Source organism: Dendrobates tinctorius, unplaced genomic scaffold, assembly GCF_039654945.1.
Source record: "Dendrobates tinctorius isolate UK_male_01 unplaced genomic scaffold, ASM3965494v1 ptg000007l, whole genome shotgun sequence".
Classification (NCBI taxonomy): domain Eukaryota; kingdom Metazoa; phylum Chordata; class Amphibia; order Anura; family Dendrobatidae; genus Dendrobates; species Dendrobates tinctorius.
In genome coordinates this window covers 26904656-27048834 of record NW_027361675.1, presented here as the reverse complement: position 1 = coordinate 27048834, position 144179 = coordinate 26904656, and the positions used below count along the sequence as shown (strand labels likewise).

The following is a 144179-nucleotide window of genomic DNA, read 5'->3' as shown; positions in this document are numbered from 1 at the left end:
TGAAAAGATCATTTTTGTGAAAATAAAATTAGATTTTAGATTGGCGCCTAATAAAAACCAAATACAAGCGGTTAGTATGTTAATCAAAAGCCCAAGACAATAGAAAAGGCCGCTTTGTAAACAGGGTTAAAGTTAGAGTAGAAAAAAAGGGGTTACTAGAAATACTAGGGTTAATGATAATACCCTTTTCTTATGAAAAGTGACTTCTTCCACTCCTGATGAAGTCACGTTAGTGACGAAACGCGTCGAGTAACAAGAGTGGCATCCCGTTCCTGGGACCAGGGCATTCATTATGGCTCGTCATGTTCAGTGAGCATGTCTTTGTTCTGCTAGTAGCAAGGGTGGCTTATCATAAGAAAAGGGTATTGCAAAGTGGCCTTTTCTATTGTCTTGGGCTTTTGATTAACATACTATCCGCTTGTATCTGGTTTTTATTAGGTGCCAATCCTATTGCTAACATGGCTGTTTGTTATTTATAAGGTGGCTTGTTGTAATATCATCAATATTTCTTGTTTAAGCATAAGACTTTTTTGATTGTAGAGTTATTTGAAATTCGGAGGATTTCATTGGCCACAACTAATACACTGAATATATGTGTTTATTATGTACTTGTAGCTCTGGCATGCTACATAGAATACGGAACTTTTATTGAATATTGTTGTACATTTATATATTGCCCAGGACCGTCTAGCCGCTCCCTTATATACAGGTCACGTTTGGTGACACCTGCATATATTTTAAATGTTTTTATCATTTGTGGTGTTTTTCTGCACATCTATATGTACTAAAAATTAACTTTATAAGGGTGATCCCTGCATGTGTGTATGTCTACTATGCTTTCTTTTTTTCTATTTGGATCTACTTTTTGACATACAGCGGTTGGATCCCCGATATATTTGGTCTGATTGAGGGCATGGTGAAGTTTTTCGATGAAAGCGCGGAGGGATTTTGGAAGGTTCGCATGGTGAAGGAGGAGCTAGGGTGGAGGCGGAACTCGGGGTGGAGCCTGGGCGGAGTCTCAAGGGGGCCCCATAAATTTTGCCAGTATGGGGCCCTGAAATTCCTAGTGGCAGCCCTGCCGGCTGCAGTGGAGTTGCAGGACCTTGGTGACGTCAGAAGGTCACGTGGCTGAGACCAGCGAGTAATACAGACCAAATCCTTCCAACCGGTTTCGGAAGTGCACGGCTTCCTTCATCAGGGATGGTCTGTCATAGGCGTGGTTCCCTTTTAAGCCTACGGTTCTAATTTCAGTGAATTAACCCATTAGACGCTGCTCATATCACGCTGTTCATATTGCTAATTGAAGGAAAATAAGTTCCACTTCAGAATTAAGTCCCCTAGGGGCTAAAGAATCTAGAGTGAAAATCCACTGACTTTCAGCACGGGACATTTTCTTAATAAAGTCCCCTCTCCTGCTGTCTTTTCGGACAATTTGTAGCCCGGTAAAGATGATCCCTTCAGTAGATCCCATATGATAATCAGCAAAATGCTTTGATAATGGGTGTCCATCCAACCTACGTCTTATGTTCCTTAAATGTTCATCTATCCTTACACTCAGTTGACGCTTAGTCCTCCCCACATATAATTTCCCACATGGGCATTTTAATACATAAATGACCCCTGTTGTCTTACATGAAATGTGGTCTCTAATAATAAACTCAGTATCTATATTAAGCAAAGTGTGCTGTTTTCTGATTTTCAATGTTTTGCATGCTTTACATTTACGACAGGGGTAAAACCCAGGTTCATTAAAAATGTTTTTGTATATCTTTTTCTGGTATTGTATTGATTAGATGACGCTATGAGATACCCTAAATTCTTTGCCTTCCTATATATAAATTTTGGGTATACAGGTAATAGTTCTCCTATTATTTTGTCCTCCTTCAATATTCCCCAGTATTTATTCACAATATTACGAAGAATATGGGTATTAGCATTAAATTGAGTTATAATAGAAAAATCAAAATGTCTGTCCTCAATCTTAACCCCTTTATCGGCATTATTTCTATCTTTATCCAGAATCAGGGTTTCTCTAGGTCTTCTTTGTATTTTGTCACTTTCCTCAATAAGGAATTGGTCATCATACCCCCTGTTCCTAAACTTAGTGATCAAAAAATCCCTTTCTTTGCAATAATCTTGCTCTCTAGAGCAATTCCTATGGGCACGGACAAATTGACTTTTAGGAACATTAATAAGCCACTGTGGCAAATGGCAACTTTCCATAGAGATGTAATTGTTACAGTCAGTTGATTTGTGGTATGTGCATGTATGGATCCGTCCATTGTCAATAAAAATACTTAAATCCAAAAAGTTGATCAACTCAGTACTGGTGGTCCCTGTGAAATTTAAAAAATAATCATTTTTATTAATATCCGTTAAAAATTCTGCAAGTGTTTCGGGGCCACCAGACCATATAAAAAACACATCATCTATGAAGTGGCGCAATAGGACCAGGTTCGCACGCAGCACCCCATTCGTGTAGAAGGTTTGTTCTTCCCATCCCCCCACATAGAGGTTAGCGTAGCTGGGTGCGAACCTGGTACCCATGGCAGTCCCCCATTGCTGGGAGTAGTAGTCCGCCTCATATTGAAAGTAATTATGTGTTAAAATAAAACGCATACATTCCGATATAAAAAATATTTGATCCTGAGGTAATGTGGCTGTTACAGAACCACTCAGCACCCAGAATATGTTGTGCAGTTATATGTATGGATAATAGGTTCTATGTGAGATGCATGTCCCTAATGCATCAGCATTCCCCTTTTGTCCGCCCTCCCCCCACCTTTGTAATTTCCACAGTAAACATCGGCAGGCTCCGGCCACCTGCGGCTTTTGTAATGCATGTCTGGCCTGCCGCTTTTCTGTTGGCCGGCCCTCTGTATCTGTGTGATATATTCTGTGTCCTGTGAGTAAAGTGTTGTCAGACTGGAAATACATGGAGAAGCAGTGATCTTTTATATGCGCCCATGTAACCCAGGGATTCCAGCCAGCGTCATTCATTCAGACTCCAGCCAATGCAGAGCGGACCTCCGAAAACATGGGGTGGTACTGAAAGAGGTACCCCAGCTTGGTAGACCCCGTTACAGTGGTCAAATGATTTAAAAAGTGCTTAGCTGTTTTTAGACCCTTTTCATGTTGGATCACTGTGTAAAGAGAAGTTATATCCAATGTTCCTAAAATGAAGTGCTCCTGCCAAAGTATACTATTTAAAATTTGTAAGGAGCTGATACTACACTGGTACATGATGTCTGAGGTGAATGTGCTCCTATCATCTGTAATGTGAGGTGATAACCCCAGTATTATACTCCCTGAAACTGCAGACATGCTTCCTCCTGTGTAAGAAAGAGGGAGAGAGACAGATTTCCTGTTCTATATAAGCCCCACCCTCCTCACAGTAACCCACCAGGCACAGACATACTGTGCTTCTTACTCTGAAAGCAACATCACTCTTGCTTAAAATCTACACCACTATACCAAAAAAGCTGCAGGAGTAAAGGTCCACCCATCCCCAAGTCATGTCCTCCTCCGCCTATGGCTCCAGTGGTTTCTTTATGTAATCTAGGGGGCAGGTCAGTGAGGGATCAGTGACCTGTCAGCAGTCTGCATTATGAATATATAATCAGAGCACCAATCCATGGACCCAGCATTAGGACACGAGCATATCATTAACTAAAAACTAAAAATAAGGATTAAAAAAGAAGCACAAGACAGATTTAATCAAGAAAGGTATCATTTTATTCAGTATAACGGCGCCAACCTGACACTCTTTGTAGGTTACTGAGCACAATCCTGCTCACAGGTTCTCTTTGAAGCACCACTCCAGCATTTTTTTTTCACCGCTGGAGTGGCACCTTAAAATCCAACATCTCTACCAACTGTCTGATACTCACCTTCTGGCGTTTTCATCGGTTTTTGCCTCCACTCTGCTCCATCTCCTGCAGTTTGTGACCTGTCCATTGCCCCAGTGTTTCATGAAGCGGTGCAGAGGTCTTTAATCAATGTAAGTTTATGAGAGCCTCGTTCTGGCCTCTTTTTCGCCTCTTTCTGCTTGTGACGTAGCTTCTAACTTCTGGCCAGTCAGAAGCTGCACTCACAAGTTTGAGCCGTGGGACTGGAGCAGTGCCAAAAACGGTGAATACACCGGAGGATGAGTATATGACCGAGGAAGGGGACTTGCGCCTAAAGCACCACTCCAGCGGTGATAAAAAAAAAACCCAGATGGAATGGTGCTTTAATAATAAGCAAATAATTACTATAAAGTTAATAAAGACTTGGAATAAATGTCTGCAGTCACTTTATGTGACTCCAGCCTGCCAAATCATGAAAGGGAGTGCCTGCTGCATGAGCCCCCAATATCACTGGCGTTATCAGGCGGTCATGGACCCCATGTTTGCTATGTGCATGTGTCGACTAGAAAGGTTTGGTTTCTCTCAATAGAAGAGAATTGAGAGAAGACAAAATAGTCATCACATGACCGCCTGCTGACATCAGCGATGCTGGGGCCCTTGTTACTGTACATAGGGGGAACTCAGGGGACATTATTAAATGTTATGTGGACACTTAAGCATTATTGCTATAGGGGCACTCAGAGTATTGTGACCATTAGAGATGAGCGACGTTGACTTTTTTCGGGTCGAGTCGGGTTTCGTGAAACCCGACTTTCGCAAAAGTCGGGTCGAACGAAATCGGCCGATTATCGTGAAAAGTCGAAGGTCGACTGAAACACGAAACCCAATGCAAGTCAATGGGGAAGCAAAGTCGGCAGGGAGTGGAGGATAGGAAACACACCTACAGTGCCCTTTTGAATGCCAAAAACATCAATTCTTATTACTGAAGCATTTCAACCTTAATTTACTTCATAATACTAGTTACGCACTGAAAAATGGGGGTTATTTGGCTAAATTTGTGGGGAGGGCTGGCTCCAGGTTTTCATGTGCCCTGGGCCAAAGAGCGCCCTTTTAACACATAGCACAACTCATGATGCTCCGATACGGCAGAGAAATAGCGGTATAGTACAATAAAAAATACTTCACTTTTTACATCTCATGACTGATATCCATTTTAAATTCTCCAATAGCTCCAAAAACAGACAGTATATTACTCCATACAGTATTATGACCACCACATAGTGCACTATACAGAGTAATGAGGCCCATATATTTCTCCATACAGAATCATTGGTCCCATATAATGTTTGAAACAGTATATGATGAGCTCCACATAATGCTACAGTATATGTTGGTCCCCATGGATGAAGCTGCACTGTCTGATGGGCCCAAATAATGCTCCATATATAAGGGCCCCCATTTCTAATGCTCTAGTGTGTAATGGGCCCTGTAAATGCTGCTCCAGTGGCTGATGTCCACCTTTGGAATGCTCCAGTGTATGGTGGGCCCCATATATCATTCTCCAGAGTATGGTGCGCCCCAAAAATTGCTGTCCCAACATTGAAAACAATGAAATAAGTCTCCTCAAATAAGTCTCCTTGCTAGGGAATCCCTGTACTAGTCTGGGTGTACAGACGTGATGTCATTGCGCTCTCGGATCAGAATATCACTGTCAGGAAATGTGGATTACGTCATGGCGGTGGAGCAGGGAGAGGTAAGTATTTCAACTTTGCAAGTGCTGTGATCCTGAGCAAGCAGGGGGGGGCCCACTCGTTGGCGACGGCACTGGCACAGGGCCCCTCATAGTACGGCGGTGTGTCTGACGGCGGGTGTGCACCCCCACCGTCAGAGACACTTGATTGCACTATGAGGGACCCTGTGCCAGTGCCCGCTCCCAAGAGTCGGCCCACCCACTTGTCCAGGGCAACGGCACTCGCATGGTTGCGTGCGCTAGGTGGTAACCCCGGCCATGGGGGGAGGAGGCAGCCCAGTTAGGGAGGTTTACAAAATGGCATATGTTGATGTGGGACATTCACCTGCTGCTAAAGGCGAAATTGGTCAAGTCCCAGGAAGAGGAGAACCAAAGAAAGCCATTTTTCTGGCAACCTATGTGTCATCAGGGTAAGGTGTGACAAAATCCTTGGAAACCCATGCATGGTTCATTTTAATGAAGGTAAGATCATCCATATTTTGGGTCGAGAGACGGGTCCTTTATTCTGTCAGGATTGATCCAGCAGCACTGAAGACTCTTTCCGATAGCACACTTGCAGCTGGGCAAGCGAGCTCCTGTAAGGCATATTGTGCCAATTCAGGCCAGGTGTCCAGTTTAGCGGCCCAATAGTCAAATGGGAATGACCTGTGAGGGAGAACATCGATATGGGACGAGAAGTAGTTTGTAACCATAGTTGACAAGTGCTGTCTCCTGTCACTTTCAATCGATGCAGTATTACCAGTCGTGTGAGCTGGACTTGAAAAATCAGTCCACAACATGGTCATGATACCCCTGTCTCCAACGCCACTTCTGATGTGTGCACCACCACCTTTTCCAAGCTGCCCCCGGCCCCTACGGCTCGTGTGAGAACTATCACCGCTGCTTTGTGCTGGGAATGCCTCAACCAACCGGTTTACCAGAGTTGCTTGTTTGTTAGCCAATATTAGGTCAAGGTTCTCCTGTGGCATGATGTTTTGGAATTTGCCTTTATAGCGTGGATCCAGTAGTCGTCATCGTTCATCATTTTGGCAATGCGGGGGTCCCTTTTTAGGATCTGCAAGGCATAATTTGACATGTGGGCCAATGTTCCCGGTGTCAATGATGCACTGCGAGTGCTGGGTGGAGGAGCACTTTCTGGCAAATCCACATCCCTCCAGTCACACACAAGCCCTGTACCAGAACTTGCCACGCCAACATTTTCTCTTGCCCCACGAGAAACATCCTCCTCCCCTAAATAATGATCCCCATCATCATCATCCTCCTCCTCTTCCTCTTCTTCCTCCACCTCGTCCAGGAGAGTTCTCGGAGCAGATAAAGGCTGACTGTCATCAAAGCTTCCCTCCTCCTCTTCCTCATCATCCTCGGCTGCAGACGCCTGCTCCTTAATGTGCGTCAAAGTTTGCATGAGCAGACGCATATGTGGGATGCTCATGCTTATGATGGCGTCGTCTGCGCTTACCAGCCGTATGCATTCCTCAAAACACTGAAGGACTTTACAGAGGTCTTTCAGCTTCGACCACTGCACACCTGTCAACTCCATGTCTGCCCTCAAAGTGCCTGCCCATGTATCCTCTCACAAATGCATTACGGCCTGCCTCTGTTCGCACAGCCGCTCAACCATGTGCAGGGTGGAGTTCCACCTTGTTGCAACGTCGATAATTAGGCGGTGCTTGGGAAGGTGGAGCAATTGCTGCAGGTTCTACATATGACTGGAGTGTACCGGCGACCGGCGGATGTGCGAGCACAATCTTCAGACCTTCTGGAGCAGGCCTGTTAACTCTGGATAATTATTGAGGAAGCACTGCACCACCAGGTTCAAGGTGTGAGCCAAGCAAGGTATGTGTCTGAGTTTTGAAAGGGCTATGGCTGCCACAAAATTCCGGCCGTTATCACTAACTACCTTGCCTGCCTCAAGATGTAGACTGCCCAGCCATGACTCAGTTTGTCGTTTCATGAAACCCGACTTTGGCGAAAGTCGGCGACTTTTGAATTTTTTCGACCCGTTTCGCTCAACTGTAGTGACCATCATAGTTGCATATGGTATTGGTATTATTACTTTTTAGGGACAAAATGTGAAGGGCACTAGCACAGGGCATTAATATTTTTTAGGGGGGAATTTTGCTATCTAGAGAGCACAAAGGTGGCATTATTACTATGTAAGGTGCATAGTGGTGGCATTATTACGTGGGGCAATAAGAGGAGGTGTTAGGCTGAGTTCACACGTGGCGTTTTTTTCGCGTTTCCGCGGCGGTTTTAACCGTGCGATTTTGCCGCGAAAACGCGAAAAATAAGCATCCCATGCATTCCTATGGGATTCCGCAATGCTGTGCTAATGCTGCGGTTTTTACCGCGGTGGAATCGTTTTGCGGTAAAAGCCACAGCATGCTCATTAATTTGCGGGATCGTGGCGATCCCGCACCCATAGGAATGCATTGTTCCGCTTACTTCCCGCATGTGGCTGTGCACACCATGTGGAAAGTAAGCAGAACAATTGCGGATGGTACCCACGGTCCGGAGGAGAGGAGACTGTTCTCCGGGCTTTGGGTACCATATCCCTGTAAAAAATAGAATTTAAAATAAAAAATATTGTTATTCTCACCTTCCGACGTCCCACGCAGCCTTCCCACTTCTCTCCACGCTCCCGGTCCCAGTAATCCTTTGCGAAAATGCCCGCGATGGCGTCCGTTATCGCGGGATCGCGAAGTCTCGCGGTCATTCGCGTGACGTCATCGCGAATAACCGCGAGACATCGCGATCCCGTGGATCCCGTGAGAACGGACGTCATCGCGGGCATTTTCGCAAAGGATTACTGGGAACGCCTGCGCGGGACGTCGGAAGGTAAGTATAACACCATTTTTTATTTTTTTTTACATTTTATATTTTACTACTGACGCTGCATAGGCAGCCTCAGTAGTAAAAAGTTGGTCACACTTGTCAAACACTATGTGTGACCAATCTGTCAATCAGTTCTCCAAGCGATGCTACAGATCGCTTGGAGAACGCTAGCATTTTGCAAGCTAATTACGCTTGCAAAATGCTAGTTTTTCCGCGGGAAAATCGCGGGAATTTAAAATGCGATTTTCCCGCTGAATGGAATTCCGGAATTCTCGCGGTAATTTCCGCGAGAGTTCCGGTACGTGTGCACTTACCGTATTTTCCGCTTTGTAAGACGCACTTTTTTTCCCCAAAATTTGGGGGGAAAACAGGGGTGCGTCTTACAAAGCGGACATGCCTTACCTAGGCTGTGATCGGGGGCGTCCGGCGGTTGCTGGCCGCTGCTGCGGGTGTGTCCGGTGCCGCGTTGTGTGCCCGTCGATGCCCGGGGCTCTGCCAACATTGTGCGACAGGCCAGAGCCCCGGCATTTCCTCAGTTCCCTGTGTGCCGGTAAAAAGATGGCCGCCGGCGCGTGCGCAGATGGGATCTCGGGACCCAGTTCTCGAGAGATGAGATTTGAAATCTCATCTCTCGAGAGGTGGGTCCCGAGATCCCATCTGCGCACGCGCCGGCGGCCATTTTCCCTGGGTTCCCTGTGTGCGCGCGGTGGTGCCTGCAAAAAAATGGCCGCCGCGCGTGCGCAGATGGGATCTCGGGACCCAGCTCTCGAGAGATGAGATTTCAGATCTCATCTCTCGAGAACTGGTCCCGAGATCCCATCTGCGCACGCGCCGGCGGCCATTTTTTTTTTACCGGCACTTCAGCGCACATATACAGGGAACCAAGGAAATGCTGGGGCTCTGGTCTGTCAAACAATGTCGGCAGAGCCCCGGGCATCGATGGACACACAACGCCGCACCGGAGCACCTGCAGCACCGGCCTCCAACCGCCGGACAAGGGAGAAACCTGACACCAGCACAAGACTCTGCAGCAGCAACAGCACACATCGGAGCCCCCCCTCATCCCTGAATGCGGCCTGCAGCATCACTCCACGCCTGCCTCCTCCAGCAGCGAGCCTGGGACCCCTCTACACCGCAGCCACCAACCCCGGTAAGCAATAAGATGCAAGGATTATAAGAGGCACCACCATTTTATTAAAAAATATTTTTTTCTTATTTTTCTCCTCAAAAATTGTGGTGCGTCTTATAATCCGGAGCGTCTTATAAAGCGAAAAATACGGTAGCTTTATTGTTCCACACAGCAGGTGCAGTAATAGGGACACATACAGCAGCAGCAGCTCTGTATTGGGGTATCATCAGGATGAGTAGTTTGCGCAGATTGGGCATAGATATGGACAGTGCAGGTGTAAGGAGATGGCAGGGACCCTCATTTGCCTCCTCTCTCCTATATGCCGGGCATGTGTGCCCCGTGCGGTATCCTGAGGGTTTACCTGTATATTAATGTTATGTATTACTGTTTTATTAATGTAATGTGTACTGTGTATATTATTTGTTGCATGTGTTAAGGTTAGGGACAGAAAGGGTTAAGTAAAAAATGGGGGTTGATCCAGCAGGCTGAAGAAGCAGCACCTTCCTGCTTCTGGTGCAGAGCCCAGGCATGTTTGCCCAGAGTAGAACTCTCCATATCACCAGAATCAGAGGACACCCCAGAGGGGGGAAATAAAAGACTGCCAAGGACTGCCGGATAGTGTGGACGGACACCAGAACAGTGAAAGTGCCTGCAGAAGGACTGTGAGGTTCCCAGAGTCCAGTTGGGACCTGTGGATGCTGCATTACTGGGGAAGATACAGGGAAAGTGCAGGAAGCATTACATCATTTAACCTCCTGTTCATTAAAAGTTTTCTACCCTTGGAACAGAATTGTGGTGTGTGGTGCATTGGAGGAGACTTTGCCAGCGTGGAGAATGACCGTGCAATTGAGGTAACCGACTGTACTCCAGGGCTGAGACTTTAGCTGTCTTTATATGTGCAAGGTTGTAAAGCTCGTGCCCTATCTGGGTGGCGGGAGCGAGGATCGTGGCCCACTGTGCCACAAACCAGACTACCCTGGAGAGGCGTGACTAAGTAGCTACCTTGGTGTTCACTGGAGCCTCTAGTGGTGAGGTCCGGCATGTGCGGCAGGTAGCTGCCAGGTACCACTCCAGGGCGGTGTCTGGCTGTAGCAGCTTATCCCACTGGGGAATGGAACACTAATGACAGGTATGGGCAAGTTCAGACGGGCACGACTGGTACTCTGGTGGGCACGGCTGGCACTCTGGCAGGCAGGCGGGCACAGATCAGACTGGAGGAACCAAAGTCGTAATGAGTAGGTCAGGAACACCGGCAGGTACGAGTAGCATAACAGAACTGGTAGGAAGAAGTTCAGACTGGAGGGATAGGAACTGTTAGGAACCAGATTAGACTGGAGGGACAGGAAATATTAGGAACCAGATTAGACTAGAAGAACAGGAACTGTTACGAACTAGTTCAGACTGGAAAGACAGGAACTGTTAGGAACCAGTTCAGACTGGAAAGACAAGAACTGTTAAGAACCAGTTCAGACTGGAAAGACAAGAACTATTAGGAACCAGTTCAGACTGGAAAGACAGGAACTGTTAGGAACCAGTTCAGACTAGAAGGAACAATGTGCGGAACGGGAGCAGAACCGCAAGGTGCAGAGCGAAGAGCAGAGCAGAACCGCAAGGTGCAGAGCGGAACCGCAAGGTGCAGAGCGAAGAGAAGTGCAGAGCTGTAGGGTGCGGAGCAAAGAGCAGAGCAGAAGGAGTAGACTCAAGGTAAGCTGAGTAGGGAAGGAAACAGACAAGGACACGGACAGGCACAAGAAAAGGACTTAGTATAGACAAGGACAGACACGGGGACAAGTTCAAGACATGGGATTCAGGCCTGAGTATGCAGCCCTCAGGGAGGCAGAAAACAAGACACAACAAGTACAGAAACAGGTCTGGGTATGCTGTCCCCAGAGGGCGAAAACAGGACAGGACTTGGCAACTCAACAGCAAAGTACAGACTGACAGAGTTGGTTGCTCAGGCATCTTCCTATGGGTGGAGATGCCTCAAGTAGCCAATACCTCTTGGCAATAGGCTGGGGCCAAATTAGGGGTGTGCACACTGTCTCTATAAAACTCAGGAAGTGTCGCCGCCCTAAGCATACAGCCAGGAAGTATGCAGCAAGCAAGGACATGAGGCCCACAGCATGGAGCAGGCAGAGGACAGAACTCACAGCATGGCCTGGAGTGGTGAGTAAAATGGGAGATGGGAAGCTATGCATTGATGCAGGCAGGGATGTTACAAAGGTGCCGGGGTGCTCACTGACTAAGACTTAGTGGACTCGCCCACGACTACCACCCTGGGCCACCTTGTTACATTTGACGTAGTCGGCAGGATCGACCCCAACAACTGCATGACTGATAGAGCGGATTCCCGGGATTTGTGGATTTGTGACCGCCGTGAAAGAGTCAAAGATGGTGGCTGTTGACGATTTAAAGATGGCACTGACTGCTGTCGAGACGATGGTGGCCGTTGGCACGAAAGCTGAGGATGGTGCCACCTGTCGTGGGCATCATGGAAGAAACTTGGTGCCAAAAGGAAGGAGGCCACACCCCCTGTTAATAGTGCCCGCCCGAAATGGGTGCAGGCAAAGGAGCCCCAGCTTTGCCAACAGAGTGAGGAAATGGGTGGAGCAGCTAGAGAAGACTCCACCCACAAACGGGAGGAGCCCGACAGAGCAAGAAAACCTGTTGATGGATGAGATGCCATTGCTGGATATTATACAGAGTGTGTTTTTATGCTTTACAAAAATCTGAAAAATTGAGATCATAATCCCCAAACCTAACAACGCCATCAAATTCTTTCTGCCATATTTCCCTCTCCTCCAACTTTGCTGTTCCTCCAATGGCAAAATACGGCATGGACTGTTCTTCTGGTCATGCTGAAACTTAGTTAAAAGATCTTGTAATCTGCAGACTTCTTTGTTCAGCTCTGTAATACTTGTGAGAATGTCTTTGCAAACGGTAGTAAAATTTTGAGAAGCATCCCACTCAAAGACTACCTTTTGAGGATTGGAGGGTATCTGGCTGCTTACTGCAACCACTGCATGACTTATTGCATTGCATTGCCGATTCAGCTTCAGCAGGAAAGCAAACAGCTCATCACTTGATTCCAGCTTTGAAAGTGATGGAAGCTTCACAAGTTTTGTGTCTTCAACATGAATTTCTTTCATTGCTGCCATGATTTTCTTACAGTCTTTAACATCTGTAATTCCTGCCTTTTTAAGCTCACTTTCTTCCAAATATAAAAGTTGTCTCAAAGTCAAATCATTTTCCTTCAACGATTCCGCAAGGTGTTCCAAGCCCAAGCCATGCAAAAATACATCTAAATCACTGGAGGGTGAGTAACTATAGTTTGAGGGCTCTGGTTGTACCCTCAGGTATCTATACATTGCCTCTTCTTTAGTCAAGTTGGATTTTCCAGTATTTAGATTTCCAGAAAATGAAAGCATGCTAAAAATCTCTAAATGATTGTTCTCTCTCGCAATATCAGCTGCTGTATTTCCAGTTTTGGTTGACAGCCTTATGTCAGCTCCCAGTTCCAGCAGTTTTAAAACGGTGTTCTTATGTCCACTATGAGCAGCCCATATCAAGTCTGTAAAACCATTGTCATCTTGTGCATTTATAGCAACACCATGGGCAACCAGCAGAGTAACAACTTGTGTATGCCCACCACTAGCAGCATGCATAACCGGAGTCATTTTCTTCCTGCAGCACACATTTGGGCTTACATTCCTTGAAAGCAGCAATTCAACGCATTTCACGATGTGTTCCTCAGATGCATTTGCAGTACATGCAGCCATTAGGACAGTAAATGCATCTCTTTCAAAGTTTGCATTGGCACCCTTGTCCAGGAGAAGACGTACCATTGCTAAATTCCCAGCAGTAGCTGCATACATCAAAGCAGTCCAGCCGTACCGGAAGCTACAGTCAACATTTATACCAGAATCTAGGAGACTTTCGACTAATTTCACATTTCCTGTAGTGAGAGCACGCTTAAGAGAATCTTCATTACTGTTGGTGACCAACGTTGTATTGAGTGTCTCGCTCAGCTCCACATGGTCATCGAGGTCCCACGGATCATCACTGTCGCTGCTCTCTAAGCCCCCAGCAACCCCATGATAACCACACGCCGCCATCTTCTCCCCGTCTCTCTCCAGAATTTGATGGCGTTGTTAGGTTTGGGGATTATGATCTTAATTTTTCAGATTTTTGTAAAGCATAAAAACACACTGTAGTGTGGTCATCTAATAATGTTATGACATTATTATCTATACTCTGGAAATGGAAGAATTCAACTTCTTGTTTTTTGATTTGTTTTAGAAATTGTAAAATGTTTTGTTACCCCTTGCATCATAAATGTTAAAACAATATTATACAGAGGCGTAGCCTGTCAATCTGTGGCGGCATCAGCCGCCAGGACTGGAGGCGATCTGTGGCCCGTGCTGAGAGGGGCCTGCGCTTCTCACCCTGTCCAGCAGCCGGCGGAGAATGAGGAACTTGCAGGACTTGCGATGCTCAAATCGGAACCAGAGGGGGCCCGGAAGATGCTGGAGGCAGGCGGATCGTTGTGTCCGTGATCACCGCCTCCTGCAGCCATGCAAGAAGGTTGTCAACCCTCTGCTCCTTCTTCTCCTGTGACCCCCGCTGTCCTCTCTGGTCGCATCCCATCTCCCAATTTCAGCGTTGTCCCCGGTGTTAGTGACACCTGCGTCCTCTCGGCCCGCACCTGTTCTGTCTGGCACCAGCAGCGCGTGCGTGGAGGAGCCCTGGGGGCCCACTGCTGGAGAGGCTCAGTGGATCTGAAATGTGATCAAGGAGAAGAAACGGCGAGAGCGTCACATTGTATAAGAATTGCAGCGCCCCCATGGGGGAGCTATGGGTGGATGGATAACCAGCAGCATGATCCGGCACTTTAACCCCAGGAGGGGTTATGGCTTTATCATGGAGACCAGCACTGGAGACAAGGTCCATGTCTATGCTGGGTACATTGCTTTTGAAGGTCCCCTTCAGTTATGGGACTGAGTCACATTTATAAAGGAACAAGGGCCTCAAGGGCCACATGCGGTGGCCATGAGGATGGCCTCCAATTGGGAGGAAGGACCACCGCAAGAGGCTCAGCATTGTGAGCGGCTGACTGCAATGGCTGCAGCTCCTGCAGTTAGGCAGGAAGAAGCGGTGCCTGGATAAAATGTGGTGGACGCATGTGAATCACCAGATCAGGCGGCTCTGGGAGTCATGGGGCCACCGTTGGAGGGGTGCGGAGCAGAAGAAATAGTGGAGTCTTCTCCTCCAGAGGATCCTCATCCCATACTTACATTGTGGTGCAGGGTCCGCATGCGACCCACTATACCAATCAACGGCCATCCCATTTCTAAAAGGGTAGTGAGTCCTCTATATAACACCAAGGACTAGGTGCCAGTGGTGGTCAATATAGTCACAATGGAACAATTTTCCTCCCCCCCAAGTTTTAGTTGCGCCTGTTGCGTATCCCCTGCTGGATCACGGGGGCTGAAACCCTACGAGGGTTGATTGCTGTGGACTATGTGTACAGCTGCTTTAGGAACTGGACTATTTTATGCCTGAACGTTGAACCTTCTTTTAACCCTGAACTGTTCCCTCCTTAAAAAGCAGCCCACCAGCATTAAAGTGTGCCCGTGATCTGCTCAAAGGGGGAAGGGGAAAGGATTTGTGCAGGAGGACCCGAGGCGCGAGACGGGTCAGAACTATGAGGACTGGTGTTAAGTGGCCATCGAGCTAGTATGTTGAAAGGGGTCCCAGGAGCCAAGGGATTGGGGTCAGATGGACCCACTGTAAATGAAACTGAGCCTCTTGTGTTTATCGTCGTGTGTGGTGCATTGGAGGAGACTTTGCCAGCGTGGAGAGTGACCGTGCAATTGAGGTAATTGACTGTGCTCCAGGGCTGGGACTTTAGCTGACTTTCTGTGTGCAAGGTGCCATGCTGCTCACTGACTGTGACTTAGTGGACTCGCCCACGACTACCACCCCGGGCCACCTTGTTACACAGGAAATGTGAGAAGTCAAATGTGTTGTTGTTGTTGTAATCTCTGCAGACGAGTCCTGGCTGGAGAAGTTGTCATGTCAGTCTGGGCCAGATGGAAAAGATGGGAAAAGTGAATGACCACCTGAAAGAACGTCAGCTGTAAGTCACCCTCTATAACTGTACTGGGATCTCTTATATGTGCTGCAGGATTGGTATCTACCACTATATGGTCACCATATGGTAATATCAGTGTTTGTTTTTGTAGATAGATTTCTTTTCAATCACAGCACGGTCAGCTGCTGATGTTCCCCTATACTCACAAATAGGGTGCACCACGTAGCTGTAGTCAGGATGATCTGGTTAGAGGCCCACACAGTTTCCCCCAATCCTCAGGCTGAAGCCCAGATTAGCATAGATGGAGCAAGACATAGGAGAAAGTGGCCGGTAAGTACCAGAACTGTATGCTACTATGACCTGAAAAGATTTCAAGTGAACTTCATTTCTGCTTTTTTCCTGAAAGCGTCCATCTTTTCAAAGGGGCATAGTAATGCAGCAAACCATCTTTTTATGCCTGTCTGGATACTTTTAAGAATGAAAAAAAGTTCATTTCAACTCAGCTCATATCCTAGCAGTCTGTGGCTCTGTCGGAGTTTGTCTGAATCCCATTTTTTGGGGGATTCGGCTGGAACCCCTGAAACTCACTATATAATCTACGTGTACATTGCCTAACTCACATTGAAGAAGGATATGCTAGATCACCTACCTTTTGCACTCACAGCGACTGCAGTACTAGCCAGGATAGGACATTATGGGACCCTGTTATGAAAATTGATGTTGGTTCCAGAGGTGAGACCTGCACCTCAGACATTTATGGCATGTACCTTAGAAATGCCATAAACATCTACAGTGAGATTACCTTTTTAGGTTCTCTTGTATAACTAGGTTATGTTACCACGGTCAGTGAAGACTGCGGGTTGGACCTCCACAGCGTAAAACCCGCAGCGTCCAGATGTTACAGCATAGTGGATGGGCTTAACTTGAGGAGACGTACATGCGGTACGTCTTTACAGACCAACCAATATTTAAGCAGCAATGAAAAATAAAATTATATAATATATATAGATCAATGATAGGGATATAGCGAGTTTTATCTATCAGCGGTGCTCACAAAGGTGGAACCAACCCAAAAGACCAAAAATACCCATAAGGAAGAACACAGTAGGTATATAATCCAAAATATTTTATTAATGTACAAACAATATAAACAATGGCAATGGGAAAATACCCAAAACACAGTGCCTGTATTTCCCGACCTTATAGCAAATAATTAGTGTAAATACAATATATTCCAAATTATTTTTACCAAATAGGCAGGCATAAAAGGTAGAAAACTAATATCTTCCAATTAAACCCATTATAAATAGCAGTCCCAATCAATATGTAGCTAAAAAATTCTTAGAAGCATAAAATCATCCCACAAAAAATATGTGTAAAAACAAATAAAAGAAAAAGTGCAAAACACGCCTTACACCAATGTATAAGGTATATAACAAGTACACACAATCCTCAAAGTGATGTCACAATAATAGGTGACTATATAAAAAGTGCAAGTGCTATGTGCAAAAATATCCGATTATAACAGGAGCAAAAGAGGTGCCAATGTGCATAGTTAAACAACATAAAGACATAGATACCGTATTTTCGGACTATAAGACGCACCGGACCATAAGACGCACCCCAATTTTCAGAAGGAAAATAGGGAAAAAAATAATCATGTGTCAAATGGGGGTCCGTCTTACAGTCCGAATTCAGCTTACCTGGGAAGGGATCCGGCATAGGTGGAGGAGTGGTCACAGGGGTCATTCAGTGGTCCAGGCTCGTGCGGTGGCGGCTCTGTGCTGGGGCAGGTTGGTTGTGCTGGAGCAGCTGGGCTGTACTGAGGCAGCTGGGCTGGGCTGTGCTGGGGCAGCTGGGCTGTGGCAGCTGTGCTGGGGCAGCTGTGCTCGGGCTGGGGCAGCTGTGCTCGGGCTGGGGCAGCTAGGCTGTGCTGGTGCAGCTGGGCTGGGGCAGCTGGGCTGTGCTGGGGCAGCTGTGCTGTGCTGGGGCAGCTGTGCTGGGGCTGGGGCTGGAGCAGCTGTGCTGGGGCAGGTGGGCTCTGTGGGGTGAGGGTGGCGGCTCTCTGTGCCCCGGTGCAGGGGCGGCGGCTCCGCCGGCATTTCCTCCAAGCCCGGAGTCCCCCGCACATCCCTTGCTGGCCGCCGCCATGTTGCGGTGGCCTCCGGGAAGATGGCCGCCGGTCCGGGGACGGCGCATGCGCAGGTTCAGATCTCGTCCCGAGATCTCGGGGAACGAGAGTCAAATCTCGGCAATGAGATCTCGGAATGAGATCTGAACCTACGCATGCGCCGTCCCCGGACCGGCGGCCATCTTCCCGGCGTCCATGTTCCCGGAGGCCACCGCAACATGGCGGCGGCCAGCAAGGGATGTGCGGGGGCCTCCGGGCTTGGAGGAAATGCCGGCGGAGCCGCCGCCCCTGCACCGGAGCACAGAGAGCCGCTACCCCTGCACCGGAGCACAGCCCGCTGCCACCACCGCACTACAGAGCCCCGTGGCACCCGCACCAGCCTCCAGCCATGATCGGAGGTTAGTATATTGCGACCATAAGACGCACCCCCCACTTTCCCCAAAAAATTTTTGGGAAAAAAGTGCGTCTTATGGTCCGAAAAATACGGTTCATAATGCCCAAATATGATAGGGATCACAAAATAATAAAAAGCTGCACTATTGATAAATAATAATAGGTAAAAGGGCAAAAAGGTGACAATGTGCACAAATTCAATGGGATATAGGTATAGATGTATAAAGCCCTAGTATGATAAACCATATAGGAATCGCTAAATGTTAAAAGCCACAATATTTGTAAATCAGGGACTGTACCTTTAAATGCCTTCGGTACTGGATACAGCGCAACCCCAAAGTGCGTTTCAGAATAAGAATTCCTTCGTTCGCCGCACCTGGCTGTTAACCCTCTGCTGCGATCGAGCGTGATCGCAGCGTTCGGGGGGCAGGCAGAGGGTCGGGGGCTCCCTCTGCCTCAGATCGGCGAGCCCGCGATATAATTGTGGGGCCCGATCTGTGCCATAATGACCTCTGGGTCATCCAGCTATGGAAAGCCGCTGAGACTATGCTCACAGCATGGTCTCAGCAGCTTTCAGCATAAGGAATAATAAATTGCAATGCTGGAGCATTGCAATGTATTATATCTGAAATGAAAGTGAAAATCCCATAAAAGGACTAGGTAAAAAAAATTTTTAAAAAAATATGTAAAAAAAAATATGAAAAAATAATAAAAATAATTTTAAAAAATTCCCCTAATAAATACACATTTTTATGTAAAAAAATACACATTTGGTATCGCCGTGTCCGTAAAAATCCCATCTATAAAAGTGTCACCCTAGTTAACCCCTTCAGTGAACGCGATAAAAAAAACCCACAAAAAAGTAGCAAATTATACTTTTTCCAAGCGGTATCATCATACCTCTTGGAAAAAGGGCGATAACACGTGATCAAAAAGACGAATATAAATAAACATGGCGCCGCTGAAAACATCATCTCGTCCCGCAAAAAACAAGCTGCCATTCAGCTCCATCAGCGGAAAAATAAAAAAGTTATAGCTCGCAGAATAAAGAGATGCAAAAATTATTTTTTCTATAAAAGTTTTTATTGTGCTTTATCAATTTTACCACACGCGGAATGGAGGAAAATAAAAACATTCCTGAATTGCTGGTTTTTGTTCATTCTGCCTCCACAAAAATCAGAATAGAAAGCGATCAAAAAACATTATGTGCCCGAAAATGGTACCAATAAAAACATCAACTCGTCCCGCAAAAAACAAGCCTGCACATGACTCTGTGGGGACGAAATATAGAAAAATCATAGCTATCAAAATACGGCGATGCAAACATTTCTTACAAAAAATTCTTTAAAAAAAAGCGTCTTTTAGTGTGTGACAGAAACTAAACATGAAAAAAGAATATACATCTGGCATCAATGTAATCGCACCGATCTGAAGAATAAAGTCACCTAATCACTAATACCGCACGAGGAACGGCGTAAAAAATAAAACCAATTCTTCACCTTTTGTGGATTTGTTCATACTGCCTCCCAAAGATCGCAGTAAGGCAATCACAGTGGTTGCCCCCCACATATGGGGTATCAGCGTACTCAGGACAAATTGCACAACAACTTTTGGGGTCCTATTTCTCCTGTTACCCTTGTGAAAATAAAAATTTGAGGGCAAAAAGATCATTTTTGTGGAAAAAAATATGATTTTATTTTCACAGCTCTACGTTATAAACTACCGTGAAGCACTTGGGGTTTCAAAGTGCTCACCACACATCTAGATAAGCTTCTTGGGGGGTATAGCTTCCAAAATGGGGTCACTTGTTGGGGATTTCTACTGTTTAGGTACATCAGGGGCTCTGCTAACACAACATGACGCCCTCAGACCATTCCATCAGAGTCTGCATTCCAAAACGGCGCTCCTTCCCTTCTGAGCTCTGCCATGCGCCCAAACAGTGGTTCCACCCCACATATTGGTTATCAGCATACTCAGGACAAATTTCACAACAACTTTGGTGGTCTATTTTCTCCTGTTACCCTTGTGAAAATAAAAATTTGGGGGCAAAAAGATCATTTTTGTGGAAAAAAATATGATTTTTTTATTTTCACTGCTCTGCATTATAAATTTCTGTGAAGCACTTGGGGGTTCAAAGTGCTCACCACACATCTAGATACAGTGCCTTGCGAAAGTATTCGGACCCCTGGAACTTTTCAACCTTTTCCCACATATCATGCTTCAAACATAAAGATAACAAAAGTAAATTTTTGGTGAAGAATCAACAACAAGTGGGACACAATTGTGAAGTTGAACGAAATTTATTGGTTATTTTAAATTTTTGTGGAAATTCAAAAACTGAAAAGTGGGACGTGCAATATTATTCGTCCCCTTTACTTTCAGTGCAGCAAACTCACTCCAGACGTTCATTGTGGATCTCTGAATGATCCAATGTTTGTCCTAAATGATTAATGATGATAAATATAATCCACCTGTGTGTAATCAAGTCTCCGTATAAATCCACCTGCTCTGTGATAGTCTCAGGGTTCTGTTTGAAGCACAGAGAGCATCATGAAGACCAAGAAACACAACAGGCAGGTCCGTGATACTGTTGTGGAGAAGTTTAAAGCTGGATTTGGATACAAAATGATTTCCAAAACTTTAAACATCCCAAGGAGCACTGTGCAAGCGATCATATTGAAATGGAAGGAGTATCATATCACTGCAAATCTACCAAGCCCTGCTGTCCCTCTAAACTTTCATCTCAAACAAGGAGAAGACTGATCAGAGATGCAGCCAAGAGGCCCATGATCACTCTGGATGAACTGCAGAGATCTACAGCTGAGGTGGGACAGTCTGTCCACAGGACCACAATCAGTCGTACACTGCACAAATCTGGCCTTTATGGAAGAGTGGCAAGAAGAAAGCCATTTCTCAAAGATATCCATAAAAAGTGTTGTTTAAAGTTTGCAACAAGCCACCTGGGAGACACACCAAACATGTGGCAGAAGGTTCTCTGGTCAGATGAAACCAAAATTGAACTTTTTGGCAACAATGCCAAACGATATGTTTGGCGTAAAGGCAACACAGCTCATCACCCTGAACACACCATCCCCACTGTCAAACATGGTGGTGGCAGCACCACGGTTTGAGGCTGCTTTTCTTCAGCAGGGCCAGGGAAGATGGTTAAAATTAATGGGAAGATGGATGGAGCCAAATACAGGACCATTCTTGAAGAAAACCTGTTGGAGTCTGCAAAAGACCTGAGACTGGGATGGAGATTTGTCTTCCAACAAGACAGTGATCCCAAACATAAAGCAAAATCTACAATGGAATGGTTCACAAATAAGCATATCCAGGTGTTAGAATGGCCTAGTCAAAGTCCAGACCTGAATCCAATCGAGAATCTGTGAAAAGAGCTGAAAACTGCTGTTCACAAACAATCTCCATCAAACCTCACTGAGCTCGAGCTGTTCGCCAAGGAAGAATGGGCAAGAATTTCAGTCTCTCTATGTACAAAACTGATAGAGACATACCCCAAGCGACTTGCAGCTGTAATCGCAGCAAAAGGTGGTGCAACAAAGTATTAAGTTAAAGGGGCCGAATAATATTGCACGCCCCACTTTTCAGTTTTTGAATTTCCACAAAAATTTAAAATATCCAATAAATTTCGTTCAACTTCACAATTGTGTTCCACATGTTGATTCTTCACCAAAAATTTACATTTGGTATCTTTATGTTTAAAGCATGATATGTGGGAAAAGGTTGAAAAGTTGGGGGGACGAATACTTTTGCAAGGCACTGTAAGCTCCCTGGGGGGGTCTAGTTTCCAAAATGGTGTCACTTGTGGGAAGTTTCCACTGTTAGGCACATCAGGGGCTCTCCAAACGTGACATGGTGTCTGATCTCAATTCCAGCCAATTTTACCTTGAAAAAGTCAAACGGCGCTCCTTCCCTTCCGAGCTCTGCCATGCGCCCAAACAGTGGTTTACTTCCACATATGGGGTATCAGCGTAATCAGGACAAATTGCACAATAACTTTTGTGGTTCTGCTTCCCTTGGGAAAATAAAAATTGGGGGTGAAAAGATCATTTTTGTGGAAAGAATGATTTTTTTAATTTTACGGCTGTATGTTATAAACTTGGGGGTTCAAAGTCCTTGGGGATTCAAAGTTCTCATCACACATCTAGATAAGTTCCTTGGGGGTCTAGTTTCCAAAATGGTGTCATTTGTGGGGGGGGTTTCCATTGTTTAGGCACATCAGGGGCTCTCAAAATGCAATATGGCATCAAGCCAATTCTGTATTGAAAAAGTCAAACGGCGCTCATTCCTTTCCGAGCTCTGCCATGCGCCCAAACAGTGGTTTACCCCCACATATGGGGTATCAGCGTACTCAGGACATATTGCACAATAAGTTTTGGGGTCTTGTTTCCCTTAGTAAAATGAAAATTGGGGGTGAAAAGATCATTTTTGTGGAAAAAATATGATTTTTTAATTGTACGGCTGTACATTATAAACGTCTGTAAAGCCCTTGGGGGTTCTAAGTTCTCATCACACATCTATATAAGTTCATTGGGGGGTATAGTTTCCAAAATGGGGTCACTTGTGGGTTGCTTCCACTCTTTAGGCACATCAGGGGCACTCCAAATGCGATATGGCGTCAAGCCAATTCTATGTTGAAAAAGTCAAACAGCGCTCATTCCCTTCCGAACTCTGCCATGCGTCCAAATAGTGGTTTACCCCCACATATGGGGTATCAGCGTACTCAGGACAAATTGCACAATAACTTTTGGGGTCCTGTTTCCCTTGTGAAAATGAAATTTGGCTGTGAAAAGATAATTTTTGTGGAAAAAATATGATTTTTTAATTGTACGGCTGTACATTATAAACTTCTGTGAGGCCCTTGGGGGTTCAAAGTTCTCACCACACATCTAGATAAGTTCCTAGGGAGGTATAGTTTCCAAAATGGGGTCACTTGTGGGGGGTTTCCACTGTTTAGGCACATCAGGGGCTCTCCAAACGTGACACGGTGTCGGATCTCAATTCCAGCCAATTTTGCCTTGAAAAAGTCAAACAGCGCTTCTTTCCTTCCGAGCTATGCCATGCGCCGAAACAGTGGTTCCCCCCCACATATCAGGTATCAGCGTACTCAGGAAAAATTGCACAATAACTTTTGCAGTCCAATTTCTCCTGTTACCCTTGGTAAAATAAAAAAAATTGGACCTGAAATAATTTTTTTGTGAAAAAAAGTTAAATGTTCATTTTTTTTTAAACATTCAAAAAATTCCTGTGAAGCACCTGAAGGGTTAATAAATTTCTTGAATGTGGATTTCAGCACCTTGAGGGGTGCAGTTTGTAGAATGGTGTCACTTTTGGGTATTTTCTACAATATAGACCCCTCAAAGTGACTTCAAATGTGATGTGGTCCCTAAAAAAAATGGTGTTGTAAAAATGAGAAATCGCTGGCCAACTTTTAACCCTTATAACTTCCTAACAAAAAAAAAATTTTGGTTCCAAAATTGGGCTGATGTAAACATGTGGGAAATGTCTCTTATTAGGTTTTTTGTGTGCCATATCTCTGTGAATTCAGGGCATCAAAGTTGGAAAATTGTGAAATTTTCAAAATTTCCGCCAAATTTCTATTTTTTTTCACAAATAAATGCAGGTTATATTGTGAAGGGGTAAAACTAAAATCAGAGCTGAAGTTTCATTTTCTCCATTCTCTGAAGGTTTCGTTTCTCCATTTTTGTTGCTTTAAGATAAATTTTTTTGTAATTGGGATGAAAAGTTCAGGCTGTTATGAAACCAGACTGTTCCTCATCAGGTGCAAGATAAGGGACCCGGGGGTATATTACTCTGAAGAATATGCCATTATACTACTTTCTATGCTATTTGTGTGATGAACGTCAGCTTGCGCTGAGTCGTTTTCCATATTTGAGTGGACCCTCTGGGCCGTGGCGCCCACCCACCTAGGGCGAGCTGACCTAGTGAGAACCCACTCCCTGTACAGGAAGTGTCAGGGGCAAGACCAAGGGGGTGAGCCACCACAGCAGCTGGACCAGACGGCCGGCTCAGGGAGACACTATTGAGTGTCTGTCAACAGGACGGACAGGATACCAAACATAAAACGAAGTCACAGGGTTTCTTCAGAAAAACGTGGTTTCACACTTAATTCAGGTGCAAGGCATAAACAAGGAATCAGGTGCAGGGCACAAATGGTGAAACACGGCAAGGTCCGTGCAAGGGCACGCCAAATGTTCCAGACATAACACGTGCACGAAAACATACCAGAGACCAGGGCAGGGTATGTGTTAGGGATCACACCAGAGTTCCTAGAGGGGATGCGTGCTAGGGCACGCCAGAGTCCAAGACAAGGTGCGCGCCGAAAGACACGCCAGAGTCCAAGGCAGGGTGTGTGCAAGGACACGCCAGGATCCAAGACGGGGTGCGATGGCATCGAACTCCGGACTACTGTCAACGACCGACAGGGTCCAGGCATCAGGCTGCGGACATCAGCTCCGCACATCAGGCTGCAGTTATCTGGTTCCGGACCTCTGGCAGCGGTCGGCAGGTTTCAGGAATCCGGCAGGCAAGCCAGGGTTCAAGGCAGGGTGCGTGCTTGGAGCCACGCCAGGGTTCAAGGCAGGGTGCGTGCTTGGAGACACGCCAGGATCAGGTTCACAGGACGGAGGCCTGTGCATGCCAAGGGGTGTTATGAATGAGTCACCGGAGGAGGAGGAAAAAACAAAAATACAAGCTAAGTCCAGAAAACCGGAGAGGTTGATAGCTATCGGATTGCAGACCCCTGATCCTATTCACAACAACTAACAGTAGCCGTGGGGTGTTCCTACGGTGGTCCTAGACACCTCATTCACAGCCGGAGAACTAAATAAACCTAAAGAAAGAAAGGGGAAATCTAAACTGCCCCAGAGCAGACCCCAAAGCAATAGACAGCCCCCAACATGTATTGACGGTGAAAACAGATGAAAACACAAACACAGACAGAAATACAGGCTGAGCAAACAATGGGGCCCTCACTAGCTAGATAGGACAGGAAAGAAAAGCAACTGTCTGCAATCACGCAAAAACTCTGCCAAAAATAATGTCCAACACGTCTGATAGAAAAAGCCCTGAAGTCACTAGAATTCAAAATCAATATATCAGCACTCAGGTATATTCTGAAAACAGAGCAAAGAAATCAACTGATCAGAGACAAAAAATGGAGTTCAGCCAGTCCCAACCAGGACTGGCTGAACACAAACACTAAGTAAACCAGACAAAATCTCATGGAACAATAGCAGAGCAAAAACTTAGCTTTAGTAGACAGGACTAAACTGGAGGCCAGAGTTTAGAGCAGAGAGGATCACCAGCAACCCAGCAGGGCGTCGGCGGCCTTATATCCACTCAGAGATTCCGGGTGTCCAATCACACTCCACCTGTTCAGATGACAGGTTTTTCCCATCCAAATCAATTTCACTACCTCCTTTCACCAGCAGAGGGAGTTCATCGGACATCAAAGGTGAAGGAGAAAATGAGCTCATAACAGAGGGGCATGCCAGGGACAGGTACAAGGACGGAGGCCTGCGCGTGCAGAGAGGCACGCCAGGGACAGGTACAAGGATGGAGCCCTGCGCGTGCAGAGGGCACGCCAGGGACAGGTACAAGGACGGAGGCCTGCGCGTGCAGAGGGAACGCCAGGGAGAGGCACAAGGACGGTGGCCTGCATGTGCAGAGGGCACGCCAGGGACAGGTACAAGGACGGTGGCCTGTGCGTGCGAGGACACGCCAGGGACAGAGTACGAGAACAGGGTTAGGGCCTGTGCGTGCAAGAGGGCACGACAGGATACATGACAAAACCTGTGCGTACTTTTATAGAAGCACGGGGAGGTGTGCCAAGGGCAGGCGAGGACCTGCGCGTGCTATAGAGAGCACGCAGAGCACAGTGCAGAAACAGCGTGAAGTGCAAGGAAGCACAGAGAGCATGGCTGGGGCACTGGCTAGCTGATCGGGCTGTGGCACTGACAGACGGGCAAGACTCCAGCGAACCCAACGGAGGCATGGCAGGCGACACAGCTGTCACTGACCGACGAGCACGGCTGAGGCACAAGCAGGCGGGCACGGCTGAGGCACAAACAGGAGGCTAGGAAGGCCAGGCGCATGCAAAGGGCACACGAAGCAACAGAGCAAGGCAAAACAAGAAACCAGGCAGAGCATAGGCAGAGTACGGAACCAGGAACGGAAGCATAGGCAGAAACACGGGGTCAGATCAGAGCGAGAATGGAGCTAGCAGCGGAGCGTAGACTGAAGCCAAGAGCCGGGCCAAGGGAGAGCCTTGGGACTAGCCTAGAAACGTGCAAGAGAGCACAATAGGAAAGAGGAGGAATGGTGCGTGTGCCAGAGGGCACTACAGAGCACCATAGGAGAGAGCAAGGCAGAGCAAGCAAAGACTGAGACCATAGGGAGGAACAAGGCAGAGCAAGGCAAGGTACGGAACAAGGCATAGCGAAAACAGGCAAGGCAGGGAACATAGAAAGTACTACAAGACAAAGCAAGGCACGGACAAACATGGCACGAAGGACAAACACTAGACAAGACACGAGACGGAGTACGAGCACGGAGCGTGTGCAGACGCACGACAGAGCAAAGTGCAAGGGCACAGAATAGAGGGAGCGACCCAGCAGACCAAGCAGCCATGCAGGGAAGCAACACAATACTCAGGCCCTGAGCATAGGAAGGGGCGGTCTGATATAGGGCATAGCACCTCCACTTCCGGGTCAGGACCAGGGAAGAACTTCCAGTTCAGTCCTCCAGGATCACAGGGAGCAGTCACATGATCAGGATTCCAGACATGCAGGGATGATTGCAGAACCAGTGCTGAAACCTAGGCAGGTCACATGATCAGAATTCCAGACATGCAGAGATGATAGCAGAACCAGTGCTGAAACCTAGGCAGGTCACATGATCAGAGTTCCAGACAAGCAGAGATGAATGCAGAACCAGCCTCTGCTGGAACATAGGAAGGACACATGATCAGGGGTTGTAGACATGATGAGACGATCACAGAAGGCAGAGCAAAAACGCAGGCATCCCGCAGCTCAACAGTCATGAGGTGAGTGTGCACACTGCTCTAGGGAACATGCAGGATAGCAGACATGAGATGCGCGTGCACACCGCTCCAGGGGTCATGAGGCAAAACAGACATGACGGACATGACGAGCATGACAATTTGGATACGGACATACTGTATATGTAGTTTCCAGTTTTCTTGCAATATTATTGGATTATAAAGTGAAGCATTACAATGATGCTATTGGTAGTTGAGAACTTTGCATAATTAAGCAAAATATTATAAAAGAAGTGACTAAAATAAAGGGGACTGGTGATCTGTCTTGATCCTCCCGTACAGTGACCCCCGTCTCCGTGTGGTCATTCCCAGTTGCTTGCAACGTCCTGTGGATTAATTTGGAAATCACTGGATCAACCGTGAAGGGTTAATTTAACCCTCTTCCTATCAATATGAATGACATTTTATCACTAACATGAAGTACAATATGTCACGAGAAATCCATGTCAGAATCACCAGGATCCATGGAAGTGTTCCAGAGTTATTACCTCATAAAGGGACAGTGGTCAGAATTGTAAAAATTGTCCCAGTCATTAACGTGCAAACCACCCTCAGGGGGTAAAGGGGTTAAAAGACCATCCCTCGACCAAAACTGCCGCTAACTATAGACCTCTCTCTAATCTTCCTTTCGTCTCTAAACTCCTGGAACGCCTGGTCCAGTCCCGTCTTATCCGCTATCTCTGTGATAACTCTCTTCTCGACCCTCTACAATCCGGTTTCCACTCTTTACTGAAACTGCCCTCACTAAAGTCTCTAATGATCTACTAACAGCTAAATCTAATGGTCACTACTCCATGCTAATTCTCTTGGATCTCTCCACAGCATTGGACACTGTGGATCATCAGCTCCTCCTCACTATGCTACGCTCCATCGGCCTCAAGGACACCGTTCTCTCCTGGTTCTCCTCCTATCTCTCTGACCGCTCCTTTACTGTATCTTTTGCTGGTTCCTCCTCCTCTCATCTTCCCCTTACTGTTGGGGTTCCTCAAGGATCGGTCCTAGGCCCCGCCTCTTCTCTTTGTACACTGCCCCTATTGGTCAAACAATCAGTAGATTTGGTTTCCAGTACCATCTCTATGCTGATGACACCCAATTATACACTTCTTCTCCTCACATCACGCCTGCCTTTTTGGGAAACACCAGTGATTGTCTTAGGCTGAGTGCAGACGGACTATTTGGCCCTGCGGATTTTTCCACGCAGAATGGAAGAAATCCGCAGGTCAAATGACCTGCATTTTTCCTGCGGATTTCTTCCATTTTTCCTGCGGTTTTTGTGCGGTTTTCCATTGCGGTTTTCCCCCTGCGGATTTGGTGACGGGAGATGGAAAACCGCACAAAAGAAGTAACATGCTGCGGATTTTGTACCGCGGGAAAACCGCACGGGAAAATCCGCAGCGTCTGCACAGCGTTTTTTTTACATTGATTTTAAGGCTACTGTACATCACAATGCAGAAATGCAACGTTTCTGCGTGGTAAAATCCGCTGCGGAACCGCTGCAAATCTGCATCGTGTGCACACAGCCTTACCGCTGTCTCTAACATCACGTCCTCACTATATCTGAACCTGTCAAAAACTGAACTCCTTATGTTTCCTCCCGCTACTAATGTACCTATACCCGACATTGCCATTTCCATGTGTGGTTCCACCATTATTCCCAGCAACATGCCCGCTGTCTTGGGGTTATACTTGACTCCGAGCCTTCATTCACCGCCCACATCCGATCACTGGCTCGCTCCTGTTATCTGCACCTCAAAAACAGTTATAGAATTCGACCATTTCTTACTTTCGGCTCTGCAAAAACTCTTACTGTTTCTCTTATTCATTCTCGTCTCGACTATTGTAACTCTCTTCTAATCGGTCTCCCTCTTACCAAACTCTCCGCTCTTGAATCTGTCCTGAATGTTGCAGCCAGGATCATATTCTTCACCAATGGTTATACCGATGTCTCTACCTTGTGCCAGTCATTACACTGGCTACCCATCCACTCCAGAATCCAGTATAAACTTATTACCCTCACCCACAAAGCCCTCTATGGCTCCGCACCACCCTACATCACCTCCCTCGTCTCAGCCTACCACCCTACCCGTGCCCTCCGTTCTGCTAATAACCTGAGGTTAACATCCTCAATAATCAGAACCTCCCACTCCCGCCTCCAAGACTTTTCACACGCTGCACCAATTTTTTGGGATGCACTACCCAGGTTAATTCGATTAATCCCAATCCCCAGTTTTAAGCGTGCCCTAAAATCACATTTGTTCAGACTGGCCTGCCATCTCAGTGCATTAACCTAACTATCCCTGTGTTGCCCATTCAAAATTTGTACCATAGCCAGGTTCCTCGCATCATGTTTTCACACGCTTTATGCATTTAATAGCCCTCTGTGTCTATACTGTTACATATTTAGGCTGATAACTGGTTCATGCAGCATTACATGAACACCTGATTCTTACACTATGGCTTTCTGAACAACAAAAGCAATTGTTACCATCCACCTTCCGTGTCTCCCCTTTTTCCTCGTAGACTGTAAGCTTGAGAGCAGGGCCCTCACTCCTATTAGTATCTGTTTTGATCTATTTATTGTTATGCTGTAATATGTATTGTCTGTGCAAGTCCCCTCTAAAATGTAAAGTGCTGCAGAATATGTTGGCGCTACAGAAATAAAATTATTATTTATAGCACACCCTTTAGTATATCCTGTACTCCTTTGTTATGTATAGCATATAGTATATAGCATGTGTTATGTATATTTTCTGGTGTATAGCACTGTCCCTTAGTACATGGCAGTCACTCATTATGTAAAGCACTGTCTCTAACATAGCACCCTCTCTCCTTATGTACAGCACCTGCTCTTATTATGTAAGGTGCCATCCCTTATTACATAGGGTCATCTCTTGGTATGTATAGCATTGTCCCTTATTACATAGCACTTCCTCTTGTTATTGTTATCCACAGGGGCCTCTTTATTACATAGAATCATAGAATGTTTGAGTTGGAAGGAAACTCCTGGGTTATCTGGTCCAACTAAACCATCCCTGACAGATGTCTGTCCAGCCTCCGATTGAAGAGCCATCTCTAGTTATATGTAATACAATGTTGATGCTGCGGATTGTGACCAGACCGGTCCATCTGCCGCCTCCATGAGAAGCGCAGGTTTCCTCACATAGCATGTGTAGCTTTCTCAACATCCAAGACAGGGGCCCAGGCACACTTCTCCCACATGGGCCCCAAGCTGTCAGTGATGCAATGTATGAGGCAGAGTCTAGCCATCCAGGTTCCAGGGCTCGCAGCACCTGTAATTGATAAGTGCGCTGACCCCGCCCCAGCCTGGCACATATGTGACCATCTTTGGTAACAGAACGAGCCTCGAGCTCCCGATTATGTCATCCGCTTGACCACGTCACGGCTTGATCTTCCTTATCTCTATGACAACAGCCCGCAGCCCGAGAATGTAAGGCGATCGCTCCCGCCATCTTTAAATTGGGCAACAGACACGTGCAGTAAAAAGCAGTAATGAGCCCTATGCCGCAGTGCATACAGCCCCATACACACAGTGAAATAACCGACAACTATAGCGCCTCACTGCCAGAATTGCTGCAGGGAGCGGAGGACCGCATTACTACAGCGGAACAGAGCCGCGGGTTCGGGCGCTACCAGGCCCCGCCCACAGGGTGTCACGGAAGTGATTTCCCGCGGCGCATACTGGGAGGTGACTGCCGGAAGTGGGGCAGAGAGAGGCAGCGGCGGAGGTGAGCAGGGCGGGGCTCCTGTGGGGACCGGTACGGTTTGCCGGTATGGCTTTGGCTTGTGTGCCGCTTAAGGTTGCCTCGGCTGTGTGTGGAGGGCGCAGGTTGGCGGCATTGTCCGTGTGAATGAGCGTCTCCGTGCTCTGCGGAGTGTTCCATCTCTGGGAGAGGCTACTTCAGCCTGACTGGTGGTCTTCAAGGGATAAGTGACAGGAGTGTGTGAGCCTGTCAGCCCCATGTCAGGGCACTTACTGGGGGCTGCAGGTGTGGCTGGGAGTCCCGGCAGCAGTGATCTGCCGTCCTCACTATGGAGAGACTAGAGATTGCCCACTATCCTAGCTCTAATGTGTGACCACTCCTGTGAAGAACCTGTCACCAGGTGAAGAGCGCAGGCTGCCCCTCGTTCTTTTTGCGCAGGCTGCCCCTCGTTCTTTTTGCGCAGGCTGCCCCTCGTTCTTTTTGCGCAGGCTGCCCCTCGTTCTTTTTGCGCAGGCTGCCCCACGTTCTTTTTGCGCAGGCTGCCCCACGTTCTTTTTGCGCAGGCTGCCCCACGTTCTTTTTGCGCAGGCTGCCCCACGTTCTCTTTGCGCAGGCTGCCCCACGTTCTCTTTGCGCAGGCTGCCCCACGTTCTCTTTGCGCAGGCTGCCCCACGTTCTCTTTGCGCAGGCTGCCCCACGTTCTCTTTGCGCAGGCTGCCCCACGTTCTCTTTGCGCAGGCTGCCCCACGTTCTCTTTGCGCAGGCTGCCCCACGTTCTCTTTGCGCAGGCTGCCCCACGTTCTCTTTGCGCAGGCTGCCCCTCGTTCTCTTTGCGCAGGCTGCCCCTCGTTCTCTTTGCGCAGGCTGTCGTCCTCCTTTTACTCTCGCTGCTCGAGATTGCTCCATTGATTTCTTTTTAATCCGCCATACTGTTCCAGAGATCTGAACCCTTTTATTCATTTTATTTAGTGCTATTCTCTCTGGACTTTATGGAGGGGGACATTGCTTGCAGAATTCTCTGGGGGCTGTCTTTAGGGTGTTCTGCATATCTTCCTTGAGTTATAGATTAGTCATTGTAGCGCCACATGTGAACTGTATGAATTAAAGTCCCTTGTCGTATCCATATTTTTTGTGCATGTCATCAAATAAATGGGGAAGACACTGTACAAGTGCAGAACTTTGGTTACTTTGCTTGCACAAGGACAAGCTTACGGCATGTGCTAGGTTACGGCCTTGCTGCCGAACATGTGTAGTCCATGGATGACCTTGAAGTGCCATATGCTTCAATCAAAAGTCCCGTGGAGGCTCTGACGAAGATTTAGGCTGGGGCTACGTGGTCACTTCAGGTGCGAGTTAGGTTCTGCCACTGCTACATTCAAGCATAGTGCGAGTCAATTGGGTCGTATTGCTATGCGCAAGGTCACCACAACAAGCCAATCTCAACAGCATTGTGCTGCAGTGTAATGGCACGCAGCTATCTGGCTGGGCAACCATTGTAGCCCCGGACTTAACAGGACACGTAAGCGGATCCTTTGCGTGTGACGCAGGAGTGTTTCATAGGTCAAGTCAGAGCTGATGCTGCTCTGCAAGTCACTAATCTCTGCAACATTGTAAAGATCTTTTCAGTTCAAACAAGGTGGTGGCAATGGATTATAGAGGAATCCTGGTGCCAGGTTCCCTTTAAAGTTGGATAGTGATAAATCTCCAATGTATTACTCCTGATAAAGCTCAATGATTATCTGCAATTATCATGGATGGATCTCTGCTCCAATCTTACCATTGTGTCCGGTAATCCCAGCCATTTATGTACCTGCTACTATTTAGTCCTCTAGGATTTTTTCCATTTTAGAGCTGCAACCTCCCCAATTATTGATTTAGTGACAAGGGAGTTTGATATAACAGTCACTGAGCAGTATGATGGGAGTGCTTATCGTACTTGATTTGAACCATGAAAGTAAAAGGCGGTGTTTGCATTTGTGGAATACCTCGGGATCTGCTCCGACCTGCTCAGTCACTTCCTGTAGTACTGATATAGGCTGCCTGCGGCACTGGCTGCAATACTTAGACTTCCGCATTCAGAGCAGCAGTCTCAGTATTACATACTCTAGTCTTTGAAACATCCTTGTAGATCTTCCGGAAAGCAGGTTTTTCCAAGTGTCTATTTCATTTAATTTTTTTTGAATATGTTCCATTGTTTTACAGTTATTCTTTTTGCTATCATTCCATTAGGTTGTAAATCATGGCGGACCTGCAAAGCCTAGTTCAGCGTCTGGAGACGGCAGTGGGAAAGCTGGAGCTTTTTGCAGGAGGTTCAGGCGCTGGACCTTGTGCCGCAGGTGAGGACGTTGATGTCTTATCGCCATAAAATATTAATAGACTTATCATTCACTTAACTTCTTTCTTGTGTGATTTTACTGTAGACACGGCACAGTTTGTTCAGGCCTATGATGCTCTCATTAGTGGAGCAGTAGGAGAATTTCTGAAAATCAGCAAAGATATAGGTGGAGATGTGGAGAAGCAGGTGAGTGTAACTGAACCCATGTATAGAGTTTCCTGGGCCACTTTTACATTTGTGTATGTTGGTCAGCAGTTTGCATCACTATTTGTAAGCCAAAATCTAGAGTGGAACCTATGGGGAAAAAATAATGAAAGAGCTGCTCCTCTTCCATTTCTTCTTCATACTCCAGGTTTTGGCTTACAAATGCTTTATGCCAAAAACTGCTGAAATATGTGATTAAAATATACTGTATGTCAGCCATGATGAAGGGAGAAGTCCAGAGTGTTGGCAATGAATGCATAGGGGTATTCTCCATTAGTCTATAGGAGCTGAGGGAAACACTAAAGCTATGTTCACAGTTCATTTTTTTTGCAACATTTTTTGGGTGCGGAATACATGTCTGATTTGTCTACAGTACATGTTTAACAAAGTTAGTTTTATTCACTGAAAACGTTGCAAAAACGCAGCAAGACCTGGGTGAAAAACTCTGAAAGAATTGACATGTTGCAGATTTTAAAAACGTTGCCATGCTCAGTTTAAGACAGGGAAAAAAAACATTCACGTGCATGAGAAATTTCTGAAATCTGATAGCTTTTGCTGGTATTGTAAAATGCAACTTTTCTGCAGGAAAAAAAACAGTACAAAAGTGCTGCATATAAATGTAGCATAAAGCCATGTTCCCAGATAGCACAAACAATACACTTTTTCCACTGCATTTTGTTTGCAGAAAATCTGTTGCATTTAACAGTTCAAGCAAATTGGGTGTGATTATCATGAAAGCTCATGCCTTGCTGCACACTTTCCCTTTTTTGGTTTCTATGGGGCTTCTGAAAAAAATACATGTAAAAAATGTACCTTATTTTGAGGGCGATAAACGCACCCAAACTTTTTGAAAATAGGAAAAATATATTTTTTTTTTAATAAAATGGTGGTCTGTCTTATAGTACGAATTTACAGGAGGGTAGGGTGGCAGCGGAGCAGGGGTTACAGAAGTCAGGGCCGTTTCTACAGGAAGCTGGTGGTGGCAGGAGTAGGGCAATGCTGCAGGCCCTTGGCTGGGAGGAGGGGGTGTCCTGGCGGTGTGAGGCTGAGGGCCCTGGGCTTTCTGAAAATGTTGGAGGTGAGTCCCCCGCACCCGCAATGGATTTCTTGGCTGTGGGCTTTAAAAAAAAAAAAAAAAAGAGGAAAAAAAAATGCGCGGATTGAGATATCAGGAGCAGAGATTAGCCTGTGATACCCCCCTCCCACTGGTAAGCTACACTTGGATTATAAGACTCGCATCTTATAATCTGAAAAAAACGGTAATTGTGTTAAGTGCAGATTCCCGGCGAAAGGTGAAAACACAAAATGGAGACTTTTTTTTTATTAATGCAGACAGCGTCTGAAAACCAGCCGCATTTTTGAACATTTATGTGCATATCCAATATATGAATATAACATATTTTCTTTGCCTAAGAACTAAAGTATGGAAATGTTATAGGTGTGTTATAGGTCTTGTATGAAATGCCTTTTGCAAGATGTATTTTCATGGGGTAGATAAGGAAATGAGTGCAGTGAGCTATAATTATGGATGCACTTGTGGGGGTGGTGAGCAAGATTTATATCTCCCTATTCACATATTGACTTACGGGAACAAATGTTGTTGATGGAGAAACCTCGCTAAGCCCCCTTGGTGGATCTCTGTTGCGGTCTCGGTAAAATGCTGTAGCACTGTGTTGTAGATTGTTCATGGTGACCTGTGATAGACTCTGTGGCCTGCAGACTGATGGTGCACTCAGGTACTTTTATTAGCTTTCAGAAATGATGGCGAACAATAACTTTTCCCATTCTTATTTCTTTAGGCTGGTTTGTTGCTTGCGGGCCTAAACATACAACGGGATATTTTGGCTAAAGCATCTCAGTTTCAGCAGCCAGACGAGGTATGCTACATTTGACACAATATTTCCTGTCTTGCATGTCAGTATTTCCTGTTCATGCTCTGTTCCTTGTTTCCAAACCTTTTGTGTGTAAGTGTTGCACATATTCTGTTTTCAATGGCACGACTATTAAGAATGAAATTTACATATGTTGTAAATTTTCATGGTAATCCACCCAATAAATACATTTTTTAAGTGCCATTGACTTATCACATACCAGATCTGTTTTCAAAATGTAAGTACCTAAATATGCTGCCCCATGTCAGGGCAGCATATTAAAGAACTGTCAGTCCTTGTACGAGCCAAAATGGATAATTGCAACAGAGGACACATTATTGAATAGTAATGAGGGTAAATAAGTTACTCCCACACCTTAAGGGGGTTTTACACTAAGCGATATCGCTAGCAATATCGCTAAAACGTCACTGGTTTTGTGACGTTATAGCGATATTGCTAGTGATATCGCTATGTGTGATACTTGCCTCCGACCGGCTCCCCCGCTGTTCATCGCTGATCGCGCGAGAATGTCCGGCTCCATTTCTCGTCGGGCGCTTCCTGCTGTGACGACGAGCGACGCGTGGAGGCGGGCGGGAGGACGTCTGGATTGCTGTATGTGAAAGGTAAGTATCGTGCGCTGCGTCGCTGCTGCATCGCTGTGAGATCTTTCTGTATGAAAGCTCACTAGCGATCATTTAGCGATGCACTAGCGATCCTGACCGGGTCGGATCGCTGGTCGGATCGCTGGTGCATCACTAAATGTAAAAGGGCCTTTACTGTCCAGTCCATGTTATTCCAAGAGGATTTAATCTGTGGAAATGCTCCACATGTGTGCGGGGACTTTCCTCAGTACATACACCAAAGTTGTACAAGAGCAGCATATTTAGGGGACAGATCCACTTTGCCAGGCAGATTTCTAGCCTCTCGTGACTCAATACAGTTGTATGCTTGAATTTTGCATGTATCAAGTAGTCAGAGCCAGATATTTGTACCTCCCCTCAATGGAAATGGAATACCATTCAGCAGTAATCTTATTGATGTCCTGTTGTTCCACTACTATAGTAAAGCCTAATGAATAATTCAGTTGTTTTATTTTTGTTTGCTAATTGTACATATATCTCGTAAATAATGCAGAACCTTTCAACTCCATTTAGGGAAATTATAGTGTAGGTGAAATTGTCATTTCCTCTTTAGTGAGAACATGTCACAATTAAAACAAAAAAAAACCTGTAATACTAAATCTATCTTTTTTTTTTTTTTTTGTGTATCCTATAGAAAGATCTTTCTGCACTCTTGGCTCCTCTGTCCAAACAGATTCAGGCTGTTCAAGACTTCAGAGAGAAAAATAGGACAAGCAAACAATTCAATCATCTTTCCGCCATCAGCGAAAGTGTTCCTGCTCTTGGATGGGTAGCAATGGTGGGTTGCAATGCATGCATTTTTTTCTCTAATCTCTGCTTCTTGCCTTTCATTTATTCTGATCTAGTGCAGAAATGTTTTGTGTGGGTGTTTATATGTCCCCCCCCCCCCCCATTGCTTTAGAATGACTAGCATTGTGTAAATGAATTACTCTAAACACTGCCTTAGAATAGAGAACATGGGCTTTTAGAGAGAAAATATTTCTGTAAAGACGTAATTGTGGGGTGGGTTATCATGGCAGCCAGGGTCTAGCTGAAATCCCTCAATCCTGCCATCTTCGTGCTCCTATTAGATTTTTGTTGTACTACATGTTCCAATACTGTAATGAAGCAAGTTCAATTAAAAATGAAAAGAACTGCAAATTCCCACACACAAATGGAACTTGTGATGCTCAATCAACGGAAAATAAAGTTGAGGCCTCAGAAAATGGCAACACTAATCCAAGTTGAGTTTTAAACCCTTCCTTCCACTGCAGATTTTCATTTTTGCATTTCTATCTTTCTTACTCCTTCCTTGAAATAGCCATAACTTTTTTTATGATTTCTGCACGGACATGAGGACTTGACTTTTTGCCAGGCAAGATGTTTTTAATGACACTATTCACTTAAAGGGAATCTGTCACCCATTTTTAGTGATATCATGTAAATATATCATTCAATTGTGTGTCACATAAGGATTCTATTAGGACTTATGATTCCCCCTGACCCCGGACCTTTGATGCATAAATACCCTCTTTCTCTCGGTTGAGATGTATGTAAATCGGCGCGGTCCGATGGGCGGGGCTTATTCGCCTCCCCCTCCCTGTCTTGCTCTACGCATTTCTTCGTTCTTCCTGCGTTCACGTAGTTTTCCGCTCTTGCGCATTGAAAAGGCCTCCGGCTTTTCAGCATGCATCCGGCGTCCATGAAGAGCTTCCTGCATGTGAAGTCTTCCGGGGGCATAGATCGCACTGAAAAATGCCGGTGCATGCGCAGTACCAATTATATGCTGTGCACACAGCTGGGCAAAGCATACTGCGCAAGCGCCGGAGGCCTTTTCAATGCGCAAGCGTGGAAAAACTACCGCATCTGTGATATTCACAGATGAAGTTACGTTCAGCAAGCCAAGGGGGGGGGGGGGGAGAGAAGATGAATAAGCCCCGCCCATCGGACCGGACCGCAGCGATTTACATACCGTACATCTCAAACAAGATAAAAAAAAAGGTATTTATGCATCAAAGGTGCAGGGTCAGGGAGAATCAAAAGTCCTAATAGAGTCCTTATGTGACACACAATTGAATGATATCTTTACATGGTATCACTAAAAATGGGTGACAGATTCCCTTTAACAATATTCTGTAGTGTAAGGAAAAATGTAAAAAAAAAAAAAAAAAAAAAAAAAAGTGCAATGGAATGGTAAAAAAAGAAAACAACCTGCATTTTTGCCATCATTTTTGGGTGTTACTTTTGCAGTACACTGTACAGTACAAAATTACCTGGGAACATGATTCTCCAGGTCAGTAGGATTTACATAGATACCAAACTTTCAGGTTTTTTTTTTTTTTTTAATATATATTTTATTAGCTTAAAAAAATTAAACATTTTTTATTAATAAAAAAAAGTGTGTGGCACAAGAAGTGATTCATGTCCGTCATCGACTGGTGAGCTGATCACTGCTGTCAGAATAGTGTGTGTGTGTGTGTGGTAGTCTGCTTCTGAGTCTGCTACATGATGTAATGGTACGTCATGGAGCATAAAGGAGTTAAACTCAACAAACTTAAAGGGAACCTGTCGCCAGGTTTTCCCATATAAAGTAGGATCAACACCTGTACACCCTCATATTTGGCATTCTAGAATGCTGTATACAAGTCCCAAACGCGCTCTGCATAACACAAAAAGACCTTTTATTTTACTCGCCTATAGGGAAGCACGATCCGATGTCTGGTGTTTATCCGGTGCCTCCTCTTCTTACGATGGCCTTCCTTCTTGCTTTGTGTGGATGACACATCTGACGTCATCCACAGTGTCCACCATTTGGCAAAGTGGCAAAACTATTATCTGTTCACAGAAAAATAAAGTTATGGCTCTTGGAAGAAGTGAATATAAGAAAACAAAGGGCAAAAAAACAAAAAAAAAAATGTCCCTGTCTTTAAAGGAGTTGTATACTACTGGGCAATCCTAGCAGAAACAAGAAACGGGGGCACTACCGAACTATAAAGGGGATCCAACCTAGACCTATTACAGAGTAAGTGATTAACAAAGAAAAAAGAAATAGGCCACAAAGCAGGGGATCACCCTAGGCAGGAGATGAATAAAATTTGAATTGTTTATGCTATCTCCTGCCTAGGGTGATCCCCTGCTTTGTGGCCTATTTCTTTTTTCTTTGTTAATCACTTACTGGGCAATCCTAGCTTAATCATTTTAGGGCGCCAACTGTTTTTATTTCGATCTATAGCCACCACCTGCAGTGGCACTAGTCCAGTGATGTTTCGACCTCTGTCACCAGAGAGTGATGTGACTGTGTCAATGAGTGGCCGCTCAACAGCTAGTCTTGTCTGGCTCAACCCCTAGTCGACTTTTCCTAATATTGCAACAGATGATTGACAGGTCTCTTGACATGTACCACCACAAGCAGCACTGGGAAGAATCTGGGGCGAAACCAGCATAGGTATAGTCCCGGCCAGATATTCAAAGTATATTTTCTTTGAAATGCTGGAGCGTTTCAGAGAAATATATATACACGTGCAAATGTGCGGTCAGCAAAATACATGACATGTTCTCTTTATGTTGGGGTAGAAAATTTGAAAGGTTCTCTAAAGGGTGATTTATTATTGCAAAGTGCTGTTATCAGCATTTCCACTTGATTTTATCCTGGTGGTTTTATCTTCTACATTTGTGTTTTGTTTTTTCCTTCTCCACTTTTAAGGCTCCCAAGCCTGGTCCCTATGTGAAGGAAATGACTGATGCAGCTATGTTTTACACCAACAGAGTCTTAAAGGAATACAAGGATGTGTAAGTTGTTGTTTCAGTGATCTCCTATATCCAGAGCATATAACACACATAGAAACAGAAGTGATGTGTATTGGTTACCTTTCTGGGTTTCTGACAGTGATAAGAAACATGTTGATTGGGTCCGCTCATATCTGAGCATCTGGACAGAGCTGCAGACGTACATCAAGGAACATCACACAACTGGCTTAAGTTGGAGAAAGACTGTAAGTGCATTTCTTATTTCCTTAAATTTGTAGTGATATTTAAATAGTCCTTTACTTGATTGTTCAGAAATTGTGCATTGTCTTTTTCATTAGGGGCCAAAGGCGGGGCCTTCTACTTCTGCACCAAGTGCTCCATCAGCCCCCAAAGTTGGACCTCCTCCACCACCACCACCTGGAGGACCACCTCCCCCTCCCCCACCAGCCCCATCCTCAGCCTCTGTTCCAAGTGATGATTCCCAGGCTCGTTCACAGCTGTTTGCACAACTTAACCAGGGCGAGAATATTACTAGAGGTAAGAAGCCAGTGGTTATTTTTTATAATGTGCTAGATAATTGCAGCAGGTTGGAAGAAAAAAAGTATTAGGAATGACCCTGGAACGTAAGTGTACGAAATGGGAAAAAGTTGTTCAATTCATATACCATGAACACTATTTGCATATTACCATCATCAATATCTTTGCATGATACAATACCAATATTGCAAGAATATGCAAATTCAGATTAAGGCTGGATTTTCTTCAATGAAAGCCACAGCTAAAGAGGCGGTATGGGGTGGGGGACCTTAGAAGTTTACAGTATAAAGTACTATAGTGATAGACTATAAGTGTGGCTATTTCAGTATGTAGCTTGTCCAATAATGGAATTGGTGGTAGAGGATTTTCTATACATTTAAAGGAATTCTCCATAAGTAAATTCAGCACTGGGGGGTTAAAACAATAAGAGCATGCATACTCTTTTCTCGTTCGCCTCATTGGGGGACACAGGACCATGGGTGTTATGCTGTTATCACTAGGTGGACAAAAATTAAACTTAGAACAAATTAGCTCCTCCTCTCCAGTATACACCGTCCTGCCGGCTCTAATCGAACCAGTTCTTGCTTAGTGTATGTAGGAGGCACTTGGGTCTGGGATTCAGACCCCAACTTTATTTTCAATTTCTATTTTTCGTTTTTGATTCTTCCTTCACGGAGTAAAGGGGCGATGGGTCCCTTCAGGGTTCCGATCTCACCGAATCATCAACAGGCGGGAATGCGGAGTGTCGCCTCCCCATACCCCCTCCTGCACCCGTTTGAATGCCATGCCTGTGCTCATTTTAGGGGCGATGGGTCCCTCAAGATTCCGATCTCCCCACACCACCAACAGATGGGAACATGGAGTGTCACCTCAATGTACCCCCTTCTGGAGCCAGGCCTATAGCCAGACAATAGCCCTGTCCCATCCTAAGGGATTGAACCCATAGGATGTATAGAGGCCCCCAATGGCGTCCATGCAGCCCCAACTGCAACACCACTAATAGAAAGCAGATGATGGAAGGAGGCGGACAGCCCCTCTCCACCTCCCTGTCAAAGGGATGGTGGATTGAGGGTGAATTGTGACCAGCACACCTGCGGATCCGGCTCTGCTACATCTGCGCCTGCAGATCCAGCCTTGCTACAGCTTCTAGTAAACACAGCGTCCAGTGGCGGCAGAAGGGCTACTTCCAGGTGCAGAGAAGGTACTGGTCCTTTGGGGGGGGCGTCCGGCGGCATTTTTCACCGCTTTCGGCCCTCTCTCGCGCATCGGCCATGCCGCAAATTTAGTCCCCGGCTTTTGGCCGGACTAGGCCGCGTTTTTTCTTTAACTCCACCCACTGGGGCGGTTCCGCCCACGCTTCAGGCGCTTCTCATTCTAAACGAGAAGCGCCACTGCAAATCTCGGCGGCCATCTTCCTTGAATCTCAGCACGCACGTTTGAGATCCCGGTCTCCGGCAGCTGCGAGGCGCCGTCTGGACTGACACAGCAGCACTGACAGGAACGCTGTGAGACACGCGGACAGAGGGACATCATCCTTGGGGGCACACGACACAGGACCTGGGTAAGCTGCAAAGCTGAGCTTAATTCCTTCTCTGCAGTACTGCCCTACATTTTCTCCTAAGGGCACCATTTTACCAGGGGGTCCCAAGGGTACACTATGTCACAATCTAAGGCTAGTTTCACACTAGCGTTTTGGAGCGCAGCGACGGCCTGCGCACGGCCGCCGCTAAGCCGCGCCCCCGCCGGTAGCTCCGCCCACCGGCGCATGACGCTGCATGCGCCCTGCGTCCCCTATCTTTATCACAGGGGGCGCAGGCCGTGCGCAGTATGCGTTTGGCGGCGCATGCGTCTTTTTGACGGTGCGCCGACCTGCGCCAAACGCAACCTGCTGCATTTTGGTTGCGTCGGCGCACCGTCAAAAAGGCGCATGCGCCGCCAAACGCATACTGCGCACGGCCTGCGCCCCCTGTGATAAAGATAGGGGACGCAGGGCGCATGCAGTGTCATGCGCCGGTGGGCGGAGCTACCGGCGGGGGCGGGGCTTAGCGGCGGCCGTGCGCAGGCCGTCGCTGCACTCCAAAACGCTAGTGTGAAACTAGCCTCAGGCATCCAAGAAGGCTAACAAAACGGTGTTTTTCGCTTCATGTACCACTTGCAATACTTCGTTCCCCCGGGGCCACAATACTCCATTCTGCACAGCCTGTGACCCTGTATGCGTCCAGGAGCCCTCCTCCACTGCCGACCCTAGTGAACCTAGTTCCCCTTGAGTTTGCCACATCTCTGTCACAGTCTATGGCTTCTCTGGCCAAGGCAATAGTCTCTCCGGGATCCCTCCTCAAGTCAGGGCATCTGTTTGCCTGGTGCGGAGAGTTGCTCTGCTGTGCGGGAACCGTCGACCAGCAGGGGGTCGTTCTCATCAAAAAATGCACAGGGTTCTAGGAAACGGACCCATAGCACGTCCCCCGGGCACTCTTGTGCTTCGGCGTCCCCTCTCCAGGGGCTCGCAGCAAACACGACTCAGAATACGAGTCTGATGTGTCCATAGACCTGGACTCGCAGGACTATCAGGTGACAGTAGATTCCCTCGTCGAAGCAGTCAACAAGACTGAGGGTGGACGAGGACTCTGTGGCTATCCCAGGTCACGCAGTGTCTTTCAAAAGAACCAAACGTTCTCATAGGGTGTTTGTCAATCACCCCGAGTTTACGGACATTGTTCAGAGACATAGGAATCGGCCGGACAAACGTTTCACAGGGCAAAAGCCCCTTGAGACAAGATATCCCTTTGTTCCTGATCAAAGGAAAGATTGATAGTCTCCTTCAGTGGATCCTCCTGTATCGCGTCTTGCATCCAAAACCCTCATATCCTTGTCTGATGCCTCCTCAATCAAGAATCGCACTGACCGACAGATTGAAAACCTTGCTCGGTCAGTCTTTGAAACCCCTGGCTCTGCACTCTCTCCATCCTTTGCCACGATCTGGGTGGCTAAAGCTTTGGTCGCTTGGGCGGAGGCTCTGGCTAAAACCATTCAGGACAGTAATCTTCCCGAGGCAGCGAGTCTAGCTAACCAGATTTCTCGGGCCGGGGATTATGTGGTACACGCCTCGCTAGATGCGGACAACTGCACTGCAATGGCAACTGCGAAAGCCATCACCATCAAGAGGACATTATGGCTCAGAGTGGCGAGCTGATTCTGCTTCCAAAAAGTCCTTAACGTCTCTGCCTTACTAGAGCGGTCGCTTATTTGGAGAAAAACTGGATCAACTTATCGCTGACGCTACTTGAGGGAAAAGTAAATTCCTTCCCCAGCAAAGGCCCAGTCGGCTCTTTCAGAGTCAACAGCAAGTTTGGCTGTGGCCCTTTCGCGGCAACACGAGCTGGTTCTCTACGACTGGCTCGAGGCGTTCTCCACGTAGAGACTGGTTCCCAGGCCTCGTATAGACCCAGTCATTTCTGGAACAGCAGGCCAAAACAGTCTAGATCCAAAGGATCCAGATCCCATAGATTCTCTGCGCAATGACTTGTTGCGGTGTCCGGTGGGCACCAACAAGGTAGGCGTCGTCTGCTTTTGTTCCGTCAAGCCTAGCTCTCGGTCGTACATGATGAGTGGGTCAGGGACCTGGCTTCCTCCGGATACAAAAGTTTTCTCTCACCCTCCGACACAGTTTTTCCTTTCTTGTCCTCCCAAAACAGAGCGTCCTTTTACCGAGCCATAGACACGCTCCGCAAAGACGGAGTCATCTTCCCGGTTCCGCAAAACGAAAGGATCAAGGGGTTTTACTCAAACCTATTTGTGGTTCCGAAGGATGGAACAGTGCGGCCCATACTGGACCTAAAACTGTTAAACAAGTTTGTCAGAGTTCGAAACTTCAGAATGTAGTCCCACCGCTCGGTCACCACCTCGATGGAGAAGGGGGAGTTTCTCGCATCCATCGACATCCGGGATGCTTATCTTCATACTCCGTTGTTTTTTTTGTTTTTCTTTTTTCTTTCCCCCCTCACCAAAGATTCCTACGCTTTGCGTTGTCGTGGAACACTTCCAATTCACAACCTTGCTCTTCAGCCTCGCCACCGCCCCCAGAGTGTTCACCAAGGTCATGGCGGCCGTCATGTCCATTTTACACTCTCGGGGCATGGTGGTTTTACTATACCTAGATCTGCTAATCAAGGGACCATCTTTTCAGGCCTGCGAGGAATGCGTGAGTATCACTGTGGATACTCTGTATCGTCTGGGCTGGATGATAAACTTAAACAAGTCTTCTCTGATACCAGCTCAGCAGATATCCTTCTTGGGGATGATCCTACACACTTCCCGAGGGGTGGTGATTCTCCCTCCAGAAAAAGTCTCGGCCTTACAACGGGGAGCCCGGATGCTTTCCTGCTCTTTTCCTCACTCCATATGATTCGGCATGGGAGTACTGGGCAAGATGGTGGCAGCAATGGAGTCAGTTTTATTCACCCAGCTACACCTCTGTCCTCTGCAGCATGCGCTTCTGACAGCGTGGGACAGGAACCCATTCTCTCTCGACCGTCGATTCAGTCTGTCAGCGCGTCAGGCAGACCCTCAGGTGGTGGACATTGAGGTCTTCACTGGATTAGGGAAAATCCTTTCTCCCGGTACATTGGCTAGTGTTGACCACAGACACCATCCCTCTCGGCTGGGGAGCGGTCTACCGTCATCTCACGGCCCAGGGACGATGGTCCGCTCTGGAATCGCGTCTCTCCATCAACGTCCTGGAGAATACAAGCAGTCAGGTTGGCCCTTCTGCGGTTTCATCATCTTCTGACAAGTCGCCCCATCCGGATTCAATCGTACAACGCCATGGCGGTGGCATACATCAGTTGTCAGGGGGGCACCCGCAGCAGAATGGCTATGCTCGAAGTAGGTCACATTCTCCGATGGGCCAAGAGGAACCATTCGGTCATCTCAGCGGTTCACATCCTGAGCGTGGAGAATTGGGCGGCAGATTTTCTCAGCCGTCAGTGTCTTGCCTCGGGAGAGTGGTCCCTTCATGCGGAGGTCTTTCAGCATATTTGTGATCGCTGGGGGACGCCGGATGTCTATCTGATGGCCTCGAGGCTAAATGTCAAAGTTCCAGAGTTCATAGTTTGCTCTCGCGACCCAGTAACCATCAGGGCAGATACACTGGTTCTCCTGTGGCATCAGTTTCGTCTCCCTTACGTGTTTCCCCTGCTCCTGTTACTTCCGAGGGTCATCAGGAAGATCAGAGCGGAAGGGATTTCAGTGATCCTGGTTGCTCCGGATTGGCCACGCCGGGCATGGTACGTGGAACTAGTGTAACTCGTCGCCGACTTTCCCTGGCAGTTGCCGGATCACCCTGACTTGCTCTCCCAGGGCCCGATTTGCCACCAGAACTCAGGGGCCCAGTGTTTAACGGCCTAACCGTTGATTCCTGGGTTTTAACCCAAGCCGGGTTCTCCCAACAAGTGTTTTCCACCATGATTAGTGCTCAGAAGCCCGCGTCGATGCACATTTATCATCGCACCCGGAAGACTTTTTCTCATGGTGCAGAGATCGTGGACGTTCTCCCCTCGTTTTTTCCATTTCTTCCATTTTGGAATTTCTCTAGACCGGTCTGGAGTCAGGTCTAGCGCTTAGTTCGCTCAAGTGTCAGATTTCAGCTCTATCCCTCCTGTTCCAACGCAGGATAGCTACCAGATTACAGGTGAAGACCTTCATTCAGGGGGTTTCCCACGTGGTGCCCCCCTATAAAATGCCATTGGTTTCATGGGACCTTAATTTGGTCCAGGAGGTTCATTTCGAACTGCTGCATGACGTATCGCAGACTTTTCTTTCCTGAAAAGTAGCCTTTCTTGTTGCGGTGAGATCGATCAGACGGGTCTCTGAGTTGGCGGCCCTGTCGTGCCGAGCTCCTTTCCTGATTTTCCAACAGGACAAGATAGTTCCTTCATCTGAACGAGGACATTGTTTTGCCCAGCACCAGTCCATCATATTGAAAGGGTCTCCACACACTGGATGTGGTGAAAGCTCATAGAAGGTACGTTTCGCGGACGCCGTCTTTCCGCAAGTCGGATGCCCTATTTGTGCTTCCAGCGGGGATTAAGGCGCACTCCACTCGGTCAGTGGGCACTTCTTGGGCTATTCGGCACCAGGCGTCGGCAGAACAGGTTTGCAAAGCTGCGACTAGGTCCAGCTTGCACTTTTGCAAAGCACTACAATATTCATTCTCTGGCATCTGCAGATGTGGCCCTTGGAAGATGGATACTGCAATCGGCAGTAACACATCTGTAGCCTACTGGTACATGGGGATTCAGCTGTTGTGTTGTTTCCCACCCAGGGACTGCTTTAGGACGTCCCATGGTCCTGTGTTTCCCAATGAGGCGAAGGAGAAACAGGGATTTTTGTGTACTCACCGTAAAATCCTTTTCTCCGAGCCAATCATTGGGAGACACAGCACCCTGATGGCTTGTGTTTGTTCTTTAGTTTGACATATTGTATTCTTGTTTGATAGTTATGAGCTCCTACTGCTTTTCCACTGAAGTGGTTCGATTTAAGCCAGCAGGAGGGTGTATACTGCAGAGGAGGAGCTAATTGGTTATATGTATACTTAGTGTCCTCCTAGTGGCAGCAGCATAACACCCATAGTCCTGTGTCCCCCAATGACTGGCTCGGAGAAAAGGATTTTACGGTGAGTACACAAAAATCCCTGTTTTCATGCTTGGCAGAGACTGACGGAGCTGAAGGTCAAGTGCATGGGGTGAGTATTCAATCTTTTATTTTAATCCCACTGCTGAATTCTCCTTTTCAGAGAACCCATTTAAGGTAGGTGCACACATGTTGTATAGGCATTAGATTTTTCAGGTGGAAAATCTGCTTCATGTTACAGTAGCAGCAGTTTATATCCGATTTCATAAAATTAAATCTACTCATTATGGAAAAAATCCACAGCGTAAATTGGCATTAGATTTGAAATCCAGCAGCAGAAAAGTCCCATGTACACCTACTCTTAAGGCCCTTTTACATTTAGCGATGCACCAGCGATCCGACCTGGTCAGGATCGCTGGTGCATCGCTAAATGATCGCTAGTGAGCTGCCACACAGGCAGACATCACAGCGATGCAGCAGCGACGCAGCGCACGATACTCACCTTTCACACACAGCGATCCTGACGTCGTCCTGCCCGCCTCCACGCATCGCTCGTCGGCGCCAGCAGGAAGCTGACGACGAGAAATGGAGCCGGACACTCTCGCGCGATCAGCGATGGACAGCGGGGGAGCCGGCCGGAGGTAAGTATCACACATAGCGATATCGCTATAACGTCACAAAATCGGTGACGTTATAGCGATATCGCTATGTGTAAAACCCCCTTTAGCCTTCAAGACAGTGGAAGTGCTGACCTGCCTCTCAGACAGAATTCAAGATAAATGGAGAGAGATGGGAGTGATGCTAGAGGGAGGAGAGGGTTTGATAGAGCTAGTGGAGTGATGAATTGAAAAGCTGAGCTACAGATACATTGAAGAGGCCCGAGAGGAAGATAGATCAGTTGTCCATCCGAAGTATGATGAAGGCATACACTTTGTTTAAATAGTTAATAAAGCTAGCCATGCATATGAAATGGCTGTCTGTGGAACAAACGTTTAGCTAACAGCTGTCTCACCTTACTTCTCATACACATCAGCGCTCATCCCGGGACAAGTGTGAGCTGCTAGCACACATATCTCCTTATCCATGAGAACAAAAGGATAAGCTGTTGAAACTCTACTGGCCTGATCTTTCTCTCTCCTGACATCTCTAGGGGGGCCTCGTACACATCAGATCGTCTGCCAGTCCTGTCAAAATTTGTGGGTTCAACCATTTTTTTATCGAATATGTATTGGGGGCCTTAAGGAATGAGCAAAGAAGAAAAAAATAATTTGTCCAGGTTGGGTTTCAGGAAGTGTAAGAATATAAATAGGACAGCTGTTCAGTCAAAACCTCTGGAGTAACAGAAAAAATGGCGGCACGTTGGCTGTGGATAGCAGTGTAGCCTTGCAGCGCTGGGGTCCTGGGTTCAAATCCCACCAAGGACATCTGCAAGGAGTTTGTACGTTCTCTGTATTTCTGTGGGTTTCCTCCCACAGTCTAAAGACGTACTAATAGGGAATGCAGATTGCGCACCAGTGGGGACAGGGAAGAGGACACATTTTGGGCCAGGGGCAAGACAACGTCACTGGTCTAAACCGTTAGTAATTTAAGAGCACACTGCCTTAAAGTGGTGTGCCTCCAAAGAGGGAGCATCCGAATAATCCTTTAAGTAAACTGACTAGAAACTTGAGCCTAATTCCAGTTTATAAGTGTGTTATTAAGAAGCAGTGTTAATAAAATGATATCCAGCAGCTTATTTCAATATCTGAGATCCATTGTGTATTTTAATAGTCCAAGTGTCCTCATTCTCAAAGAGCACATATACACACGTGGTCAAAATTGTTGGTACCCCTCGTTTAATGACAGAAAAACCCACAATGGTCACAAAAGTAATACTAAATCGAAAATCTATTAAAATGAACAAATATAAGTCAGACATTGCTTTTCAGCCATGCTTCCACAGAATTTTTAAAAAAAATAAAACTCCTGAAATAGGCCTGGACAGAAATGATGGTACCTTTAACTTAATATTTTAATGCACAACCGTTTGAGGCAATCAAACGATTCCTGTAACTGTCCATGAGACTTCTGCATTTCTCAGCAGGTATTTTGGCCCACTCCTCAAGAGCAAATTGCTCCAGTTGTCTCATGTTTGAAGGTTGCCTTTTCCAGACAGCATGCTTAAGCTCTTTCCAAAGATGCTCAATAGGATTTAGGTCAGGGCTCATAGAAGGCCACTTCAGAATAGTCCAATGTTTTCCTCTTAGCCATTCTTGCGTGTCTTTAGCTGTATGTCTTGGGTCATTATCCTGTTGCAAGACCCATGACCTATGACTGAGACCAAGCTTTCTGACACTGGGCAGCACATTTCTCTCTAGAATCCCTTGATAGTCTTGAGATTTCATTGTACCCTGCACAGATTCTAGACGCCCTGTGCCAGATGCAGAAAAGCAGTCCCAGAACATAAGAGCCTCCTCCATGTTTCACAATAGGGACAGTGTTCTTTTCTTGATATGCTTCATTTTTTTCATCTGTGAACATAGAGCTGATGTGCCTTGCCAAAAAGTTCCATTTTTGTCTCATCTGTCCATTGGACATTATCCCAGAAGCTTTGTGACTTGTGTCATAATGTAGTTTGACAAATGCCAGCCTTTTTTATGATTTTAATTTTTTTTTTCAACAGTGGTGTCCTCCTTGGTAGTCTTCCATGAAGTCCACTTTGGCTCATACAACGAAGGATGGTGTGATCTGACACTGATCCTTAAGTTTTTGAAGTTTACCTTTAATCTCTTTAGAAATTTTTCTGGGCTCTTTTGTTACCATTCGTATTATTTGTCTTTGATTTATCATCAATTTTCCTCCTGCGGCCACGTCCAGGGAGGTTGGCTACAGTCCCATGGAGCTTAAATTTCTGAATATGTGCAACTGTAGTCACAGGAACATCAAGCTGCTTGGAGATGGTCTTATAACTTTTACCTTTAAGGGTATGTGCACACATTGCGGATTTGGCCCTGCGGATCCGCAGCAGTTTTCCATGTGGTGTACAGTACCATGTAAACCTATCGAAAACAAAAACCGCTGTGGAAAATTCCACGCAGAAACGCAGCGGTTTATTTTCCGCAGCATGTCAATTCTTTGTGCGGAATATGCAGCGTTTTTACACCAATTCCAATATAGGAATCCGCAGGTATAATAACGCAAGCAAAATCCGCAGGGAATCCACAGGTAAAACGTAGGTCATTTTACCTGCGGATTCTGCAGAATCCACACGGAAAAATCTGCAATGGAATCAGCAACGTGTGCACATACCCTAACATGTTTGTCTATAATTTTCTTTCTAATCTCCTGAGACAACTTTCCTTCGCTTCCTCTGGTCCATGTTGAGTGTGATGCACTCCATGTCACCAAACAGCACAGAGAGTATCTGCAGCCCTTTATACAAACTCACTCACTGATTCAAGATTGTAGACACCTGTGATGCTAATTATTGGACACACTGCGATTTAACATGTCCCTTTTGTCACATTATTTTCAGGGGTACCATCATTTCTTTCCAGGCCTATTTCATGAGTTTTATTTTTTCTTTTAAATTCTGTGGAAGCATGGTTGAAAAGCAATGTCTGACTTTAATTTTGTTAATTTTCATATTTTTTTTATTTATTACTTTTGTCAGATTCAAGTTATTTCTGTGACCATTGTGGGGTTTTCTGTGATTAAACGAGGGGTACCAACAATTTTGACCACGTGTGTATGCTTTATTATAAAACATGATGGAATTTGAAATAGTTTTTTTTCTTTTATTCCATGAGCATAAGGTATACAAGGGCAGAGTCTGCATTGTGAATCTTGAGATGAGCATTGTTGGTGTACAGAGAATACCAGTGCACATACAATATTATTCCTCCAATAAGTGATGTGACAGTCATAACGATTTGCTTCTCTAATGGATTCTAGCTCTGAAACATGTGCCTGAAGATATGAAGACTCACAAAAATCCTGCTTTAAAGTCTCAGAGCGGTCCAATCCGAAGCGGACCTAAACCATTTACAAGTCCTAAACCAACAAGCATTGGTTCTCCTGCATGCAAACCAGCTCCAAAGAAGGAACCACCAGTGCTTGAACTAGAAGGAAAGAAATGGAAGGTGGTAAGTATGCAATGGAGTAATCAGAGATATGTCTTGGTGTGGTCTGTGGTAACTGTAGTTAAAAGGATGGGGAAAAAAAAAGTTGTAGGCAAAGGAATCATTCAGGTATTATGGCCTAGCTGTCCATCAAGCTTGGAGCTGCAGTAGATTAAGTTGTGGCATAATGCCAATTTAGAGACATATTACTGTACTTTGTTAGCGAAGTGACTATGATTGATCCTTGACAAGGGCAATAGTGGACAAATTATGGTGCAGACCACTTCTCGTCCTAGGAATGCACGACCAAAAGTTCTTTGGGACTTGATTAGGCATGTTGGACAACCAGCATTGCAGAGGATGAAGATAATACCGTATTTTCCCCAATATTTTCCCCCAAATAATAAGCCCTAGCATGATTTGACAGGATTTTTTAGTATGCTTGAAATATAAGCCTTACTCCAAAAATAAGCCCTAGTTTCAGGACCGGTACTTGGAGGGGATGGGGTGAGCGGAGAGCAAACTAGTCACTTGCCCAGGGGCCCTCACTCTTGCAGGCCCCCAGCATTTAAATTCCAAGGTTTAAAACTGCTTAAAGGGAAGGTGCCATCCAAAAAAATTTTTTTTCAGCGATTGAAAAAATGTAAAGAATTAATGTTTACATTTTCTTAAAAAAAATATCATTTTGTTTTTAATTTTGTAAAATATGAAAAATAATTTTAAAAAGTTTGGCATTTCCACTTGTTAACACTAGGGGGAGCAGCTACTGAAATTTGGCGCAAAAACCTAGTGTACAACTAGCTCACATTACTGCCCTGCAGTAATTATGGGTGGAATCTGCTGACATGGGTGTGGTGTCACCCCTCTCCTCCCCTTCTGGGTGTTTGCTAAGGGAAAAGAGAGGATGACATCTAGGAACACAGTGAGCAAGCCACTTTGATGGGGCCTGCAAAGTTACTGACTGTCTTTGCATGCGAAGTCTGGATCAGAACAGGTCATCAATCAGCAGAAATGTTTCCTGGATTTCTGTGAAGCAGACGGTCCATCCATGTGTATAAAACACAGCGCTCTATGTACAATCCCTGGCACCGAACAGGGTGCCCCCCATAGACCAGCACACTGCTCTCCTGAAATACTCTGTGCTGCTGTCACCCTGCTCCTTCCACCATACATCAGGCCCCTGTCGCCTCGCTTTCACACATCGCCAGGACAGGATCTGAGGAGAGGAATGGGGTCTTGGGTCACCGAGGATGGCAGGCAGCAAGAATTCTGGGAGCAGGGTGACAGCAGCACAGAGTATTTCAGGAGAGCAGTGTGCTGGTCTATGGGGGGGGCACAGAGGGAGATATATGGGGGAGGAGCAGGGTGACAGCACCACAGAAATCCAGGAAACATTTCTGCTGATTGATGGCCTGTTCTAATCCAGACTTTGCATGCAAAGACCCCATTCCCCTCCTCAGATCCTGTCCAGGCGATGTGTGAAAGTGAGGCGACAGGCGCAGTCCGGGGTGACGCTGGGAAGCAGGATGAGGGGAAATGTAGCCATACAGTAACGATAAAAATAAGACCCCTTTCTTCAGCTGCCTCACCAGCCCTCCCCTGACTGCACATATTACCTCTGACCCGTGTGCAGGTGCTCAGCCAGCACCACCCTATAATGGGTCCCCTTTTAGCTGATAATACTGCCATAGGGTTCACACTCAATACCACCATATAGTTCACACATAATGCCGCCATATAGATCATACCACCATGTAGATCACACATAAAACCAGCAGGGTGACAGCAGCACAGAGTATTTCAGGATAGCAGTATCACACGGGATAGGATTAGATACACGGCTCAGCAGACAGTATCACACAGGAGAGAATTAGATACACGGCTGAGCAGTCAGCATCACACAGGATAGGATCAGATACACAGCTCAGCAGTCAGTATCACACAGGAGAGGATTAGATACATGGCTTAGCAGACAGTATCACACAGGATAGTCTGCTGATCCGTGTATCTAATCCTATCCTCTGTGATAGTCTGCTGATCCGTGTATCTAATCCTATCACAGAGGATAGGATTAGATACACGGATCAGCAGTCAGTATCACACAGGAGAGGATTAGATACACGGCTCAGCAGACTATCTCACAGGATAGGACTAGATACACGGCTCAGCAGTCAGTATCACACAGGAGAGGATTAGATACACGGCTCAGCAGGCTATCTCACAGGATAGGACTAGATACACGGCTCAGCAGTCAGTATCACACAGGAGAGGATTAGATGTCCAGCAGATGGCCAAGTGTTTTGAAAGAGAAGGGAGCAGCTCCTCCTATGTTTTGCAAGTGCAGGGGCTGCAGCTGGTCTGGTGTTTTGGAAAGAGCAGCTCGGTCTCCAGGAGCTCGTCCTGTATCCTCTCCTGCAGCTGGTATGTGCAGAGTGAACATCCAAACCCTGTTATGCTGGAACAGTACAGCATCCAGGGCTTGCAATAGAGTGTAAATAGAGCTAAAAGGAAAGCCCCGGGCTCTAACAAAATGGCGCCCGCCCACAGAGGTGTGCCCAGTTCACAGCTGATGCTGCTGCAATGATACAGATAGGGTCGGCAGCCGACTCTTGTGTCTTATGCCCAGGGACTGCTGTAAATGAGCATGGAAAGTGTCGTTCAGCAGCCAGAAAGGTACGATGGCAGCCCCCAATGGCTGCATTAATATAGTAAAAAAAAAAAAAAAAAACCATACACACCACTGAGTCGAGCTTAGGGGACAATATCTTTTTATACTATTTTCTTTTTTACATTAAATTATGAAAAAACACGGCACCTTCCCTTTAAGAAGGACCTTTAGGGACTACACTGTCATGTGCCATAATGCTCTGATGAAGCTGCTCGATAGCTACGATATGCATAGAGTTCATTTCCACTGAAATTATATTGCCTGGCACACTGGGTCCTTTATTTATGGGCTCCACACTTTGATGGTATATACCCTCCTTGCACTTTCTAAGTGGTACGCATTTGCATTGTCATTAGGGCTTTATTTATGGTTATGTATATTTAGATATCTGTGCTTGAGAAAGATCCGTATACCCTTTGGGACCGAAACGTCGCACTGTATGAGCACATATCCGGGGATGGGCTAATAAACTACACTCCCATTGAAGTCTCCATGGCATGCTGCTTTCATTTCTGATGGATAGTTTTGAGGTTTGGTATATGCCTGGAAGCGTGCACCCGCTTTTTTTCTTTTTTTTGTGCTGCTTTTTCATTTTTTCATCATAGATGTGTGTATAGTGGGCTTATTCCCACATTATATTGTGTCACATGGGATACTTATTTGTTTCTATGGTAGATCCTTCTTGCATTATCTAAGTGATACTTGTGCTATCTGTGATTACATGTGATTGGATACATATGAGCTTTCTATAGATATCTTAGACTGTGGACTATTGATCAGCTTTGATCTTGCGTATTATATGTGATTTGGACACATTTTGTACGGCTTTGTGTTATTTCCAATATATACTTGCCTTATTACAGGTAATGGATCAGTGTCCATAGATTTACACGTGAGGGTTACCCATTGGGGATTGTATTTACATCCTAATGTCATGGCTTCAGTGTATTTTGGGGATATCTGGTTTTTAATTTTCATAAAGCCTGTTTTTTGTATGAAAACTTTTTCATACACCTGGTGTGCTTTACATAGAAAAAGAAATTGTCTAATGATAAGACACAAAACTTTGGCACAACTCTGAGTTACACCAATATTTTGAATTCTTTTGACATTGTCACAAGTTTCCCGGATAGGGATGCGACACCACAGCTCATCTAATTTGTGATGAGCTGTGGTATTTAGAATGACAAATCTCAGACCTGTCGCTGATTGGGGTCTGATTTCTGGATTGGCAATTGGAGGCGCATTCCACTCGTCAGACAATCAAGATTCATAAAGAGGTTTAACTCCAGCAAGAAAATAACCGGTCTTAATGAATCTGGGCCAATGAATTTAGCACGAAGCTGGAATATTTTCAATTTTAACGCTGTAGCATCCACTGCATGTTTTTTTTGTTCTTAGAAAATGCCTATGAGGTCAAAATTGTCACTGCACAATTTGGTGAATTCATCAAGAGATAGATCTAGGTTAAAAAAATGGGGTAATTTTTCTGCTCTTCTAGCACTATAGGGTCTCTGCAAATTGCGCCTCCATATTATTCCAGCAGATCTCCATTGCAAGTGTCAAATGTCCTCCCTTCCCTCTAAATCCTGCTGTGACCAAACGGTAGATTCCAACTACTCATGGATTTGGGAGAAATTGGAATTGAAATAGCACCTGAGATTTCAAAATGATCACCACATTCCTTTATCAATTCATTGAGGGGTCTCGTTTAGAAAATGGGGTAACTTGTAGACCTCAGGTAATCTAGGAATGTTACATGATGATCACAATTTATATCAGTCAAATTTGCCCTCCAAAAATCAAATGACGCTTTTTAACCTCTGAGCCTCGATGTGTGCCCAAACAGCAGTTTTTGACCACATATGGGGTATTGCCACTTGTGTGAAATTGCGCAACAAATTTTGGGGTCCATTTTCTCCCATTAACCCTTGTAAAAAATGAAAAACTTGAAGCTATATCAATATTCAGTGGAGAGATAAGTATTTGCAGCATATTTTTTTGCTGCAAAAACAAGTGTTGGCTGAAAAAATATGCTTTTTAATGTGATTTTTTTCCCCATGTGAACAGGTGAAAACTGCTACAAAAACTCTGAAAGAAATGACATGTTGCAGATTTGAGAAAAAACTTTGGTTGAAATCTGCAAGGAGGAAATAAGCAGTATGTGCATGATATTTCAGGAGTCTCATTGACTTTGCTCGTTCTGTAAAAATGGCAAAAAAAAATCTAGGCATGAACAATCCCAAAGGGTTTAAAGTCCTACAAATGCACGTCTATAGGTGCTCCTGATAGATGTCAGGGGAGTGCAGATCAGGCAGCTTGAATTTTATATTCCCAGTTCTTTTACTCTCCCGGAACATAAGCCACTGCCAGATGTGTCATGCAAAGGCTTTCTCCTAAATAAAAAATGCAGTAAAGCGTTGTCTCTACAAACCATTGATTTGGCCAATATCTTTTTATGGTGTATGGACACCTTTAGATGAAGCCTGCCAGAAGTCGCACCATCTCTTTATGGTGCTAAACTCCTGGAGCCATCCATCTACTGAAGACTACTAGCTATTTGGCTGACACTCTCATTCATATAAACTGTCTTGTCTTCACAGGAAAACCAGGACAATGCATCTAATTTGGTGATAAGTGACACTGAGCTTAAGCAGGTGGTTTATGTATACAAATGTGTGAACAGCACCCTGCAAGTCAAGGGAAAGATAAACTCCATTACTGTAGGTAAGTAAGCAAAAAAAAAAAAAAAATGTAAGCACAAAAGATATACCCTATTTTGCGGATTATAAGATGCACCCCAAATTTTGAGGTGGATAAAAAAACTTTTTTTTTATTAATGGATAAGAAGCACCACCATTTTGTCTTATTGCTTACCCGGGTGGTGGTGGCTGTGGTGAAGCGGGGTCCCAGGGTCACTGCTGGAGGAGGCAAGAGTGGGGCGTTGCTGCAGGCTGGGATGAGGGAGTGTTCCGATATGCGCCTCTGTGGGTGTTTGGCGGTGGAAATTTTTTGGGGAAAAAGTGCGTCTTATAATCCGAAAAATATGGTAGTTCTAATTTATTTCTTAGTCTTATAACCTCTGTATTAAATTCCTGCAGACAACTGCAAGAAGCTCGGCTTAGTGTTTGAAGATGCCGTAGGTATTGTGGAAATCATTAATGCTCGTGATGTTAAAGTGCAGGTATGATTTATTATATTTTTTTGTATTCTTTCAGTTTGTGCTTTAGCTATTGAATAGAAGAGCAGAGTAGCCAAACTGGACCATCACAGTTTTGACTTTTTTCAAACTTAAGATTGGCTTGTATTTCTGGAAGTGATGGCTACTTTTCTCTGTTGTAGCTAATGGGATGGGAGATGGTGACCATCACTGGCTAAAGATATTGAGCAAGTCAGTTTTGCGTTATACTTCTCTCTTTAGTATCTGTTTGTGGTTTGGTTATGAATTGAGCTGAGTAAACTTGCTGCTTAAATTATATTGCTGGAAGAACATTCAGTAATTGTTTGAGGAAGTATGAATATCGTAAGTATTAAAGGGGTTGTCCAGGTTTGGGATGAAAATCTGTTGTATTGAGACTGGCCGCACACATCCTATCACATACTTACCCGCCTGCGTTCTCCAACGATACCAGAGAATCCTGACAGCGTGTGGTGCGCACACTGTAAGGATTCAGAAGTCACACAGTAAATGTAGACTTTCATCCTAAAACTTGGAAACCCCTCAAACTGTTTCAAAAGTCTATTTACAAAGCAATATCATAAGTCTATAGATTGCCTTTTATTTTCACAAAACTAATCCAACTTTGCAGCTTAACCCAGTTGTGGAAAACTGCAGTGGTCAATAGTAAATTGTAGTGAAAATAATTTAAATTACCTTATTTTTTTGATTACTAGATGCACTTTTTAGCAAGAAAAACTGTTGCTAAAAAAGGGGGTACATCGTATAGTCTATAGTCTCTTCAGAAGGGAAGAGGACTAGAACTCTAGTGCCACTTATAGGAACTAGCAAAAAGTCAATATTCACTAGCCTTGTCACAGGACGTAGGATAAAAGCCAAAACCAAAATCTCAATTTGCAGACACTGTTTCGGGGTACTGCCCCTCATCAGTGCAAAGTGAGAGATCTGGATTGGCTGGGTGAGAGACGCCTGACCGGGATCCAAGGGTAACATTTCACCTTGTGAAGCGTGACCTGTCAAGTCGTATAGTCCAGACACCGCTTCCTAGGAACAAGCACATGGGATATTAAATGGGGTATGTGAACTTTTGATCAGGGTCATTTGGATATTTTGGGTTGCCATCATGGTTTAAAAAGAGAGAACACAGTAATGTGACAATAAATGGCTTCATCCAACCACTAACCATGAGTGGAGAAAAAGTTTTGGGGTTATCATTCATATTCTCTGTAAAAAGGCCAAGAAAGCAAAATTTCTACCGGGGTATGTAAACTTTTGAGCACAACTGTAATTTTGATTAGAAACCGTTTCGTTTGTAAATTGCTATGCAGGCCAATGTATTTCCATGGTTTAAAACTATGATTAGACTACACTGGGTCTGTATATACAGTCACTTTTCCATCCATCTCCTACATTTTGGTAATTTTACAGAATGTGTATATTTGTATTAAGCAGGGGATAAATGGATCCTGACTTTTTTTTTTAAGTCTCTGAGTAGACACCTGTCTGCATAGGAACTGTGGACATAAATGACCTTTGTAAATCATTTTTATTAAAATTAAGTGTTTAAATGTATTAATTGGTTGAGCAGAAAGATTCATAGGACCAGACCGGAGCCCTGTAAACCTCCTCCAATCTGCCAGCGCCTCATCTGAGTAGTAGGCTGGGTGTAACGTCGTCATTCACCATACAGAGTGATTTACAATTGTGTTTTTTTTCTTAGGTGTTGGGTAAAGTGCCAACAATATCCATCAATAAGACTGATGGCTGTCATGTCTATCTAAGCAAGGACAGCCTTAAGTGTGAGATAATCAGCGCCAAATCTTCAGAAATGAATATTTTGGTCCCAGGCAGTGGAGGGGAATTTGTAAGTATGGCTTGCCTGTCCATTGCATTGCCGTTAAATGTTTGGGTTTTTTTTTTATTCTTTTTAGAAGTATATAGCATGTCTGATTTCTTAGTGGACATTTTTCAAATGGACAAATGGTAGCTTTGTCTGCTTGCTAATTCTTCTGTTCTATAGCTCCTAATTATGTACTTTGCTTTATTGCAGAGTGAGTTTCCAGTACCAGAACAGTTCAAGACTGTTTGGAATGGTGAGAAGCTGGTGACTACAGTGACTGAGATAGCAGGGTAGAAGCAGTAACCACCCGCCTGCAGGGACATGGGCTGGACACCATGTCCTCTCCAGCCATCTGTATTCTCTCTGCTGCTTCTTTCTTGAGGATTACTCTAGCTGTAGGTAGAGACCCGATCCTCACAGCTCTATTCTGATAATGTCCTACTGTACCACACCTAATTAGTGCCAGAAGTCCACTGAGAGCTGCTTATGCTAATCTGCTGTCCTAACCCTCCTGTGCCAATTAAAAGGGAGAGGCTGTGACTGTCATAAACGTAATTCTGGGTAGTGGCTGGATGACCTGTAAAATATTAATTGGACCAAAGTTTAAATCGCTAATGAGCACTTTGCAAATGGATCTTGTTCATTTCATACACAGGGAATAATACAACTCCTGACTATTGGCCGACGCTTTTCAGCACTTCCAGGGTTTACTTTTTATACATAAGTATTTTCAGAAATATGCAATGGTTTTCCCTCTTTGAATTACTGTCCTGGCCTGTCACTTCTGTATTGATCCTAAACTAATATAATGCCAATGTGTACTGAACATGTTGTAAGCAGGTTCTGCTCTGCTATTAAGGGAACAGACGCAGTCCTTGCACAGACTGTGGAATACACAAGTTTACAAATCAAGCATTTTATTAAAGATTCAAAATAAAGGAAAATAAGTGTTTTGTTTTTATGAGGGAAAGGGAATGGCTTCCAACAACACAACACCATGGCTCTATTAACTTGCTTTTTCCCCCAGACAACCAGTAAGTGATAGCCACTATCGATCAGCAGAACAGGGAACTTTTCTCCCCATTAGAAAGGAGTGACAATGCGCATGCTTGACCACCACTCTATTTGTACCTTATGGGGCTGCCGAGCTCTGCACTTAGCTTTTTCCGGAAGCCCCATAGCAAATGACTGGAACAGCATTGCTGTATTTTGTAACTGGGATAAAAATTCCTCATTCTGCCAACAAGTGTGGGTCACAGCAGTCAGACACCCACCGATCGCTAAGTTATCCTTCACCTAGATAACTTATTTTTGCTAGACAAACCCTTTAAAGCTAGTACTTGCCAACCATGGCATATTCATGACACTTCTACCAATCTGTGCAACACTGCCTCCTGCAATGATGATTTGTGTTGAGTCGAGATGTTTTACAGGATGGATGGTACAGTGATCAGCAGCAGACCGGGCAAGGGAACACAGGTGTGACGGTGTATAGATCTCATTTTGGACTTATGACATACCTATGAAACTCTACTGATCAGCACATAGAATTGACTTGCTGTAGCTTAAAAACCTACACCACATTTGTGTACAGATTTCTTCAAATTCACAAAGCAGAGATGCTGTAGTTTGTTTTTTTTTTCTATTAGAAAATATTTGGCTGGTGACCAGCTCTAGAAAATAGATTGAGTTGATTACTGTGTGCCCACAAACATGCATGTAAATGATGGGAAATGTGACAAGGATATAAGCCTCTGGGGAATTTTTTTCCATGTACCTAATGTGTATGGCCAGCTTAAAACATATCTAATTAAATATATTTACTAGTGTTAGGAATTTTACCAAAATCAGAGGCATATTCTGCCATCAACGCTGTTGATCGAGCACAGGCAGATCTGGTGGATTGCACAAGTTCCTGAAGTGATCACAGTCCAGATGGCACAGCAATGTAGAAGGCAATGGTTAGGTGCTAGAAGAGCCAGTCAATGTTACTTTAGCCACAGCAGGTAACTGATGAGAACAACCCAACAAGCACAGGCTCCAGTGTTTCTGTAAAATCTGGACAACGCAGTCATTTCCAGAGCTTGCACAGACCATCAAAACTGCCTGTGCTGGATCCACAGAGGTGAGGGAATGTGAATATACTTCAATTTGTTACTTTGGATACATGTATAACATTTTTTCATCTTCTACTCCCTTTTGTGTTTGCTAATTGTGTCAACGGTTGGCGATTTAGTCCTGTTTAATACATGGCTACCTTAGTCATATATTCAGATGTCTTTTCCTATACAGTGAGGTAAATAAGAACTCCCAGAAACTTTTGGCAGCTACTTAATTCCTTTTGAAACAAAGAATTGTACATGTTGAAATCTAACCTACTACTTATTTTTTTACAATGCTGTATCCTGAAAAAAATGGCCCCCAAGAGGAGTACTACTAGGTAGTGACTTATTACAACTATATGCCTACGGACATGTGTGCCTGCAGTTGGGTTTTTGCAGTCATTAGAGCCCTCTAAACCTGGCATTATAGGAAATTTCATATAGCCAAAAAACTAGAATCACATCCACAGCAGTTAAAACAATGTCATGGGGGGGGGGAATCTAAAACCTCCCTGGTAAAGATTGTAAAAAGAGGGAGTGTTATTTGCAGATTAATGTCTGTTAAAGCTATCAGTTAAATTGTACTACTCCAGTGCAATTGGTGGACGCTTTGCACCAAAAACAGTCTCAATAGAAAAGAAAAATGTCAACGGATGAATGGTATGATGTTCTCATTAAACCATTTTTCTGAAAACTGCAAGTGGTCTCCATCTGCGGCCAAAAACACCAACTTTCCAACTTTGTCCATTTCTCTCAAACCCAAACGATCCTATGACAAAAAAAATTGATAAAGCATCAGAAAAAACAAAAAAAATTAAATGCATAGCTCCTGGTTTACCATTGAGATATCTATAACAAAAACTTGCTTAACTTCATTGGGTGACACAATGGCACGCTTTTATAGACCCTTCCACTAGGAGACCGACACCAGTTTACAAACTAGAATGATCAATTTCACCTCCGCTTGCTTTCTACCTCACAGTGGCATTCCAGCCCTATGTGCCATTTATGCTAGGGTTAGGGGGAACAGATCGCCAGCGACCCCTCGTTTCCAATATCTGTAGTGAACTCTGCCTGCATTTCCATACTGTCAGCAGGCCTGAACATGCAAGCCTCCAGTTCATCTGACATTCCCCTAATGATGCAGACTTGCACTAGTTCCACCTTTCCCTTGATAGTCCACCTTCCTGTTGAAACAACTCAGTGGTCCGTGTGGGGGAGCAACCTCTGACTGCCAAAATGCTCCTGTAATACCTTGTGGTAACAAAGCTAGATGCTATTATAGGGCAAAGCTCCTGTTCTGCATTCAGGCCATCACTCCCCTCCCAACTTTGCGTTAAGTCATTCTAGATTGGGTATACTAATAGATCACAAACCACCTGAGTCAACAGTGTGATGCAGCAGCAAAAAAGGCAAACAGTTCTAGGATGTATTGAGAGGAATATAGAGTCTAGATCACATGAAGAAAATATCCCCCTCTACTCCTCGGTCAGGCCTCATCTGGAATACTGCGTCCAGTTCTGGGAAGCACATTTAAAAAAAAAAAACATTGAAAAACTGGAGCAAATTCAGAGAAGCGCTACCAGGACTGCAAACTATGTCCTACGAGGAACGGTTACAGGATCAGGGAATGTTTAGCTTGCAAAAAAAGAAGGCTAAGAGGAGACTTAATAGCTGTCTACAAATATCTGAAGGGATGACACAGTCCTGAGGGATCATCATTCTCATCCGCACATTAAAAACAAGCAATTGAATGAAGCAAAAGGGAGACAATACAGATTAGATATTAGAAAAAACTTTTAAAGTGAGGGTGATCAATGGGTAGAACAGGCTGTCACAAGAGGTAATGAGTAGAGTTGAACGAAGTTTTAAAAATTCAGTTCTGATTACGATCGGCGGTATATTCGGAATAATCGTCAAACAAATTCAGCACGAATAGGGTACCGAAATGGCAAATTCAGAGTCGGTGACCGAATCCAAACATATTTGCTCAACTCTAGTAATGAGATCTCCTTCAATGGAAGTCTTCAGAGGCTGGACTAAAATCTGCGATGGTTTAGTGAATCCTGCGCTGAATTGAGCAGAGGGTTGGACAAAATGACCCTGGAGGTCCCTTTCAACTTAACATTCTATGAGCAATATTCTTTTAATGGGACTCTGTCAGCATAGAATGACTGTTAAAACAAAGTTCCGCCACTTGGTGCTTCATGGCAGAGTCAGTCATTTAAATATCTGTATAGAAGTGTACAGCATGACGGAAGCAGTCTGATCCAAACTCACTCCAGTGTGAACAGAGTATTGGAGAGCAGCACCTGCTATACCAATATGAATGTTTGGCTCAGCTGCTCCTGCTTCACCCACCTGTGGCTGGTGAGTCCTGCTACATTCAACGCCCATATTGAAAGGATTTACAGTGTGATGTGAGCAGGATCAAGCCAGGAAAATTTAACATTGCGTACACACACACCTCCACTTCATCCACTGGGAAGCACTGCATCTACACTTCAAGTTTTTTTCTTTCCAGTCAGGGGCCCCTAAACCCAGAAGAGTGGAATCTTCTTCCAAATGTCTCATCAATGGGGTTCTCTTGATGTGGGAATTTTTGCATCATGTGTATACCATTGACATCTATCTTATGGTGTCAAATCAGGAACCTTTGGACTTTTGTGGTTTACCCGATTATCACTCCTTGAAACTAGTTTGCTATACTTTCATCTTGTTTTTCCTGTCTTGAAGTCTTACGTCAATGCAGATAACATCCCAGTCTTGCTTTTTCTGTCCTACCTTACTCTGCGCTAGCAATCAAGCCTTCTCCTTAGGATGTGGTCCACTACGCTGAAGCTTGGGCCTGTCCCCTAGTTTGTTACCTGGCAGGCCATCCTTTGTTCTATCTTCCGGAAGCTCCCTTCATGTAAGTCTGCATTCCTGGTGGCCTCTACTCCTTTTCTGAGCCTTCAGATGCTCATTTATAATAAAAAAAAATCACCAGGTCAAGGGCTTCTCAGAACCTGTGCCATTTTCCTTCAGAAGCTGGTCACTGCAGCTGGCATTTATGAAGTAAATTCTCTTGCTAGCCCCATCTCTGTCCCATCCAAGCATTCTCTGCCTTGCCTGGATGTGATGAGGACATCATTCCCTCTATTTGTCTGTCATAAAGCTGCCAGCTTTCCAATTTCTTTTCATGGCTCATAGGGGACCACAATATGGTCCAGCAAAATTTTAACCAATCATTTCATAATGCAGTTGGTTTAATATTATGGAACCCTACAAGGTGAAGGGTACAGTTCCTCCCTTTCGGTCTGCTCCTAGAGTATCCTGGTAGTTGGGCATTAGGCTTTCATACCCCAGGTATGGAAAGCTGCCACAGGGGCTTCTGTTCTCACCTTCACAGAGTTTCATTAGGTGACACCATGGCATGTGCTGTTTCAGGCTTAAAAGGGAACTGACAGCCGGCCTCAATGCAGAGTTGCTGTCAGTCAGTGCTAGGTACGCGGTTACAGCTGCCGCCTTCTATACACAGAGCGGTAACAAACCATGCTGACGCTGCCCCTGTGACTGAACGCCAAATGCTGAACACTGCCGGGAGGGGGGGATAAATTTAATTTCCTCCCATCTAAGAGCAGATGCTGCAGTGCCACAACACTAACCTGCAGATTAACCCCATATCTTCAGGTTTTTCACATGATAGGAGGCCTAAGTTGAATAGTGCTGCAGTCTACTGTGTACCAGTCTGCACTACAGATTTTCCTTTCTTCCCAACTCTATGGGACTACTTTTGAATGTTCCACGGTACTTGGTCCCCCACTGAGATCCCATGGGGCTGGTGACCTACTGTTCTACAAGGGGACAATAGGTAGGATTTAGTGGAGCCACACTACTTCTAATTTTAATGCATCCTTAAAGGGGTATACACACCTTTAGTTAACTGGCCAATTTGCCGTCAGTATGATATTTTCTTCAATGATATTATAAATAAGTGGTTATATGGGTAGTGGAGGTTTATTTAAACGGATGCATGTAGTATGATGCTACTGATTATAGAAGCACTGGCACTATGTAATCTCTGGTTATCCATTTATCTTTCCACCCACTAAAGACTACTTTGTGGACAGTGTTTTTTTATACCTGTGTCCAAGTATTTCCTTTTTTTTTGGTACTATGCGTTTTGATGTTTATGCCTAGTCTTTTCTGGACATACTTACATGAACTTTGCTATATTTAACTGCAGAATATATTGCTCCATTTTTTATGGTACAAGAGACAAATGTAGCATGACAAAAACAAGTAAAACTTGCTGGAAAAATGCCTAGTGTAAACATAGCCTTATTCTTTTTCCTTACCTGAGGTCAGTTGTCCTGATATCTTTGGGATTTCCTTCCCCCTTATTGACATGTTGCTCTCCTACTGTGTATAATCTACGGGCAGAACCAATACTTTTTTTCTACCTAGTGCTAGGGCCTATAGCTAGAGTACTGTGTCCCCAATGAATTGAACAAGAAAGTTATTTTATGGCAAGTACAACAATCCAAGTATTGCAGTGTAAACGTCCTACATTTCAGCAATGCTAGGAGTAGCTAAAGCCCCATTTCTGCGCCCTACAATTGTATATCTGCTGACCAAACCAAGTGCCTCCCTCTACAGATAAGTCTCACAGTCTGAAAGATTAGTAGACCTGCGTTCCTATGAAAGCTCCTTTCACAATAATTTTGCAGTGTAAACAGGCTGCTGATCATAAGATGAACAAACAGAATTCTTGTTTGTCAAGTGAAATGATTTTTCAGCTTTTTTAAAGATCATTGTTCTCAACAGCGCATTGTCCTGAGTAAACAAGACTTGTGCTGCCTTGAAAAATGGCAGCATCATTTTGCGTGGTCAGACTGTTGTGGTGTAGTAACCACTGTGTCCGCTAGGGGGCGCTGTGTGGATGTCCCAGGAGAAAGGATGAATGGGAGAAAGGATGAATGGCAGAATACTGAATGGCCATTATGTATCTCAAAGTGGGTGGATTTGAGATGGAGACTTGTGTGTTGATCAGCAGTGATACTGCTGAGGTGCTGCTTTAATGTGACAGGGAGAAGTCTCCAGGTAACTAGGGAGATGGGCGGGCCAGTTACTTACAAACCCACCCAGGGGGTGTGTATAAAGAACACTGTTGTAAAGAATGTGAGTGTTCGAAGGACCTGTGATTAGGTCATAGTCATGTGACCCGGTGGGCGTGACTATGAACCATATAATGTGGCCAGGGTAGGTCACATGGGTGAATGCTGGGATCCGGTTGGTCCAGTGTAGAAGGTCCCGCTGAGATGGGGCTTCCTGGCTAACAGCCTGTGAAGTGGCTGGGAGTAATGGCAACGTGTGCCTGTTAGTTCCTAGGAGGGAAGGGACGTCTGCAACATGATAAAGGAACCATGAGGTTACCGTGACGTGGGTGAGATAACCGAGGCTAGAAAGCCTGTGTATGCATAACCTGTATGACTACAGAGTAACAGAGCTGAACTCTGTTACGGACGCTATACTGTTAAGTGAACTTTATGTTGCTGTTATGGGTTTATGCTGAATAAACCACATGGACTGTAATGTCTTTATGGAAAACTTGTGTCGGATCTGATTTTGTGGCTGCTGAGCGAGTATCCCCTACTTGAATGACAGCGCTACCTCACAATGTGTAAACAGGCTTTTAAACAGCCGCCAATCAGAAAATAGTTACTAGTCGGCATTTGTTTAGTGCTGCTGTTCGGTTTGTGTAAATTAATCCTTACGCGGAATAACCACATAAGACATGTATACAGTGCGTTGCGAAAGTATTCGGCTCCCTGGAACTTTTCAACCTTTTCCCACATATCAAACATAAATATGCCAAATGTAAATTTTTGGTGAAGAATCAACAACAAGTGGGACACAAATGTGAAGTTGAATGAAATTTATTGGTTATTTTAAATTTTTGTGAAAATTAAAAAAACTGAAAAGTGGGGCGTGCAATATTATTCGGCCCCTTTACTTTCAGTGCAGCAAACTCACTCCAGAAGTTCATTGTGGATCTCCGAATGATCCAATGTTGTCCTAAATGACTAATAATGATAAATATAATCCACCTGTGTGTAATCAAGTCGCCGTATAAATGCACCTGCTGTGTGATAGTCTCCGGGTTCTATTTGAAGCACAGAGAGCATCATGAAGACCAAGGAACACAACAGGCAGGTCCGTGATACTGTTGTGGAGAAGTTTAAAGCCGGATTTGGATACAAAATGATTTTCAAAACTTTAAATATCCCAAGGAGCACTGAGCAAGCGATCATATTGAAATAGAAGGAGTATCATACCACTGCAAATCTATCAAGACCCGACCATCCCTCTAAACTTTCATCTCCAACAAGAAGACAGATCAGAGATGCAGCCAAGAGGCCCATGATCACTCTGGATGAACTTCAGAGATCTACAGCTGAAGTAGGACAGTCTGTCCATAGGACAACAATCAGTCGTACACTGCACAAATCTGGCCTTTATGGAAGAGTGGCAAGAAGAAAGCCATTTCTCAAAGATAGCCATAAAAAGTGTTGTTTAAAGTTTGCAACAAGCCACCTGGGAGACACACCAAACATGTGGAAGAAGGTGCTCTGGTCAGATGAAAGCAAAATCGAACTTTTTGGCAACAATGCCAAACGATATGTTTGGCGTAAAGGCAACACAGCTCATCACCCTGAACACACCATCCCCACTGTCAAACATGGTGGTGGAAGCATCATGGTTTGGGCCTGCTTTTCTTCAGCAGGGACAAGAATGGGCAAGAATTTCAGTCTCTCGATGTACAAAACTGATAGAGACATACCCCAAGCGACTTGCAGCTGTAATCGCAGCCAAAGGTGGCGCAACAAAGTATTTTTTAAAGGGGCCGAATAATATTGCACGCCCCACGTTTCAGTTTTTGAATTTCCACAAAAATTTAAAATAACCAATAAATTTCGTTCAACTTCACAATTGTGTCCCACTTGTAAATCTTTGGTGAAGAATCAACAACATTTGGTATCTTTATGTTTGAAGCATGATGTGTGGGGAAAAGGTTGAAAAGTTCCAGGGAGCCGAATACTTTCACAACGCACTGTATGAACATAGGTTTTGAATCACAAAGTAAACTAAAATATGCCAGTATATTTGGCTTAAAGCGAATATATCAACACAAGTCTTAAGAGCTTTACACAAAAATTTGGAAGGTGATAAAATATAAATATTTAGACCTTTACCTCTATATACAAAGAACTCTCTTGTAATGCAATAGTCTCTTTGCTTTGTCCAGGTCTATAGAATCCAAACCACTAGAAGAAAAAGAATCAGTCATGAACATTCCTAACCTGGGGCTGAGACTAAGAAATTAAAATAATTAGGATTATTCTGGCTATTAACTTATATGAACCTCAGAGTCTACAGGATCCACCATGGAGTCCTTGAGGAATTTCACCATAACAAACTTTTCTAAAGTTTGAAGATTGCGCTTGTAACTCTCATTTATACCCTGTTAAGATAGAACATAAATTAGAAAAAAAAATACAAGCTAAAATAACTAATAACTACTACATTCGGAGTCAAAAGTTTTGAGACTGGCGCAAATTATGGTTGTCAAAGTTTGCTACTTCAGTTTTTATGGTGGCAATTTCCACTAACTGCATTGTTAGGATTAGTGATCAGATGAGTAAGAAAACTATCAATTCTCAAAATGGAATAGACTAACAGACACACAAATCATGAAACACTGCCAGCACAGATTAGGCAAGAATGGGTTGTCACTAGTGAGGAGCGAGTATACTCGTTGCTCGGGTGTCCTCTGAGTATTTTGGCATGCTCGGAGATGGCGTTTTCGGTCGCCTCAGCTGCATGATTTGCGGCTGCTGGACAGGCTGAATACATGTGAAGATTCCCTAACAAACAGGCATTCCTCACATGTATTCAGCCTGTCCAGCAACCACAAATCACACAGCTGCAGACAGAAACAATCTCCGAGCACGCCAAAATACTCGGAGATCACCTGAGCAACGAGTATACTCGCTCATTACTAGTCACGATTTGGCCTAGAAGTGGATATCCAACATGCCGGGGGAATTGTATAACTCTTGATAATTAAGGGTCAATACTGTAAACTTTGGCAATGGTGCAGGATAGAAAGCAGACAGTGCAAATCTGCCGCAAAGTGCTGGTAATAGTCTTGTCCTGAAACTCGCTCAGTCTTTGTATAAACCTGATGTATTTGTCAATAAAAGAGTAAAAACTTAAGAAATGGCTATAAATGCACTTCTGTAACCATAGAAACATCTGACTAAAAGACTGAAACAGCAAAATCTGAAACTAAAATTTGTCAAGTCTCAAAACTTTTGGCCATGACTATTGTAAGCTCACCTGCCACAATGACATATGGAGGGTAAGAATGTTGAATTGCTTGGCTTCTACAGCCTCTACGTATCATAGTACACAGATTCCAGAACACTCCTGTCTGTAAAGGTCCCCATAAACAGACTCATTCGTGACAGGTTTGGCCGACATCCTATTTTATCTTGTATGGGGGCACCGGCTGACGGAGAGTATGTATCAACATATCCCTGTGATTTTGAGATTGTTTTTATGTCACACATTATACAGTAAATTTAGGTCGATATGTTGTGGTTTTTTTGTTGTTTTTTTTTAAATAATCAGAAATTAACATATTTCTTAAAACTTGCCATTTTTAAATTTTAACTGGATTAACCCTTTAACGACTAGAGCTACTTTTGGTTTTGCATTTATTTTTTTTGCTCCCCTTTTCCCAGAGCCATAATTTTTTTTATTTTTCCTTCAAAATGGCCATGTGAGGGCATGTATTTTGCGGGACGAGTTGTACTTTTGAACAACACCATTGGTTTTACCATGTCGTGCACTCAAAAACGGGAAAAAATTCCAAGTGCGGTGAAATTTCAAAAAAAGTGCAATCCCAGGGTTTTTTTTTTTTTTTTGTTTCTCCACTGACTCTCCGGTCAGTGGAGAGTCATTTTCGCCCTCTGCCGGTCTGTAGCTTTGTTGTCCCAAATGTCTGCTGCTTGACCTTGTTGTAATGGACTGCCGTCTTAGAAATGTTAAGGATGGAGGCAACATGACGCTCACTGTATCCCTCTGCTAGTAAAGCCAGAATTGAGCCCTTCTTTTCCTCATTCAAGACTTTTCTTTTCAGCTCCTTTGGCATGGTTAAAAGTTATTTTTTCATTCCTATTACTTTTGGGATATTACTAGCACTTGTTTTGCCATCCAGCTTGTCCTATTGCAAGAAGATTGTGAACACCACAGCAGGGTTTTTTTTATACTTTCCTTCGTTAAATAAGATTTGGTTCAGGTGATCACCTAATCAGAAGCACATTAAGTAGAATGAGGTGTACTCTGGTTGGAATTCAACTGATACTGGAATGGAATGGCTGTCAGACATGTAGAGAAGCTGATTTTTATAAAACTGTGCAGTGGTCTCTTAATTTTTGCCAGAGCTGTATATATAAGTAACAATAATAAAATCCACTTTAAGTGTTCACTTCCATTTACCTGGTCCCCTCGATGTAAGGTTTTCTCGGGTAACAATTTCTGAACTGGTCACTTATACTCCAGTTCATTTTTCTTTTTTGGTTACGTAACTTCTGAACAGTTCACTATAGCTGGCGGACTCTATGGCTGTTATTTGGCATGGCAACAACCATCAGGACCACACAGTCATGATCTCAGGATGCTGATGGGGTTAAAGAAAGAGCCCCCCCACACTCTTAACTATCTAGATGCAGTAGTCACTACCCTGTTTCCCCGTAAATAGGGCGCCCCCCGAAAGTAAGCCATGCTAGGGGGAGCACTGTGCCTGCTAATATACGGCCACCCCCCCCCCGAAAAGTATTAAGTTACGTACCAGTAACGGTATTTTTCGGAAGTCCATGATAGCACCACGAGAGAGGGGATCCACCCTTCAGGAACAGGAAACCTACAGATACAAAAGGGCGGCACCTCTCCCACGCATCAGTTGGATTACAGAACTTGAGAGGCTACCATGGTTAGTACACAGCATATAATATATACAACCTATCTATCCTATTTACCAAAACATTTTTTTTTTTTTTTTTACACCATCTCCCACATAAGGTAATTTCGTGAACAATTTTCTAAAGGACTGTACCCCTATATGTGAACAAGGGAGGGAACTAAGGGTGCTGTCATGGGCTTCCGAAAAATACCGTTACCGGTACGTAACTTAATACTTTATTCGGACTCCCATGACAGAACCACGAGAGAATTACAGAGATGTAAAACTAATTTAGGGAGGGACTACAGCCTGCAGCACCCTTAGCCCAAAGGTGAGATCTGAGGAGGCACCCATGTCTAACCGATAGTGGTTAAAAAAGGTGGAAGGAGATAACTAGGTGGCCGCCTTACATATCTGGTCAATTGACACTCCCGATCTCTCTGCCCAAGATGATGCCATGGCACGAGTGGAATGCGCCCTCAAATTCTGTGGAGCCGGACCACCACCTGCTGTGTAGGCAAGAGAGATAGCCTCCCTAATCCACCTTGCTAACGTGCGTTTTGATACTCTACAACCTTTCCTGGGACCTTGGAAGGATAAGAATAATGCATTCTCCTTTTTCCAAGGATCCGTGGCTGATAAATATTTAAGTAAGCATCTCCTAACATCTAATGCCTGAAGTTTTTGTTCCTTAGGATTGGTTGGATTAGGGAGGAAAGAAGACAGAACTATCTCTTGTGTCCTGTGAAAGTGTGATGCTACTTTGGGAAGGTATGCCAGGTCCGGCCTTAGGATTACTCTATCTTGTAAGAACTCTGTAAGGGGGCAATCTGGAAAGTGCCTGTATGTCGCTTACTCTACGTGCGGAAGTTATCGCTACCAGAAACGCTGCCTTAAGAGATATAATCTTTAATGAGGCCGAATCCAGAGGTTCAAATGGTCTGTCATGGCCGTAAGGACTAAATTTAAGTCCCAAGGTACACATCTGTCTTTGTGTATGGGTCTCGATCTAGCCGCTGCTTTGATGAACATCGCTACCCAATAGTTATTGGCAATATCACATGCAAACAGGGCCCCTAAGGCTGAGACCTGTACTTTTAATGTACTTGTGGAGAGACCCAATTCGAGACCCCTCTGGAGAAATTCCAGAATTTGTTTCGTGGGAATTCCGTCCCTGACATCAAACTGAAAGGTGGACAGGAATTGCCTCCAGGTTCTAGCATAGATGTTTGTGGTAGTTTTTCTGCTGTTTAGGAGGGTATCAATTAAATTTTTGGAGAACCCTCTATCCTTTAATAGTGTCCTCTCAAACACCACGCCGTCAAATGGAGTCCCGCTACCTGTGGGTGGCCGACTGGCCCCTGGTAGAGGAGATCCGGAAGGTTCGGCAGTACCCAGGGATCGCATACAGACATGGTCCTCAACCATGTGAACCAGGTCCTCCTGGGCCAAAAGGGGGCAATTAATATGACCCTTGCCCGATCTTCCTTACTACCAGAGGTAAATTTAATGGCGGAAAGGCATATGCTAGAGAGAAGTCCCATCTTATCAGGAGGTCATCCACTGCCAGTGGATTTTCCCTGGGATTCAGAGAGCAGAACCATTTTTCTCTCCTGTTTTCTCTGGTGGCAAAGAGGTCTACCTCCGGCTGACCCCATTTGCGGACAATCTGGTGGTAAATATCCATGTTTAAAGCCCATTCTCCTTGCTTTAGGGCCCTGCGGCTTAGAAAGTCTGCCTTCACGTTGTCTTTTCCCCTGATGTGGAGCGCAGTTAAAGATCGAAAATTTTTCTCGGCTATCTGAAGGAGACGTTCAGTTATCCGCATCAGGGCGTCGGAGCGAGTTCCACCTTGGTGGTTGACATAGGCTACTGCTATCTGGTTGTCCGAGAGTATCCTCATATGATGGCCCTGTAGGTACATGATGAGTTTTTTGACTGCCAACTCAATCGCCAATAGCTCCCTCTGGTTAGATGAGGTCTCAGCATCGGAGTCCCAATGTCCCTGTACCACTATGTCCCCCATATGGGCCCCCCAACCAAAAGGACAAGCGTCTGTGGTTATAATGCGGGTTATCTTTGTCACCCAGGGCACCCCCGAGGCTAAGTTTCCGTCATCGAGCCACCACCTAAGAGATGTAAGAGACGAGGGGCTTAGCAATACTTGACCCTGTAAGGAGCCTTCTAAGGCCCTGCTATTAACCAGGACGTCTTTCTGAAGGGCTCTAGTGTGGAATTGTGCCCACTTGACTGCTGGAATACATGAGGTTAGAGAGCCTAACAGAGACATGGCCTGCCTGAGGGTCATGGAGGGATTATCAATTGCCCGAAGAACCTGCTGCTGTATCTGTTGTAATTTATCTAATGGTAACAGACACTGCTGAGTTTCTGAATTTAATAGCAAGCCTAGAAACTTCTGGACCCTTAAGGGCTGAAATCGGGATTTCTCGTAATTTATTATCCATCTGAGGTTCTCTAATCTGGACTTCGCTCTCTCTATCTGGGATAGACAATGGTCCACCGAATTTCCCACAATCAAAAAATCATCTAAGTATGGGACAATTAAGATGTCAACTTCCCGTAAATGAGCCATAACTTCGGCCACTATTTTTGTAAATACCCGGGGCGCTGCTGAGAGACCAAAGGGAAGGGCTCTATACTGATAATAACGGACTATACCGTCTATTGAAACCGCCACTCTCAGGAACTGCTGGAAATCTGCGTGGATAGGTACATGATAGTACGCGTCTTTCAAGTCCACGACTGCCATAAAACACCCTTCAAACAGCATTTTTATTGTTGAATTGATGGATTCCATCTTAAAGGTGCGATTAACCAAAAACTCATTAAGGAAATGTAAATTAATAATCGTTCTAAATGTTTTATCCGGTTTTTGGATTAGGAATAAGGGAGAGTAGAACCCTCTACCTCTCTCAGATTCCGAAACCTCTATTTGGACGTTTTTCTGGCACAGGCTCAAGACCTCCGCTTCTAAAGCAGCTTGTTCGAGGGGTGAAGATCTTAAGGGAGTTGGTTTAAAGGTATCTCGTGGGACCTGAGTGAACTCCAACCTAAGCCCGGTGGATATTACATTGCGCACCCAGTCACTATTGGTGATCTGTAACCATGCTGGGAGGAAGGATGACAGTCTACCCCCCACGGGAATTGCTAGTCATTGATTCTGTCTCTTTCGTTCTCTCGACGAGTGCCTGAACATGAAGCCCGTACCTCCTCTTCTTCTATCCTCCGATCTGGGACGGTCTCTAGTAGGTGAAGGATTGCGCCTTCTCCCCTGACCGAATCTCCTATTAAATGGACGTCGGTAGGACGCAGACCAAAGATTTGGGAATTTTTTCTTATCGGACCCGGCCTTCTCAAGCAGTTCGTCCAGGACTGCACCGAACAAATGTTCCCCCTCACACGGGATAGTACAGAGTTTCGCCCTGGATTGAATATCTCCCGGCCAGCACTTTAGCCACAGGGCTCTACGAGCCGCATTAGAGAGTCCTGCTGCCCTGGCGGCCATTCTTACGCGCCCCCCTTAATTGGGCCCCCTCCCAGCTTGCCCAGTCACTGGTCGGTGGTCCAGCGCTTACCGGCGCCCTTTCTGATGGGCGCCGTCATCTTGGGCCTGCGCAGTAGCGCCGCGACCCGGAAGCGCTGCCAGGTTCCGCCCCCGACGTCACCGCGACCCCTGCACGTGACCGGAAGTGACACAGGACGCCTGGGCGCTCCTTACACAGCGCTCCCCGCCCCCGGCACCATGCAGCCATACCGCCCACCGACCGCGCCGCTGACCTGGAGGGCATACTGACCGGCGGCGCCGGTCTCTTCACTGGAGACAGCCATCCTCCGGACGCTGCTTCCTGCCATCCACGCCACGCGCCCATCCAGGACCACCGTGGCGTCTTCCAGGAGCTCCGCACCGGCCGAGGTAGGAGATCTCCCCGCTACCTGCACCGGCTGGCCGGCCTGGGCATCCGGAATTTCATCTGTAGGATGCTGTCCCCTCAGCAACAGGAAACCAACTGATGCGTGGGAGAGGTGCCGCCCTTTTGTATCTGTAGGTTTCCTGTTCCTGAAGGGCGGATCACCTCTCTCGTGGTGCTCTCATGGGAGTCTGAATAAATAAGGCATACCTTGTTCTGTGCATGGGGCATGCAGTTGTGTCTCGCTCCCGCTGTCCCATGCCCGCCACTGCAGCCACGCTGTTCGCTGGAGTTAATCACAGCCTCGGAGCTGTGTGCCGATCTCCACCCATGAGCCCTGCGCCAATCACAGCGCAGGAACCATGGGCCAGCTGACGTCATCCATAGCCTCTGATTGTTCCTGGGCTGTGATTGGCCCAGGGCTCCTGCGCTCTAATTGGCCCAAGGCTCCTGCACCACCAAAGCACTGAAAGCAGCACCGCGGAGGAAACCAGTAAGAAAGTGAAAGTGTGTGTACAGTACACACATGGGAGGCTGCAGTGGGATACTGTGATAATGGGAGGCTGCAGTGGGATGATGGCAGGCTGCAATACTGTACTGTAGAATGATGGGGGCTGTAATGGAATGATGGGGGTGCTGTATTGGGGACTGTAAAGGGATGATAAGGGCTGCAGTGGGATGATGTGGGATGATGGGAGGCTGCAATACTGTACTGTAGAATCATGGGTGCTGTATTGGGGACTGTAAAGGGATGATGGGAATATTTGGGGCTGCAAAATGATGATGGGGCTGCTACGGTAAAGGAACTGCTGTGGGTGATTGTTACGGTGGCGGTACAGTGTCCAGAAAGTGTGTGGGAGCCATTTTAGAGCCCTTATGTTTTGTGGCCCTGTGTGGGAGTCAGGCAATTACAGTACCGTACCGTAGTGTGTTACTTTGATTCGTTGTCTGCTTTTCTGCTGAACGGTCTATATTTCTGACTACTGGTTTTACGCTACAGAACGTTCCTTATGTAAGGCTAGAGTGCGCTGGAATGTTTCTCTTGAAAATGACACCCCCCCCCCCCCCCCCCCCCCCGAAAATAAGACATGGTGCAACTTTCGGAGCAAAAATTAATATAAGACGGTGTCTTATTTTCGGGGAAACAGCGTAGTAACAGCAGAATCTAAGTGGTTAAACCGCCAATGGTCGAAGCCAACACTAATTGTGACTGATGTCAGCTATAGCGTACAGCTGCTGGATTGTCACCCATCGGAGGATGCTATTCTCTTATATCTCAGGTCAATTTTAAGTCGAATTGGTGGTCACTAGGGGGTTAAACTTTGTAACCCTTATATCTTACAAGCTCAATCTTTAAACTAATTGATACATTTTAAAAAGGTGTCCACTGCCTTTAAGGGTACATTCCCACGGTCATTAAACGCTGTCGGTTGGATGCTGCGTACATCCTCAGCGTCCAGATGTTACAGCATAGGGAATGGGATTTCAAGAAATCTCATGCCCACTATGCGTGCACAGACGCCCGCAGATCATCCACGGAGACGGACATGCGACGCGTCTTTTCAGACCGCAGCATGTCAATTTATCTTGCGAAGACGCGAGCCTCCGCAAGAGAAATCTCACCCGTACAATGTATTGGATGCGGTGTTTCTGCACGGTTCAATGAACACATGCGGATTCACCTGAGTTCAACAGCCGGCAGCGCTTTGGATGCAACGGACATGTGCCGTGTCCAAAGCGCTGATAATTACTGACCGTGGGAACAAACTCTAAAACACAATGCATGAAAAAGAGATGCAAAAAAAAAACAAAATCACAACAATGGCCATATTGTCCTATGTTTTCCCCTGGAAATACATAAGAGATGTCCCTGAATATGGTGACGCATTTCCTTTATTATGAGTGCACAAACTGCTCCTGATCCTGTATTCAAATAGGCAGAATAAACTCACACGCTCCTGGTTGATATCCGCTAGGAAAATGCTGCCGTTCCTGTAGTGCTCTTCATTCAGAGGATCATGCCAATACTCTGCCTGTACCAAACTGAAAATACATGTTACTTTTTTTCCTACAAAATGATCCATTACAGCTGATGATTGGCAGCAGCAGTCACACGTGCCGGAGGGGCATCTCTGCAGTGGGACGCAAATACTGGTGAGGGTCCACGCAGTGTCGTAATCTGAGCGCAGGGTCATAACATTGCGTTGAATAAAACCAGTCTGAGCAGGTTTGTAATAAATATTACTTGCTGGTCAGTATACCAATTGCAGACATAAGTAAAACGGTTATCAGTCCCGTCATGCTTTAAGAATTCAACTAGTCTTACAAAACAAAATCGGATTGTTACTATGGCCAACTGCACCACGTTTTTGTCGCCCGCTTTAGTACTCGTAGCTGATAAGTTTTAAAAGGTGTTAACCAAGACTTAGGCCATCAATATCATGTAATCGGGGGTTTGTCACCTAGCACCCCACCGATTTTTCAGATTTCTCTGCTATATATACTGGACATGTGCACATACCCTTTGGTTGGACACACAAATCATGCAGTAAATGTGCAGGATCAATGATTATTTAGCAAAAAACGTGATTAAATATAACTGAACATACAAACCACTACCTAAATGATTGTTAACCCACAATATATAGCAGCCAGGGCAGTCCGCAGCAATACTACACTAAAGATAAAAGTGTAGCAGCAATGATAGTAAATGAATGCAGTAATAAAGTGCACTGGTGTGTATGAGAAATTGCTGTCATGTCTAATAGACAAATAGGAGTAATAGTTAATGGCGACTATAGTTTTTACCCACAATAGCAGCGATTGCTGTGCCCTCTGTCCTAACAAGACATGCGTTTCACAGCTAGCTTTCTCAAGGAGTTTGTTAGTTATGTAGATCTGGTTGATGGAGGAGCTACAAAAAGTGTCAGACCTCCACAATCTGATAATGATGACCTAGCTTAAAGATCCTAAAGTCTACAAAAATCCCTTTAAAAAGGTGTATTCCATTAAGTAAGAGTTATCTATCCACAAGTTTGTCTTTTATTCTGCACTTCCACTAAATAATCTGGAAAGACAGATTTTTGATCCATTGATGGTTACATTTTTAAAGATCTCTTGCTTGTTATAGGACAATATGCAAGCATGTATGACCACTGCCCCATTAATTTCCTGGAAAGTGGAAGAAAAAAAATAGTGATTGCACCTCGCAGTTCCACAGCGAATGAATGGAGCGGCAGTCATGTGCCTCACTTCAGTTTTATTCTAACGCGGATAATAGTGCCCCATTTGGACAATCGGTAGTCCCACAGCAGTTAGACCCACAGATCAATTGTTAGTTATACCCCAATCCAAAGATATTGTCCAAATAACCCTTTATTGGTAAAATGTCAAACTAACAATGACCATTACAGCTTCCAAAAAGAGTAAAGCAGTTCTTCATACTCACTGTTCCTGCAAAAGTTTGGTATAGGCACCAACATTTAAAGTCTCTCTGATCCAATCACAAATGTGGGAGCTTTCTCCAGGACATCGAGGAAAGCCATATACACCTAAATATAAAGCCAACGTAATTAATAAATCTATACACACCACTACATGCCCAACAGGTCTCGCCAAAAACTGGTGTCTTTGCTCCATATGAGGCCTGGCTGGCGTGTCCAATTTCACAAATCATAGCACGGTCAGCATTCAGTTCATGTGAATAGGGTTTCCATGCACTCCTGAAGAATTCCACAACCGAAATTTAGATGTCAGTCTCAGAAGTGGGGGGGGGGAATCACATTGTCAGCACAAAGGCTGTATCAGAAGGGGAAAGCCATATTTTAGCTGTGCTAGTTCATAGGATAGACCAAAGGCAGCAGCATTTTTGCATTCACAAATCGCACATCCAGCACACTTCGCAAGAAAGTGAAACTTTTATGGGCTAAATTGGAAACTAGGAGCAGGCTAAAAATTGATTATCAGGCAGTATAAAATCAATAACAAAGGAAATAAAATTGTAACCTGAAACTTTGGGCAACATTTTTACAATTACCGTATATACTTGCGTATAAGCCGAGATTTTCAGCCCATTTTTTTGGGCTGAAAGTCGTCCCCCCCCCCCCCCCCTTGGCTTATACGCGAGTCATATACAGGGGGTCGGCGGGGGAGGGGGGGGGGATGCCAGACCATACTCACCCCCTCCTGGCACGTCTGCAGCTCCCCAGCTTTTCCGTAGGTCTCCTGCACCTGTGTTCAGCGGTCACGTGGTACCACGCGACCGCTGAACGCAGGAAGAAGACGACCGAGGGAGAAGCAGGGGCTGCAGAGAAGGCCGTGCGCCAGGAGGGGGAGAGTATGACGGGGGGCAGAGCAATATTCCCCTGTCCTCGTTCCATCGCCCTGCACCCCTGTGTCCCGGCTCTCTGGCTGTGACGTTCAGCAGAGGGCGCGATGACGTAGTCAGTGCGCGCCCTCTGCTGAACGTCACTGCAGAGTTGGGAGACAAAGCGACGCGAAGCGATGGATAGGGGACCGGTAAATATCGCCAGTGCCAGGGGCCTGAGCAAGCGGTGACACCGGCACCTGGCCACCAGCGACGGAGAGGTGAGTATGTCTGGGTTTTTTTAATTGCGGCAGCAGCATATGGAGGGTATTTGTGGAGCATCTTCTTGGGCCAGCATTAACCCTTGTGCAGCACCACCCTAGGCTTATACATGAGTCAATAAGTTTTTCCAGTTTTTTGTGGCAAAATTAAGGGGGGGGGTCGTCTTATTCGTGAGTATATACGGTACATCAAATTGTTAACACTAGAAAACTGGTGAAAAACACTTTGAATAGTCGCAACATTATTTCGCAGCATGGACTTGCTCAAAAATGTTCTGACTATTGGATTAGGGTCATATGACTGATAGATATGAATGGTCAAGTGCGATATGATAATCGTGCATGCTGCAAGATGGGGGGGGGGAAATCGGACAAGTGCATGGTCCACAGAGTAACATGGGAGACGAGTGCTACCAGTCAAACCGACGTTTAGCACTTGATAGATTTTTACAGACACGTGTGCACAAGCCCATAGCGCTTGGTCATGCTGAGCACTTGTGTATGGGGAGCGAGGGTGGACGGCTGTCAGAAATGAAGGTTTGGCAAATAGCTATCAAATTTGTATAGGTGACTTTACAGTATGTGTCTATGTTATGTACCTTGGTGCTGTCCTCCAAATGAGATGAGATTTTTCATAGGAGGTGAAGGACATCTCTGAGCAACAGCCCTCCTGCACAGAAATAAAGAAAAACAGGTTTAGCCACAAATGTTCCCCTACAGGTTTCTATGTTCAATATGAATGTGGTAACGAACCAAATCTACAGTTTAGTAATTGTGCTGGTTTTTATTTCCCCCTATCTAAAACAGTACATACTGGCTTTATAAAACTAAACTTAAATCTGATGGAAGAAAAACTAATTTAGAGCAATCATCTGATTATCAGCCAAAACTCACCAGGAGCACAAATGTGGCTCAGATGAGCCTCCAGATCCACAAAAGGGGGGTGAAGATAAGCATCACACAAGGAGGTTTATGGCTGCATATCACTGTGATAAATCCAACATGCTATAGCTTTATTCTACGTAGAAATTGGATTGTTGGTAGAACTCAGAATAATAAGCGACTTTAACAATGGCTGTCCTGCTCCTTGGAATGTTTTAAGCAAAATGTATAAAATAAGGGAGCAATACTCACCTTCTTGGGCAGCTTTCTGGGTCACCTGCTGGTCTTTGTATCTCTGCCACCAGTGATGACATTTCACCAGATATGTGACCACAGCAGTTATGACACTGGTGTGGTGTCTGCTACCGATTATTAGTTCCTTGTCCATGTTGAAACATCACTGGAGGCCAGGATACAAGTAAGGAAAAGAATAGGTTACTTTATTGAGTTATAAGCTTTAGGTGAAGATTTAAAAAGGACTAGGCAAAGCCTTTCAAAAGGACCCACAGCCTCCTTGAAAACGTCACAATGCAAAAGAAGACAAAAATGAAAACAAATGTACAGTATACAATTAGAAAAACTAAAAAATTAACTAATTTGGTAATAAGAACTCTGGCCCTGTAAGAAGGGGACACTGATGGGGTCCTATTTTGACAGCTATGAAAGATTTTCTGCTTCTGAGGTAGGAGATACAAATGTGTAGAGCAGAGGTCTCAAACACACGGCCCCTGAGGCAGGTAGAAGGGGGAAGGCATGCAGCCATCCAGGAGCGCGCGATGGCTGTGTATTCTGTGTGCACAGGACCTGTGATGAGGTCACAGGAGGGGGAGGAGTCGGGGGTCACATGATCAGGGGCCTCAGTGTATGCAGAACGCTGCTGTCTTTGTCTGTACTGGTTGTCATGGTGCTGGGTAAGCTTCTGTGTGGGGTCAGGAGGGGTTTACAGGGTGAGCGGAGCCGCGCGTGTCATGAACTCATTTTCTGCTCCATCAGTTGAGAGTTCCCCTTCCATTCTCCCTCTGGTGGTGACAGGAGGTAGTGCGGTTGGTTTAAGTGGTAGTGATCTGCCACCTGATGAGGAAGATAACGATTGGATCTCTGGAGTATCAGACTGGATATAAGACAGCCGACGCCCTATCCGGGTGCTGGTGATTCAGTCTGCTTCTCAGGCCCTGGACTTCAGCTCTCTTCCAGTCTTCTCAAGTTAAGTTTGTTTTTTGCTAATGCTCACACTTGCGCTTGTTGGTCAATTCAGTTTTTTGTGTAATCAGCCTGCCCCTACTGGGGCTATGCTGAAATTCCACTCCTATTAATCAGTATTTGCCAATCTGCTTTTTGTCTCTTATTAGATTGACCTCTTTTTTTTGCTCTGTCTCAGAATATTTCAGAGTGCTGATATAGGTTTAGAAGTCTAGTGACTTCAGGGTTAATTTTGGTATCAGAAGTGTTGGACAATATTTTTGTAGGTTTTTTTTTGGCAGATTGCAGACAGTGTCTTTCCTTTTCTGTCCTTTTTAGCTAGCCGGGCCCCATCGTTTGATCTGCCTATTTTCCTGCCTTTGTTTGTATTTTCATCGTTTCACCGTCAATACATGTGGGGGCCGTCTTTTCTTTGGGGTCTGCTCTGGGGCAGTTAGTTTTCTTCTTTTCCTGCTTTAGGCTTATGTAGTTCTCCGGTTGTGATGAGGCGTCTAGGACCAACGTAGGAACGCTCCACGACTGCTACTAGTTGTGCGGGTAAGATCAGGGATCTGCATAGTTATCAACTTCTCTGGTTTTCTGAGACTTAGCTTGTTGTCTTTTTTCCTCCTCGGTTTCCCATTCATAACACGCGCGTGTACGAGGTGTGCGGTGCGGAGTCGCGCGTGTACGAGGTGTGCGGAGCGGAGATGTGCGTGTATTTTGGCATGGGGTGGGCCCCATTTGAAAGTTCGCACCAGGGCCCATAACTTTGTAGTTACGCCACTGCTCACGCTAGAAGAGAGGAGGAGTGCGCCGCTCCATAGTGGCTGTGGCCCTGCATGATGACATCCCTCTGGAGCTGTGTAATGACATCACGCCAGTGCGCAGGGAGCGGAGGCGTGACTTCCCCCCATTGTTGGATTTTATGGTGACTGTGGCTGTGCGTGTACAGCGAGATGATAGCGCCGGTTCACATGCAGAGCCGACACTATCATCCGCTGAGGTAAGCTGTACATCGCAGCTGACAACCTATTTGAATGGCCACGATCAGTATTAGCACAGATCGCGGCCGTTTAACCCCTTAGATACCGCTATCAATTGTGACTGTATTAAGTTTGAAAGGAATGCGGCCCGCCAGCTTAAATTTTTTTTTATGTGCGGCCCATTTACTGTGCCGAGTTTGAGACCCCTGGTGTAGAGGAAAGACTGGGCGAATTCAGCAGGGGAGATTAGTGCTTCCATCTTACACGTCATGCTGAGTTATTCTAAAAATACAATGTGAGATGGGTTCCTGCGTATTATGGCGCAACAGGGGGAAGACTACAAGTAGAGTTGAGCTAATTTGTTCGGGTTACCTCTTATTCGGCAAACTACAGCGCTTACCAATAAGCTGCAGAGGGAACCCGGCTTCCTGGATCGCCCCGGGTGATCAGCGCCGCAGCTGCATGTGTCGCGGCTGTGTCACAGTCACAGCACATGCATGGAAAACCCATCAAACAGGCTATTCGTGCATGTGCTGTGACTGTGCCACCATGTTTTTATTTTCTTGCAATATAAATACCGTATTTTTCAGACTAAGACGCACTTTATTCCTCCAAGACTTATGTATACATCACATACAGTTGAAACCATAAGTTTACACACACTATATAAAAAGACATGCATGTTTTTCTCAATATCTGACATGAAATCAGAATAAACCTTTCCCGTTTTAGATAAATTAGGATTACCATAATTAATATTTGCCAAATGCCAGAATAATGAGAGAGAGAAAATGTTTTAAGGCATTTTTATTACTTACTGCAAATTCAAAAGTTTACAAACACTAAGATTACTATGCCTTTAAAACAATTCTGGACTGCCCATATGATGTCATATGTTTGGAATCTTCTGTTTTTAACATCTGATATAATTAGAGACACACCAGTTGATGTATTTTAATGTACACCTGAAACACATTGCTTCTTTGTGTAACATCATGGGAAAGTCTCAAGAAATCAGCCAAGATATCAGGAAAGAAAATTGTGGACATGCACAAGACTGGCTAATCCTTGGGTACAATTTCAAGACACCTGAAGGTGCCTCGTTCATCTGTACAAACAATCACACGCTAGTAGAAGCAAGAAGGGAATGTCCAGCCATCATACTGCTCAGGAAGGAGATGGATTCTGTGGCCCAGAGATGAACGTGCTTCCTTCAGACAAACTTCCTTCTTCTGAAGGATCATCTGTAGTTAGGCATAAATAGACTAGGGAACCCCTTCTTGGCATCTCCTGCCCTCTCCAGGATGTCGTTAAGAGCAAGGCCAAAGAGATACTCTCCCTTAAGGTATGGAACACAGCCTCAACCTGACCCAAATTTCCTCCTGGCCAGCATTTCAGCCATGAAGCCCTGTGGGCTGCATTGAAAAGGGCATCCGACCTTGCCGCTAACCTTACAAAGTCGGCTAAGGCATCAGATAGAAGGCTGCTGCCTCCTGCATAAGCAGAATGGTGGCCAAAATGTCATCCCTTGACACCCTGTCCTTTAACTGGGATTCCAGCCTATCCAGCCCAATCATCAAGGACCTGGCCGTACACGTCGCTGCTACTGCTGGTTTAAGGGCTCCGCTGAAGTGTCCCATGTCCCCTTTAGAAAGGTGTCCGCTTTCTTATCCAGGGTATCTCTCAATTCCCCCATATCAAAGTTCCGAGAAGCGCTTTTGGATACCTTATTTATTGAAATGTCAAATTTAGGGGCTTTGTCCCCTAAAGACAAAGACAGCTTGTCAAAGGGGTACTTTCTCTTGGAAGAAGGGGCAGGGAGCCCCTCCTTTCTGGCCACTTCCATTCACTCTGCACTAAAGGCAAGATTCTTTCATTCAACGGGAAAGATCTTAGTGTCCAATGATCTAAGCCTTGGAACATTATATTCTGCACTGATTTCTCAGGCCTACTGTCCATAATGCCCATAACGGATCTGGCTGATTTTAATCAGCCTATCCACCTATTCTAGTGGGAAACAATGAACCCTGCTCCACTATCTGAAGACGAGGTAAGTGAGGAGGAACGACCCAAATCATCCATAGTTCGATTTACAGGAAATGTCTGATGCTGGGGAGGCCTAACAACTTTATCCATCTTCCCTCTCTCAGAAAGAAGTACAGAAAGGGATCTAAGGGACGCCTTAATCTCGGCTTTTACGATGCCCTTAAATCGGTGGTACAGCTAGGGGGGGTCTCTTCTGTCACTGTCTGCTCTATGCATGATTGACAGAGCCTCTTCAGATAGAAGTCAGGCAATAAGGGTTTACACAAAGCACATTCCTTGTGCTTGGCTTTAGCAACACACTTCTTTCCGTGGCAATAAATGACAAGAAAGAAGGGCAAACTACATTATCGACTAAACTTTCACGAAGATTACTTACCAACATGACACAATCAAATGGTACTGGTTTAATGAAGAACATATCTCAGCCGCGAGATCATCCCTGGAAGATGCTGCTTTGTCTAGCTTGCTGGAGCTTCGTTGACAAGATCTGCTCTCTTGGTGTTTCCCCATCTCGCCATGCTCCGGCTGCCCCTTCCACTGACACGGGAACACCGCTGCTCCACTTGCTCCTGGGGCGTCACATGCTGCTGCTGCTCCAAATCTTTCTCCATAATGCTAAAGAAGACATGTGAGCTAGGAAGCTCTGAGCAGAGGTGTCAGCTTACCATGGCTTATTTGCTCCCTGGTATTACTATTGCACCTCCCTTGTCAGCAGGTTTAATGATAATTTCTTTGTTGGTTTTTAAATATCTAGAAATAGATTTTAGTAGGTCACTCAGTGACATTTTGTTAATATATTTTGTCTAAAACTATTATGAGAAATGCTGTTATTATCTTTGGGTAGCAATTTTGTTTGTAGATATTAAGAATAGACCTTTTGAGGTCATTTAAGTACTGATACTTCTCAAATCAATATTGCAAACTCTTGATAATTGCATTTTACAGCGATTATGATTAAGTAGCTGGGCATTAGCAATGGTATGGGGTATTTTATTGGTATACCAGAACATATTGTGTTATCCTATGTATATTTATGATCAATTGGGATATTATTGATCTTGGTCTGTGCTTTTTTTTCCCCTTGGGGTATGGTATGTATAATGATATGTAGTCTTTTTAATTCTTGTTGAATCAAATAAAATTGTGTTTATTACATAATTTTTTGGTTCGCTTCATTTTGGGTTAATAATTACATCTTGTTGCCCATGAGTGTATATGGGAAATATACTGGAAGCATCATCAGCCATCCAACTGACCACCTGTTAGCACTGTTCTGGCTTCAAGAGTGATGTCCCATGCCCCCTTGCAGAGTGGGACAGGAAGATAGGTCTCATGGATGAGCGTGTTTTTTTACGATCCTACAGCAGGCAGTCACCTGGCGCATGGCCTCTGCGTGCACCATTAGCAGCACTTCTACTTCCCTGTCCCTTACACACACCTTGCACATTTTAAATTAGGTATATAATATATGTCTGAAAACTTTACAGTATAAATAGGAAAAAAAAAAAAAAAATGATATGTAGCTCTAAAAAGACTTTTGTTTTTAGGTTGCAGCAATAGTATACTTACAGAAGGACTGTAACCCAATAAACCCTGCTTATATGTCTCCAATCTAAAACTATCCCTACACTGAATACGGGTGACAGTGGTTTTACTGGAGAAAGGAGCGACATTTGGAATGCAGTATATACAAATCACAGGAGACATGGGGCTGCCGTTGCTTTTCTTTTTGAGGAACGGGAGCACACAGCGCACCAACTACGTCCCCCAAAGTGCGTCCTGGCACTGGCCATCGTCAGGACATAATCCTTCATGGCACATGGTGCAGTGTTCAGTAGTGAATGCTGCCTGCTCACACGGCAAGGAGAAATTAGAGTACTGCCATCCCAGGGATTCTGTCTGGTGGTCACAGAAAAAATCATTGCGGGCAATAAACGGCCCCAGATTCCCCACCTCGAGTATGCAGGGAAATGCCATTATGTGGCTTGTTAAATTCAAGCTGCTGGCAGGAAGTGATGAAAATGTTGGTATTTTTGTTTAGTGGATTCACTGCCTAGAGATACACTGGTAAGTTACTTTACCATATTTTGATTTTGTTTAGACGAGTTTATAAGAAAAATGAAAGTCTCTCATTATACTCTATGGAGCAGTGTGTTGACAAAGAGGAAACTAGTAAAATTCTTCCAGATGTCAGCACCAGGCTCCACTTCCCCATGTCGATGGCCATGGAACAAGGAGGTGGAATAAGATTCTGCAGGTGAACAACTGGCTACGTCGATGGTGCCGTCAGCAACGATTTGGATTTCTGGATCACGGAGTGAACTACTTATACGATGGACTACTTGCTAGAGATGGGGTGCACCTTACGAAGACTGGAAAGCATGTATTTGGAAGTCGCCTTGCTACACTTGTAAGGAGAGCTTTAAACTAGAAAAACATGGGAAGGGAAGCAAAAGACCAGAAAAAGCCATACACCTGACAAATGCTATTGAGAACTCTGCTATTAGAAGTGGAAAGGAAGAACAAAGACGAAAGAATCTAATTAATAAAAATATTGGAGAAAGAGAAACCAATCACAAACTAAAATGTTTCTATACTAATGCACAAAGCATGGGCAACAAACAAGGAGAATTGGAACTACTAACACAGGAAAAGAAATATGATGTCATTGGAATCACTGAAACTTGGTGGGACAATACACATGATTGGAATACAAGACTAGAAGGATACAACTTATTTGCAAGAAACAGACTTGATAAACGAGGAGGGGGTGTCGCATTGTATGTTAGAAACGCGTATATCTGCACAGAGATTGAAGCTTCAGAGACTGGGAGTTCTGTGGAAACTGTTTGGGTAAGAATACAAGGACAGAACAATGGAAAGGACACCATTGTAGGCATTTACTACAGGCCGCCTGTGCAAGCCGAAGATATGGATGAACTCTTAATGCATCAGATGGCCAAGTTCTCCAAAAAATATGACATAGTTGTCATGGGAGATTTCAACTATCCAGACATTTGTTGGGAATCTCTCTCAGGCAAAACTAACAGGTCACGGAAATTCTTATCCTCTCTTGCTGACAACTTTATCTTCCAAAAGGTAGGGGAGAAAACAAGGGGAACAGCTACCTTGGATCTAATCCTTATAAACAGGGAGGAAATGGTTGAGGAGGTAAAAGTGGCTGGGACCCTAGGAGGTAGCGACCATGCTATTTTAAAATTTTGGATAACTAGAGGCGGAAGACCTGTGAAGACTCAGACGTCAAGGTTAGATTTCAGAAAGGCAGATTTTAAGGGATTCAGAAAGAGAATTGGAGGGATCCAATGGCTGGATATCCTTAAAGACAAAAATGTCCAGGAAGGATGGGAAATCTTGAAAAATGAAAGTCTCAAAGCACAGTTGTTAACAATTCCGAAAAGAGGGAAGAATAGGAAGCATTTAAGGAAACCAGGATGGATGAACACAGAACTTAAGCACATGCTAAAAAGGAAGAAAAAAATGTTTATAAAATGGAAAGAGGGAGGCATATCTAAAGAAGAATATAATGCTGTCTGCAGAACCTGCAGGGCACAAATCAGATTAGCTAAAGCTGAAAATGAACTGAGGCTTGCAAGAGATGTCAAAAGCAATAATAAAGGATTTTGGGGATATGTCAAAAGTAAAAGAAAAGTCAAAGATGCTATAGGATTTTTACAGGATGAAAATGATGAAATGGTAAGACAGGATGTTGAGAAGGCTGAACTTTTAAATTCCTATTTTGCATCTGTTTTCTCTCAGAAAGGAAATGCAACATCAACTGTTATTCACTGTCCTATTAAGGGAATAGAAGAATCCAGGATATCTATAAACAGAAAGATAGTGAGGAAACACTTAGCTAACCTAAATGAATTCAAGTCTCCAGGTCCAGATGAATTACACCCCAGAGTACTGAAGGAGATAGCAGAAGAAATTTTTGAACCCCTCTCCATAATCTTTGAAAATTCTTGGAGAACAGGAGAAGTGCCAGAAGACTGGAGAAGAGCAAATGTTGTTCCTATCTTCAAAAAGGGGAAGAAGGTGGACCCAGGCAACTATAGGCCGGTGAGTCTGACTTCTATACCAGGAAAGATCTTTGAACAAATTATTAAACAACATGTATGTCAATACCTGGATAAGAATGAAGTGATTAAACAGAGTCAGCATGGGTTTGTAACTAATAAGTCATGTCAGACTAACTTAATTTCCTTCTATGACGGTATCACTGATTGGGTGGATCAAGGAAATGCTGTAGATATAGTATATCTTGACTTCAGCAAAGCATTTGACAAAGTCTCTCATACAATCCTTATTGAAAAAATGACTAAGTATGGAATGGACAAGGCAACTGTTAGGTGGATTCATAACTGGCTTAGTGATCGGACCCAAAGAGTGGTCGTAAATGGCTGCACATCCAGTTGGAAGAATGTCTCAAGTGGGGTACCACAGGGCTCTGTCCTGGGCCCTGTATTGTTCAACATCTTTATCAACGATTTAGATGAAGGAATTGAGGGTAAACTGATTAAATTTGCTGATGACACAAAGCTAGGAGGGATAGCTAATACTAGAGAAGAGAGAGAGAGGATTCAAAAAGATTTAAATAAACTGGAGAAGTGGGCAGCAACTAACAGAATGGTTTTTAACAGGGAGAAATGCAAAGTACTACATCTGGGCAATAAAAATGAAAAAAGCATATATAGAATGGGAGGAATAGGGCTAAGTGACAGCACATGTGAAAAAGACTTGGGTATACTAATAGATCACAGACTGAATATGAGTCAACAGTGTGATGCAGCAGCAAAAAAGGCAAATGCAATTCTAGGATGTATTAACAGAAACATACAGTCTAGATCATGTGAAGTCATTATTTCCCTCTACTCCTCTTTGGTCAGACCTCATCTGGAATATTGTGTCCAGTTTTGGGCACCACATTTTAAAAAAGACATCAACAAACTGGAGCAAGTTCAGAAAAGAGCGACCAGAATGGTGACCGGTCTGCAAACCCTGTCTTATGAGGAAAGGTTGCAGGATTTGGGAATGTTTAGTTTGCAAAAGAGAAGACTGAGAGGAGACTTAATAGCTGTCTACAAATATCTAAAGGGCTGTCACATTGTAGAAGGATCAACTTTATTCTCATTTGCACAAGGAAAGACTAGAAGCAATGGGATGAAACTGAATGAGAGGAGACACAGATTAGATATTAGAAAAAACTTTTTGACAGTTAGAGTGATCAATGAGTGGAACAGGCTGCCACGAGAAGTGGTAAGTTCTCCTTCAATGGAAGTCTTCAAACAGAGGCTGGACAGACATCTGACTGGGATGATTTAGCGAATCCTGCTTTGAGCAGGGGGTTGGACCAGATGGCCCAGGAGGTCCCTTCCAACTCTACGATTCTATGATTCTATGATTCTATATACAATCCGCTTCCTCCTCAAAGTTGGAATCTCCGAGAGACGAGAATCTCACCAGATTTGGAGCTCATGATAGTGAAAATAAAATATGCATCGCTGTAATACAAATGGAAATACGATTTGCCAATGACATTTGTTTTTTTATATATTTTTTCCATAACCAATAGTCTTTGAAATTTGAAGGTGTTGTATAGTTGTTTACATGCTCATCTTAGGGCATTATGGTTTATCGTCAAGATGGTCCCAGAACCCAGCCCTCTTGTGATTTGCTAATCATTGGGGGAGCTTATCATTAGGGGACCTGGAAGTAAACTTCACATTCCAAAGATAAACTACAAATTTAAGAAGCATTACTTACAGAAACTGCCCTCCCTGTGAGAAGCCCATGCCATTGTAACCATTCTGAAGCTCGGGGTCCTTGGCAAGCTGCTCACAAACCATATCCACTTGTTTATTCACATTCAGAAAGAAGCTGTTCTCCATGTCCTGGGGACAAATTAAATAAAAAAAATTGGCATGTTTGGGGAAAAGGCTACATTGTTACGTCGCAATCATGAAAACGGACAGCGCTCACTTATCAAGTGAAAGGTGCCATGATGTATTAGAAAGTGACATAAGTAATGTTACAAAGCTAAAGTGGTTTAGTGAGGACAAGCTCTTGTAGGTAGAGATATATGAGATGTATGAAGTTAGCGCACCTTCATCTATTATTCTATTCCGTGTGGAAGTGTGCGCCTGGATGATAGTTGTAATCAGAAACCACGGATTTACTCACACACTTGAAAGGAAACCTGTCATTTAAAAAATTGCTAGTAACCTGCAGCTATAGGGTTAAAGAGACTGTCAGCACAGAATGACTGTTCAAACCAAGTACAGGCGCTCAGTGCATCACAGCAGGGGCAGTCATTTATATACACCTCCCCACCTGCTTGGTTTCTATTTCCACCCTTCCCTGGCCCTATGAAGACAGATCTGTCAAAGAAGAGGTGGGGCGGAGATAGAAGAGGAAACAAGCAGGTGGAAAGGTGAATATACATAATTGGCCTCACCGTGATGCACAGAGGGGTGGGTTTTAGTTTCAACAGTCATTCTGTGCTGACAGAGACCCTTTAATCTGCAGGTTAATAGTGTTCTGAAGCTGTGAGGCCACCAAACTAAAAGCCCGGCTCCAGGGAGGAAATTAAATGTATTCTTCCCAGCAGCCTCTGGCTTTCAGTCACAGAGGAGTAGCCGGCGTGCTTTCAGTCACCGCTCGGTACATATCGTGCGGAAGGCAGTTATAACCTCTCTCTGGCATTGACTGACAGCCAGAACGGCAGCACATCAGTACAGGGTCAGTCAGTGCCGGGGCATGGTTACAGGCGCCACTCACTGTGTACTGAGTGGTGACAGAAGCCGCACCTTTATTTCAAAGCCGGACGCTTCTGGGATGAATAAATTTAATTTCTCCCCAGTTGTCAGGCTCTCAGTGCGGTGGCTGCACAGCTTCAGAACGCTATTAACCTACAGATTAACCCCATACCTGCAGATTAATGCGTTTTTTTTTTTTTTTAAACATGACAGGTTCCCTTTAAAGAGTATGTGTTACCAGATTTCAGAGTGCAGACGGCATACATTATTAAATAGCTCTACTGAGGCTGATACATTGAAAATCCATCTCACATTGGATATATCCTCCCGCTATTAGAGCATTTTACAAGTCCAGGTCTACTTATTATTCAGGAGAAAAACTTTCAAAAAGGATTATACAGCCATTCTAGAGTGTAAGATCAAGGCAAGTCTGCCAGCCTCATCAGGTCTAAAATCTATCCAATAATGAATGCAGTTTGTATTGGGATATGTGGTGATTGAATTTTAAAGTGGTTCCTTTGTAGATGGAGAAAGCTTTAGTCGGACACTTGAGATTCCAAATGTTTTTCGGAAAAAACACCATTACAAAATGGTAGGAAGGTGGGCGTGACCAAGTAGCTAGGTTGTCCCCTATAAGTAAGCACACAGGGTTATAGAGTACTCACTTTTCAAGGCAGTTCATCTGTTTATAGGGTTTGGAAAGCTCCAACTTAAGAATGAATTGCTAGTCTCTTTACTTTTTTTTATGATGTCAAGAAGATGCGATCATGTAAACAAGTAGCACATATGAACGCTGCACTTACAGAAGACGTGTGTCTAAGGCGCTGTACACATTAGAGATGACGGCTCTGTTGGTAGGACTCGTCCAAAGCCCAGACGACTTCCAAAGATTTACACCATGGCAGAAATTATAGCAAACCTCTCCACCAGCTAGGACCTTTAGGCATTTCATGTCGCCCTTGAACCACCTGGCAGGTTCCTTTAAGTCTCAGTTTCTCCATGTATTTCCAGGAGGAATAACTACATTCTAAGAAAAACTGCTCCAGCATTTATTTTCCATAAGGAATGCGAGTATATAGAGAAGCCGGCCTGTCAGGAGAGCGGATGGGGCCTCTGCACACTACCTAGCATACAGTGAAGACTGACCGGACAGCAGTGGCCCCGTAGATTGTGTTATTTTTCATGCTGTGTAGTCTTGCATTTGGTCTGCTGCCACCTGCTGTCTTTTTTCTGTATAGCAGACAGCAGCTAATTATTTCTTGTACATGCCTTCCACTTCCTGATCAGGGTCACTGCTTCTCTTCCTGTTAGCTGCCATTATTAGTTTCATTTTCTCTTGGGAGAGACTTGCCTGTACGGGCTGTGAACGGCATCAGTTTTTTGACCACACACTTCGTTGCTCACACAACTTGTTGAATCATCTTGCTGTACCACCTGGTTGTTACATCTGCATTTCTGGAGAAGTACTACATTACCAATCATACACTGTATGTCCAGATTTCCAATAAACAAGTGTGGGCTTCACAATATCTGGTGTGTATCATCTCTCCGGACGCATGAACAGCAAAACAGTAACAATGATCCTGTCTGCTCTGCATCGAGGAAACGGAAGGTAGGAATCTCTCCCAGCCCCACTCAACTACATCTCCATTCGCCTCATGTGGGGACTGAACAGTCAAAAAACTGTCTTGAAGCCTGGCAAAAAAATCACCCTTATATCCTAACCCACCTGCCCGCTCACATTCTGCAGCCCTGCTCTGCTAAGAAACTCTGCAGCGTCACCCCAGACTGCATTGTGCATAGAGACTGTCTGTATATTATACAACATTGCTGCAGCTTGTCGGACTGCAAAACCCCACAATTCTCTAAAAACACATTGGGGATCTTGTCAGGACGTCTTAACTAAGCTGCACTGCGATTTCCAGCCCCCAATTCAAAAGTTCAGTTTCTTAAAGAGACAGTGCACCTTAAATCAAAATTGCCGAAAAAGACCCTGCACAGTCTCCCACTGCTGAAACAGAGCAAATACTACCCGATACTGTCCATTATGAAGAGGGGGAAACAGAGCCTGCTTCAGAAACAGACCAAGACTCACGACCAAGATGCTTTGTCAAACCAACCATAAAGGTCATCGAAAACTATCACAGTCCAAAGATGAGTTTAATGACAACCTGGACGACCTATGGGAACGAGTCACCTCCCTCATGTCAAGCATCCAACGCCACAAAAATGATGCAGCGTGTCTACAGGACACTATAAAACGGCTAGACACGGCTCACGGAAGATACAAGAGACTGTCCGCAAGGTACGTTGCCTTCCTAAAAGACTCTAATATTGATGAAGCCTCATCAGAATTAAGCAAAGTGGATTCCACAGAAAGAGAAAGGGACGCCGCTGTGCAAGACGCCAAAGATAAAGCGGAGCTCCGTATCGCTTATCTGCAAGAAGCTGGATCTCACAGGTCAGGCTAATCCAGACACTCTGCTCGGTGATACAAATCATCCTGCTCAAGAACTTCAGCCCTCAGCGACAGAATCCTAAAGGCCCGTTTAAACGCAGAACGATCCAAATTAAGACGCTCCTACACAGAAAAGAAAGCAGAAGCCAAGAAAGCAGAGGCAGAAAGCAAGAAAGCAGAGGCGGAGGCAGAAGCCAAGAAAGTGGAGGCAGAAGCCAAGAAGCAGAGGAAGAAAGCAGAGGCAGAAGCCAAGAAAGCGAAAGCAGAAGCAGTGGCCCAAGCAAAGATCCTTCAAACAGAAGCAGAGGCTCGGGCAAAGATTCCTCAAACAGAAATGAAGGAAGTAAAAATACTTGAGCAAGCATTGAAGCAAAACCTCGACCCAATTTGCCTACCACCACTGGAAGAAGAGGACCCAGCTGTCCATACCAGTGATTACATGCAGAAACAGATATCTGCAGTACACACCTTCTCCAGCGACGTTCAACCCAACAATGTGGAAACGCCCAAGTCAGCCCAACTTACGGTGCCAGTGTTACCCACAGCATCTACAGAAACCCAAGACCAACGCCATAATGTGTCCCCTCAGGAGCAGCAATCATCACAAGATGGCCACAAGATGCACTCCAGTCCATCTCCACAGTTCAAGCCGCAGTCATCGAAACCTCCAGAGGTTAAACCACAGCTCAACCCTGCAGCAACATCATTCTACCCGGGAACAATTCACCCTTCCACGCCACACAGCTTATACGCCCGAGAGGCAACACAAGCTAACAAGGTAACAAGGAGTGAAGGATCGGATATGCCCGAGTTAGCCAGGTTTATGGTGAGCAAAGATCTAATCAGCACAAGCCTCTCAAGGTTTGACGACTGTGCAGAGAACTACAGATCCTAGAAAGCAACCTTCAAGGCCACCATTGCTGACCTCAACCTATCTGCAGAACGGGAGCTCAACCTCAAGGTAAAATGGTTGGGTCCTGACTCCACAAACCGTATCAAGTGTCTTAGGACCGTCTATGTGGGGCAAGCTGAAGCAGGTCTCTCTGCTGCCTGGCTGAGACTCGAAAGAACCTATGGCAGCGCTGAAGCCATAGAAAAATCCCTATTCAAGAGACTGCAGAACGTCCCAAGGATCAACTTTAAGGAAGCCCACATGCTTCTGGACTTAATCGATCTGCTTATGGAACTGGAATTCGCAAAAGGAGACCCTCGTCTGTCTGGATTATGCTACCTGGACACTGCCCATGGGGTGAACCCAATCGTCTCAAAGCTGCCGCACAGTCTGCAAGAGAAGTGGGCAGTATGCGTTTCCAGGTACAAAAGGTCACATGATGTCACCTTTCCTCTGTTCGATCAGTTCTGCAAGTTTGTCGACGAACAGGCCCAAATGAGGAACGACCCTAGCCTAGACTTCCTGGAGTCTAACACTACAGCTCCAGCAACACCGTCATCAAGGTATGAAGGCGTCTCACATAGACGCAAGGACTTGAGGAGCAGTATAAGTGTCAGAAAGACTAACCTGCCGCCACCTGCGGTAACTGCCGATAAACAGTACACTATTCCATCGAGAGATAAGTCTTCCAATCGTGAGTGTCCCATTCACAAAAAAAAACACACTCATTGAACAAATGTAGAGGCTTCAGGTCCAAAACCATGCAAGAGCGCAAGAAAATCCTAAGCGAACTTGGGGTATGTTTCAAGTGCTGCGCCTCGTTAGAACACATGGCCAAGGGCTTAGTGTCATAGTGACAAACACCCATCAGCTTTGCATCCAACCTCAGCCACCAGCGATTCAGCAGTCGCAGTTACCTCTAGTCCGGCTACAAGCCATGGCGGGGAGCCACAGAATAACGCCAAGTCTACCACGGCTGTCTCCTGCTCATGCTCAGAGGTATGTGGAGAGAGCCAAAGTGATAAATGCTGTGCCAGGATATGCCTAATCAGAGTTTATCCACAAGGGCAACCAGAGAAGGCAGTAAAAATGTATGCCATCATTGACGATCAGAGCAATCGATCCCTAGCTGGACCTAAGTTCTTTGAAGCCTTTGGAATCAAGGGACCAGCAACGCCATATACTCTGAATACTTGCTCAGGCCGCATAGAGACTAGCGGCAGGAGGGCACAAGGTTTCATTGCTTCTCCTGTCAACGGAGGCGTAGAAATAACCTTACCTACGCTAATCGAATGCGATCAAATAACCGACCAAAGGGATGAGATCCCTACCCCAGAAGCTGCGTTCCACCAACCACACCTAAGGCACCTAGTCAGCGTTATCCCACCTATGAACTCAGATGCTGAAATCCTACTTCTGCTCGGCAGAGACAATTTAAGGATACATAAGGTCCGCCAACAGTGCAATGGTCCTGACTATGCCCCCTACGCACAGAGACTCGACTTGGGGTGGGTAATCATAGGAAATGTGTGCTTGTACCGAACAAGAGTCGATTCCTTTAAAGACTTATGTACGCAGAGACGGACGAGCTACACTCTGTAAACCATGCCCTCATCACTACGAGGTGAAAGAGAAGCCTCCAGATCCAGTACAGCTGCCTGATGTCATTCCTTCTCCCTATGCAGATGACTTGGGAAGATCGGTGTTTCATACAACTAATGATGACAACAAAGTAGCCCCGTCAATGGAAGACAAGGAATTTGTCAGGATAATGGACAATGAGATCCTTAAGGACGAGACCAATCACTGGGTTTTTCCCTTACCCTTCCGAGCTACCAGGGTAAGACTCCCGAACAATCGTGAACAAGCCTTGTCGAGATTCAACTCTCTCCAGCGCACACTTAGCAACAAGCCGGAGATGAAAGAACACACTGTCACCTTTGTGAGCAAGATATTCCAGAATACCCATGCGGAGCCAGCGCCTCCCTTAAAGGAAAACGAGGAGTGCTGGTACCTACCCTCATTCGGAGTATATCACCCACGTGAACCTAAGCAAATTAGAGTTGTCTTTGATTCAAGCGCCAAACATCAAGGTGTATCTCTCAACGATGTCCTCCTCAAGGGTCCTAATCTTACAAACAACCTAGTAGGAGTGTTGATGAGGTTCTGGAAAGAGCCCATTGCCATCACCACCGACATTGAACAAATGTTCCACTGTTTCATAGTCAGAGAGGACCATAGGAATTTCCTCAGGTTCAAGGACAATGACCCCAGCAAAGAGATGGTGGAGTATCGCATGAGAATTCACGTATTCGGGAACAGCCCTTCCCCAGCAGTGGCAACCTATGGCCTGCGGAGAACTGCACAAGAAGGAGAGACCGAATATGGAACAGACGCCAGAGACTTTGTAGAGAAAGACTTCTATGTAGATGATGGACTAAAATCTCAACCCACAGAAGAAGCGGCTATCGATCTACTCAAGAGGACCCAAGGTACGCTGTACCAAGCTAAGCTTAGATTGCACAAAATTGCTTCAAACAGCACGGCTGTCATGAGAGCCTTTGATTCAAGGGACCACGCACCAGGATTCAAGAACATAGACCTGGGACCAGACTGTCCGCCTGTGCAGAGAAGCTTAAGCTTGAGGTGGAACCTGTCAGTCGACACCTTCAGTTTCCAAATCAACTGTGCAGACAAACCACTCACTAAACGTGGTGTACTGTCAGTGGTGAATAGCTTATACGACCCACTGGGGTTCGTGGCACCAATTACCATACAAGGTAAATCCCTTCTGAGACAGTTTCCGAAACCGTCAAGGACTGGGATGCCCCACTCCCTCCTGAGAAGGAACCAAAATGGGAAGCCTGGAAGCAGTCTTTGTGTGCCTTGGATGAGATCCACATACCGAGATGCTACGCCAGAACCTCACTTGCTGCTAGCACTAGGAAGGAACTCCATGTGTTTGCGGATGCATCCACGGAGGCCACTGGAGCAGTGCCTATCTGAAGGTGACGGGACCCGACAATCAAAATCACGTTGGATTCATCTTCGGCAAGGCTAAGTTGACTCCCAAGCCTGATCATACTATTCCCAGGCTTGAACTCTGTGCAACCGTGCTTGCAGTAGAACTCACAGACTTTATACAGCACGACCTGGACACCAACAAAGATGACGTGCAATACTACAGTGACAGTAAGGTTGTCTTAGGTTACATCTACAATCAAACAAGGCGGTTCTACGTGTACGTCAGTAACCGCATCGAGAGAATAAGGAGGTCTTCCAAGTTCGAACAATGGCACTATATCCCATCTGAACTTAATCCAGCTGACCATGCCACTAGACCTATGTCTATAAGTTCCTTTGCTAACTTTTCTTGGCTTTCAGGTCCCAAGTTTTTGTTGGAACAGAAGGGAAGTGAACGTGTCCAGGAAATCTTCAGCATCCAGGATCCGGATGGCGATCCAGAAGTCCGCTCTGAGGTCAGTGCTTTGGCGACGAACACTAAACCTACTTCCAGCCTCGGGTGCCAGCGCTTCGAATGCTTCTCCAATTGGATGAGACTCGTCAAGACTATCGCAAGGTTAGTCCACATTGCGAGATTTTATCTCAGCTCACGTGGAGACAAAGACTGTCACGGTTGGCACGTTTGCCATAAATCACCAGCATTTGAGAACATTCCGGTAGGATGAACCACAAACAGAACACTGCCCTACTACTTCGTACCTTGGATTACCGTTGGGTCGGAGACAGTTTGGCCTAGTGCGGCTCTTCAGATCCAAAGATGGGTACCATTGGATTGTCTCAGGAACTGACTGTCATCTACCTCGTTTTGAAGTTGTTATTATTGCATGCATATTCATGTTTCTTTCCTAGGTTATTGAACTTTAAAGAAAAACAAAAAAAAATTATATAGTGATATCACTTACGGAATTTCAGACGGGGAGTGTGCTGTCCCATCTAAAGTTTTGATTACATGTTTATATAGATTGTGTTATTTTTCATGCTGTGTAGACTTGCATTTGGTCTGCTGCCACCTGCTGTCCTTTTTCTGTATAGCAGACTGCAGCTAATTATTTCTTGTACATACCTTCCTGGTCAGGGTCACTGCTTCTCTTCCTGTTAGCTGCCATTATTAGTTTCATTTTCTCTTGGGAGAGACTTGCCTGTACGGGCTGTGAAAGGCATCAGTTTTTTGACCACACACTTCGTTGCTCACACAACTTGCTGAATCATCTTGCTGTACCACCTGGTTATTACATCTGCATTCTGGAGAAGTACTGCATTATCAATCATACGCTGTATGTCCAGATCTCCAATAAACAAGTCTGGACTTCACAATATCTGGTGTGTATCATCTCTCTGGACGCATGAACAGCAAAACAGCAACAATGGTCCTGTCTGCTCCGCATCGAGGAAACGGAAGGTAGGAATCTCTCCCAGCCCCACTCAACTACACCTCCATTCGCCTCATGTGGGGACAGAACAAGTTGTGTATATGATGCAGCCCTCTGCGACGTCACTCCCTTCTTACACGCTACATTCCCCAATGGGAAATAACACACTCACCTCCCACACCGGCACCGTCCCTGCAATGGTGGCGTCAGGTGTCGGTGTGACATTCTTATGCCAGGTAAGCACTGCAGCCAATCGACGGGCACTAATGGGCTGTACTCTCACTTTCTTTGGATGTCTGAGAATCATCTAACAAAGGTGTAAGTGAAGTACACCACCAGCGACTGCGGATTGGCTGCAGCGCTCACGTGGCATTACATCGTGCTATCCCCGGTGCTGACATCACTAGCATGGCGCCGGTGGGGGGAGTGGCCGTGATCGCGAATACATAGTATAAGAAGGTGCTGTTCTGGAAGTGTCATGTGGGATCTGCCCCAGATCCACTCTGGTCGCCCCGCACGGATCCTCTCACCTCAGCAATGGTGCTTCCTATCTTCAGGGACAGGACATATATTCCAGGGACTTGCTGCTCCACCATCTTCTTAATCCCGCCCATACTGAAGGGGTTACAGCAAGAGTCACCTGAAAAGACATGTTATGGTAATGAAGGCAGGAAGGGAGAGGAACCTGCGCGACAGAGGCCACACTCTTACCCATTCCGTGCCACATCACCAATGGCAGCGGATCTCCGCTTTTCTGAAAGGGCTCCCCGCAAAACACCCCGATCCCGAGCACAAAGATCGCCAGCCTCACCCGCTCCATCTTACCGCCTGACCAGCGGCACTTCCTGTTGTGGTCATATGATGCTGACACGTGATCGTCGTGATTCTGTGGGCGGGGCAAAGCAACTGACAGTCAAGTCAACATGTCGGAGACGGCTGGTGTACAGCCATAACGGAGACGGCCGGCTATAAGGTGACGCAGCGCGACTACAGCAATAACGGAGACGGCCGGCTTCCAGCATACAGCCATAATGGAGACGGCCGGCGTACAGCCATAACGGAGGCTACCGGCGTACAGCCATAACGGAGGCTACCGGAGTACAGCCATAACGGAGGCTTCCGGCGTACAGCCATAACGGAGGCTACCGGAGTACAGCCATAACGGAGGCTTCCGGAGTACAGCCATAACGGAGGCTACCGGAGTACAGCCATAACGGAGGCTACCGGAGTACAGCCATAACGGAGGCTACCGGCGTACAGCCATAACGGAGGCTTCCGGAGTACAGCCATAACGGAGGCTTCCGGCGTACAGCCATAACGGAGGCTACCGGAGTACAGCCATAACGGAGGCTTCCGGCGTACAGCCATAACGGAGGCTTCCGGCGTACAGCTATAACGGAGGCTTCCGGCGTACAGCCATAACGGAGGCTACCGGAGTACAGCCATAACGGAGGCTACCGGAGTACAGCCATAACGGAGGCTTCCGGCGTACAGCCATAACGGAGGCTACCGGAGTACAGCCATAACGGAGGCTTCCGGAGTACAGCCATAACGGAGGCTACCGGAGTACAGCCATAACGGAGGCTACCGGAGTACAGCCATAACGGAGGCTTCCGGCGTACAGCCATAACGGAGGCTACCGGAGTACAGCCATAACGGAGGCTACCGGAGTACAGCCATAACGGAGGCTTCCGGCGTACAGCCATAACGGAGGCTTCCGGCGTACAGCCATAACGGAGGCTTCCGGCGTACAGCCATAACGGAGGCTTCCGGAGTACAGCCATAACGGAGGCTTCCGGCGTACAGCCATAACGGAGGCTACCGGAGTACAGCCATAACGGAGGCTTCCGGCGTACAGCCATAACGGAGGCTTCCGGCGTACAGCCATAACGGAGGCTACCGGAGTACAGCCATAACGGAGGCTACCGGAGTGCAGCCATAACGGAGGCTTCCGGAGTACAGCCATAACGGAGGCTTCCGGCGTACAGCCATAACGGAGGCTACCGGAGTACAGCTATAACGGAGGCTTCCGGCGTACAGCTATAACGGAGGCTACCGGAGTACAGCCATAACGGAGGCTTCCGGCGTACAGCCATAACGGAGGCTTCCGGCGTACAGCCATAACGGAGGCTACCGGAGTACAGCCATAACGGAGGCTTCCGGCGTACAGCCATAACGGAGGCTTCCGGCGTACAGCCATAACGGAGGCTTCCGGCGTACAGCCATAACGGAGGCTACCGGAGTACAGCCATAACGGAGGCTACCGGAGTACAGCCATAACGGAGGCTTCCGGCGTACAGCCATAACGGAGGCTACCGGAGTACAGCTATAACGGAGGCTACCGGAGTACAGCCATAACGGAGGCTACCGGAGTACAGCTATAACGGAGGCTTCCGGCGTACAGCCATAACGGAGGCTACCGGAGTACAGCCATAACGGAGGCTTCCGGCGTACAGCCATAACGGAGGCTACCGGAGTACAGCTATAACGGAGGCTACCGGAGTACAGCCATAACGGAGGCTACCGGAGTACAGCTATAACGGAGGCTTCCGGCATACAGCCATAATGGAGACGGACAATTGCCGGAGTACAGCGATAACGGAGACGGGCAGCAGCTGCCGGTGTACAGCCATAACTGAGACGGCCGGCTGCAAACGTACAGCCATATTGGCCACAGCCGCCTGTCAGCGTTAGAGCAGAGTCACACTGCCATAATTCTCGTGCGAGAATCGGATCGCACTGCACGGACTGGCCGGCACCTCTCCTGACCTGAGCAAGACAGCATAATGGATTACTATGCAGCTGTCAAGCTCAGCTCAGGAGAGGTGCCGGCCAGTCCGTGCAGTGCGATCCGATTCTCGCACGAGAATTATGGCAGTGTGACTCCAGCCTTACTATCATAGCAGTGGCTTCCCTGCAAAAGTCTACCTGTAACACAGAATAAAAGGGTGCCCCCATAACAGTGACACCCGGAGAACTTCCACTAGAGTGGCAGTGAAGAACATTCCATAACTATGACAACTGGGGGGCTCACATACCCACAGCGATAGGCAGGGTGCCTGTATAACAGTGACGCCCACAGTGACAGGCAGGGTGCCTATATAACAGTGATACAGTGACAGGCAGGGTGCCTATATAACAGTGATACCCACAGTGACAGGCAGGGTGCCTGTATAACAGTGACGCCCACAGTGACAGGCAGGGTGCCTATATAACAGTGATACAGTGACAGGCAGGGTGCCTATATAACAGTGATACCCACAGTGACAGGCAGGGTGCCTAAATAACAGTGATACCCACAGTGACAGGCAGGGTGCCTGTATAACAGTGACAGGCAGGGTGCCTATATAACAGTGATACCCACAGTGACAGGCAGGGTGCCTATGTAACAGTGATACAGTGACAGGCAGGGTGCCTATATAACAGTGATACCCACAGTGACAGGCAGGGTGCCTGTATAACAGTGACGCCCACAGTGACAGGCAGGGTGCCTATATAACAGTGATACAGTGACAGGCAGGGTGCCTATATAACAGTGATACCCACAGTGACAGGCAGGGTGCCTATATAACAGTGATACCCACAGTGACAGGCAGGGTGCCTATATAACAGTGATACCCACAGTGACAGGCAGGGTGCCTGTATAACAGTGATACCCACAGCGACAGGCAGGGTGCCTGTATAACAGTGATACCCACAGCGACAGGCAGGGTGCCTATATAACAGTGATACCCACAGTGACAGGCAGGGTGCCTATATAACAGTGATACCCACAGCGACAGGCAGGGTGCCTATATAACAGTGATACCCACAGCGACAGGCAGGGTGCCTATATAACAGTGATACCCACAGCGACAGGCAGGGTGCCTATATAACAGTGATACAGTGACAGGCAGGGTGCCTATATAACAGTGACACCCACAGTGAAAGGCAGGGTGCCTGTATAACAGTGACACCCACAGTGACAGGCAGGGTGCCTATATAACAGTGATACATTGACAGGCAGGGTGCCTATATAACAGTGACACCCACAGTGACAGGCAGGGTGCCTATATAACAGTGATACCCACAGCGACAGGCAGGGAGCCTGTATAACAGTGATACCCACAGCGACAGGCAGGGTGCCTGTATAACAGTGACACCCACAGTGACAGGCAGGGTGCCCATATAACAGTGACACCCACAGTGACAGGCAGGGTGCCTAAATAACAGTGATACCCACAGCGACAGGCAGGTTGCCTGTATAACAGTGATACAGTGACAGGCAGGGTGCCTATATAACAGTGATACCCACAGTGACAGGCAGGGTGCCTATATAACAGTGACACCCACAGCGACAGGCAGGGTGCCTATATAACAGTGACACCCGCAGCGACAGGCAGGGCGCCTATATAACAGTGATACCCACAGTGACAGGCAGGGTGCCTATATAACAGTGATACCCACAGTGACAGGCAGGGTGCCCATATAACAGTGATACCCACAGCGACAGGCAGGGTGCCTATATAACAGTGATACCCACAGCGACAGGCAGGGTGCCTATATAACAGTGATACCCACAGTGACAGGGTGCCTATATAACAGTGACACCCACAGTGACAGGCAGGGTGCCTATATAACAGTGACACCCACAGTGACAGGCAGGATGCCTATATAACAGTGATACAGTGACAGGCAGGGTGCCTATATAACAGTGACACCCACAGTGACAGGCAGGGTGCCTGTATAACAGTGATACCCACAGCGACAGGCAGGGTGCCTGTATAACAGTGACACCCACAGTGACAGGCAGGGTGCCCATATAACAGTGACACCCACAGTGGCAGGCAGGGTGCCTATATAACAGTGATACAGTGACAGGCAGGGTGCCTGTATAACAGTGATACCCACAGCGACAGGCAGGGTGCCTGTATAACAGTGATACAGTGACAGGCAGGGTGCCTGTATAACAGTGATACCCACAGCGACAGGCAGGGTGCCTATATAACAGTGATACCCACAGTGACAGGCAGGGTGCCTATATAACAGTGATACCCACAGTGACAGGCAGGGCGCCTATATAACAGTGATACCCACAGGGACAGGCAGGGTGCCTATATAACAGTGATACCCACAGCGACAGGCAGCGAGCCTGTATAACAGTGATACCCACAGCGACAGGCAGGGAGCCTGTATAACAGTGATACCCACAGCGACAGGCAGGGAGCCTATATAACAATGACACCCACAGTGACAGGCAGGGTGCCCATATAACAGTGACACCCACAGTGACAGGCAGGGTGCCTATATAACTGATACAGTGACAGGCAGGGTGCCTGTATAACAGTGATACAGTGACAGACAGGGTGCCTATATAACAGTGATACCCACAGTGAAAGGCAGGGTGCCTATATAACAGTGACACCCACAGTGAAAGGCAGGGTGCCTATATAACAGTGACACCCACAGTGACAGGCAGGGTGCCTATATAACAGTGATACAGTGACAGGCACGGTGCCTATATAACAGTGACACCCACAGTGACAGGCAGGGTGCCTGTATAACAGTGACAGGCAGGGTGCCTTTATAACAGTGACACCCACAGTGACAGGCAGGGTGCCTATAGAACAGTGATACAGTGACAGGCAGGGTGCCTATATAACAGTGATACCCACAGTGACAGGCAGGGTGCCTATATAACAGTGACACCCACAGCGACAGGCAGGGTGCCTATATAACAGTGACACCCGCAGCGACAGGCAGGGCGCCTATATAACAGTGATACCCACAGCGACAGGCAGGGTGCCTATATAACAGTGATACCCACAGTGACAGGCAGGGTGCCTATATAACAGTGATACCCACAGTGACAGGCAGGGCGCCTATATAACAGTGATACCCACAGGGACAGGCAGGGTGCCTATATAACAGTGATACCCACAGCGACAGGCAGGGAGCCTGTATAACAGTGATACCCACAGCGACAGGCAGGGAGCCTGTATAACAGTGATACCCACAGTGACAGGCAGGGAGCCTATATTACAATGACACCCACAGTGACAGGCAGGGTGCCTGTATAACAGTGATACCCACAGCGACAGGCAGGGTGCCTGTATAACAGTGACACCCACAGTGACAGGCAGGGTACCCATATAACAGTGACACCCACAGTGACAGGCAGGGTGCCTATATAACAGTGATACCCACAGTGACAGGCAGGGTGCCTATATAACAGTGATACCCACAGTGACAGGCAGGGTGCCTGTATAACAGTGACACCCACAGTGACAGGCAGGGTACCCATATAACAGTGACACCCACAGTGACAGGCAGGGTGCCTATATAACTGATACCCACAGAGACAGGCAGGGTGCCTATATAACAGTGATACCCACAGTGACAGGCAGGGTGCCTATATAACAATGACACCCACAGTGACAGGCAGGGTGCTTATATATCAGTGATACCCAAAGTGACAGGCAGAGTGCCTATATAACAATGACACCCACAGTGACAGGCAGGGCGCTTATATATCAGTGATACCCACAGCGACAGGCAGGGAGCCTATATAACAATGACACCCACAGTGACAGGCAGGGCGCCTATATTACAGTGATACCCACAGTGACAGGCAGGTTGCCTATATAACAATGACGCCCACAGTGACAGGCAGGGTGCCTATATAACAGTGATACAGTGACAGGTAGGGTGCCTATATAACAGTGACACCCACAGTGACAGGCAGGGTGCCTTTATAACAGTGACACCCACAGTGACAGGCAGGGTGCCTATATAACAGTGACACCCACAGTGACAGGCAGGGTGCCTGTATAACAGTGATACCCACAGCGACAGGCAGGGTGCCCGTATAACAGTGACACCCACAGTGACAGGCAGGGTGCCCATATAACAGTGACACCCACAGTGACAGGCAGGGTGCCTATATAACAGTGATACAGTGACAGGCAGGGAGCCTATATAACAGTGATACCCACAGGGACAGGCAGGGTGCCTATATAACAGTGATACCCACAGCGACAGGCAGGGAGCCTGTATAACAGTGATACCCACAGCGACAGGCAGGGAGCCTATATAACAATGACACCCACAGTGACAGGCAGGGTGCCTATATAACAGTGATATGCACAGTGACAGGCAGGGTGCCTATATATCAGTGATACCCACAGTGACAGGCAGAGTGCCTATATAACGGTGATACCCACAGCGACAGGCAGGGAGCCTGTATAACAATGACACCCACAGTGACAGGCAGGGCGCCTATATAACAGTGATACCCACAGCGACAGGCAGGGTGCCTATATAACAGTGATACCCACAGTGACAGGCAGGATGCCTATATAACAGTGATACCCACAGTGACAGGCAGGGAGCCTATATAACAGTGATACCCACAGCGACAGGCAGGGTGCCTATATAACAATGACACGCACAGTGACAGGCAGGGTGCCTATATAACAAAGACACCCACAGTGACAGGCAGGGCGCCTATATAACAGTGATACCCACAGTGACAGGCAGAGTGCCTATATAACAGTGATACCCACAGCGACAGGCAGGGAGCCTATATAACAATGACACAGACAGTGACAGACAGGGAGCCTATATAACAGTGATACCCACAGTGACAGGCAGGGTGCCTATATAACAGTGATACCCACAGTGACAGGCAGAGTGCCTATATAACAGTGATACCCACAGTGACAGGCAGGGTGCCTATATAACAGTGATACCCACAGCGACAGGCAGGGTGCCTATATAACAATGACACCCACAGTGACAGGCAGGGTGCCTATATAACAGTGATACCCACAGTGACAGGCAGGGTGCCTATATAACAGTGATACCCACAGTGACAGGCAGGGTGCCTATATAACAGTAATACCCACAGCGACAGGCAGAGTGCCTATATAACAGTGATACCCACAGCGACAGGCAGGGTGCCTATATAACAGTGATACCCACAGCGACAGGCAGGGTGCCTATATAACAGTGATACCCACAGTGACAGGCAGGGTGCCTATATAACAGTGACACAGCGACAGGCAGGGTGCCTATATAACAGTGACACCCACAGTGACAGGCAGAGTGCCAATATAACAGTGATACCCACAGCGACAGGCAGGGAGCCTGTATAACAGTGATACCCACAGCGACAGGCAGGGAGCCTATATAACAATGACACCCACAGTGACAGGCAGGGTGCCTATATAACAGTGATACCCACAGTGACAGGCAGAGTGAATATATAACAGTGATTCCCACAGTGACAGGCAGGGTGCCTATATAACAGTGACACCCACAGCGACAGGCAGGGTGCCTATATAACAGTGATACGCACAGTGATAGGCAGAGTGCCTATATAACAATGACACCCACAGTGACAGGCAGGGCGCCTATATAACAGTGATACCCACAGTGACAGGCAGAGTGCCTATATAACAGTGATACCCACAGCGACAGGCAGGGAGCCTATATAACAATGACACCCACAGTGACAGGCAGGGAGCCTATATAACAGTGATACCCACAGTGACAGGCAGGGTGCCTATATAACAGTGATACCCACAGTGACAGGCAGAGTGCCTATATAACAGTGATACCCACAGCGACAGGCAGGGTGCCTATATAACAATGACACCCACAGTGACAGGCAGGGTGCCTATATAACAGTGATACCCACAGTGACAGGCAGGGTGCCTATATAACAGTGATACCCACAGTGACAGGCAGGGTGCCTGTATAACAGTGATACCCACAGCGACAGGCAGGGTGCCTATATAACAGTGATACCCACAGTGACAGGCAGGGTGCATATATAACAGTGATACCCACAGTGACTGGCAGGGTGCCTGTATAACAGTGAGACAGCGACAGGCAGGGTGCCTATATAACAGTGATACCCACAGAGACGGGCAGGGTGCCTATATAACAGTGATACAGTGACAGGCAGGGTGCCTATATAACAGTGACACCCACAGTGACAGGCAGGGTGCCTGTATAACAGTGATACCCACAGCGACAGGCAGGGTGCCTGTATAACAGTGACACCCACATTGACAGGGTGCCCATAGAACAGTGACACCCACAGTGACAGGCAGGGTGCCTATATAACAGTGATACAGTGACAGGCAGGGTGCCTGTATAACAGTGATACCCACAGCGACAAGCAGGGTGCCTGTATAACAGTGATACAGTGACAGGCAGGGTGCCTATATAACAGTGATACCCACAGTGACAGGCAGGGTGCCTATATAACAGTGATACCCACAGTGACAGGCAGGGTGCCTAAATAACAGTGACACCCACAGCGACAGGCAGGGTGCCTATATAACAGTGACACCCGCAGCGACAGGCAGGGCGCCTATATAACAGTGATACCCACAGGGACAGGCAGGGTGCCTATATAACAGTGATACCCACAGCGACAGGCAGGGAGCCTGTATAACTGATACCCACAGTGACAGGCAGGGAGCCTGTATAACAGTGATACCCACAGCGACAGGCAGGGAGCCTGTATAACAGTGATACCCACAGCGACAGGCAGGGAGCCTATATAACAATGACACCCACAGTGACAGGCAGGGTGCCTATATAACAGTGATACGCACAGTGACAGGCAGGGTGCCTGTATAACAGTGATACCCACAGTGACAGGCAGAGTGCCTATATAACAGTGATACCCACAGTGACAGGCAGGATGCCTATATAACAGTGACACCCACAGTGACAGGCAGGGTGCCTATATAACAGTGATACGCACAGTGACAGGCAGAGTGCCTATATAACAATGACACCCACAGTGACAGGCAGGGTGCCTATATAACAGTGATACCCACAGTGACATGCAGGGTGCCTATATAACAATGACACCCACAGTGACAGGCAGGGTGCTTATATATCAGTGATACCCACAGTGACAGGCAGAGTGCCTATATAACGGTGATACCCACAGCGACAGGCAGGGAGCCTATATAACAATGACACCCACAGTGAAAGGCAGGGCGCCTATATTACAGTGATACCCATAGTGACAGGCAGGGTGCCTATATAACAATGACGCCCACAGTGACAGGCAGGGTGCCTATATAACAGTGATACGCACAGTGACAGGCAGAGTGCCTATATAACAATGACACCCACAGTGACAGGCAGGGTGCCTATATAACAATGACACCCACAGTGACAGGCAGGGTGCTTATATATCAGTGATACCCACAGTGACAGGCAGAGTGCCTATATAACGGTGATACCCACAGCGACAGGCAGGGAGCCTATATAACAATGACACCCACAGTGAAAGGCAGGGCACCTATATTACAGTGATACCCATAGTGACAGGCAGGGTGCCTATATAACAATGACGCCCACAGTGACAGGCAGGGTGCCTATATAACAGTGATACCCACAGTGACAGGCAGAGTGCCTAGATAACAGTGATACCCACAGCGACAGTCAGGGTGCCTATATAACAGTGATACCCACAGCGACAGGCAGGGTGCCTATATAACAGTGATACCCACAGCGACAGGCAGGGAGCCTATATAACAGTGATACCCACAGCGACAGGCAGGGTGCCTATATAACAGTGACACCCACAGCGACAGGCAGGGTGCCTATATAACAGTGACACCCACAGCGACAGGCAGGGTGCCTATATAACAATGACACCCACAGTGACAGGCAGGGCGCCTATATAACAGTGATACCGACAGCGACAGGCAGAGTGCCTATATAACAGTGATACCCACAGCGACAGGCAGGGAGCCTATATAACAATGACACCCACAGTGACAAGCAGGGTGCCTATATAACAGTGATACCCACAGTGACAGGCAGGGTGCCTATATAACTGATACCCACAGTGACAGGCAGGGTGCCTATATAACAGTGATACCCACAGTGACAGGCAGGGAGCCTATATAACAGTGATACCCACAGTGACAGGCAGAGTGCCTATATAACAGTGACGCCCACAGTGACAGGCAGGGTGCCTATATAACAGTGATACCCACAGTGACAGGCAGAGTGCCTATATAACAGTGATGCCCACAGCGACAGGCAGGGTGCCTATATAACAGTGACGCCCACAGTGACAGGCAGGGTGCCTATATAACAATGACGCCCACAGTGACAGGCAGGGCGCCTATATAACAGTGATACCCACAGTGACAGGCAGGGAGCCTATATAACAATGACACCCACAGTGACAGGCAGGGTGCCTTTATAACAGTGATACCCACAGTGACAGGCAGGGTGCCTATATAACAATGACACCCACAGTGACAGGCAGGGTGCCTATATAACAGTGATACCCACAGTGACAGGCAGAGTGCCTATATAACAGTGATACCCACAGCGACAGGCAGAGTGCCTATATAACAGTGATACCCACAGCGACAGGCAGGGTGCCTATATAACAGTGACACCCACAGTGACAGGAAAGGTGCCTATATAACAGTGATACAGTGACAGGCAGGGTGCCTGTATAACAGTGATACCCACAGCGACAGGCAGGGTGCCTGTATAACAGTGATACCCACAGTGACAGGCAGGGTGCCTATATAACAGTGATACCCACAGTGACAGGCAGGGTGCCTATATAACAGTGATACCCACAGTGACAGGCAGAGTGCCTATAAAACAGTGATACCCACAGCGACAGGCGGGGTGCCTATATAACAGTGATACCCACAGCGACAGGCAGGGTGCCTATATAACAATGACACCCATAGTGACAGGCAGGGTGCCTATATAACAGTGATACCCACAGTGACAGGCAGGGTGCCTATATAACAGTGATACCCACAGTGACAGGCAGGGTGCCTATATAACAGTGATACCCACAGTGACAGGCAGGGCGCCTATGTAACAGTGATACCCACAGTGACAGGCAGAGTGCCTATATAACAGTGATACCAACAGCGACAGGCAGGGAGCCTATATAACAATGACACCCACAGTGACAGGCAGGGCGCCTATATAACAGTGATACCCACAGTGACAGGCAGGGTGCCTATATAACAGTGATACCCACAGTGACAGGCAGGGCGCCTATATAACAGTGATACCCACAGTGACAGGCAGAGTGCCTATATAACTGATACCCACAGCGACAGGCAGGGAGCCTATATAACAATGACACCCACAGTGACAGGCAGGGCGCCTATATAACAGTGATACCCACAGTGACAGGCAGAGTGCCTATATAACAGTGATACCCACAGCGACAGGCAGGGTGCCTATATAACAGTGATACCCACAGTGACAGGCAGGGTGCCTATATAACAGTGATACCCACAGTGACAGGCAGAGTGCCTATATAACAGTGATACCAACAGCGACAGGCAGGGTGCCTATATAACAATGACACCCACAGTGACAGGCAGGGCGCCTATATAACAGTGATACCCACAGTGACAGGCAGGGAGCCTATATAACAGTGATACCCACAGTGACAGGCAGGGCACCTATATAACAGTGATACCCACAGTGACAGGCAGAGTGCCTATATAACTGATACCCACAGCGACAGGCAGGGAGCCTATATAACAATGACACCCACAGTGACAGGCAGGGCGCCTATATAACAGTGATACCCACAGTGACAGGCAGAGTGCCTATATAACAGTGATACCCACAGCGACAGGCAGGGAGCCTATATAACAGTGATACCCACAGTGACAGGCAGGGTGCCTATATAACAGTGATACCCACAGTGACAGGCAGAGTGCCTATATAACAGTGATACCAACAGCGACAGGCAGGGTGCCTATATAACAATGACACCCACAGTGACAGGCAGGGCGCCTATATAACTGATACCCACAGTGACAGGCAGGGAGCCTATATAACAGTGATACCCACAGTGACAGGCAGGGCACCTATATAACAGTGATACCCACAGTGACAGGCAGAGTGCCTATATAACTGATACCCACAGCGACAGGCAGGGAGCCTATATAACAATGACACGCACAGTGACAGGCAGGGCGCCTATATAACAGTGATACCCACAGTGACAGGCAGAGTGCCTATATAACAGTGATACCCACAGCGACAGGCAGGGTGCCTATATAACAGTGACGCCCACATTGACAGGCAGGGTGCCTATATAACAATGACGCCCACAGTGACAGGCAGGGCGCCTATATAACAGTGATGCCCACAGCGACAGGCAGGGTGCCTATATAACAGTGACACCCACAGTGACAGGCAGAGTGCCTATATAACAGTGATGCCCACAGCGACAGGCAGGGTGCCTATATAACAGTGACACCCACAGTGACAGGCAGAGTGCCTATATAACAGTGATGCCCACAGCGACAGGCAGGGTGCCTATATAACAATGACGCCCACAGTGACAGACAGGGTGCCTATATAACAGTGATGCCCACAGCGACAGGCAGGGTGCCTATATAACAGTGACACCCACAGTGACAGGCAGAGTGCCTATATAACAGTGATGCCCACAGCGACAGGCAGGGTGCCTATATAACAGTGACACCCACAGTGACAGGCAGAGTGCCTATATAACAGTGATACCCACAGCGACAGGCAGGGTGCCTATATAACAGTGATACCCACAGCGACAGGCAGGGTGCCTATATAACAGTGATACCCACAGCGACAGCCAGGGTGCCTATATAACAATGACACCCACAGTGACAGGCAGAGTGCCTATATAACAGTGATACCCACAGCGACAGGCAGGGTGCCTATGTAACAGTGATGCCCACAGCGACAGGCAGGGTGCCTATATAACAGTGATGCCCACAGCGACAGGCAGGGTGCCTATATAACAGTGACACCCACAGTGACAGGCAGAGTGCCTATATAACAGTGATACCCACAGCGACAGGCAGGGTGCCTATATAACAGTGATACCCACAGCGACAGGCAGGGTGCCAATATAACAGTGATACCCACAGCGACAGCCAGGGTGCCTATATAACAATGACACCCACAGTGACAGGCAGAGTGCCTATATAACAGTGATACCCACAGCGACAGGCAGGGTGCCTATGTAACAGTGATGCCCACAGCGACAGGCAGGGTGCCTATATAACAGTGACACCCACAGTGACAGGCAGAGTGCCTATATAACAGTGATACCCACAGCGACAGGCAGGGTGCCTATATAACAGTAATACCCACAGCGACAGCCAGGGTGCCTATATAACAATGACACCCACAGTGACAGGCAGAGTGCCTATATAACAGTGATACCCACAGCGACAGGCAGGGTGCCTATGTAACTGTTGCTGCCACGGGATCCCACAAATCGCTTTTCACGTTTACATTTAGATTTGTCTGTTCCGTTTAGAGGAAAACAAACAGAATTCATGTGTAAAAAGGCTCTGTTACCTAACTAATGCAAACAGGAGCAGAGAGACCCCAATGATTATTATGGGGTCCATCTGGGTTCCTTTTGTGTCAGATTTTAGACTAGAAGAAGGATATCATGCAGAACTTGTTCTTCTGTTCTAAACACTGACATAAAATGGAATCCAGAAATACCCCATAATAGTGAGGCTACATTATCATCCAAGTGATTTCTGTATTTAAACTGATCACACAGAATCCCATAGAGTTTATTGGAGCCATAATCACATCTATTCTTTTTTTAAAGGGGTTGTCCGATCTAAGTCTGATGTCACTCTATGTGATGGCAGACTTGTGTATTGTCACATTGCGCACACTGTGTACTATGAGCATTCTCCCATGTCAGGGCCAGGAATGGCAGTTACGTGATCACAAGTATACGAAATGCATACATACTCCTTGACAGAATCCAACTAGACTGTTTCCGGCCTTGTTCAATTCACTTGCATTGAGTGAGACTGTGCCCAACTAGTCGGATTGTGAACGGGAGTACAGTATACTCATCGTATACTTGTGATCACATAACTGCCATTCCTGGCGCTGACACTGGAGAATCCTCATAGCACACAGTCAGGGCCGGTTTTGGGCAAAGTGGGGCTCTAGGCAAAAGTTTCAAATGGGGCCCCAAATGGTAACATATTGCACATCACACACAAGCATTTCTGTTGTATTTACATGCCCTGTGTTCAGGCCGCAAACAAGTGTGATTGACAATATTGAAGTCGTTCAGCACTTGTTTCCCGTCCTCTTTCCACCGTCTGAGAAAGAATGATGGGGACAGAACAATCACTAATAGATCAATCTGTCCCCATACAGTATCATGTTATCAGCAGCACATCTGCAGTTTACATCGACGATGTGCTGCTGAGAACAATGATTTTTGTTCCGGCATAAACAATAAATCACTCGATGAATATGCAGCAGTTTGCTTGTTTAGTATATTACACCCCATAGTCCTCCATATATTATAATGTGAACCACAATCTCCATATTGTAAAATGCACACCCCATAGTCCTTCATATAATATAATATGCCCCATAGTCCACCATATAGTATAATGCACTCCCCATAATCCTCCATATAGTATAAAACACTCCTCATAGTCCTCCATATAGTATAATACACTCCCCATAGTCCTCCATATAGTATAATACACTCCACATAGTCCTCCATATAGTATAATACACTCCCTATAGTCCTCCATATAATATAATGTTCTCATAGTCCTCCATATAGTATAATGCACTCCCCATAGTCCTTCATATAGTATAATACACTTCCCTTAGTCCTCCATATAGTATAATACACTCCACATAGTCCTCCATATAGTATAATACACTCCCTATAGTCCTCCATATAATATAATGTTCCCATAGTCCTCCATATAGTATAATGCACTCCCCATAGTCCTCCATATAGTATAATACACTCCTTATAGTCCTCCATATATTAAAATACACTCCTCAGTCCTCTATATAGTATAATACACTCCTCAGTCTTCCATATAGTATAATACACTCCTCATAGTCCTTCATATATTATAATACACTGTTCAGTCCTCCATATAGTATAATATACTCCTCATAGTGCTACTTATATTATAATGCACCGTCAGTCATCCATGTAGTACAATTCACTTACCATAGTATAATGCACCCCATAGTTCTTTATGTAGTATAATGTATTCCCCATAGTCCTCGATACAGTATAATGCATCCCACATATAGTATAATGCAGCCACCCCACAGAGTATAATGCAGCCCCACCATACAATATTGTGTAACCCCCATAGAATATAATGCAGCCCCTCCATGGAATATATGGTAGCCCCCCACAGAATATAATGCAGCCCCCTTATATAGTATAATGTAGGTCCTCCATAGAATACAATGTAGCACTCATATAGTATAATGCAGCCTCCCATAGAACTATATATAGTTAATAAAGCCCCCCATACAGTGTAATCTAGCCCCCCTATAAAATATAATGCAGCCACCCATAGAATACAATGTAGCCCCCTCATCGAGTATGATGCAATGACCCCCATAGAATATAATAAATATAATACAGCCCCCATAGAATATAATGTAGCCGCCCATAGAATATAATACATCCCACCTCTCCATAGAATATAATGTAACCCCCCAAACAATATAATACAGGCCACCTCCCCATAGAATATAATACATAGAATATAATACAGTCCACCTCCCCAAAGAATACTTTTAGTGGGACAACCTCAACAAATGATAAGGAAAAAAAATAATTCACAACCAAGTTACATTATATTAACACAGGAGATGGTGCGAACATGAGACCCTTGTAAGGTGGAGGGCCACACAGGGGCAGTGAGAAAGACGAGGGCAAACGGTGACTAAGGGGACAGGGAAGAAGGACACAAGGGGGCTAAGGGACACAAGCACAAGGGTGACTCAGGGGGGCTAGGGAGCAAGGGAGACAGGCACAAGGGACAAGGGGACACACTGGGGCTAGGAGGCAGGGGAGAAGGGCACAAGGGGACACACGGGGACTAGTGCGCAAGTGAGACTAACAAGGGGACACACGGGGACTAGTGGGCAAGGGAGACTGACACAAGGGACACAAGCATACGGGGACTAGGAGGAAGGGGAGACTGACACAAGGGGACACATGGGACAAGGGACATAAGCACAACGGACACAGGCACAAGGGGACTCGTGGAGACTAGGAAGAAGGGGAGAAGGGCATACGAGACTAGGGGCCAAGGGAGACAGGCACAAGAGGACACAAGGGGACTCCGAGGGCAGAGTAGATAGGGATGCACAAGGAGACAGGGCTGCAAGGGGGCAGGGGAAGACGGGGGGAGACTTCGGAACAGGGAAGAAGGGATCACAGGGATTATGAGGACAGATTAGATGGGGGACACACTGTGAGAAAGGGTCGCAAGGGGACAAGAGAGACGGGGGAACAAGGGGATGCAGGGGAAACTTGAGAGCAGGGCAGACGGGTCACACAGGGACAAGGAGCAGGGAATGCATGGGTGGTGCAGGAGGACTCAGCATGGGAGATGGGGAGCATTGAGGGACCAGGGGAAGAGGGAGAAGGCGCGTACAGGGGCCCGGAGGAGCACAATGACCTGACCCATGAGGACATGGGGAACGGGAGAGCAGGGAACAAGGGTAGAGCATGGAGCAAATGGGGCTGGTGTCACTGGGGGCCGAGGAAGGCAACACACAGACAGCAGACACACCTCACTGCCGCCGATCCCGTACACCTCCACGTTCATCCCCGGATCCTCCAGATGGCTGAGCCGGTTTGGCATTCCCCTCCAGGAAACTCGGTCCATGTGCCCCCCGCCAGCTCCTAAAGGGGGAGCAGAGAGGTGAGAATACCCCCCTCCGGAACCGCCTTTTCCCTGTCCCTGCTGCCACCACAGGCTCCGCCAATATTGCGCCCGCCGTCACCTGTGCAAATGCTGCACAGTGGGTGCGCGATGAAGTGACGTCATCGCGCACCCGCAGTATCAGAGGCAGAGGGGAATGATGAGAGGGAGCGTTATCTGCCGCTCTCACCCCCATCATTGCTTTGAACTGTACCGGTGTCATTGGTATAGTTCAATGTAGCGGGGTGAGTCAGCGCTGGCGGCAGGCGGGCCCCCCTGACCCACGGGCCCCATAGCGGCTGCGTGATGTGCCGCTATTAGCGGAATGCCACTGGCTGGGGGAGCGGGGGCCCTAGGCAGCTGCCTGGTCTGCCTACCCCTAACGCCGGCCCTGCACACAGTGTGCGAAATGTGACAATACACAAGTCTGCCGTCACATACTGTATGTAACCCAAAAAAGCACAACTTGTAATAAAGAACATCAGAACAAGGATCTCAAAAGTAAGAAACCTTTATTAACATTTGGTTATATGGTAGCGCTGTAGAAGATAGGGACCCACACATCATTGAAAAATGACAAGTATTATATATGTGCAAGTACAGATTTGTATAAATGAACTAGATGTGTATTTCCTGAAGGAAGTACAGATAGTGCTTTGAAATGGTGCCCGGGCTGCCCCTTTAAGAGAGACTTGCCTGCTGCTCCTGCAAGACATTCAACTCAGGATCCGTTTTAACTGTGAGTGCCTCTCAGGGGCCACTTTGGTCTGTGGGGCCCCTCAGGGTCTGATATGGTGGGTGGGGCCCCTCAGGATCCGATTCGGTGGCCTGGTCTCCTCAGGGCTTGAACTGGTGGACGGGATCCCTCAGGGTCCGATTTTGTGGCTGGGGCCCCTCAGGGTCTGATTTTGTGGGCAAAGCCCCTCTAGGTCTAATTTTGTGGGCGGGGCCCCTCAGGGTCCGGTTTGGTGTGCGGGGCCACTCTGGGTTCGATTTGTAGGCCAGGGTGGCTCAGCCTCCGATTTGTAGGCCAGGGTCGATCAGCCTCCGATTTGGAGGCCAGGGTCGATCAGCCTCCAATTTGGAGGCTGGGGTCAATCAGCCTCCGATTTGGAGCCTGGGGTCACTCAGCTTTCGATTTGGCGCGCCGGCCCTTTAAGACTCATTTTGGTGCGCCGGCCCTTTAAGAATCACTTTGGCGCGTAGGCCCTTTAAGTGCCAGTTTGGCGAACTGGGCTTCTAAAACCACTTTGGCGCACATTCTCAGGGGCATGCGTCATGTGATGAAGCTAGATTTGCATTTGTGCTTTGGGTTTCGCTTTAAGAGCTGATATTATCTGGCAGAAATTGTGTCCTGGCGGGGTCATGTAAAGTTCGTAGGCGTTGGCATAGTAACTGGGTGTGCCTGCGCATATCAATGAGCTTAACTGCCATTTGAATCGCCTCATGACTGCCCCATGTATTCCTATGGCAAAATTATCCCATTCAAATGCATTGAGACAATGCATTCCAATGACGGGGAAAAAAAAATTCAAACGCAAATTGCGCAAAAACTACAAATCCGATCGACACGAAAAATACTTAGCACACCACTCGTGGACGCTGGCTTCGAAACGACACCTCAACGGAGTCTGTGCGTGTAGCGGTTCGGGCCGCATTAATTGAGGAAATCAACTGAATAATAAGAAGAAGAAAAAGAAGAAGTTAGCAGCGTTCGGATTACAAGATAGTGCTTTCTTCAAAGCACTATAATAAAAACACTCCAAACCACATGAACAAATTACAGCTACTGTCATCATCATGCCATCACAGTGACTGCAAGGCCGCTGTCATTAAAGTGATGTGTTCCCACAACAATGCAGTGCAGTGACTTCCAGTCAACATTGACAGTCACAATATCATTAATACGGCCAACATCCCCCATCCCCCTTCCACCCCTATATACATGTACATCATACAGTTGTGGCCAAAAGTATTGACACCCCTGCTATTTTGTCAGATAATACTCAGTTTCTTCCTGAAAATTATTACAAACACAAATTCTTTGTTATTATTATCTTCATTTAATTTGTCTTAAATAAAAAAACACAAAAAGAATTGTCCTAAAGCCAAATTGGATATAATTCCACACCAAACATAAAAAAGAGGGTGGACAAAAGTATTGGCACTGTTGAAAAATCATGTGATGCTTCTCTAATTTGTGTAATTAACAGCACCTGTAACTTACCTGTGGCACCTAACAGGTGCTGGCAATAACTAAATCACACTTGCAGCCAGTTGACATGGATTAAAGTTGACTCAACCTCTGTCCTGTGTCCTTGTGTGTACCACATTGAGCATGGAGAAAAGAAAGAAGACCAAAGAACTGTCTGAGGACTTGAGAAACCAAATTGTGAGGAAGCATGAGCAATCTCAAGGCTAGTAGTCCATCTCCAAAGACCTGAATGTTCCTGTGTCTACCGTGCGCAGTGTCATCAAGAAGTTTAAAGCCCATGGCACTGTGGCTAACCTCCCTAGATTTGGACGGAAAAGAAAAATTGACAAGAGATTTCAACGCAAGATTGTGCGAATGTTGGATAAAGAACCTCTACTAACATCCAAACAAGTTCAAGCTTCCCTGCAGTCCGAGGGTACAACAGTGTCAACCCGTACTATCCGTCGGCATCTGAATGAAAAGGTACTGTATGGTAGGAGACCCAGGAAGACCCCACTTCTTACCCCGAGACATAAAAAAGCCAGGCTGGAGATAGCCAAAACTTACCTGAAAAAGCCTAAAACGTTTTGGAAGAATGTTCTCTGGTCAGATGAGACAAAAGTAGAGCTTTTTGGGCAAAGGCATCAACATTGAGTTTACAGGAGAAAAAAAGAGGCATTCAAAGAAAAAAACATGGTCCCTACAGTCAAACATGGCAGAGGTTCCCTGATGTTTTGGGGTTGCTTTGCTGCCTCTGGCACTGAACTGCTTGACCGTGTGCATGGCATTATGAAGTCTGAAGACTACCAACAAATTTTGCAGCATAATGTAGGGCCCAGTGTGAGAAAGCTGGGTCTCCCTCAGAGGTCATGGGTCTTCCAGCAGGACAATGACCCAAAACACACTTCAAAAAGCACTAGAAAATGGTTTGAGAGAAAGCACTGGAGACTTCTAAGGTGGCCAGCAATGAGTCCAGACCTGAATCCCATAGAACACCTGTGGAGAGATCTAAAAATGGCAGTTTGGAGAAGGCACCCTTCAAATATCAGGGACCTGGAGCAGTTTGCCAAAGAAGAATGGTCTAAAATTCCAGCAGAGCATTGTAAGAAACTCATTGATGGTTACCGGAAGCGGTTGGTCGCAGATATTTTGGCTAAAGGTTGTGCAACCAAGTATTAGGCTGAGGGTGCCAATACTTTTGTATGGCCCGTTTTTGGAGTTTTGTGTGAAATGATCAATGTTTTGCTTCATTCTCTTTTGTGTTTTTTCATTTAAGACAAATTAAATGAAGATAATAATACCAAAGAATTTGTGATTGCAATCATTTTCAGGAAGAAACTGAGTATTATCTGACAGAATTGCAGGGGTGTCAATACTTTTTGCCACAACTGTATGACTTTGCTTGAATCCTTGGTCTAAGTCATCTAAAAGATCCATGTAAAAAATTTTAGCGAAATCGATTAATATTTAGGGGTTGCACACTTTGATCACTTTTATCTGAAAGTACTGAAATTCATGAAAATGTATCATCGGCATCACACTAATGTGCTTGTTGTGTTTCTGTTATGTTTTGCAGGTAGTTAAACTGAAAATGAGTACTAGAAAGGGAATTTGGTTACTTGAAAAGGTGCCTGGTGGTGAATTTTTGGGAGCTTGACTCCCTTCCAAGGAACAAGTGCTTTTAGTTTTTATTTACCAGGAAAAGAAAGAAACACTCTCGTGTGCTGCTAAATCCACAAGGATTGTTATGGCAAGGAGAGGTTTTCTTGTGATGACTCTTCCATGAAGGCCATATTTGTGCAGGTGTCACTGAACAGCAGAACAATGTACTACAACTCCAGAGTTTTCTGAGCACACAAATCTCCAAGGCTGCCCAAACTTTTGCATTGCAACTTAAAATGAAAAAAAAAAAAATGACAGTATTTTTTCCAGACTAAAATACAAAGGAAATGTGCCATCTTTCACTTTAGGCCTTTTAGAGATAATTTAATCTTCAACTTGCTTAACTGTTCACAATATAGCAGTAACTTTGACCAGGTGTGCCCAAACTTTTGCATGCCACTGTATATTTTTATTGTTTTTTTCATGCAAATCTTAAACTATAGCAACTTTACATAGGCCAGAAAAATGACAAAATATCGCACTATCCTCTTATTGACACTTTTTATGCCACATTTGGACATGGCACAAATTTTGTTGTGGATTTTGCAGCAGGTTTTTGCCTCTTACAAAATGTGACATTTTAGACAACATTTTGTAACAACTCAGCATGACAAAGATCATACTGCATATAGAAAATCCACAGCCTTCCCCACCGTCTGCACAAATGTCTCCTGCCACCTAGAAAAGGGGTTTCCTAATACCTGGGTTACTAGCCTTATGATGTACTTGGGGGGACAATCTGAATATGGTCTCGGTGTCGAATAATCAATATTTCCCCTTTCTTTTCTTTCCTAAAACAGATTCATACTCTTGTTCCCATTTAGCAGCTTTTATTATCCTCTCCATATCTTTTCAATTTTCTTTTTTTTTGAACAAGGATGTAGGAAATAAAAAAACAAACTGGATTTTAAAGGTGCTATAAAAAGCAGAAGTTGAACAGAAGTCCTTGTACACAAAGGGGGATTGCATTAGGGTCAGTGTCTCCGGCAGAATTACGGCTGAAAATGAAGAACAACGTGTGAAAATGGTGGACTACCTCAACAAGGTCTTGAAAGATGGCAGTCATCCAAGAGAAGGTTACAAAGAGCTATTACAACTATCACTTCTATAACTTGGAGGTTGGGATGAAAACGATTTCGAATTTAGGGTTCCAGGGGCTCTGACTGAAGCAAAGTGGATGGCAATGGCCATATATGTCCTCAAAATTGTGCTAGTCACTAAACAATGGCATATGTCTAATACCGAACGGAAAGGAATAAGAAAAGGAGCACGTTTTGTCTGTCTGATATATGTCCGCTTTTGGCACGAGGCAATAGTAAGACGATGGGCTCCAAAGAATGATTTGGAGATGCTACAGCTTCTGCAATATTACCCAGATAAAGATGTCAGAACGGGCCCTCCCAGTGGCTGAGAGACACCTTTGGTATCTGTCAGAAACTAACAGGATTGGCATTTTTGGATGAACGTATCGGTCAGGCTGAGAAGGAGAAGATGGTTGAAAATTTAAGAATGGAACCTGAAAAGAAAAAGGAACTGAAATGGTTGGAAGGTAAAAACCTCGTTTTGAAGGAAGAGACCTCAGCGATTTTGTTACAAGTAAAACAAAGACATTGTTTGAATTATTTGGGATCCACGACGTATAACAGGGGTGGGGAATCTTTTTTCTGCCAAGGACCATTTGGATATTTATACCATCCTTCGGGGGCCGTACAAACTCTGTCTAAATAGTACATCCTGAATCTGGCACTGGGGTCAGGATGTAATCTTTCATTGCATGTCCTTCAGTGTTCATTGTGAACACTGCGTGTGTGTGCTAACAGAGCAAGAAGAAATTAACCCCTTACCTACAAATGACGTAATATTCCGTCCATGTGACCATGGACCTAATTACCATGGACGGAATATTACGTCATCACGATCAGCGGCGCCCACGTGGTGAGCGCCGCTGATCGCGGCCGAGTGTCAGCTAATTACACAGGTCAACGAAAAAAATTTTTTTTTCTGGTGTCCAAAATATTTTAATGAATTTGGGGTATTTTTGGGGTGCTGATTCTGAATATGTCATCAGTTTTGCCAGATTGGCTCAAGTTTTTGAGATTTTTGGTATCTTATTTATAGCACTTGTTGGTAAATGCGACGCATCATCTCATTAATTTCTTTGGATTAGTACTTGAACTGAGCAGTTCTCAATATAGTTTTGTGTTAATTAGTGTTCTAAAAGTTTGTTCATAGCTTGATTTTTGCACTAACTTTATGTTGTTGTCTGTTTTCCAGTGAAAAGCATGAACTCATCATGAAGAAGTTGTCTTAACGATCCAGACTCATTCTGTTACATTTGTGGTGAATATACACTGCCAAAACATAGAAGAAACATAACAGACTTCGTAAAAAAAGTGTATTTTGCCTATTTTGGGGTTATGCTTGGGGACCAAGACAAGTTTTGGGCACCACACATAGTGTGCAAAGCATGTATCGAATTATTACGAAAATGGAGCAAAGGACAAAGAAAAAGCTTCAAATTTGGTGTTCCAATGGTGTGGAGAGAGCCAAAAAATCATCATGATGACTGTTATTTCTGTGCAGTGCAAGTGCAAGGATTCAATAAGCATAAGAAACGAAAATGGGAGTAACATGGAATCTGCAAGAAGGCCTGTCCCTCATTGTGAAGATGTGCCTGTACCTGTGTTTACCATAAATAACAGTCATCATGATGATTTTTTGGCTCTCTCCACACCATTGGAACACCAAATTTGAAGCTTTTTCTTTGTCCTTTGCTCCATTTTCGTAATAATTCGATACATGCTTTGCACACTATGTGTGGTGCCCAAAACTTGTCTTGGTCCCCAAGCATAACCCCAAAATAGGCAAAATACACTTTTTTTACGAAGTCTGTTATGTTTCTTCTATGTTTTGGCAGTGTGTATTCACCACAAATGTAACAGAATGAGTCTGGATCGTTAAGACAACTTCTTCTTGATGAGTTCATGCTTTTCACTGGAAAACAGACAACAACATAAAGTTAGTGCAAAAATCAAGCTATGAACAAACTTTTAGAACACTAATTAACACAAAACTATATTGAGAACTGCTCAGTTCAAGTACTAATCCAAAGAAATTAATGAGATGATGCGTCGCATTTACCAACAAGTGCTATAAATAAGATACCAAAAATCTCAAAAACTTGAGCCAATCTGGCAAAACTGATGACATATTCAGAATCAGCACCCCAAAAATACCCTAAATTCGATGAAATATCTTTGGCACCAAAAATGCTGTTGACCAGTGTTATCATAGCTGACACCCGGCACAATGTGTCAGGGGCGGTCACGGACCGCCCCCGACACGTTAACCCCTTGCACACCGCGATCAAACACGATCGCGGTGTACCGGGGGTTAAAGGGAAGCATCGGCAGGGAGGGGGCTCCCTATGTGCTTTCCTGAGTCCCCCACGGCAGCGCAATGTGCAGCGCTGCTGCGGGGGACTCCTTTCCTGCAGGTCCCCGGATCCAATATGGCGACGGGGACCTCCGGGGGCCTGCAGGAAGCTGGCTTCCTCAGTGCCTGCAAAGCGCAGGCATGAGGAAGCCTGTGCAGTGCCTGTGACAGATCGCTGATCTGTCACAGTGATCTGTGATGTGACAGATCAGCGATCTGTCACAGGACAGTGATGTCCCCCCTGGGACATTGTAATAAAGTAAAAAAAAATTAAAAAAAAGTGTAAAAATAATTTAAAAAAATCGCCGAAAATAAATAAAAAAAAAATATTCCCCAATAAATTCATTTTTTGGAAATAAAAAAAACAAAAAACAATAAAAGTACACATATTTGGTATCGCCGCGTCCGTAACGACCCGCCCTATAAAACTGTCCCAATAGTTAACCCCTTAAGCGAACCCCTTAAAAAATAAAAATAAAAAACGAAGCAAAAAATAATGATTTATTATCATACCGCCGAACAAAAAGTGCAATAACGCGCGATCAAAAAGACACATATAAATATCCATGGTACCGCTGAAAACGTCATCTTGTCCCGCAAAAAATAAGCCACCATACAGCATCATCAGCGAAAAAATAAAAAAGTTATAGCTCGCAGAATAAAGTGATGCAAAAATAATTATTTTTTATATAAAATTGTTTTCATTGCATAAAAGCGCCAAAACATAAAAAAAACCTAAATGAGGTATCGCTGTAACCGTACAGACCCGAAGAATAAAACCGCCTTATAAATTTTACCGCACCCGGAACGTCGTAAACGCACCACCCAAAAGAAATTCATGAAACGCTGGTTTTTGTAAATTCTGCGTCCCAAAAAACGAAATAAAAAGCGATCAAAAAATGTCACATGCCCGAACATGATACCAATAAAAGCGTCAACTCGTCCCGCAAAAAATAAGACCTCACATGACTCGGTGGGTCGAAATATGGAAAAATTATAGCTCTCAATATGTGGTGATGCAAAAACTATTTTTACAATACAAAGCGTCTTTTAGCGTGCGACAGCTGTCAAACATAAAAACCGCCATAAATAGTAAATCAAACCCCCCGTTATCACCCCCTTAGTTAGGGAAAAATAATAAAATTAAAAAAATGTATTTATTTCCATTTTCCCATTAGGGTTAGGGCTAGGGCTAGGGTTACGGCTAGTGTTAGGGTTAGGGCTAGGGTTAGGGCTAGGGTTAGGGATAGAATTGGGGGTTAACACTATTTGCGCACATCAGGTGCTCTCCAAACGCAACATGGCATCTGATCTCAATTCCAGCCAATTCTGCGTTGAAAAAGTCAAATGGTGCTCCTTCCCTTCCAAGCTCTGCCATGCACCCAAACAGTGTTTTACCCCCTCATATGGGGTATCAGCCTACTCAGGACAATTTGCAAAACAACTTTTGGGGTCCTATTTCTCCTGTTGCCCTTAGGAAAATAAAAATTTTGGGGCAAAAATATCATTTTTGTGGAAAAAAATGTTTTTGTTATTTTCACGCCTGGGCGTTATAAACTTCTGTGAAGCACTTGGGGGTTCAAAGTTCTCACCACACATCTAGATAAGTTCCTTGGGGGGTCTGGTTTCCAAAATGGGGTCATTTGTGGGGGGTTTCCACTGTTTTGGTACATCAGGGGCTTTCCAAACGCGGCATGGTGTCTGATCTCAATTCCAGCCAAAAAAGTCAAATGGCGCTGCTTGCCTTCCGAGCTCTGCCATATGCCCAAATAGTAATTTACACCCACAAATGGGGTATCAGCGTACTCAGGACAAATTGCACAATAACTTTTAGGGTCCTGTTACCCTTGGGAAAATAAAAATTGGGGATGAAAAGATCATTTTGTGGAAAAAATATGATTTTTTAATTGTACCGCTGTACATTATAAACTTCTGTGAAGCCCTTGTGGGTTCAAAGTTCTCACCACATATCTAGATAAGTTCCTTAGGGGGTCTAGTTTCAAAAATGGGGTCACTTGTTGGGGGTTTCCACTGTTTAGGTACATCAGGGGCTCTCCAAACGCGACATGGCGTCCGATCAGAATTCCAGCCAATTTTGCATTGAAAAAGTCAAACGGCGCTCCTTCCCTTCTGAGCTCTGCCATGCGCCGAAACAGTGGTTCCCCCCCACATATCAGGTATCAGCGTGCTCAGGACAAATTGCACAATAATTTTTGCAGTCCAATTTCTCCTGTTACACTTGGTAAAATAAAAAAAATTGAACCTGAAGTAATTTTTTTTGTGAAAAAAAGTTAAATGTTAATTTTTTTTAAATATTCAAAAAATTCCTGTGACACACCTGAAGGGTTAATAAACTCCTTGAATGTGGTTTTAAGCACCTTAAGGGGTGCAGTTTTTAGAATGGTGTTACTTTTGGGTATTTTCTATCATATAGACCCCTCAAAGTGGCTTCAAATGTGATGTGGTCTGTAAAAATAAAATGGTGTTGCAAAAATGAGAGATCTCTGGTCAACTTTTAACCCTTATATCTTACTAACAAATAAAAATTTTGGTTCCAAAATTGTGCTGATGTAAAGTAAACATGTGGCAAATGTTACTTATTAACTTTTTTGTGTGCCATATCTCTGTGATTTAAGGGCATAAAAATTCAAAGTTGGAAAATTGCGGAATTTTCAAAATTTTCGCCAAATTTCCGTTTTTCTCATAAATAAACGCAAGTTATATGAATGAAATTTTACCACTAACATGAAGTACAATATGTCACGAGAAAACAATGTCAGAATCACCGGGATCCATGGAAGCGTTTCAGACTTATGACCTCATAAAGGGACAGTGGTCAGAATTGTAAAAATTGGCCCGGTAGTTAACGTGCAAACCACCCTTGGTAGTGAAGGGGTTAATGAGTTTGTGGCAATCAAAATACAGCTCCCTGCCCAAGAATGCGGTCCCTGAGAATCTGCCCGGGGGCCTGATAAAAAGGTCATCGAGGGCCGTAAATGGCCCTGGGGCCTGAGGTTCCCCACCCCTGACGTAGAAGAATATTGCAGTGATACAATAAGAAGCTCCGTCAATGCTCTTAGGCTATGTGCACACATATGCAGAAAATTCCTGACTGAAAACCGGACTCCTTCCCAGAAAACGCGCATTTTTTTATGCGTTTTTTTCCGGAGCCTCCCCAGTCTCATAGAAAATAGTTAGAAATGCGGATTTTTCTGCGAAATTAATGAGCATGCTGCGTTTTTTACCGCGATGCGCTTTTTTCGTGTAAAAAACGCATCAATATGCACAGAAAGTGCAGAATTCATTAAAATGAATGGGATGCTTCTTGCAAGCGTTTTTAAAGCGTTTTTGCCGGTAAAAACGCCGAAAAAAACGCTTATGTGTGGACATACCCTTAAGGTGGTGAATGACACTGCGGAAAGGGGCATTGCTCTGAGAAAGAAGTTTAATAATTCAATCAGAGAGGAACAACAGAATGAGTTAAAGGGGTTAATTTAAGGGGTTAATTAGTTGTATTAAATTACGGGGACTCCCTGCAGCCTCAGTGACGTCTCAGTCTCCGCAATTTAATACAACGAATTAACCCCTTAAATTAACCCCTACAACTCCATAATTTTACCCACAAACACTCATCTAATTAATAGTGATAGACAACAAAAAAAACATGAAATGAAATGGTTAACTATATGTAAACCATGTGCCATTTCATGTCGGGCAGGAGAATAATTATACAAAAGCCGGCAAATGTTTCTGCGGCTATTCTGCTTTGATGAACTGTATGAATTAGAAATATATGTATAAATGTGTCTCTATGACATGTATAAAATATATATATATAATATATATATATAATGTGTGTCTAGATCTATTAATTCATTTGTGTGCGGAAACCTGTCATTGGGCTCCATTATATGTCCATTTTGCTTTCCTACGAGAAAATCTCGCCAGACGGATGTCAAAAGGATGCTTACATGCGATTATAATCGCATCAATGAAGATAAATCGCATCAAAAACGCATCACTGGTTAAGATACCTTTGTGCGATTTCGGACCGTTAAAATGGGACCGATTTTTTATTCGTTGTGTGTGACTCCAGCCTAACTGGCACAAACACCCAGGACTAGCCTGCTGGGTTTTTATCTTTCCTGCAGCTTTGGCCACTGGACCTGTACCAACCGCCTGTCCAACCTGCCTCCCACATGGCTCGTCCCCAGCAACTATTAAACTATGGGGGTTTTTTTCAAAACTTTTGCAGTGTTTCAGAGTTAAACATATGGCTGATATCATGCAGCCAGTGTCTGATACATGCTGAGCATAGATCGGGCCGCATATACCAGCTGTGACGTTACCTTTACAATTCTTTCCATCAGCTCAGCACAAAAAAAACTATTTTATTATGAGAAATGTGGCAGATTCCTAAACAACCCTGCAATATTCCTGTTTGAAACTTGCACCTGCTTTTCCAAACAGAAATTCAGGCTACAGCTAGGTATACAGAGATGGACCAGTATTTTTACAATCTTGTGTTTATTTAGATGGCTGGCCCATTAAGGTGCTATTCTGACATCTAATGAATAAATATTTAGTGTTTTTGTCTTAAATCTGATTAAATTGGTGTGCTCAGGTGGGTAGGTTGGCATTCTTAGTGGTGTGGAATTTCTCTTGCACTTTTTAAACTTTTTTATAGGTGATATTTTTTAATGTGTTTTCCCTAGGTTTTATTTCTTTTCTTTTCTTTAAGCAATCTACCTTAAGCAATCTACGCTTCTAGTAGGAGTATGAGCCCGAAAATGATGCACAGACTCCATCTGCACCGTTATATTCAATGGCCCCATCAGCACATACGCCCGAGTCCCATTTTGTGGGGGTTTTGGATGCAAGCCCCAACGGGACCACTGAACTTGAGCAACAATGCAATGTACGCTTACTTTTCGAGAAACTATAAATTTAGCAGGAGAAACTCCAATCTACAGCACAAGATCGCCATCTAGTGCCTTTTTTTTTTTATAAACCTACCACCACAGTTCTTAGGCTGGAGTCACACACAACGAATAAAAAATCGGTCCCATTTTAACGGTCCGAAATCGCACAAAGGTATCTTAACCAGTGATGCGTTTTTGATGCGATTTATCTTCATTGATGCGATTATAATCGCATGTAAGGATCCTTTTGACATCCGTCTGGCGAGATTTTCTCGTAGGAAAGCAAAATGGACATATAATGGAGCCCAATGACAGGTTTCCGCACACAAATGAATTAATAGATCTAGACACACATTATATACACTCACTGGCCACTTTATTAGGTACACCTGTCCAACTGTGTGTTAAGACTTAATTTCTAATCAGCCAATCACATGGCGGCAACTCAGTGCATTTAGGCATGTAGACATGGTCAAGACAATCTCCTGCAGTTCAAACCGAGCATCAGTATGGGGAAGAAAGGTGATTTGAGTGCCTTTGAACGTGGCATGATTGTTGGTGCCAGAAGGGCTGGTCTGAGTATTTCAGAAACTGCTGATCTACTGGGATTTTCACGCACAACCATCTCTAGGGTTTACAGAGAATGGTCCGAAAAAGAAAAAAAATCCAGTGAGCGGCAGTTCTGTGGCCGGAAATGCCTTGTTGATGCCAGAGGTCAGAGGAGAATGGGCAGACTGGTTCGAGCTGATAGAAAGGCAACAGTGACTCAAATTGCCACCCGTTACAACCAAGGTAGGCAGAAGAGCATCTCTGAACGCACAGTGCGTCGAACTTTGAGGCAGATGGGCTACAGCAGCAGAAGACCACACTGGGTACCACTCCTCTCAGCTAAGAACAGGAAACTGAGGCTACAATTTGCACAAGCTCATCGAAATTGGACAGTAGAAGATTGGAAAAACGTTGCCTGGTCTGATGAGTCTCGATTTCTGCTGCGACATTCGGATGGTAGGGTCAGAATTTGGCGTAAACAACATGAAAGCATGGATCCATCCTGCCTTGTATCAACGGTTCAGACTGGTGGTGGTGATGTCATGGTGTGGGGAATTTTTTCTTGGCACTCTTTGGGCCCCTTGGTACCAATTGAGCATCGTTGCAACGCCACAGCCTACCTGAGTATTGTTGCTGACCATGTCCATCCCTTTATGACCACAATGTACCCAACATCTGATGGCTACTTTCAGCAGGATAATGCACCATGTCATAAAGCTCGAATCATCTCAGATTGGTTTGAACATGACAATGAGTTCACTGTACTCAAATGGCCTCCTCAGTCACCAGATCTCAATCCAATAGAGCATCTTTGGGATGTGGTGGAACGGGAGATTCGCATCAGGGATGTGCAGCCGACAAATCTGCGCCAACTGTGTGATGCCATCATGTCAATATGGTCCAAAATCTCTGAGGAATGCTTCCAGCACCTTGTTGAATCTCTGCCACGAAGAATTGAGGCAGTTCTGAAGGCAAAAGGGGTCCAACCCCTTACTAGCATGGTGTACCTAATAAAGTGGCCAGTGAGTGTATATATTATATATATATATTTTATACATGTCATAGAGACACATTTATACATATATTTCTAATTCATACAGTTCATCAAAGCAGAATAGCCGCAGAAACATTTGCCGGCTTTTGTATAATTATTAGTATCTTAACCAGTGATGCGTTTTTGATGCGATTTTTCTTCATTGATGCGATTTTAATCTCATGTAAGGATCCGTTTGACACCTGTCTGGCGAGATTTTCTCGCAGGATGGCTAAACGGACATATAATGGAGCCCAATGACAGGTTTCCCCACACAAAGAATGAATAGATCTAGACACATATACATATATATATATACACTCACTGGCCACTTTATTAGGTACACCATGCTAGTAAGGGGTTGGACCCCCTTTCGCCTTCAGAACTGCCTCAATTCTTCGTGGCAGAGATTCAACAAGGTGCTGGAAGCATTCCTCAGAGATTTTGGACCATATTGACATGATGGCATCACACAGTTGGCGCAGATTTGTCGGCTGCACATCCCTGATGCGAATCTCCCGTTCCACCACATCCCAAAGATGCTCTATTGGATTGAGATCTGGTGACTGAGGAGGCCATTTGAGTACAGTAAACTCATTGTCATGTTCAAGAAACCAATCTGAGATGATTCGAGCTTTATGACATGGCGCATTATCCTGCTGAAAGTAGCCATCAGATGTTGGGTACATTGTGGTCATAAAGGGATGGACATGGTCAGCAACAATACTCAGGTAGGCTGTGGCGTTGCAACGATGCTCAATTGGTACCAAGGGGCCCAAAGAGTGCCCAGAAAAAATTCCCCACACCATGACACCACCACCACCAGCCTGAACCGTTGATACAAGGCAGGATGGATCCATGCTTTCATGTTGTTTACGCCAAATTCTGACCCTACCATCCGAATGTCGCAGCAGAAATCGAGACTCATCAGACCAGGCAACGTTTTTCCAATCTTCTACTGTCCAATTTCGATGAGCTTGTGCAAATTGTAGCCTCAGTTTCCTGTTCTTAGCTGAGAGGAGTGGTACCCAGTGTGGTCTTCTGCTGCTGTAGCCCATCTGCCTCAAAGTTCGACGCACTGTGCGTTCAGAGATGCTCTTCTGCCTACCTTGGTTGTAACGGGTGGCAATTTGAGTCACTGTTGCCTTTCTATCAGCTCGAACCAGTCTGCCCATTCTCCTCTGACCTCTGGCATCAACATGGCATTTCCGGCCACAGAACTGCCGCTCACTGGATTTTTTTTCTTTTTCGGACCATTCTCTGTAAACCCTAGAGATGGTTGTGCGTGAAAATCCCAGTAGATCAGCAGTTTCTGAAATTCTCAGACCAGCCCTTCTGGCACCAACAATCATGCCACGTTCAAAGGCACTCAAATCACCTTTCTTCCCCATACTGATGCTCGGTTTGAACTGCAGGAGATTGTCTTGACCATGTCTACATGCCTAAATGCACTGAGTTGCCGCCATGTGATTGGCTGATTAGAAATTAAGTCTTAACACACAGGTGGACAGGTGTACCTAATAAAGTGGCCAGTGAGTGTATATATATATATATATATATATATATATTTTATACATGTCATAGAGACACTTTTATACATATATTTCTAATTCATACAGTTCATCATAGCAGAATAGCCGCAGAAACATTTGCCGGCTTTTGTATAATATTCTCCTGCCCGACATGAAATGACACATGGTTTACAAATAGTTAACCATTTCATCTCATGTTTTTTCTATCACTATTAATTAGATGAGGGTTTGTGGGTAAAATTATGGAGTTGTAGGGGTTAATTTAAGGGGTTAATTCGTAGCATAAATTGCAGGGACTCCTGCTGACGTCACTAAGGCTGCAGGGAGTCCCCGTTATTTAATACAACGAATTAACCCCTTAAATTAACCCCTACAACTCCAAAATTTTAACCACAAACCCTCATCTAATTAATAGTGATAGAAAAAACATGAAATTAAATGGTTAACTATTTGTAAACCATGTGTCATTTCATGTCGGGCAGGAGAATAATTATACAAAAGCCGGCAAATGTTTCTGCGGCTATTCTGCTATGATGAACTGTATGAATTTGTAATATATATATTAATGTGTCTCTATGACATGTATAAAATATATATATATATATATATATATATATATATATATATATGTACAGTCATATGTTAAAGTTTGGGCACCCCTATTAATGTTAACCTTTTTTCTTTATAACAATTTTGGTTTTTGCAACAGCTATTTCAGTTTCATATATCTAATAACTGATGGACTCAGTTATATTTCTGGATTCAAATGAGGTTTATTGTACTAACAGAAAATGTGCAATCTGCATTTAAACAAAATTTGACCGGTGCAAAAATATGGGCACCCTTATCATTTTCTTGATTTGAACACTCCTAACTACTTTTTACTGACTTCCTGAAGCACTAAATTGGTTTTGTAACCTCATTGAGCTTTGAACTTCATAGCCAGGTGTATCAAATCATGAGAAAAGGTATTTAAGGTGGCCACTTGCAAGTAGTTCTCCTATTTGATTCTCCTATGAAGAGTGGCATCATGTGCTCCTCAAAACAACTCTCAAATGATCTGAAAACAAAGATTATTCAACATAGCGTTTCAGGGGAAGTATACAAAAAGTTGTCTCAGAGATTTAACCTGTCAGTTTCCACTGTGAGGAACATAGTCAGGAAATGGAAGAACACAGGTACAGTTCTTGTTAAGCCCAGAAGTGGCAGGCCAAGAAAAATATCAGAAAGGCAGAGAAGAAGAATGGTGAGAACAGTCAAGGACAGTCCACAGACCACCTCCAAAGACCGGCAGCATCATCTTGCTGCAGATGGTGTCACTGTGCATCGGTCAACAATACAGCGCACTTTGCACAAGGAGAAGCTGTATGGGAGAGTGATGCGAAAGAAGCCGTTTCTGCAAGCACGCCACAAACAGTCGCCTGAAGTATGCAAAAGCACATTTGGACAAGCCAGTTACATTTTGGAAGAAGGTCCTGTGGACTGATGAAACAAAGATTGAGTTGTTTGGTCATACAAAAAGGCGTTATGCATGGAGGCTAAAAAACACAGCATTCCAAGAAAACACTTGCTGCCCACAGTAAAATTTGGTGGAGGTTCCATCATGCTTTGGGGCTGTGTGGCCAATGCCGGCACCAGGAATCTTGTTAAAGTTGAAGGTCGCATGGATTCAACTCAGTATCAGCTGATTCTTGACAATAATGTGCAAGAATCAGTGACGAAGTTGAAGTTACGCAGGGGATGGATATTTCAGCAAGACAATGATCCAAAACACCGCTCCAAATCTACTCAGGCATTCATGCAAAGGAACAATTACAATGTTCTGGAATGGCCATCCCAGTCCCCAGACCTGAATATCATTGAACATCTGTGGGATGATTTGAAGCGGGCTGTCCATGCTCGGCGACCATCAAACTTAACTGAACTGGAATTGTTTTGTAAACAGGAATGGTCACAAATACCTTCATCCAGGATCCAGGAACTCATTAATAGCTACAGGAAGCGACTAGAGGCTGTTATTGTTGCAAAAGGAGGATCTAGGAAATATTAATGTCACTTTTATGTTGAGGTGCCCATACTTTTGCATCGGTCAAATTTTGTTTAAATGCAGATTGCACATTTTCTGTTAGTACAATAAACCTCATTTGAATCCAGAAATATAACTGAGTCCATCAGTTATTAGATATATGAAACTGAAATAGCTGCTGCAAAAACCAAAATTGTTATAAAGAAAAAAGGATAACATTAATAGGGGTGCCCAAACTTTAACATATGACTGTGTATATATATATATATATATATATATATATATATATATATATATGTCTAGATCTAGTCATTCTTTCTTTATTTAACCGGTCTCTGTGATTTTACTGTATTGGAAGAATTGCTGGCTTTTGCTAAAGGACACCGGGTGCGATTTAATCGCAACTCACACATCGGGTCCGTTTTTAGTCCCATTTTTTCTCGCCCCCATAGACTTGTATTGTCGAATCTGATCCGAAAATCGGTGAGTCGCAGCAAGCTGCAATTGTCACGGTCCGAGGATCGGATCCGATCAAAAATCGCATGATGTGAGCTGCCCCATAGAATAACATTGGGACGAATGCAATGCGATTTCTTATCGCATTGCATTCGTCCGATTTAATCGCTAGTGTGACCCCGGCCTTACAAACGTATTGGGTTGATGAGGTGCTGATAGAAGATGGAAAAAAATCTCTGGAAACACTATTGCAAGAAATAACATTTGCCTAGGACACTGACACCCCTACAAATGTAGAACCACTTTGTTTAACCCCTTAGCGACAGAGCCATTTTGCAGCTTAATGACGGGGCCAATTTTTACAATTCTGACCACTGTCACTTTATGAGGTAATAACTCTGGAATGTTTTAATGGATCCCGCTGACTCTGAGATTGTTTTTTCGTGACATATTGTACTTCATGATAGTGGTAAAATTTCTTTGATAAGTCTTGTGTTTATTTATGAAAAAAAAAGGAAATATGGCGAAAATTTTGAAAATTTTGCAATTTTAAAACTTTAAATTTTTATGCCCTTAAATCAGAAAGATGTGTCACACAAATTTCTAATAACATTTTCCACATGTCTACTTTACATCAGCACAATTTTGGAAGCAAAATTTTTTTTTGTTAGAAAGTTATAAGGGTTAAAAGTTGACCAGCGATTTCTCATTTTTACAACAAAATTTACAAAACCATTTTTTTTAGGGACCATCTCACATTTAGTCATTGTGAGGGGTGTACTTGACAGAAAATACCCAAAAGTGGCACCATTCTAAAAACTAGACCCCTCAAGGTTCTCAAAACCACATTCAAGAAGTTTATTAACCCTTTACGTGCTTCACAGAAACTAAAGCAATGTGGAAGGAAAAAATTAACATTTAAATTTTTTTTGCAAAAAATTTACTTCAGAACCAATTTTTTTTATTTTCACAAGTGTTAAAAGAGAAAATCAACCACAAAATTTGTTGTACAATTTCTCCTGAATACGCTGATACCCTATATGTGGGGGTAAACCACTTTTTCTGCACACGGCAGAGCTTGCAAGGGATGGAGCGCCGTTTGACTTTTTCAACGCTGAATTGGCTGGAATTGAGATCGGACGCCATGTTGCGTTCGGAGAGCCCTTAATGTGCCTAAACAGTGGAAACCTCCAACAAGTGACCCCATTTTGGAAACTAGACCCCTTAAGGAACTTATCTAGAAGTGTGGTGAGCACTTTGAACCTTCAAGTGCTTCACAGAAGATTATAATGTAGAGCTGTGAAAATAAAAAATCCATTTTTTTTTCCACAAAAATGATCTTTCTGCCCCCAAATTTTTATTTTTACAAGGGTAACAGGAGAAATCATACCCCCACAGTTGTTGTGCGATTTGTCCTGATTACGCTGATACCCCATATGTGGGGGGTAACCACTGTTTGCGCGCATGGGAGAGCTTGGAAGGGAAGGAGTGCCATTTTGGAATGCAGACTTTGAGGGAATGGTCTGCGGGCGTCATGTTGCAGAGCCCCTGATGGGCCTAAACAGTGGAAACTCCCCACAAGTGACCCTAGTTTGGAAATTAGACCCCCCAAGGAACTTATCTAGATGTGTGGTGAGCACTTTGAACCCCCAAGTGCTTCACAGAAGTTTATAAACGCAGAGCCGTGAAAATAAAAAGTCTTTTTTATTTCCTCAAAAGTGATTTTTTAGACCCCAATTTTTAGACCCCCAAAGTTGGTAAATAGTGGAAACCCCTCAATTCTTGCTCCAACCCTAACCCCAACACACCCCTAACCCTAATCCCAACCCTAATCCCAACCCTAATCCCTAATCATAATTCCAACCCTAATCCTAGTTCACCCTAACCCTAATTCTAACCCTAGCCCTAACCCTAGCCCAACCCTAACCCTAACCCTAACCCTAGCCCAACCCTAACCCTAGCCCTAACCCTAATGGAAAACTGAAAAGAAAATATTTTCTTTATTTCGTTATGTTGGCCTAACTAAGGGGGTGATAAACGGGGGGGTTATGTACTTTTTTTTTATTTTGATCACTGATAGTTTATCATAGTGATCACAATGAATGAATGGAATCTGCCAGCCGGAGCCGGCAGATTCGCGGCCGACGCACTGCGCATGCGCCCGCCATTTTCTTCTGGATCCAAGATGGCGATCACATCAGAGGAAAGAGAAATTTAATGCAAAATCGTGGCTTTTTTGCGGTCGCCGTTATAGGGTTAATAACGGCGATCGCAAAAGCGTGGTCGGTAAAAACCGACCGATTCATGTTCTCTGGGGTCTCGGCTACCCCCGGCTGCCTACATATTACATGCCTACCCCCTACATATTTGTTGATAATCTTGAGACCTAATGCTATAGACTGGTTGTAGTAATATAATAGGTCCAATATAAGAATTCCTGAATATATCAGTTGTGTCTATGTAGTATTGACACCTGAACCAAAGTAAGGGTGCACTGAGATACAATTGCACCTGCATGCAACTATTTTTTGGTCCTTCATTAAAGGACATTGAGGCGGTATTGTACGGTTTGTGGTTTTTAACGCACTATGCACAAGCACTTTTTTGCACTTTGCTGGCACTTTACAAGATTTTAATGATTTAATGAAAGTTATGTTTTAATTTAATCCAAACCAATTGCTATCTGGATAAATTTGATATTGGTGTATATACCCTTGCTAATTGATTCATACATATATATATCATTATGAGTTACATAAAATACGACACGATTGTTGCTATACATAATCTGGTGAAAGTAGCTTATTACTGTTGCCAACACCTGTAATAAAAGAGACAGTAAGCAAAATATATTGCCATCCTACATAGTAAATATAGCTTAAAACTAACGCCAACACCTGTAAAAAAAGAACAGTACGCAAAATATGTCGCCAACATTGCACAGTAAATATAATAATTTTACAAAATTAAAGCGATCAAGCGCGCGAGGCATAACACAGAATCTAATAAGAAAAAATCTATAAATGTACAGCTTAACAAAAATATGTAGACCTATCTCGTCCAGGTACACTTATATGTGACCCTAAGACATTGTGGAGGCAGAGTCCGGTTTAATTAAAAGCCGTAAAATGGAATACATTTGACATCTGGAGTCCCAAGAAAGGAAAAAAAAAGAGAAAAAAGAAACGTGACTATTAAGTTCAAGTTGTTCAATCCAGGTGAAGACTTGGTTTAGGCGAGGAGGAGAGTCCAGAAGAGGGCCTAGAAGAAATAATACCAGCCGATATTAAAAAGTCAATTCCTTCTTCCGGAGAGGACACTGGAATTATTTTTGTAGCAAACTTCACCTGCAGTGTAGAGACTTGAGACCAGTTGTAGGAGATTCCTCTGCGCAGGAGCTCACGGGTGGTAAAGTGAAAAAGTTTGCTTTTTTGCAAAGTCGATTTAGACAGGTCCTTGAAGAACATCAGGTGACTATATGGAGACTGAATGAGTAGTGGATCTTTTGATAACCCCAAAAGTGTATTCCTCACCCAGTTGGGGTAAAATGATACTATGACATCTCTACTCACGCTAGAAGGCAGAAAGGGTGGTCTGCGTATTCTGAAGACCTTCTCAATTAGATTGGATCGCTTTAGGTTTGGGATCAAATGAGAAGCCATCGCAGAGATGTATTCTTTAAGTTGCAAGGGTTAATTTTTCCGTAATGCTGTCAGAGTCTTTAATAGAATTCGGGTAGGAGTCGTCAGATAAGCGTGTCAGAGTATCTTTAAAGAGATTTTTTCACAAAAACCTCAGATGCTCTGGATTCATTTGGTGGCTCAAGTGAGTTTCCCTGAAGGGCAGGAATCCCCATAGATACATTTAACGATTTCAAAAGAGCCCCAAACATCTTGGCTATAAAACCCTCAGTTGGATAATCCTCTGAGGCAGGTTTGGCGTCTATTAGTGAAGTAATTGTCTCGCGCCTGATATCCCCCTCAGAGGAAGGGTTTGAAGGAAAAGAACCATCAGAGGCCCCGGCAATAGAAGAGTCTCTGCTGTGTTCTGCATATGAATCATCATCCATAATAAATTAATCTGAGCATAGGCTATTAAGATCCTCCAGTGAGTTAGGGCTCACTGAATAACTCACTGTATCCTCACTTTCATATGTGTCCCCACCTAATACATGTAATGTCTCAATATTTCCATCTTTATATATATGAGAAGTTTCAGTCAGCTGCTCTTCCCCATCAGAATTCTGACTTATGTCCCCTCTAAGTGTAAGAAGGTCAGTAGAGGGGTTAAATAGTGGGCCATCATTTTTATCCCCTGTGGGGGATTTATACCTGTGGCGCTGTTGTATTTTGCCCCCATTAACCATCCTGTATCTAGTGTGCTGCCATCTGTGCAGCGTGACACCGCCCTGAGGCTTCAGCCGCTGCACCTCGGCATTGTCCTCCCCGTCCCAGGTGGCCCAGGGAGTAAACGCCGGGGCCTCAGATCTATGGCGCTCCTGCGCCTCGATGTGCAGTGAGAGAGCCGGCGGGGGAGCGCGACGCTGGAACAGCTCCTTCCCGCCGCTCCCGTTGTCTCCCGGCATCCAGACTCACCACGCTCCCCCTGCGTCCTCCCACATGACTGTCCGCCGGCACCGGAGCTGCGGCAGCAGCTATTCCCAGGTCCCGTCGGCATGAAGAAGATCCAGTCCGGTCCTGCACATCTGTGATGGATGATCCGTCCTCCACTTCTTCCTGCCTCGTCCCGGCCCCCAGCACCACTGCTGTTCCCCGTTGCCTCTGTGTCTTCACATCAGCTGATGCCGGGACATTGTACCTGCTCCTGCCTCTCGCGTTGCCAAAGGGGTCCCGCCGAGCTCCTGCTGCGGCCGGGCCACTCCGACAATCCTGGTTCCTCTCCTCGGTCTCCCGGTGCTAGTGTTAGTCATGGCCTCCCGACAGCAGGTGCTGACGCCGCAGTGAGTGGAGTTTTCACCCCGGCAGGAGTCCCACGGGTCCGTTGCATATTAGAAAGCCCCAGCTTCCCTGTAGTCCGGCGGGGAGCCATGCCTGCTCTGTTCAGCTCCACGTGCTGGGAGCCCTCCGCCATGTTCCTTGCCGCTGCTTTGTCTTGCAAAGGGGTTTTTCCTCGTAGGATTGGGTCCAATCTTCTTGTGGCTGGCTCCAGGCATATTCCTAATGCTTTTTAAGTTCAAAAATCCACTTTTTAGTAAGCTTTAGTAGCTTAAAATAGGGCAATTTTCAGGAGCTCCTGAAACAAAGGACTGTTCCCTTCCCCAGCAAGCGCTTGCGAGATGCTGTCACTCATTGTCACTATAGCTCCAGAGATGACTCCAATCCTCTTTTGCTGTGACTGTACCTTGCTCCGCATCTTATGACTCATCGCTAGTGATGAGCGAGTATACTCGTTGCTCGGGTTTTCCTGGGCATGCTCGGGTGTCCTCCGAGTATTTTGGCGTGCTCGGAGATTTAGTTTCTGTCGACTCAGCTGCATGATTTGTGGCTGCTGGACAGGCTGAATACATGTGGAGATTCCCTAACAAACAGGCATTCCTCACATGTATTCAGCCTGTCCAGCAGCTGCAGACAGAAACTAAATCTGAGAGCACACCAAAATACTCGGAGGCCACGCGAGCATGCTCGGGAAAGCCTGAGCAACGAGTATACTCACTCATCACTACTCATCGCCTGTCCTCTAATTATACTTCTTACTTTTTACTCCATATTTGAAACCTGAAACTGCTTGACTTGTGCACACTGACACTATACATTAGTTGCCTTAAGGCGCCAATACACATTGCACGTACACATTGGACTTTTTCGTGCAAACGACCATAGTTTCGCTCGGAGTACAATCAGTCAAAACATCAGATCGTACTCAGACCAATATTATTCAAAGTAGCCGTTCACGTGTCCAATTTGTTCCTTGGACCACTCACAACATGCACAATTTGCCTCTGGTATCAGATGACTCTCAGCTATTCACACCTATAGATCGTGGAAAACATTGGTGCGCACTTGGATACATCCGAGTGCAGTCTGCTTTTCAGGGACAGACTAAATGAAGAAGATGGAGAAACTTAAAAACAAAACAGATCCCACTCTGATCTGAGTTTGATCATAGTGTGATTGGCATAATTGGACCGTTTTTCTCAGATGGAGAACATACGGTCATCTACACCTACCCCAAGGGCTCAAGACGTCAGTTATTTTCATACACGAGAAACTCAGTCCGAGTAGCATCAGTGTTTTTGATCAGAGCATCATCTGATTTTCACCAGAGTGTCATCAGTTTCATTAGAGTTTGGACAGATTTTCATCAGTTTTTATCTGATGGGGAAAAAAAACGTTTTTACAGCTCCTCCTAAGGGTACCGTTACACCTAGCGACTCACCAGCGATCCCGACCAGCGATATGACGCGGTCAGGATCGTTGGTGAATCGCTGGGTGGTCACTAGTGAGCTGCCACACAGGCAGATCTCACCAGCGACATCGCAGAGGACGGGGATCGCTACTTACCTGTCAGACGCGGCGATCCTGCGTCCTCCCGCCCGGCTCCACGCCTCGCTCGTCGTCACAGCAGGAAGCGCCGCAGGAAGTGGCCGACGAGGAATGGTCCAGCAGCTTCTCGCGCGATCAGCGATTACCAGCGGGGAGCCGGTCGGAGGTAAGTATCACATGCAGCGATATCGCTAGTAATATCGCTGCAACGTCACAAAATCGGTGACTTTACAGCGATATCGCAGTGTGTAACGGGGGCTTATCATTCCATGAAAAACAGACAGCACATATGGGGGCATCTGAATGCTGTCCGTTTTTTTTCACGGTCCCACAGACTTGCGTTGCTTAGTTTGATCCAACACTATCGGACATGTCTCCATGAATTTGCACGGACCACTCGGTCCTAGGGAAAAAATGGTGCAGCCCCATTATCTATCATAAGTATGAGTGCTGTCTGTGAAAAACCACAGAAAGCATGTGTTTGAGAAAACCGACGTCTAAAAGAAGCTTAAGGGCACATTCACATGTCAGCTTTTTTGTGTTTTTCACAGATAGCACCCATACTTATGGTAGGCTATGGGGCTGTTCACATGTCAGTGATTTTTTGCTGACTGGATTGTGCAAAATCACTGAGCCATGTCTGATATTTATCCAAGTGCTCAAACTCTGCAATGTAGGTCTATGGGTCCGTGAAAAAAATTGGACCCCTAGAGGCCATCTGTGTGATGTTTGTTTTCCACTGACTGAGAAATAGAAGAAGGTGGAGAAACGTTTTGTTTTTCTGATCAGTAAAAAGAACTGATGAAAATCTCATTGCTGATAACACTCTGACGATAATCTCTAATGACAATCACTGATGAAAGTTTTTCATACATCAAAAATATTCACGTGAATGAGGCCTAAAGTATGGAGACATGTCCGATTTTAATTCGAGTCACAGATCAAACAGTCCAATGCAAGTCTATGGGTCCGTGAATAAATTGGACAGCACGTGATTGCCATAGAGCTGCTTTTAGGGTTTTTTTTCACAAACTGATAACTGTTTTTTGCATATGAGAAAGGGTGCCTGCAGAAGAGAATAACAAAAATCATCCAAGTTTCATCCACAAAACTCACACTTTTTGAGCCATTTTCATCCATGTACCGTGTGTGTTTCCGCTTTTTACGTCCATGTGCCATCCGTGGGGATAACAACAGTTTCCAAGGTTTATAATACTGATGGTCCGAGTGGGATTACATTTTTTTCTCCCACCCATAGACTCAAAAGATAGTAATGTATTCTGCGATTATTTTGTCAACAAGAAAACAATCATTCATCCAAACAGCACTACAGCATACCACTGTCCAATGTGCCGTCCGATTAAAAATCTGATAGCACATGCCGGAATTATACGCTTCTCTTCATGAACCGTAAACCTGATGGAACTCTGATGGTAAAACTGACACTGGCCAAACACTGATGAAAATCTGATCCAAAGACTGAAAACAAATCAGTTTTTTGCGTACGAAAAAAAACACTGATGTCTGAATGAGCCCTCAGTTAGGGATCCTTCACGTCAGTTTTTTTTACGTACGAGAAAAACTGATTGAGTTGCATCAGTGATTTCAATAAGACTTTTATCAGTTTTATCAGAGTTTAGTCAGAGTGTCATCAGCTTTTCTCATACATGAAAAAAGTCAGTTAGTGAAAATCGAACCGCACTTGTATGACATCTGAGTGTTGTCTGATTTTTTTCATGGATCCATGGACTTGCATTGCTGATTTTGATCTCACTCTCGGATCAATATGGCACATGTCTTCACAAATGTGCGTGGACTGCTAGATCCGCAAAAAGTCATGGACATGTGTACAGCCCTATTCCCTTTCATAGGTACAAGTGCTATCCATGAAAAGCAAGGATAGCATTCGTACACAAAAAAAAATTACGTGAATGAGCCCTAAAGCCGCATTCACACATTCTTGTTTAAACGCATACATGAAAAAATGGTACCGGTGTCTTCAGTGTTTTGGATCAGTTTATGGTCAGTGTGTCTGTTTTTACCACCTGTCATCAGTGTTTTTAACAGATGGATAAAGAAATAAATGAACTACAAAGCTATCATGCCATCCAGGGGCGGACATACTGTCAGTGCAGCCGGTGCAGCTGCATCTGGGCCCGGAGGTGGAGGAGGTCCTAGCAGGCAGAGACGTACTGCCCATAGCGGCAGACTATGCAGCCGCTATGGGACCACTCAGTTAAGATTACGGGTGGAAGTGAGAGGGGCCCGGTGTCATGCAGCATCGGGCCCCTCTCACTTCCTCCCGTAATCATGCGAATACTCAGAGCCGGGGAGAGATCATTGCACAGGGTGCAGGAATTCAAAAAGGTGTGTGTCATGCAGGGAGAGATGCTGCCCAATGAACACTTTCCGCACCAGACTGAGCAGAGCGCTCACTGGCTGCCGTCTCTGTCCTCCTGCATGGCACGTCCCAATGGTGAGTATTCACCTGTAGTCAAGGGCCCAGGCCGCACAGCACACAGGAGACAACAGTTGAGGAAAAGCAGAACTTACAGTGCATTTTATGCTCCCTCCAGTGTTCCAGTCCCAGCAGGCTGCAGCATCTATGTACGGTATACCGTACATACATATACAGTACATTTGTATGTATGTGTGTGCATGTATGTATGGTATATGTATTCAGGGCTGCCACCAGGAATTTCGGGGAACCATACTGGCAAAATTTTCAGGCCACCTTGAGACTCTGCCCAGGCTCCAGCTCAGTTCCGCCTCCAACCTGCGAACCTTCCACAGTCCCACCGCCCACTCATAGAAAAACTCAACATGTGCACTACGTCCTCACCAATCACACATTATCAATTCTCATCTAACATCAGGTCACATACATAACCAGCTGCTTTTGTTTTAGCTAAAAGATTTTTTTACGTTGCCACCACGACAAGGTGGATTTTAGCCAGGCACTACTCTACTCTAATCTATTAAATATTTGTTAAAATATCCTGTACTCTTTTTAGGTATATTTTTATTTATGTTTCCTTAAGGTAATACTGTATGTCACTTATATTTTTCAAAATGAGCAATAGTACCACATACCAGGGACAAATACCATCACACCATAACTGGACCACATATTACCATCACTGTTATG

The 144179-nt window shown here is 45.3% G+C and overlaps 2 protein-coding genes, 1 long non-coding RNA gene and 1 pseudogene across 8 annotated transcripts; 1 reads left to right on the top strand and 3 right to left on the bottom strand.

The window, feature by feature from the left end:
• Positions 1-12051: 12051 nt before the first annotated feature.
• LOC141088986 (ankyrin repeat, SAM and basic leucine zipper domain-containing protein 1 pseudogene) lies at positions 12052-13689 on the bottom strand (annotated as a pseudogene).
• Positions 13690-30876: 17187 nt separating this feature from the next.
• On the top strand, positions 30877-59679 carry CAP1 (cyclase associated actin cytoskeleton regulatory protein 1). 4 transcript variants are annotated; one of them, XM_073572936.1, is made up of 13 exons: positions 30877-31029; positions 33235-33341; positions 33426-33526; positions 35344-35421; positions 36691-36834; positions 39739-39824; positions 39922-40027; positions 40121-40319; positions 50880-51070; positions 56318-56441; positions 56816-56898; positions 58613-58756; positions 58943-59679. In XM_073572936.1, exons 2-13 carry the CDS (start codon positions 33245-33247, stop codon positions 59024-59026), a joined length of 1437 nt encoding a protein of 478 aa, XP_073429037.1. In that variant the 5' UTR covers positions 30877-31029; positions 33235-33244; the 3' UTR covers positions 59027-59679. The 4 variants fall into 4 exon arrangements, with proteins under 4 accessions (XP_073429037.1, XP_073429038.1, XP_073429040.1 ...); XM_073572937.1 differs by lacking the exon at positions 30877-31029 and adding an exon at positions 31041-31072; XM_073572939.1 differs by lacking the exon at positions 30877-31029 and adding an exon at positions 32327-32351.
• Positions 59633-99883, bottom strand: PPT1 (palmitoyl-protein thioesterase 1). Of its 3 annotated transcripts, none has more exons than XM_073572942.1 (9): positions 99787-99883; positions 99506-99615; positions 90240-90367; positions 79962-80032; positions 78224-78326; positions 76728-76818; positions 68243-68341; positions 68073-68144; positions 59633-61603 (listed from the first exon to the last, which is right to left on the bottom strand). In XM_073572942.1, exons 2-9 carry the CDS (start codon positions 99587-99589, stop codon positions 61481-61483), a joined length of 771 nt encoding a protein of 256 aa, XP_073429043.1. In that variant the 5' UTR covers positions 99590-99615; positions 99787-99883; the 3' UTR covers positions 59633-61480. The 3 variants fall into 3 exon arrangements, with proteins under 3 accessions (XP_073429043.1, XP_073429041.1, XP_073429042.1); XM_073572940.1 differs by having other exon boundaries at positions 99687-99849; XM_073572941.1 differs by lacking the exon at positions 68243-68341 and having other exon boundaries at positions 99687-99851.
• A 37263-nt stretch (positions 99884-137146) lies between these two features.
• On the bottom strand, positions 137147-140036 carry LOC141086943 (uncharacterized). The gene is made up of 2 exons (XR_012231652.1): positions 137876-140036; positions 137147-137789 (listed from the first exon to the last, which is right to left on the bottom strand). It is a non-coding gene; the product is annotated as an uncharacterized lncRNA (long non-coding RNA).
• Between the last annotated feature and the right edge of the window lie 4143 nt (positions 140037-144179).

What these genes read in the sequence shown, in the direction of transcription:
- CAP1 (XM_073572936.1), top strand. Translation starts at nt 33,245, where the DNA reads ATGGCGGACCTGCAAAGCCTAGTTCAGCGTCTGGAGACGGCAGTGGGA. An exon ending in GTGGAGATGTGGAGAAGCAG is followed by an intron (nt 33,527 to 35,343) that starts GTGAGTGTAACT and finishes TTATTTCTTTAG; the next exon opens with GCTGGTTTGTTGCTTGCGGG. An exon ending in CAGGCAGTGGAGGGGAATTT is followed by an intron (nt 58,757 to 58,942) that starts GTAAGTATGGCT and finishes GCTTTATTGCAG; the next exon opens with AGTGAGTTTCCAGTACCAGA.
- PPT1 (XM_073572940.1), bottom strand. Translation starts at nt 99,795, where the DNA reads ATGGAGCGGGTGAGGCTGGCGATCTTTGTGCTCGGGATCGGGGTGTTT. An exon ending in TAGGAAGCACCATTGCTGAG is followed by an intron (nt 90,368 to 99,505) that starts GTGAGAGGATCC and finishes ATTTGTCCCCAG; the next exon opens with GACATGGAGAACAGCTTCTT. An exon ending in AGAGTTCTTTGTATATAGAG is followed by an intron (nt 61,604 to 68,072) that starts GTAAAGGTCTAA and finishes TTTTTGTCATAG; the next exon opens with GATCGTTTGGGTTTGAGAGA.